The sequence below is a fragment of the Mauremys mutica genome, chromosome 13 (genome assembly GCF_020497125.1).
Source record: "Mauremys mutica isolate MM-2020 ecotype Southern chromosome 13, ASM2049712v1, whole genome shotgun sequence".
NCBI lineage: Eukaryota > Metazoa > Chordata > Testudines > Geoemydidae > Mauremys > Mauremys mutica.
The window spans coordinates 33,218,454-33,333,425 of NC_059084.1; the positions used below are offsets into that span (position 1 = coordinate 33,218,454).

The 114,972-nt window shown below is 61.4% G+C and overlaps 6 protein-coding genes across 20 annotated transcripts; 4 read left to right on the top strand and 2 right to left on the bottom strand.

Annotated features, from left to right (window-relative positions):
- The first annotated feature begins 5,127 nt into the window (after window positions 1–5,127).
- Window positions 5,128–42,604, top strand: ARHGEF40 (Rho guanine nucleotide exchange factor 40). Of its 7 annotated transcripts, none has more exons than XM_044985551.1 (23): window positions 5,128–5,281; window positions 8,248–8,445; window positions 9,828–12,405; window positions 13,528–13,645; window positions 14,033–14,138; window positions 14,594–14,668; window positions 15,693–15,809; window positions 16,031–16,129; window positions 19,735–19,862; window positions 20,746–20,872; window positions 21,255–21,383; window positions 28,378–28,545; window positions 28,959–29,722; window positions 30,120–30,360; window positions 30,648–30,734; window positions 33,959–34,192; window positions 35,001–35,171; window positions 35,569–35,746; window positions 38,216–38,320; window positions 38,616–38,852; window positions 39,214–39,317; window positions 40,189–40,243; window positions 40,502–42,603. In XM_044985551.1, exons 1-22 carry the CDS (start codon window positions 5,279–5,281, stop codon window positions 40,228–40,230), a joined length of 6,009 nt encoding a protein of 2,002 aa, XP_044841486.1. In that variant the 5' UTR covers window positions 5,128–5,278; the 3' UTR covers window positions 40,231–40,243; window positions 40,502–42,603. The 7 variants fall into 7 exon arrangements, with proteins under 7 accessions (XP_044841486.1, XP_044841487.1, XP_044841488.1 ...); XM_044985552.1 differs by lacking the exon at window positions 40,189–40,243 and having other exon boundaries at window positions 9,828–11,252; window positions 11,340–12,405; XM_044985553.1 differs by lacking the exon at window positions 40,189–40,243 and having other exon boundaries at window positions 9,828–11,165; window positions 11,340–12,405; window positions 40,502–42,602.
- A 1,600-nt stretch (window positions 42,605–44,204) lies between these two features.
- Window positions 44,205–90,154, top strand: LOC123348304. Its single transcript, XM_044985821.1, has 15 exons — window positions 44,205–44,465; window positions 54,083–54,183; window positions 55,429–56,923; window positions 57,381–57,512; window positions 58,715–59,397; window positions 63,741–63,837; window positions 71,998–72,090; window positions 72,706–74,105; window positions 75,555–76,609; window positions 77,869–77,887; window positions 78,805–79,704; window positions 80,901–80,968; window positions 85,239–85,490; window positions 86,405–86,514; window positions 87,869–90,154. The coding sequence occupies exons 2-15, from the start codon at window positions 54,178–54,180 to the stop codon at window positions 90,016–90,018; spliced, it is 8,460 nt and encodes a 2,819-aa protein (XP_044841756.1). The 5' UTR covers window positions 44,205–44,465; window positions 54,083–54,177; the 3' UTR covers window positions 90,019–90,154.
- LOC123347907 (hornerin-like) lies at window positions 63,427–76,904 on the top strand. Of its 5 annotated transcripts, XM_044985096.1 has the most exons (7): window positions 63,428–64,740; window positions 66,144–66,343; window positions 67,207–67,448; window positions 71,614–71,687; window positions 71,998–72,090; window positions 72,703–72,773; window positions 72,855–76,904. In XM_044985096.1, exons 2-7 carry the CDS (start codon window positions 66,329–66,331, stop codon window positions 76,647–76,649), a joined length of 4,290 nt encoding a protein of 1,429 aa, XP_044841031.1. In that variant the 5' UTR covers window positions 63,428–64,740; window positions 66,144–66,328; the 3' UTR covers window positions 76,650–76,904. The 5 variants fall into 5 exon arrangements, with proteins under 5 accessions (XP_044841028.1, XP_044841030.1, XP_044841031.1 ...); XM_044985093.1 differs by having other exon boundaries at window positions 63,427–64,740; window positions 72,703–76,904; XM_044985095.1 differs by having other exon boundaries at window positions 63,427–64,740; window positions 72,706–76,904.
- LOC123347909 (zinc finger protein 239-like) lies at window positions 78,562–81,420 on the bottom strand. 3 transcript variants are annotated; one of them, XM_044985099.1, is made up of 4 exons: window positions 81,141–81,420; window positions 80,568–80,625; window positions 80,209–80,305; window positions 78,562–79,892 (listed from the first exon to the last, which is right to left on the bottom strand). In XM_044985099.1, the coding sequence occupies exons 1-4, from the start codon at window positions 81,248–81,250 to the stop codon at window positions 78,877–78,879; spliced, it is 1,281 nt and encodes a 426-aa protein (XP_044841034.1). In that variant the 5' UTR covers window positions 81,251–81,420; the 3' UTR covers window positions 78,562–78,876. The 3 variants fall into 3 exon arrangements, with proteins under 3 accessions (XP_044841034.1, XP_044841035.1, XP_044841033.1); XM_044985100.1 differs by having other exon boundaries at window positions 80,568–80,624; window positions 80,984–81,416; XM_044985098.1 differs by lacking the exon at window positions 81,141–81,420 and having other exon boundaries at window positions 80,568–80,966.
- On the top strand, window positions 84,740–87,134 carry LOC123347910. Of its 2 annotated transcripts, none has more exons than XM_044985102.1 (4): window positions 84,740–85,490; window positions 86,076–86,177; window positions 86,405–86,514; window positions 86,990–87,134. In XM_044985102.1, the coding sequence occupies exons 1-4, from the start codon at window positions 84,859–84,861 to the stop codon at window positions 87,019–87,021; spliced, it is 876 nt and encodes a 291-aa protein (XP_044841037.1). In that variant the 5' UTR covers window positions 84,740–84,858; the 3' UTR covers window positions 87,022–87,134. The 2 variants fall into 2 exon arrangements, with proteins under 2 accessions (XP_044841037.1, XP_044841038.1); XM_044985103.1 differs by having other exon boundaries at window positions 86,079–86,177.
- Window positions 90,155–94,652: 4,498 nt separating the features above from the next.
- On the bottom strand, window positions 94,653–112,028 carry NDRG2 (NDRG family member 2). 2 transcript variants are annotated; one of them, XM_044985468.1, is made up of 16 exons: window positions 111,906–112,028; window positions 106,165–106,250; window positions 105,524–105,629; window positions 104,980–105,100; window positions 104,527–104,589; window positions 102,349–102,409; window positions 101,867–101,953; window positions 101,543–101,599; window positions 101,028–101,131; window positions 100,627–100,671; window positions 100,223–100,274; window positions 98,226–98,273; window positions 97,806–97,841; window positions 97,405–97,456; window positions 96,994–97,027; window positions 94,653–96,588 (listed from the first exon to the last, which is right to left on the bottom strand). In XM_044985468.1, exons 2-16 carry the CDS (start codon window positions 106,240–106,242, stop codon window positions 96,363–96,365), a joined length of 1,170 nt encoding a protein of 389 aa, XP_044841403.1. In that variant the 5' UTR covers window positions 106,243–106,250; window positions 111,906–112,028; the 3' UTR covers window positions 94,653–96,362. The 2 variants fall into 2 exon arrangements, with proteins under 2 accessions (XP_044841403.1, XP_044841404.1); XM_044985469.1 differs by lacking the exon at window positions 96,994–97,027.
- Window positions 112,029–114,972: the final 2,944 nt, after the last annotated feature.

A 114,972-nucleotide genomic window follows, 5' to 3' on the forward strand; every position in this document is an offset into this window, starting at 1 on the left:
TTTGCCATCTACGGTATCTTCAAAGAAGTCTAAGGGTATGTCTACAGTACGAAATTAATTTGAACTTATTCTATTCGAATTTTCGGAAGCGATTTTATGCATTCGGTGTTGTGTCCCCACTAAAGCGCGTGATTTCGGCGGAGTGCATCCACAGTACCGAGGCTAGCATCGAATGTCGGAGTGGTGCACTGTGGGAAGCTATCCCACAGTTCCTTCAGTCCCCGCCACCCATTGGAATTCTGGGTTAAGCCCCAGTGCATGATGGGGCAAAAACATTCTAGCGTGTGTTTCTGGATGTGTGCCATCACTCACTCCTCCCTCCGTGAAAGCTACGGCAGACGCCATACTGCCAGCAGACGGTGCAGTACAGTGCACCGCCTGTCTCCTGGTACTATGAATCCACCTTGCATGTCCTCTCGTCTTTCTATCTACTCTTTTATCTAACCATTTCTCGCCTTTTTTTGGCTACTGTGAACCAAGCAGCACAGCTTCCGCCGCAAACTCTGCTCTCCCGCTCTTGCAACACTAGCTAATTTCTCCATGTTGTCTGTCCTGGGCTCCCATGGAAGCTACAAAAGGCAACAGTTCCCCACCGTTTTTTGGCCATCGTGAACTGAGCTGCACAGCTTCCGCCACAAACTCTGCTCTCCCGCTCTTGCAGCTCTAGCAAGTTTCCCAACTCCGTGAATGCTACAGAAGACAACCATTTACCGCCTTTTATCGGCCATCTTGAACTGAACAGCTCTCCTACGTTTCACGCCCTTTTTCCAGGATTACCCGTGCAGGCACCATAGCGCAGCAAGCGTGGAGCCCGCTCAGATCTCCGCTGCAGTTTTGACCATTGTAAATACCTCGCGCATTATCCAGCAGTATGTTCAGTACCTGCAAAACTGGGCAAGGAAGCGGTAACAGTGCGATTACTATACTGATGAGGACATGGACACAGACGTTCCTAGAAGCACGGCATGTGGAATTGGGAGATCATGGTGGCATTGGGCCAGGTTCATGCCGTGGAATGCCAATTCTGCGCCCGGGAAACAAGCACAGGCTGGTGGGACCGCATAGTGTTGCAGGTCTGGGATGATTCCCAGTGGCTGCGAAACTTTCATATGCGTAGGGCCACTTTCATGGAACTTCGTGACTTGCTGTGCACTGCCCTGAAGCGCAAAGACACCAAAATGAGAGCAGCCCTCACAGTTGAGAAGCAAGTGGCCATAGCCCTGTGGAAGCTTGCAACATCCGACAGCTACCGGTCAGTCGGGAATCAGTTTGGAGTGGGCAAATCTACTGTGGGGGCTGCTGTGCTGCAAGTAGCCAACACAATCATTGACCAGCTGCTATCAAGAGTAGTGACTCTGGGAAATGTGCAGACCATTGTGGATGGCTTTAATGCACTAGCATTCCATAACTGTGGCGGGGTGATAGACGGAACGCATATCCCTATCTTGGCCCCAGCACGCTTGGGCGGCCAGGACATAAACCACAAGGGGTACTTTTCCATGGTGCTGCAAGGACTGGTGGATCACAAGGGACGTTTCACCGACATCAACGAGGGATGGCTGGGAAAGGTTCATGATGCTCACATCTTCAGGAACTCTGGTCTGTTTGCAGGAAGGGACTTACTTCCCAAACCAGAAAATTACTGTTGGGGATGTTGAAATAGTTATCCTTGGGGACCCAGCCTACCCCTTAATGCCATGGCTTATGAAGCCGTACACAGGCACCCTGGACAGTAGTAAGGAGCAGTTCAACTATAGGCTGAGCAAGTGCAGAATGGTGGTAGAATGTGCTTTTGGACGTTTACTAACTCGGTTAGATCTCAGCACAAGCAATATTCCAATTGTAATTGCTGCTTGCTGTGTGCTCCACAATCTCTGCAAGAGTAAGGGGGAGACGTTTATGGTGGGGTGGGAGGTTGAGGCAACTCACCTGGCGGCCAATTTCGCACAGCCAGACAACAGGGCGATTAGAAGAGCGCAGCAGGGCGTGCTGCGCATCAGAGAAGCTTTGAAAGCCAGTTTCATGACTGGTCAGGGTATGGTGTGACAGTTGTGTTTGTTTCTCTTGAAGTTACCTGCCCCCTATATATATGAAAGGAAATAAAGTCTAAATTGTTTAAAAACTGTTCTTTATTATTTGTTGCACAACACAGTGAGAGAAATCAGAAGGTAGACCGGGGGAGGGGAGGGGAGGGGTATTGGGTTAAGGGGGAGGAGGAGGAGGGAAGGACACATCTAGAAACCAAATCAGAAGTTTGCATATGCCAGCTTTCTGCTGCTTGGGCGATCCTCTGGGGTTGAGTGTGAGGGTCCCCGTAGCCTCCCCGCTCGTGTTCTTGGGCATCTGGGTGAGGAGGTGTGGAACTTGGGGAGGAGGAAGGGAGGTTATACAGGGGCTGCAGTGGCAGTCTGTGATCCTGCTGCCTTTCCCGCATTAGATCCACAATACAGCGGAGCATGTCAGTTTGCTTCCCCGTGAGCTTGACCATAGCGTCCTGCCGGTTCTCATCACGCGCGTCCCTCCTCTCTTTGTGTTCCCGTAATGCTTTACGGGACTCCGCAATTGTTTGCCTCCACGCGTTCAGCTGGGCCCTATCAGTGCGGGAGGACTGCATGAGCTTGGCGAACATGTCGTCCCAACTTCGTTTTTTTCCAACCTTCTAATCTGGACCAGCCTCTGGGACGGAGTAGATAGGGGCTGCGTTGAAACATTTGTACCTGCAGGAGGAGAAAAAGGGAGGGTAGTATTTTAAGATACATTTCAGAGAACAAAGGGGACACTCCTTCTCAGTGAAACAGGCAATTCATAGTACACCGCACATGTTCTTTCTGTACAAGTTAGTATTTTGCCTCTTATACAGAAGTGCCTGCCACTTTGGTGTGAGTAAGCCATCACGCACAGCCGGGCAACAGAATTCAGCTTGCAGGCAGCCTAGGGGCACACGGGGTTCTGCTTCAATGCTTTCAAACTGCTGGGCCCCCTTTCCCATAGCAAAACATGCCTGGTGGGTTTGCCATATAAAAGAAGGGCCTGCGGGCTCTCTGGGATGATTCTTGACACAAGACGCCCACCCCCCCCCACCACCGTGTGGCTCCAATCAGGCTCTGAGCAGGGATGAGCCCTTTAAACTAAACGCAAACAGCCCAGCATGGCTGGGTTTCCCCTCCGCCCCCCACCGCGTGGTTCTAATCAGTCTCTCACTCACCGGAAGTACCTTTTAACCAGTTACCAATCCATGAGAGAACCTTCCCTCTTATCCCATGACTGCTTATTTTGCTTAAGAGCCTTTGGTGAGGGACCCTGTCAAAGGCTTTCTGAAAAATCTAAATACACTATAACCACTGGATCTCCTTTGTCTGCATGCTTGTTGACCCCCTCAGAGAATTCTAGTAGATTGGTGAAGCATGATTTCCCTTTACAAAAAACACGTTGACTATTTCCCAACAAATTATGTTCATCTATGTGTCTGACAATTTTTTTCTTTACGATAGTTTCAACCAGTTTGCCTGGTATTGAAGTGAGGCTTACCAGCCTGTAACTGCCGGGCTCACCTCTGGAGCCCTTTTTAAAAATTGGTGTCACATTAGCTATCCTCCAATCATTTGGTACAGAAGCTGATTTAAAAGATAGGTAGATGACAGTAGTCCTGCAATTTCACATTGGAGTTCCTTCAGAACTCTTGGGAGAATACCATCAGGTCCTGGAGGTTTTATTACTGTTTAGTTTATCAATTTGTTCCAAAACCTCTCCTAAGGACACCTCAATTTGGGACAGTTCCTCAGATCTGTCACCCCAAAAGAATGGCTCAGGTTTGGGAATCTCCCTCACATCCTCAACAGTGAAGGCCCAGACAGCTATGTGATCCCCACACCGGTATCTCTGCCTGCTTGGAGAGCAAACAGTCCCCTTCCGCTCACTGGGTAACAATGCACAACGAAGGCAGAAACAGGACTCAGAAAAAATTTACAGAATATTCCCACGTTGTCACATTTCCGTAACAGTTACGTCTCCATTGTCAACAGGCCTGCTTGGGCTCAGGCTTTCTCTGGGTTGTCCCTGGACAGGGCTGCTCTAAAGGGACTCACCACTGCCACACAGACACCATAAGCTGTTTCCTGATTCAAGTCACAAACCGGGCCAAACTCAGAGGCGAAGCACAAACAGCTTCAGTTGGACCCTGTCCCTCAGTGGGGTGCCTCTGCCTTTCTCCCCCAGCGTGCCTGGGGTGGGAGCAAGTCCCAGGTGATGTATTTCGCACCAGCAAGAAGCTGGAACGCGGTGTCAGACAGCACTGAACAGGAAACGACTTTATCTGACACTTCCTTACACCTGCCACTTCAAACAAAACTCCTGCTGCTCTCCTCTCTTGCAGTTTATTCCAGATTATTTCCCCTCTGAGATCTGAGCTATGTTGTCTCCTGGGGTCCCTGAGGGAAGACAGGCCCCAGCTGTGGGGCAGCACCCTGGGCAAACATTCCCTGGCAACATTTTCAGAGAATAGATCATGGTTTTTTTACAGATGCATGAAACTGGGGATGGGGGGTCAGGGTGAGATAGAGAAGTGGGGGTGGGGGCTGAGAATTCCTAGTCTGGGGTGGGGGGAGACCCCTAGGCTGGGTGTAGTGTGTGTGGGAATCCCTGGTCAGGGCAGGGTGAGTGTGTGTGCGGGGGGAATGTCCCTGGATAGGACAGGGTGTGTGTGTATGGGGGAGGGGGTGTCCCTGGATCGGGCAGGGTGTGTGTGGTGACAGGGAGGATGAGGGACCACCCACAGGTAGGGGATCCTCTTGTGGGGCTGATGTTGAGGGTTTCCCCAGGGTGGTGGGATGGGGCTCCCATGCAGGGCTGTAGGGGGGAAGGGTTGGGGGCTCCCCAAGTGGAGTTAGGGCTGGAGGTTCCTTGCTGGGGGTGCATTGGGGGTGCGAGGCGGAATCAGGGTTATTCCCGTGGCAGGGGTGCCTGGAGGCGCCGATCGGGGGCCGGAGGGCCCCAGGCCAGGTTAGGGGTGTCCCGGGCAGATTGGGGCTCTGCGGAGGTCCCGGTCCGGACATGCCTCGGTCGCGCGGGGCTCGGCTCCGCTGCCCGGCACCGCCCGGCGCCGCCTGCGTCTCAGCGTCCCCCTTGGCGGGGCCCCGTCCTGCGTGAGCGGCTCCAGTCCAGCCCGGTGGCCGGAGGCGTCTAGCGGGACCGAGTCGCTGCGGCCCATGGGGGGCCGAGCCCCAGCGCCCGGCACGGGGAGCAGCCTGAGCCCGAGCGCGGGGAGCGCACGGGCCGCGCCATGGTCAGTATCGCCGCCCGGCCAGGGCCCCCCGGGTACTCCCCCATCCAGCCCCCGCCCGGCCAGGCCCCCCAGATACCCCCCATCCAACTTAACCTGGTCAGGGCCCCCTGGGTACCCCCCCATCCGGCCCCCGCCTGGCCAGGGCCCCCAGATACCCCCCATCCAACTTAACCTGGTCAGGGCCCCCTGGGTACCCCCCCACCCAGCCCCCGCCTGGCCAGAGCACCCAGATACCCCCCATCCAACTTAACCTGGTCAGGGCCCCCTGGGTACCCCCCCACCCAGCCCCCACCCGGCCAGGGCCCCCTGGGTACCCCCCCACCCAGCCCCCACCCGGCCAGGGCCCCCTGGGTACCCCCCCATCCGGCCCCCGCCCGGCCAGGGCCCCCAGATACCCCCCATCCAACTTAACCTGGTCAGGGCCCCCTGGGTACCCCCCCACCCAGCCCCCGCCTGGCCAGAGCCCCCAGATACTCCCCATCCAACTTAACCTGGTCAGGGCCCCCTGGGTACCCCCCCATCCGGCCCCCGCCCGGCCAGGCCCCCCAGATACCCCCCATCCAACTTAACCTGGTCAGGGCCCCCCGGGTACTCCCCCATCCAGCCCCCGCCCGGCCAGGCCCCCCAGATACCCCCCATCCAACTTAACCTGGTCAGGGCCCCCTGGGTACCCCCCCATCCGGCCCCCGCCTGGCCAGGGCCCCCGGGTACCCCCCATCCAACTTAACCTGGTCAGGGCCCCCTGGGTACCCCCCCATCCGGCCCCCGCCTGGCCAGGGCCCCTGGGTACCCCCCATCCAACTTAACCTGTCAGGGCCCCCTGGGTACCCCCCCATCCGGCCCCCGCCTGGCCAGGGCCCCCAGGTACCCCCCATCCAACTTAACCTGGTCAGGGCCCCCTGGGTACCCCCCACCCAGCCCCCACCCGGCCAGGGCCCCCAGATACCCCCCATCCAACTTAACCTGGTCAGGGCCCCCTGGGTACCCCCCCACCCAGCCCCCGCCTGGCCAGGGCCCCCAGATACCCCCCATCCAACTTAACCTGTCAGGGCCCCCTGGGTACCCCCTCATCCAGCCCCCACCCAGCCAGGGCACCCGGGTACCCCCCATCCAACTTAACCTGGTCAGGGCCCCCACCCAGCCCCTGCCCAGCCAGTGCCCCCGGGTAACCCCCACCCATCGTCCTTCCCCGATGAGGTCCCCCGGAGTACCCCCATCCTCCCCCCAGCCAGGTCCCCCTGGGTACTCCCCACCCAGCCCCTACCCAGCCAGGGCCCCCGGATACCCCTCATCCAACTTAACCTGGTCAGGGCCCCTTGGATATCCTCCACCCAGCCCCCATACCTAGCCATGGGCCCCCAGGTATCCCCCATCCAGTCCCCTCCCGGCCAAGGCTCACTGGGTGCCCACCCCTCCATCCCTTCGGCCTGGCCAGGGTTTCCCGGGAGCCTCCCTCCATAGGTGCTGGAACTAGGGGTTCTGTGGGTGCTGCCACACCTTCTGGCTTGAAGAGGTTTCCATTATATACTGGGTTTACAGTTTGGTTAAATGGCTCTCAGCACCTCCACTATAAAAATTGTTCCAGCACCCCTGCCCCCTCCACTCCTTCCGCCTGGCCAGGGCTCTGTAGGTACCCCACATCCACCCCTCTTCTGGCCAGGGCTCTCCAGCTATCAAGGGTCCACCTGCCTCCCCCAGCCTCCCCCCGCCCCATCTATCCCAGTATTTCACTGGATTCTCTGGTTGTCCTTGCTCCGGTCCCACACACAGGGAATGTCAAGTGCTGGGAGGAGACACTCCTGTGAGCTGTGTTTGTATAGGAGATGGATGCGGGGCGCTGGAAGGGGTGCATCTGTCTGTCTGATAGAGAGTCACTCTGGTGGGGGCTGGGTGGTGGGGTTCGCTCTGGGGCTCCCTGGCTGGTCCCTGTCACGGGGAAGCTTGCAGTACAGGGGTCCCCATTTGGGCACTGTGTGGGGAAGCCCGCATCACCTGGAGTTCCCAGCTGAGCACTGTCACAAGGAAGCTCGCAGCACTGGGAAGTTGTGTGTCTCCATCTACAGTAGAGATTTCCTTCTCCAATTCCCCCACTCATGGCCAGCGCTGTGGGAAGCAGGGGGCTGGGGCATTGTGGAGCTGTCCTGAGTGGGGTATGGCGATGGGGCTAGATGGCCAGGGGCCAGCTCCCCAACTCTAACCAGTGCCTGCCCTGTGGGGGGCAGAGGACTGAGGTGATGTCTGGGCAGGGCAGGCCCCCTCTGAGTTGGATATGGACTTGGGGATAGATGCCGAGGGCTGGTCCCTGCCCTCACGGGGCACTGGTGCCAGCTAGTGGGGTGTGAGGAGCAGAGTCTAGACAGCTCTCCCCTCCCCGTGGCAGTTTCCTGGCCCTGTGCGCTGCGGAAGGAATGAGCTCAGTGCTGTTAATGGCTTGCAGCTGGTGCAGGGGCCTGTGCTCGGCTCCCAGCCCCCTGGCCCAGCCCAGCTGCGCTCATGCGGTCGCTAGCTCGGACTGGGCTTGGCACCCCTGCGTGGGCAGGGCCCTGGCCCGTAACAGGAGCTGTGCTGCTTAGTACGGGCTGCACAATGCTGTCCCACGCCCCAGGGCCTCAGCTGGGCCAGGTCTGGGAGGGGAGCTGTGCACCAGGACTCCTGGGTTCTCTCTCTGAGCTGAGAGGCGGTGGGGGCTAGTGGGTTAGAGCTGGGGGTCTGGGAGCTGTGCACCAGGACTCCTGGGTTCTCTCTCTGAGCTGAGAGGCGGTGGGGGCTAGTGGGTTAGAGCTGGGGGTCTGGGAGCTGTGCACCAGGACTCCTGGGTTCTCTCTCTGAGCTGAGAGGTGGTGGGGGCTAGTGGGTTAGAGCTGGGGATCTGGGAGCTGTGCACCAGGACTCCTGGGTTCTCTCTCTGAGCTGGTTGGGGAGTGTGGCTAGTCTTTAGGGCAGTGTCGTGTCGCCCTTCCCCCCAGGAGCCCGAGCCAGTGGAGGACTGTGTGCAGAACACGCTCTCAGCCCTGTACCCGCCCTTTGTGGCCACAGCACCCACACTGCTGGGGCAGGTGTTCGAGGTAGTGGAGCGGACGTACCGGGAGGATGCCCTGCGCTACACCATTGAGTTCCTCATACCTGCCAAGCACATCCTGGCACGCATTCAACAGGAGGCCTGTGTGAGTCTGTCTGTGCCTCCATCTGTCCATCCATACGTATGTGTGTGCAAGGATGTGTGTCTGGCATGGTACACAAAGGCGGGGGTGTCTGTGGGCCCGGCGTGTTGAGGGGCATGTGTCTGTGGGTTGGGCCCGGTGCATGGAGGGATGTGTGTCTGTCTGCAGGCCTGATGCGTGGGGGTGTCTGTCCGTGGGCCCGGCGGGTGGAGGGGACGTGCGTCTGTCCGCGGGCCCGGCGGGTGGAGGGGACGTGCGTCTGTCCACGGGCCCGGTGGGTGGAGGGGACGTGTGTCTGTCTGTGGGCCCGGCGGGTGGAGGGGGCGTGCGTCTGTCCGCGGGGCCGGCGGGTGGAGGGGGCGTGCGTCTGTCCGCGGGCCCGGCGGGTGGAGGGGACGTGCGTCTGTCCGCGGGGCCGGCGGGTGGAGGGGACGTGCGTCTGTCCGCGGGCCCGGCGGGTGGAGGGGACGTGCGTCTGTCCGCGGGCCCGGCGGGTGGAGGGGGCGTGCGTCTGTCCGCGGGCCCGGCGGGTGGAGGGGGCGTGCGTCTGTCCGCGGGCCCGGCGGGTGGAGGGGGCGTGCGTCTGTCCGCGGGCCCGGCGGGTGGAGGGGGCGTGCGTCTGTCCGTGGGCCCGGCGGGTGGAGGGGGCGTGCGTCTGTCCGCGGGCCCGGCGGGTGGAGGGGGCGTGCGTCTGTCCAAGGGCCCGGCGGGTGGAGGGCCCGTGAGTCTGTCCGCGGGCCCGGCGGGTGGAGGGGGCGTGCGTCTGTCCGCGGCCCGGCGGGTGGAGGGGGCGTGCGTCTGTCCGTGGGCCGGCGGGGGGAGGGGGCGGGCGTCTGTCCGTGGGCCCGGCGGGTGGAGGGGGCGTGCGTCTGTCCGCGGGCCCGGCGGGTGGAGGGGACGTGCGTCTGTCCGCGGGCCCGGCGGGTGGAGGGAACGTGCGTCTGTCCGTGGGCCCGGCGGGTGGAGGGGGCGTGCGTCTGTCCGTGGGCCTGGCGCGTGGAGGGGACGTGCGTCTGTCCGCGGGCCCGGCGGGTGGAGGGGGCGTGCGTCTGTCCGCGGGCCCTGCGGGTGGAGGGAACGTGCGTCTGTCCGCGGGCCCGGCGCGTGGAGGGGGCGTGCGTCTGTCCGCGGGCCCGGCGGGTGGAGGGGGCGTGCGTCTGTCCGTGGGCCTGGCGCGTGGAGGGGGCGTGCGTCTGTCCGCGGGCCCGGCGGGTGGAGGGGACGTGCGTCTGTCCGCGGGCCCTGCGGGTGGAGGGAACGTGCGTCTGTCCGCGGGCCTGGCGGCTGGAGGACCAGTGCATGAAGAGGCGCATCTGGCCTCGCAGGCACAGAACCGGGTGCCCCAGGTTGTGCTCCCCCATGACTCTGTCTCTCTCTCCTGTCAGGCCCAGTACAGCGGGTTTGTGTTCTGTCATGAGGGCTGGCCGCTCTGTCTGCACGAGAAGGTGGTGGTGCAGTTCAGCTCCCTGCCCTGGCAGCAGCTGTGTCCTGGTGACTTCTACCTGCAGGTGGCCCCCTACCTGTGCCGTGCCCCCCGCCTGGTGCTCAAGTGCCTGTCGCCGGACGGGCGCAGCGTTCAGGAGCTGCCGGTGCTGCCTGACGCCTACCCCTTCCTCTTCACTGCTGAGTGGCTGAACGGCATCAACAAAGACCGGCGGGCCGGGCGGCTGGAGCGTTGCCTGCTGGCAGCTGAAGAGCGGATTCTGCGCCTGCCCTGGACCGAACTCATCTGCCCGCAGTTTGTGCACCAGGGCAGCTTCATGGTGGGGCGGCGTTGCCTGCCGGGCCCCAGCCCTGAGGTGCTGGGGGCTCGCAGCCCTGGGGACGGGCGCCACTCAGGCGGGGAGAGCCAGGAGGCAGAGGGCGGGGGCCTGGAGGGGGAGTACGTGCAGCTCCTGGAAATCAGCCCGCCCCGGCACAACGCCCCCCCAACCCCAGTGTCCCCCAGTTCCCAGAGCCGTACCCTGCCTGCCCGCAAGGGCCAGGGCAAGGGCCGCAACCGGCGCCACCGTGCCTGGCTGCACCACAAGCCCAGCCGGGAGGAGACTCTACCCAGGAACCGGCCCCGCAGAACCTGGGAAGGGGGGCGGCCAGGGGCGGATCCCGGCCAAGCAGGGCTCCTCCGGGGCTGGGACCTACAGAGGCCATACGGGGAGACTGGAGGGCCAAGGGCCAGCCAGGGGGATGGGCAGGATCGGGGGGGCCCTGCACACAAAGTGGCAGCACAGAGTCGGGGCAAAGAGGGGCATCTGCCTGGGGAGAGATGGGGGGGAGGAGACACCGGGGAGAGGGTAGGGGATCCCACCCTGGGGGATGAGCAGCAGGGTGGGGACCCTCCGGAGGGACGGCGGGGAGGGGATCCCAGCCTCAAGAAGGAGCAGCGGGGCGGGGACTCTGAGGTGAAGAAGCGAGATGGGGTCCCTGGGGAGAGGCAGCAAGGAGGGGATTGCAGCCTCGGGGAGGTGCAGCGGAGCAGGGACCCTGAGGAGAAGCAGCGAGATGAAGTCCCTGGGGAGAGGCAGCAAGGAGGGGATTGCAGCCTCGGGGAAGTACAGCGAAGCGGGGACCCTGAGGAGAAGCAGCGGGATGGGGTCCCTGGGGAGAGGCAGCAAGGAGGGGATTGCAGCCTCGGGGAGGTGCAGCGGAGCAGGGACCCTGAGGAGAAGCAGCGGGATGGGGTCCCTGGGGAGAGGCAGCAAGGAGGGGATTGCAGCCTCGGGGAAGTACAGCGAAGCGGGGACCCTGAGGAGAAGCAGCGGGATGGGGTCCCTGGGGAGAGGCAGCAAGGAGGGGATTGCAGCCTCGGGGAGGTACAGCGAAGCGGGGACCCTGAGGAGAAGCAGCGGGATGGGGTCCCTGGGGAGAGGCAGCAAGGAGGGGCTTGCAGCCTCGGGGAGGTACAGCGGAGCGGGGACCCTGGCCCCCCAGCCATCTCTCCCCAGCCCAGCACTGTGGCTGAGGTGCAGGGGCTCAGTGAGGGAGCGGGGCAGGCAGCAGGGACAGCTGCATGGCCTAGCTCCAGGCAACGGGAACAGAGCCAAGGCCTTCCAAGGCTGAGCAGCTCCCAGCACAAGGCTCCCAGCCCGGACCTGAGGCCAGCCAGAGCAGAGCCACCAGGAGCCAGGACTAGCCCCCAGCAAGGAGCCGTTAAGGACTCTGCTCCAGGGCTGCCACACCGGGCTGCCAAGGGCAACCGCAGGAGGAGAAAGTGGGGGGGGAGAGGCTGCCCCACCAGTGTGGAATGGAAGGAGCCTGGGTCTCCTGGGGCAGGGGTGGGGGATGCCCCGGCTGGCACCAAAGAGGGGGGTATCCCTGCTGGCACTGGACTCCCTGTTGTCCCCATCCCAGGAGAGGGGGACATCCCCTCAAGCACCAAAAAGGAGGGCAGCCCTTCTGGCACCAGACTGCCCATTACCTCCACCCCAGGAGAGGGGGGTGTCCCCCCCAGCACTAAAGAAGGCAGCCCCTCTGGCACCAAACAGCCTGTTGCCACCACCCCAGGAGAAGGGGGTGTTCTCCCCAACAGCATAGAGGGGGGCAATGCCTCTGGCACCGGACTCTCCGTTGCCCCCACCCCAGGAGAGGGGGCCATCCCCCCCAGCAGCACGGAGCCGGACAGCCCCTCTGGCACCAGACTCCCCATTGCCCCCACCCCAGGAGAGGGGGCCATCCCCCCCAGCCCAGAGGAAGAGACTTGTGCTGACTGCCCCGGGCAGGGGGCCCTCCCAGCCGCCCTGGCAGAGGCTGCAGTCCCCACCGGCGCAGAGGAACAGGCTGCCCCCGAATCCCTGGAGAGGACGGAGGCTGTTGGTGCTGGTGCAGCCCCATTTGTGGAGAGTGCTTTGCCCCTCACGGGGGGTGCAAGAACCAGCTGCCCCGTGGAATCCCTGCCCCCCACCTCGGCCCCTGTGGGGCAAGATGTAGATTGGGAGCTTTTGCGCTCAGGCATCTTCCAGCTGACAGGTGAGTGCCTGGGCCTAGGCTGGTTAGCGGCTAGGCAGGTGGACGGGGAGGTGGGGGGGGCTGGCACCCCGGAGCCTGGTGTAGCAGCACCGCCACCCTCATGTCCCTCCTGTCGCCTTGAAGCGGGCCACTCCCCTCCTCCGCTTGGGCCTGGTGCCCTGTCAGCCTAAGTGCACTGAGCGAGCTGCCTGGGCCCTGGACAAACCCGGCGTCCTGGAGCCGGCCAGGCCAGGAAAGCCCAGCGCCGGTGCGGTGCTGATGGCCTGGGGCCCAGCAGAGAGGGCGCTGGCTGGCAGCTAGGAGGTCCTGGGGTCTGGAGCTGCTTTGGTCTTGGGCAAAATGTGCCCAAGGGGCCTGGAGCCCCTTGGCTGGGGCGCCTGAGTTGCACCCTCGTGCTTGTTCATTCTTTCCATTCCCTTCCCAGGCAGCCTGGCTTCAGGCCCTCCGTTACAGGCAGGTACGGTAATGTGGGTGCAGCCCATGGAGCAGGGGTCAGAGCCAGAGCTCGGCCCTCAGCTACTGGGGCAATTGAACAGAGCATGCGAGCCCTGTGTGCCACGCTGTGCTGGCCATGCCCCTCTGCCCAGTGCCCCACGTGGCATGGGGCTGGCGGCCTCGTGGAGAGCTGTGGCGCGGGAAGGAGGCCGTGGCTGCCTGAGGGAAAGGCTGCTCCTGGGTTCAGTGCAGTGGCATGGCTGTCTGGGGCAGGGGTTTTCTACAGCTGGGGGCAGAGCTAGAGTGCCTGGCACCGCAGGGGAACAGAGCAAGGGCCGTGGGGGGGGGGGAGAATGGGGGCTCCTGCTGGGGGGGGGAGAGTCCAGTACAGCGGGGAGGGGTCCTGTAGGGATCATGGAGGAGCATTTTCCTCTGGGATCCTCTGTTCTCGTTTGTGGGGAGGGGGGGAGAGAGACTCCCCTTCTGCCACCTGCTAGCTCTCACCAAGCGCAGGGAAGACCCCAAGCAGCCGCTCCCCTTGCTTGGCCCAGCTTCTGGGAGCACAGAAGAGAACTGCTCACTCCCACTGCCCTAGGGCTGCCCCACAGCTGTCTTCCCTCTGCCTGCTCCTGGGGTGGGGAGGCTGCCCAGGCTCACAGCCTCCTGCACGATGCCTTGCCCCCGCAGGCGGAGTAGACCGGATGGGAAGGGCCTTGCTGACTGTCACCCCCCAGCCCCCAGGGGAGCCGGCCCCAGCCCAGGGGGAGCTGAGCCAGGCCCTGCGGTACCTGCATTCGCTGCTCAGGTAATGCCAGCACCAGGGAGACCCCAGTCCTCCCACATCCATCCCCCCCACATCCCTACACCACCTCCCCCACGTATCCCTGCCAACCCCTCCCGGTGCAGGGGAGCTGAGCCAGGCCCTGCAGTACCTGCATTCGCTGCTCAGGTAACACCAATGGGGAGACCCCAGTCCTCCCACATACGTCCCCGCCACTTTTAATGTCTTCCCCCACACTAGCTCCTTCCTCACAGCCCGCACTCCTCCTTCCCCCACAGCCTCATCCCCACTTCTCACACCGTCTTCCCTTCACCAACCCCACAACTGCCCCATGCTGCACCTCTCGCCCCATCCCCTACTGGGGGTGAGAGCTGTCACCCCATTAACCCCTCACTGTCCTCTCCCCTGTAGGAAGGAGCAGCAGGAGCTGGGGCTGACGGGGCTGCTGGATCTGCGGCAAGGAGGGGCTCTGCCCCTCCACCCCCCTGCACTGCTGCCAGCCCTGCAGGAGCTGCAGGTACCGCCCCAGACAGACCCCCCAGCATTGCCACCCCCACCTGCACAGTCCCCTTCCTACGGTTCTCTGGTTCTCCCCCCCCACCGACCCCCAGTCCCCCGCGGAGCCCAGCCCTGCCTCCACCTCCTGCACGGCTGCCAATCCTGCAAGCACCCAACACAGCCACCCAGCTTCCCCTGCTTGCCTCCCACATGGTACCATGCTGCTCCTGCCCTGCCCCACGGCGCATGGCTCCCTGCCTACAGCCTGCACTGCCCCCCCATGGCCCCATGTTGCTCCTTGCCCCACAGTAACCCCCCCCCGCCATGGTGCAAAGCTCCCCCCACTGCCTGCACTTTCTATGCATGGCCCCCTCCCCACCCTGCTGCCAGTCCTGCAAGGACTCCAAGGAACACCTCTGCCCCCTGCCCGCCCTGGACACTGGGGTGGCAGCCTGATTTCTTCTTGCCTTGCAGGAGGCTTCACCAGCTCCTGTGAGCCGCCTGCTGGTGCTGGCCCCGGAGGGCCGCGAGGAGCTGCCCCTCATTCAGGTAGAGGCGTCAGGGGTGGGGTAGGAAGGACTGACAGCACCTGAACTAGAGTGAGAGTGCTGGGAGGGGGTGTGGGGGGATTCCCTGCCTGGAGGGGGGAAGATGATGGGAGGGGTTTCCTGCCTGGCAGGAGCAGCTGGGAGGGGGTGTGGGGGGGATTCCCTGCCTGGAGGGGGGAAGATGATGGGAGGGGTTTCCTGCCTGGCAGGAGCAGCTGGGAGAGGGTGTGGGGGGGATTCCCTGCCTGGCGGGGGGACGATGATGGGAGGGGTTTCCTGCCTGGAAGGAGCAGCTGGGAGAGGGTGTGGGGGGGATTCCCTGCCTGGAGGGGGGAAGATGATGGGAGGGGTTTCCTGCCTGGAAGGAGCAGCTGGGAGAGGGTGTGGGGGGGATTCCCTGCCTGGAGGGGGGAAGATGATGGGAGGGGTTTCCTGCCTGGAAGGAGCAGCTGGGAGGGTGTGTGGGGGGGATTCCCTGCCTGGAGGGGGGGAAGATAATGGGAGGGGTATCCTGCCTGGAAGGAGCAGCTGGGAGGGTGTGTGTGGAGGGGATTCCCTGCCTAGAGGGGGGGAAGATAATGGGAGGGGTTTCCTGCCTGGCAGGAGCAGCTGGGAGGGGGTGTGGGGGGGATTCCCTGCCTGGAGGGGGGAAGATAATGGGAGGGGTTTCCTGCCTGGAAGGAGCAGCTGGGAGAGGGTGTGGGGGGGATTCCCTGCCTGGAGGGGGGAAGATGATGGGAGGGGTTTCCTGCCTGGAAGGAGCAGCTGGGAGGGGGTGTGGGGGGGATTCCCTGCCTGGAGGGGGGGAAGATAATGGGAGGGGTTTCCTGCCTGGCAGGAGCAGCTGGGAGGGTGTGTGGGGGATTCCCTATGGGGGGGATAATGGGAGGGGAATCCCTGTCAGGGAGAGGAGGGGATAATGGGAGTGGGTTCCCTGGCCAGTAGCAGAGGGGTGGCAGGTTTTCCCCTAGCTGGGAGAGGCAGTGGGGGTTCCCTGCTTGGTGACGCCCTGCTCCTTTCCCCAGGAGGCACTCGTGCTCTCCCCAGACGACCTGCCCCAGTTCGTGGACCCAGAGCAGCTGCAGACGACTCTGGGCGGGACCCTGCAGCACTCGCAGACCCAGTGGGTGGAGATGTGCCAGGTGAGAGCTAGGAGTGACCCCCATAGCCCTCCAGCACCCCTGCAGCACCCCAACACCTCCACAACCCCCACCCTCTGCAGCAAACTGTGTCACACAGCCTCCCATGTAACCAGGGGTGGCACATCCCCCCCACAGTACCCCTGGCTGAACCCCAGTCCCCCTTCCTGCCATCTCCTCCAGGGGTCTGTGTCCCCCGCACTGCCCACTGTCTCTCCCTGCAGGCGCTGGAGCGGCTCTGCGGGCTCTGCCAGGGCGTGATCCAGTCAGTGCAAGTGGCCAGTGCTGAGTTGGAGGCATCGGAATTGGCCGAGAGTGACGAGGTACGTGACACCCCCATGCAGCTCACCTCCCTCACACTCTGGGTCCCCTTGCAGCTCGGTGCCCCTTGGCCCTCATAGAATATCAGGGTTGGAAGGGACCTCAGGAGGTCATCTAGTCCAACCCTCTGCTCAAAGCAGGACCAATTCCCAACTAAATCATCCCAGCCAGGGCTTTGTCAAGCCTGACCTTTAAAACCTCTAAAGATGGAGATTCCACCACCTCCCTTGTTACCCATTCCAGTGCTTCACCATCCTCCTAGTGAAAAAGTTTTCCTAATATCCAACCTAAACCTCCCCCACTGCAACTTGAGACCATTACTCCTTGTTCTGTCATCTGGTACCAGTGAGAAGAGCCGAGCTCCATCCTCTCCATCCTTTCAGGTAGTTGAAAGCAGCTATCAAATCCCTCCTCATTCTTCTCTTCTGCAGACTAAACAATCCCAGTTCCCTCAGCCTCTCCTCATAAGTCATGTGCTCCAGCCCCTTAATCATTTTTGTTGTCCTCAGCTGGACTCTTTCCAATTTGTCCACATCCTTCTTGTAGTGTGGGGCCCAAAACTGGACACAGTACTCCAGATGAGGCCTCACCAATGTCAAATAGAGTTGAATGATCACATCCCTCGATCTGCTGGCAGTGCCCCTACTTAAACAGCCCAAAATGCCATTAGCCTTCTTGGCAACAAGGGCACACTGTTGACTCATATCCAGCTTCTCGTCCATTGTAACCCCTAGGTCCTTTTCTGCAAAACTGCTGCCTATAGCCATTTGGTCCCTAGTCTGTAGCAGTGCATGGGATTCTTCTGTCCTAAGTGCAGGACTCTGCACTTGTCCTTGTTGAACCTCATCAGATTTCTTTTGGCCCAATCCTCTAATTTGTCTAGGTCCCTCTGTATCCTGTTCCTACCCTCCAGCGTATCAACCACTCCTCCCAGTTTAGTGTCATCTGCAAACTTGCTGAGGATGCAGTCCACGCTATCCTCCAGATCATTAATGAAGATATTGAACAAAACTGGCCCCAGGACCAACACTTGGGGCACTCCGCTTGATACTGGCTGCCAACTAGACATGGAGCCGTTGATCACTACCCGTTGAGCCCAATGATCTAGCCAGCTTTCTATCCACCTTATAGTCCATTCATCTAGCCCATACTTCTTTAACTTGCTGGCAAGAATACTGTGGGAGACTGTATCAAAAGTTTTGCTAAAGTCCAGAAATAGCACATCCACTGCTTTCCCCTCATCCACAGAGCCAGTTATCTCCTTATAGAATGCAATTAGGTTAGTCAGGCATGACTTACCCTTGGTGAATCCATGCTGACTGTTCCTGATCACTTTCCTCTCCTCTAAGTGCTTCAGAATTGATTCCTTGAGGTCCTGCTCCATGATTTTTCCAAGGACTGAGGTGAGGCTGACTGGCCTGTAGTTCCCTGGATCCTCCTCCTTCCTTTTTTTAAAGATGGGCACTACATTAGCCTTTTTCCAGTCATCTGGGACCTCCCCCGATCGCTATGAGTTTTCAAAGATAATGGCCAATGGCTCTGCAATCACATCTGCCAACTCCTTTAGCACCTTTGGATGCAGTGCATCCGGCCCCATGGACTTGTGCTCATCCAGCTTTTCTAAATAGTCCTGAAGCACTTCTTGCTCCATAGAGGGCTGGTCACCTCCTCCCCATGCTGTGCTGTCCAGTGCAGCTGTCTGGGAGCTGACCTTGTTCGTGAAGACAGAAGCAAAAAAAGCATTGAGTACATTAGCTTTTTGCACATCCTCTGTCACTAGGTTGCCTCCCTCATTCAGTAAGAGTCCCACACTTTCCTTGACTTTCTTCTTGTTGCTAACATACCTGAAGAAACCCTTCTCGTTACTCTTAACATCTCTTGCTAGCTGCAACTCCAAGTGTGATTTGGCCTTTCTGATTTCACTCCTGCATGCCTGAGCAATATTTTTATACTCCTCCCTGGTCATTTGTCCAATCTTCCACTACTTGTAAGCTTCTTTTTTTGTGTTTAAGATCAGCAAGGGTTTCACTGTTAAGCCAAGCTGGTCACCTGCCATATTTACTATTCTTGCTACACGTCGGATGGTTTGTGCCTGCAACCTCAATAAGGTTTCTTTAAAATACAGCCAGCTTTCCTCGACTCCTTTTCCCGTCATGTTATTCTACCAGGGGATTCTGCCCATCAGTTCCCCGAGGGAGTCAGTCTGCTTTTCTGAAGCCCAGGGTCCGTATTCTGCTGCTCTCCTTTCTTCCTTTTGTCAGGATCCTGAACTCAACCATCTCATGGTCACTGCTGCCCAGGTTGCCCTCTTCTACCTCCCCTACCAATTCTTCCCTGTTTGTGCGCAGCAGGTCAAGAGGAACACAGCCCCTTGTTGGTTCCTCCAGCACTTGCACCAGGAAATTGTCCCCTACACTTTCCAAAAACTTTCTGGATTGTCTGTGCACTGCTGTATTGCTCTCCCAGCAGATATCAGGGTGATTAAGTCTCCCATGAGAACCAAGGCCTTCAATCTAGTAACTTCTGCTAGTTGCTGGAAGAAAGCCTCGTCCACCTCATCCCCCTGGTCCGGTGGTCTGTAGCAGACTTCCCCCATTACATAACCCTTGTTGCTCACAGTTCTAAACTTAATCCAGAGACTCTCAGGTTTTTCTGCAGTTTCATACTGGAGCTCTGAGCAGTCATACTGCTCTCTTACATACAACACAACTCCCCCACCTTTTCTGCCCTGCCTGTCCTTCCTGAACAGTTTATATCCATCCATGACAGTACTCCAGTCATGTGAGTTATCCCACCAAGTCTCTGTTATTCCAGTCACATCATAATTCCTTGACTGTGTCAGGACTTCCAGTTCTCCCTGCTTGTTTCCCAGGCTTCTTGCATTTGTGTGTAGGCACTTAAGATAACTCGCTGATCATCCTGCGTTCTCAGCATGAGGCAGGAGTCCTCCCCTCTTGCAGTCTCCTGCTCACGCTTCCTCCCAGGATCCCACTTCCCCACTTACCTCGGGGCTTTGGTCTCCTTCCCCCGGTGAACCTAGTTTAAAGCCTCCTCACTAGGCCAGCCAGCCTGCTTGCGAAGATGCTCTTCCCTCTCTTCGTGAGGTGGAGCCCGTCTCTGCCTAGCACTTCCCGTGACTCCCTTGCTCCCCAGCCTGGCTACAACTGTCCTCCCATCCCCGTACAGGTCTCCTGCCACCTTGTATTCCCACGCAGCCCTCCAGACCTCCCGGGCTCTCCCCTGTGACTCTCCTGCCCCTGCAGGGCCCTCTGGAGCTTCCTGGGTAGGCTCTGGGCTGGGCCAGCTGGGTGGGGGGCTCTAGGCTTAGTCAGCAAAGCAGGGGCCTCTGGGCCAGGCTGGCTGTTCGGGGGGCTCTGGCCTGAGTGGGGCTGGCTGGGCGGGGGGCTCTGGCCTTGGCTGGGCGGGGGGCTCTGGGCTGGCAGTTTGGGGGGGCTCTGGACCAGGCCATGATGGCTGGGCAGGGGCTCTGGACCGGACCGGCTGTTCGAGTGGCTCTGGGCCAGGCCAGGCTGGCCTGGAGGCTCTGGGCCGGGCCGGGCTGGCTGTGCGGGGGTGTGTTGTATTGCTCACTGTTATGTGCCCGCAGGCGCTCTCTGTGCGGATCTCCGGGCACAAGGATGCCATGCAGAAGCTGCTGTCAGATCCACGGCTGCTGGAGTTGCAGAGCAGCGGGGGGTCCCTGCTGGCTCGACTGCCCCCACCAGGAACCTGCAGGTGATCCTTGTCCCACATTCCACACGGGAGGTGAGGGACACCAGGCCTAACAGTGGGAGGGGATTGGGCCCGACACGTGAGGTGTCCCCACAGCCTATGCTGGGGGATGGCCCTGTGCTGGAGTTCACCTGTTGTAGTTGGGAGAGGTGGTCTCTGCCCCCTTTATGCACACACTGGCCTGGGAAGCTTCCCCATACCCTGTGGCCTGGCGGAGCGGGTGGGGGGGGGTGACAAGGTTGGCGGCATGGTGATGTGAGAGGCAGGGAGTGACATGCTATTTGCTGTCCCCAGGCCACGGTGTGGGGGGCTGGCGGGGCGGGGCGGTGGCTAGATGGAGTTGGCAGCATGGGGGTGGCTGGGCAAGTGTGGGGTTGGCAGTGGGGGGGATGCATGGGGTTGGGGGGGCGGCGCATGGGACAGCGGTATGGCACAAGGGGCGGCGTGTGCGGCGGCGCATGGGGAAGCGGTATGGCATGAGGGGCGGCGTGTGGGGCGGCGCATGGGACAGCAGTATGGCATGAGGGGCGGCGCGTGGGGCAGCGGGAGGTGCATAGGGCAGTAGTACAGCATGAGGGGCGGCACGTGGGGCTGGGGGAACGGCACATGTGGCAGTGGTGTGGCACGAGGGGCGGTGTGTTGGGTGGCGCATGGGGCAGCGGTATGGCACGTGGAGCGGCACGTGGGGCAGCGATACGGTGCGAGGGGCGGCACGTGCTACTGGGGGCGGCGCGTAGGGCAGCAGTACGGCATGAGGGGCGGCATGTGGGGCTGGGGGAATGGCGCATGGGGGCAGCGGTGTGGCACGAGGGGCGGCGCAGGGGACAGCGATATGACACGAGGGGCGGCACGTGGGGCAGGGGCTGATGTCCTTTCACGTCCCCAGTGCCCAGGCCGCGAGGGCTGCCAGCTTGTATCAGGAGGTGGACGATGCCATTCATAGGCTGGTGCAGCTCAGCAATCGGCGCCTGGGACAGCTGGAGCAGGAGAGGGGCTGCCGGCAGCTGACACAGGTAATACTCCTCTCTTACCTCCCCTGGTGACCTTCCCCCCCCCCACACTGTCCCCCCACTGTGCTGCTGTGTGTTTCACCTTCCTCCCCACCCCACGCCCAGAGCGCTGACATCCCCTCCCACCTGACAGTCTCCGTACCTGCTGCATGCTGCCCCCACATGCCTCATCTACCCCGTGCCTGGCACTTTGACACCTCCCCCATGTGCCCCTCCCTATCTGGCACCGAAACCTTCCCTGTCCTGTCCCCCCTCCCCCAGATCCCCTCCCCAACTCCCGCGCCCAGCAGTCTGGCAGCCCCCATGTCCTCTGCCCCGCCATGCCTGGGGTGCTGACCCCCACATGCCTGCCCATTCTTGTTGCTCTCACCCTCTGTCCTGGCAGGCTGTGGGCTGGCTGGCTGACCGTGGGGAGCAGGCGCTGGCAGGTTTCACCCCCATGGAGGTGGGGGATTCAGTAGTGGCCGTGGAGGAGACGCTGGCGAAGTTTGAGGCTTTTCACACCCTCGCCAAGGTGAGACACACATCCCTCACCCACTTGAGGGCTGCAGGGAGGGATCCTGAGGAGAAGAGTGTGGGTGGGGCGCTGCATACTGGGAGGGCACTGCCTTGTTCTCTGGGGCACTACATATTGGGGGGTGCCAGCTCTGCGGGGCGCTCTGTACCGGGGGGCTGGCATAGGCTCTGCGGGGTGCTCTGTACCAGGGGGCTGGCGTAGGCTCTGTGGGGCGCTCTGTACCGGGGGGCTGGCATAGGCTCTGTGGGGTGCTCTGTACCAGGGGGCTGGCGTAGACTCTGCGGGGCGCTCTGTACCGGGGGGCTGGCGTAGGCTCTGCGGGGCGCTCTGTACCGGGAGCCTGGCGAAGGCTATGCGGGGCGCTCTGTACCGGGGGGCTGACGTAGGCTCTGTGGGGTGCTCTGTACCGGGGGGGCTGTCATAGGCTCTGTGGGGCGCTCTGTACCGGGGGGCTGGCATAGGCTCTGCGGGGCGCTCTGTACCGGGAGCCTGGCGAAGGCTCTGCGGGGCGCTCTGTACCAGGGGGCTGGCGTAGGCTCTGCGGGGCGCTCTGTACCGGGGGGCTGGCGTAGACTCTGTGGGGAGCTCTGTACCGGGGGGCTGTCATAGGCTCTGTGGGGCGCTCTGTACCGGGGGGCTGTCATAGGCTCTGCGGGGCGCTCTGTACCGGGGGGCTGGCGTTGGCTCTGCGGGGCGCTCTGTACCGGGGGGCTGGCGTAGGCTCTGTGGGGCGCTCTGTACCGGGGGGCTGGCGTAGGCTCTGCGGGGCGCTCTGTACCGGGGAGCGGCATTGGCTCTGTGGGGTCCTCTGTACCGGGGGGCTGCCGTAGGCTCTGCGGGGCGCTCTGTACCGGGGGGCTGGCGAAGGCTCTGCGGGGCGCTCTGTACTGGGGAGCGGCATTGGCTCTGTGGGGTGCTCTGTACCGGGGGGCTGGCGTAGGCTCTGCGGGGCGCTCTGTACCGGGGGCCTGGCGTAGGCTCTGCGGGGCGCTCTGTACCAGGGGGTTGGCATTGGCTCTGCGGGGCGCTCTGTACCGGGGGGCTGGCGTAGGCTCTGCGGGGCGCTCTGTACCGGGGGGCTGGCGAAGGCTCTGTGGGGCGCTCTGTACTGGGGAGCGGCATTGGCTCTGTGGGGTGCTCTGTACCGGGGGGCTGGCGTAGGCTCTGTGGGGTGCTCTGTACCGGGGAGCAGCATTGGCTCTGTGGGGTGCTCTGTACCGGGGGGCTGGCTAAGGCTCTGAGGGGCGCTCTGTACCTTGGGCCTGGCGTAGGCTCTGAGGGGCGCTCTGTACCAGGGGGTTGGCATTGGCTCTGCGGGGCGCTCTGTACCGGGGGCCTGGCGTAGGCTCTGTGGGGCGCTCTGTACCAGGGGGTTGGCATTGGCTCTGCGGGGCGCTCTGTACCGGGGGGCTGGCATAGGCTCTGCGGGGCGCTCTGTACCGGGGGGCTGGCGAAGGCTCTGCGGGGCGCTCTGTACCGGGGGCCTGGCGAAGGCTCTGGGGGGCGCTCTGTACCGGGGGAGCTGACAAACCGTCTGCGGGGCGCGCTGTACCGGTGGGCTGGGATACGCTCTGGGGGGCGCACTGTACCGGGGGAGCTGGCATAGGCTCTGCGGGGCGCTCTGTACCGGGGGGCTGGCGAAGGCTCTGCGGGGCGCTCTGTACCGGGGGGCTGGCATAGGCTCTGTGGGGTGCTCTGTACCAGGGGGCTGGCGTAGACTCTGCGGGGCGCTCTGTACCGGGGGGCTGGCGTAGACTCTGCGGGGCGCTCTGTACCCGGGGGCTGGCGTAGGCTCTGCGGGGCGCTCTGTACCGGGAGCCTGGCGAAGGCTATGCGGGGCGCTCTGTACCGGGGGGCTGACGTAGGCTCTGAGGGGAGCTCTGTACCTGGGGGCTGTCATAGGCTCTGTGGGGCGCTCTGTACCGGGGGGCTGGCATAGGCTCTGCGGGGCGCTCTGTACCGGGAGCCTGGCGAAGGCTCTGCGGGGCGCTCTGTACCAGGGGGCTGGCGTAGGCTCTGCGGGGCGCTCTGTACCGGGGGGCTGGCGTAGACTCTGTGGGGTGCTCTGTACCGGGGGGCTGTCATAGGCTCTGTGGGGCGCTCTGTACCGGGGGGCTGGCGTAGGCTCTGCGGGGCGCTCTGTACCGGGGGGCTGGCGTAGACTCTGTGGGGTGCTCTGTACCGGGGGGCTGTCATAGGCTCTGAGGGGTGCTCTGTACCGGGGGGCTGTCATAGGCTCTGCGGGGCGCTCTGTACCGGGGAGCGGCATTGGCTCTGTGGGGTGCTCTGTACCGGGGGGCTGGCATAGGCTCTGCGGGGCGCTCTGTACCGGGGGGCTGGCGAAGGCTCTGCGGGGCGCTCTGTACTGGGGAGCGGCATTGGCTCTGTGGGGTGCTCTGTACCGGGGGGCTGGCGTAGGCTCTGCGGGGCGCTCTGTACCGGGGGCCTGGCGTAGGCTCTGCGGGGCGCTCTGTACCAGGGGGTTGGCATTGGCTCTGCGGGGCGCTCTGTACCGGGGGGCTGGCGTAGGCTCTGCGGGGCGCTCTGTACCGGGGGGCTGGCGAAGGCTCTGCGGGGCGCTCTGTACTGGGGAGCGGCATTGGCTCTGTGGGGTGCTCTGTACCGGGGGGCTGGCGTAGGCTCTGCGGGGCGCTCTGTACCGGGGGCCTGGCGTAGGCTCTGCGGGGCGCTCTGTACCAGGGGGCTGGCATAGGCTCTGTGGGGTGCTCTGTACCAGGGGGTTGGCATTGGCTCTGCGGGGCGCTCTGTACCGGGGGGCTGGCGTAGGCTCTGCGGGGCGCTCTGTACCGGGGGGCTGGCGAAGGCTCTGCGGGGCGCTCTGTACTGGGGAGCGGCATTGGCTCTGTGGGGCGCTCTGTACCGGGGGGCTGGCATAGGCTCTGCGGGGCGCTCTGTACCAGGGGGCTGACGAAGGCTCTGCGGGGCGCTCTGTACCGGGGGCCTGGCGAAGGCTCTGTGGGGCGCTCTGTACCGGGGGGCTGGCGTAGACTCTGTGGGGTGCTCTGTACCGGGGGGGCTGTCATAGGCTCTGTGGGGCGCTCTGTACCGGGGGGCTGGCATAGGCTCTGCGGGGCGCTCTGTACCGGGGGGCTGTCAAAGGCTCTGGGGGGCGCTCTGTACCGGGGGGCTGGCCTCGGCTCTGCGGGGCGCTCTGTACCGGGGGGCTGGCATAGGCTCTGCGGGGCGCTCTGTACCGGGGGGCTGGCGTAGGCTCTGTGGGGCGCTCTGTACCGGGGGGGCTGTCATAGGCTCTGCGGGGCGCTCTGTACCGGGGGGCTGTCATGGGCTCTGCAGGGCGCTCTGTACCGGGGGGCTGGCGTAGGCTCTGCGGGGCGCTCTGTACCGGGGGGCTGGCGTAGGCTCTGTGGGGCGCTCTGTACCGGGAGCCTGGCAAAGGCTCTGCGGGGCGCTCTGTACCGGGAGCCTGGCGAAGGCTATGCGGGGCGCTCTGTACCGGGGGGTTGGCATTGGCTCTGTGGGGTGCTCTGTACCGGGGAGCGGCATAGGCTCTGCGGGGCGCTCTGTACCGGGGGCCTGGCGAAGGCTGTGCGGGGTGCTCTGTACCGGGGAGCGGCATTGGCTCTGCGGGGCGCTCTGTACCGGGGGGCTGGCGTAGGCTCTGCGGGGCGCTCTGTACCGGGGGCCTGGCGTAGGCTCTGTGGGGCGCTCTGTACCAGGGGGTTGGCATTGGCTCTGTGGGGCGCTCTGTACCGGGGGGCTGGCGTAGGCTCTGCGGGGCGCTCTGTACCAAGGGGCTGACGAAGGCTCTGCGGGGCGCTCTGTACCGGGGGGGCTGTCATAGGCTCTGCGGGGCGCTCTGTACCGGGGGGGCTGTCATAGGCTCTGCGGGGCGCTCTGTACCGGGGGGGCTGTCATAGGCTCTGCGGGGCGCTCTGTACCGGGGGGCTGGCGAAGGCTCTGCGGGGTGCTCTGTACCGGGGGGGCTGTCATAGGCTCTGCGGGGCGCTCTGTACCGGGGGGCTGGCGTAGGCTCTGTGGGGCGCTCTGTACCGGGGGGCTGGCGTAGGCTCTGCGGGGCGCTCTGTACCGGGGGGCTGGCGAAGGCTCTGCGGGGCGCTCTGTACCGGGGGCCTGGCGAAGGCTCTGAGGGGCGCTCTGTACCGGGGGGCTGTCATAGGCTCTGCGGGGCGCTCTGTACCGGGGGGCTGGCGTAGGCTCTGCGGGGCGCTCTGTACCGGGGGGCTGGCGTAGGCTCTGCGGGGCGCTCTGTACCAGGGGGCTGACGAAGGCTCTGCGGGGTGCTCTGTACCAGGGGGCTGGCGTAGGCTCTGCGGGGCGCTCTGTACCGGGGGGGCTGTCATAGGCTCTGTGGGGCGCTCTGTACCGGGGGGCTGGCATAGACTCTGTGGGGTGCTCTGTACCGGGGGGCTGGCATAGGCTCTGCGGGGCGCTCTGTACCGGGGGGCTGGCGTAGGCTCTGCGGGGCGCTCTGTACTAGGGGGCTGACGAAGGCTCTGCGGGGTGCTCTGTACCGGGGGGCTGTCGTAGGCTCTGTGGGGTGCTCTGTACCGGGGAGCGGCATTGGCTCTGTGGGGTGCTCTGTACCGGGGGGCTGGCATAGGCTCTGTGGGGCGCTCTGTACCGGGGGGCTGGCATAGGCTCTGTGGGGCGCTCTGTACCGGGGGGCTGGCGAAGGCTCTGCGGGGCGCTCTGTACCAGGGGGCTGTCGTAGGCTCTGCGGGGTGCTCTGTACCGGGGGGGCTGTCATGGGCTCTCGGGGGCGCTCTGTACCGGGGGGCTGTCCTAGGCTCTGCGGGGCGCTCTGTACCGGGGGGCTGGCGTAGGCTCTGCGGGGCGCTCTGTACCGGGGAGCGGCGTAGGCTCTGCGGGGTGCTCTGTACCAGGGGGCTGGCGTAGGCTCTGCGGGGCGCTCTGTACCGGGGGGCTGGCGTAGGCTCTGTGGGTCGCTCTGTACCGGGGGGCTGGCGTAGGCTCTGCGGGGCGCTCTGTACCGGGGAGCGGCATTGGCTCTGTGGGGTGCTCTGTACCGGGGGACTGGCATTGGCTCTGCGGGGCGCTCTGTACCGGGGAGCGGCATTGGCTCTGCGGGGTGCTCTGTACCGGGGGGCTGGCATAGGCTCTGTGGGGCGCTCTGTACCAGGGGGTTGGCATTGGCTCTGTGGGGTGCTGTGTACCAGGGGGCAGCATTGGCTCTGCGGGGCGCTCTGTACCAGGGAGCGGCATTGGCTCTGTGGGGTGCTCTGTACCGGGGGACTGGCATTGGCTCTGCGGGGCGCTCTGTACCGGGGAGCGGCATTGGCTCTGTGGGGCGCTCTGTACCGGGGGGCTGGCATAGGCTCTGCGGGGCGCTCTGTACCGGGGGGCTGGCATAGGCTCTGCGGGGTGCTCTGTACCGGGGGGCTGGCGTAGGCTCTGCGGGGCGCTCTGTACCGGGGAGCAGCATTGGCTCTGTGGGGCGCTCTGTACCGGGGGGCTGGCGTAGGCTCTGCGGGGCGCTCTGTACCGGGGGGCTGGCGTAGGCTCTGCGGGGCGCTCTGTACCGGGGGGCTGGCGTAGGCTCTGCGGGGCGCTCTGTACCGGGGGGCTGGCGTAGGCTCTGTGGGGCGCTCTGTACTGGGGAGCGGCATTGGCTCTGTGGGGTGCTGTGTACCAGGGGGCAGCATTGGCTTTGTGGGGTGCTCTGTACTAGGGGTCTGCCATAGGCACATTGGCTCTGAGAGACGCGCCATAGTGAGGGTGGGGGGATTGCGTGGGTCTGCAGGGTGAGCTATACTGAGGTGGGAGGGTGGGGGGCACGTTGGCTCTGAGGGACACGCCATACTGAGAGTGGGGGGATTGCATGGCTCTGCGGGGTGAGCTATACTGGGGGGGGCACGTTGGCTCTGAGGGGCACGCCATACTGAGAGTGGGGGGATTGCATGGCTCTGCGGGGTGAGCTATACTGGGGGGGCACGTTGGCTCTGAGGGGCACGCCATACTGAGGGTGGGGGAATGCGTTGGCTTTGAGGGGCGCACTATACTAAGTGTGTGGGGGGTGTTGGCTCTGTGGGGCGTGCCATAGTGAGGGTGGGGGGTTGCGTTGGCTCTGAAGGGCGCACCATACTGTGGGGGGGGCGCGTTGGTTCTGTGAGGTACACCGTACTGAGGGTGGGGGGTTCATTGGCTCTGCGGGACGTGCTATACTGAGGATGGGGGGTGCATTGGCTCTACAGGGTGCACCATACTGAGGGGGGGCGCATTGGCTCTGCGGGGCACGCCGTACTGATGGGGGGTGCGTTGGCTCTGCGGGGCGTGCCGTACTGATGGTGGGGGGGTGCATCAGCTCTGCGGGGTGCACCATACTGAGGGTGGGGGGGCGCATTGGCTCTGCGGGGCCTGCCGTACTGATGGGGGGGGTTGCGTCGGCTATGCGGGGCACATTGTTTTTGGGGGACATCAGCTCTGCAGGGTGTGACATACTGAGGGTGAGCAGGCATTGGGTCTCCTGTTGCTCTTTGCTGTGGGGTGTGTATTTGGGTCTGTGGGCTCCCTGTATTGGGGTGGGTAATGGGTCTCTGCCGGGCGCTCTGTACTGAGGGGATATCTGCTCTGCAGGCAATGTCTTACTGAGGGTGGCTGGGCGTTGGCTCTATGCTGTGAGGTGTGCATTGGGTCTGTAGGGGGCTCTATAGTGGGGGAGACATGGGCTCTGCAGGGTGCTCCATATGGGGTTGAGGGGGTGCATTGACTCCATATGGGGGTGAAGTGGTGCACTGACTCTGCAGGATGCACCATACTGAGAGTGGGAGAGCATTGGCTCCATGCTGTGGGGTGTGCATTGGGTCTGCGGGTCACTCTATACTAGGGGGACATGTGCTCTATGGGGTGTTCCATATGGTAGTGGGCGGGGGTTGCGTCTGTGGTGCGTCAGCTCCGTGGGGCACTCTGTGCTGGTGGGTGTCGAGTGTAGGAGGGACAGCACTGCCCCGTCTCCTTCTCTCTCTCCCAGGAATGGCTGGCCCGGGGGCACGAGGCTCTGCATCTGGCTGGTGACAGGGACCTGGCAGCTGAGGGGCAGCAGCTGGAGAGCTTCGAGCGCCGGCTGGAGAGCTGTGCACACACCATGCACAGTGCCCTGCGGCTGCACCGCTTCCTGCAGCAGGTGCCAGCCGCTCAGGCATGCCCCCTCTGTCTGTCTGTGCCGGCCCCATCCCTCCTTTCCACTTTAGCATCCAGCTTAGTTCAGCCCAGGGGGTGTTCCTGGCAGGGGGAGCAGACCCCACATCAGAGGCAGCCCAGCCCCACTATCCATGCCAGAGGCGGGTGTGGATGCCCCCAGGGCAGCATCACACATTGGAGTGGGGGTGATTTCCTGGGTCCGTTTGTTGTTCCTGCCCATTTCCATTGCAGGGCTGTCCCCAGCTCCCCGTTGCCCCCCGTCCCCGGCTCCCCATCCCCCCATGGCCTGCATCACTCTGACCCTGGCGCCCTGTCCCCCTTGGCGCCCGCTCCCTGTCCCCCTTGGCACCCGCTCCCTGTCCCCCATGGCCTATGTCACTCTGACCCCATCTCTCCCGCTGTCTCTCGTAGGCTCAGGACTGGGCCCTGGAGGGCGTCCGGCGCCTGTCGGCCATTGAGGACAGCGCAGGGCCAGAGGTGGTGCTGGGGACGCTGGGCCAGTACTGCCAGCAGCATGGCGAGATCTCGGACAGCGCCTTCCAGGAGATGCGTGGGCTGGCAGTGCAGAGTCCCTGGGCGCTGCGGGAGTTGGGGCGCTGCCGGGCTCGCTGCCAGGAGCTGGGGCGCCTCCTGCAGCGGCGGCTGGAGATGGCATTGCAGGCTGGACCCCAGCCCCGGCGCCGGGCTGACAGCACCAGCGCCTCCTGCTCACCGCAGCATCCAACGAGGGGCCTGGGCACCGGCCTGGGCTCCTCCCGCAACATGAGCTGCCTGCTGCCTCCACCCGGCAGCCTCTCCCCTGGCCTGTGTGAGGTGCCCTCTTGCCACTCACTAGCGTCCCCCAGGGGCCCCATGGAGAACAGCGACGAAGAACGGAGCCCCCCTCCCACCAGCTCCTCCACCGCTGCCTTCTTCCAGGCACCCACGCTGCCTCTGGGCACACTGCCCCCCTGCCAGCATCCTGCAAAGGGTCCCCCCAGCACGCAGAGGGCACTGAGCGAGCCCGGCCCTCCCCGCCCCAGCGTCCTCATTCGCGGCCTGGAAGTGAGCAGCCAGGAGGTAGTGGACCGGACCTGCTCGCCCCGGGAGCACGTGATGCTGGTTCGCAGCAGCGCCCAGAGAGCCGAGGCGCCGTGGGGGGGCACACCCAGCACTGAGCGGAAACGCCGCCTGGGGTGAGTTGCTCTGGAGCAGGGGTATTTGCACCAGACCAGGACCCTGGGGTTCTGGGCACTGCCCCCTCCCACGACTGCCACCCCACATATGCACTGGGACCCGAATACCCCACACATTGGGACCCATTGCCCCATCTGAGAGCAGTGCGCCCTGGCACTACCTGTTGATGCCCATGGGGTGGAGGGCCCATTGGCACCTGTGAGGGTGTGGGGGCACTGGAGCGCAGGGCCCATCAGTACCCATGGGAGGGCTATCGATGCCCATGGGATTGAGGGGATCACCGGGCTGGGTGACCCATGGGCAGCACATAGGGGAGCCCCAGGGTGGGAGGCTCGTCAGCACCCACAGGGTAGGGCACCGGGCCCCTCGCTGATGCCCATCTCCTCTCCTGCCCAGCGCCCAGCAGCGGCTGGTGGCAGAGCTGATTGCCTTGGAGCAGGAGTATCTAGGCTGCCTGGCTGAATTGCTGCCCCTGGAGTTGGGGTGCCAGGAGCTACCCCCCGAGCTGAAACGCGAGTGCGGTGCCTTGGAGGGCACCCGTGACCGGCTGCTGGGCTTCCACCGCACCTACTTCCTGAAGGAGCTGCAGGGCTGCGCCAGCCACCCTCTCCGTGCAGGGGGCTGCTTCCTGCGATATGTGAGTGTCCAGCCCCGTGACCCATCTGGGGACCCACACTCTCCCCCCGGAACTCCCCTCTCCCAGGCACCTCCCTGCACCAAGGCATGAGTGCTGCTCACTGGCACCCCCGCCGTCTCCACAGGAGATGCCAGCAGACCCTTGCAGGAGCCCATAGCCCATCTGCCCTGGGATGCTGCTCTAATTGCATTGGCCCTGCCCTTCTGCGTCTCCCCCGTGTGCCCTGTGCTGTGGGGAGGTGGTGACGCTGAAGTTGGCTCTAATTCCCCTGTCACTCTCTGCGCCAGGCGGACCAGTTCAGTCTCTATGCCCTCTACGTGAAGAACCGGCAGAAGCTCGATGCAGCACTGGCCTCTCAGCAAGCTGCCCACAAGGTACTGTCTGCCTGCTTGCGTGTACCCATGGAGAAGCTCAGAGCTCTGGGAGGGGAGTGGGGTTTAGTGGTTAGGCAAGGCAGGGCTGGGAGTTCAGGACACTTGGGTTCTATCCTGTCAAATGTAAAAGTGTAATTGGACAGGCCAAAAAGGAATTTGAAGAGCAACTAGCAAAAGACACACAAACGAACAGCAAATCTTTTTTTACGTCCATCAGATGCAGGAAGCCTGCCAAACAATCCATGGACGATTGAGGTGCTAGCAGAGCACTCAAGGCAGATGAGGTTTCAGAAAAGCTAAACAAATCCTTTGCATTGGTCTTCACTGCAGAGCATGTGAGGAAGATTCCCACACCTGAGCCATTCTTTGTAGGTGACCAATCTGAGGAACTGTCCCAGGTTGAGGTGTGAGTAAAGGAGGTTTTCATAGAATCATAGAAGACTAGAGTTGGAAGAGACCTCACGAGGTCATCTAGTCCAATCGCCTGCCCAAATAAATCATCCCAGCCAGGGCTTTGTCAAGCCGGGCCTTTAAAACCTCTAAGCATGGAGATTCCACCACCTCCCTAGGTAACCCATTCCAGTGCTTCACCACCCTCCGAGTGAAATAGTTTTTCCTAATATCCAACCTAAACCTCCCCCACTGCAACTTGAGACCATTGCTCCTTGTTCTGTCATCTGCCATCAATGAGAACAGCCGAGCTCCATCCTCTTTGGAACCCCCCCTTCAGGTAGTTGAAGGCTGCTATCAAATCCTCCCTCACTCTTCTCTTCTGCAGACTAAATAAGCCCAGTTCCCTCAGCCTCTCCTCATAAGTCATGTGCCCCAACCCCCTAATCATTTTCGTTGCCCTCTACTGGACTCTCTCCAATTTGTCCACATCTTTTCTGTAGTGGGGGGCCCCAAACTGGACGCAGTGCTCCAGATGTAGCTTCACCAGTGCCGAATACAGGGGAATAATCACTTCCCTCGATCTGCTGGCAATGCTCCTACTAATGCAGCCCAATATGCCGTTAGCCTTCTTGGCAACAAGGGCACACTGCTGACTCATATCTAGCTTTTTGTCCACTGTAATTCCCAGGTCACTTTCTGTGGAACTGCTGCTTAGCCAATCGGTCTCCAGCCTGTAGCAGTGCAGTTTTGGAACAAATTGATAAATTAAACAGCAATAAGTCACCAAGACCAGCTGGTATTCACCCAAGAGTTCTGAAGGAACTCAAATGTGAAACTGGAGAACTACTAACTGTGGTTTGTAACCTATCGTTTCAATCAGCTTCCATACCAGATGGCTGCAGAGTAGCTAATGTATCACCAATTTTTAAAAGAGGCTGCAGAGGCAATCCTGGCAATTACAGGCCGGTAAGCCTGACTTCAGTACCGGGCAAACTGGTTGAAACTGTAGTAAAGGACAGAATTATCAGACACATGGATGGACATGATTTGTTGGGGAAGAGTCAGCATGTTTTTGTAAAGAGAAATCATGCCTCACCAATCTACTAGAATTCTCTGAGAGGGGGCAGAACCATGTGGAAAAAGGGTGATCCAGTGGATATATTGTACTTGGCCTTTCAGAAAGCCTTTGACAAGGTCCTTCACCAAAGGCAGTTATGCAAAGTAAACTGTCATGGGATAAGAGGGGAGGTCCTGTTATGGATCAATAACTGGTTAAAAGACAGGGAACAAAGGATAGGAATAAATGTTCAGTTTTCACTGTGGAGAGAGGTAAATAGCGGGGTTCCCCGAGGATCTATACTGGGATCAGGGCTGTTTAACATATTCATAGATGATCTGGAAAAAAGGATAAACAGTGAGGTGCCAAAATTTGCAGATGATACAGAACTACTCAAGATAGCTAAGTCTAACACTGACTGTGAAGAGTTACAAAGGGATCTCACAAAACTGGGTGACAGGGCAACAAAATGGCAGATGAAATTCAGTGTTGATAAATGCAAAGTAATGCACATTGGAAAACATAATCCTAACTATACATACAAAATGATGGGGTCTAAATTAGCTGTTACCACTCAAGAAAGAGATCTTGGAGTCATTGTGGATAGTTCTCTGAAATCATCCACTCAATGTGCAGCGGCAGTCAAAAAAGCAAACAGAATGTTAGGAACTATTAAGAAAGGGATAGAAAACATGATGATATAATGCTACTATATAAATCCATGGTACGCCCACATCTTGAATACTGCGTGCAGTTCTGGTTGCCCCATGTCAAAAAAAGATATATTGGAACTGGAAAAAGTACAGAGAAGGGCAACAAAAATGACTAGAGGTAATGAACAACTTCCATATGGGGAGAGATTAGAAAGACTGGTACTGTTCAGTTTAGAAGAGAGATGACTAAGAGGGGATATGATTGAGGTCTATAAAGTCACGAATGGTGTGGAGAAAGTGAATAGGGAAGTGTTATTTACTCCTTCACATAACACAAGAACTAGGGGTCACCTGATGAAATTAATAGGCAGCAGTTTTCATACAAACAAACCAGAGTAATTATTCCCACTGCGCATAGTCAACCTGTGGAACTCGTTGCCAGGGGATGTTGTGAAGGCCTAAATATATCTGGGTTAAAAAAAGAATAGGACTTATCCTCCGTGAACTTATCTGTCAAGGACGATTAGCCACGGTGGTCAGGGATGCAACCCCATTCTCTCAGTGTCCCTAAACCTCTGACTGCCAGTAGCTGGGACTGGGTGACAGGCGATGGATCACTCAGTAACATTCCTTCTGAACCACTGGCACTAGTGCCTTTCAGAAGACAGGATACTGGGCTAGAGGGACCATTGGTTTGACCCATTGTGACCCTTCTTATGTCCTTATCCTCAGCTCTGGGAAAGGAGTGGGGTCTAGTGGTTAGAGCGAGGGGGGTCTGTGAGCCAGCACTCCTGGGTTCTAGCCCTGGTGCTAGGAGGGGAGTGGGTCTAGTGGTTAGAGCGAGGGGGTCTGTGAGCCAGCACTCCTGGGTTCTAGCCATGGTGCTAGGAGGGGAGTGGGTCTAGTGGTTAGAGCTGGGGTCTGGGAGCCAGCACTCCTGGGTTCTAGCCCTGGTGGTAGGAAGGGAGTGGGTCTAGTGGTTAGAGCTGGGGTCTGGGAGCTAGGATTTGTGGGTTCTGTTCCTTGGTCTGGGCAGCTGTTGGGATCTGGAAGCCCCAGTGATGGTGCAGTAGCCTGGCTTGTGGGCTCCATGCTCAGCTCCTCTCCTCTCCTCCCCCCAGACAGTACACAGCAGCCTAGAAGGTCCCTGGGAGGACACAGCACTGGCAAGTGCCCTGCAGAGGCCCCTGGAGCAGCTGGAGCGCTATGGGCGCTTTCTGGAGGAGCTGCTGCAGGAGACGGACCTGGAGCAGGCGCCGGAGCGCGAGGCCTTGCGGGCAGCGCAGCAGCTGCTGGAGTCCCAGGTGCAGCATGGCAGGAACCTGCTGGCCATGGAGCAGATCCGGGGCTGTGAGGTGAGTGTAGGCAAGGGCCATCCCAGCATGCGCTGCTGTGTCTTGGGGGGGATGGGACCCCAGGGGCTCTCTCAGCATGTACTACTCCATCCCTAACTGAGCAGGTGGCTGGGGGCTCTCCCAGCATGCACTGCTCTGTCCCTTCCCCAAGGGAGGGCCAGGAGCTCTCCTAGCATCAGGGCCGGCTCCAGAGCCCAGCGGGGCAAGCACCCACCTGGGGCGGCCCTTTCCCGGGGGGGCGGCAGGCTGGGCCAGCGGACCTGCCTCAGTCATGCCTGCAGGAGGTCCATCGGAGCCCCGGGAGCAGCGGACCTGCCGCAGGCATGACTGTGGAGGGGACGCTCGGCCGGCGGCTCCAGTGGACCTCCCGCAGGCATGACTGCGGACGGTTCGCTGGTCCCGCGGCTCGGCTGGACCTCCCGCAGGCATGCCTGCGGCAGCTCCTCAACCGGAGCCGCCGGACCAGCGGACCCTCCGCAGTCGCGGGAGGTCCAGCCGAGCCGCGCGACCAGCGGACCCTCCGCAGTCATGCCCGCGGGAGGTCCGCTGCTCCCGCGGCTCGGGGGCGCCTCCTGGGCATGACTGCTTGGGGCGGCCAAATTTGTAGAGCCGCCCCTGCCTAGCATGCACTGCTCCATCCCTAACTGGGGAAAGGGGCGGCCGGGGGCTCTCCCAGCATGCACTGCTCCATCCGTACCCAAGGGGGCGGCCAGGAGCTCTCCCAGCATGCACTGCTCTGTCCCTGGGGGGTGGCGAGCCTGGCCCAGGGGAGGTTGCCCATTGCCCGCGGTGTCTCCTTTCCCTGCAGCTGGAGTTGAAGGCGCAGGGGCAGCTGCTGCACCGGGACGAGTTCACCGTGCTGCGTGGGCGCCGCAAGTGCCATCGGCATGTCTTCCTCTTCGAGCAGCTGCTGCTCTTCAGCAAGCGCAAGGGCACCGAGGGTGGCTTGGACGTCTATGTCTACAAGCAGGCCTACAAGGTGCGCTGCCTTCCCCTGTGGGATCTCCTGCCTCTGCCTTGCCCTGCCCCGTGGGATCTCCTGCCCCTGCCTTGTTCCCCCACCCCACCCCATGGAATCCCCTCCCCCTGCCATGTTCTCTGCCCCATAGGATCCCCTCCCCCTGCCTTGTTTCCCCCATTCTGCCCTGCCCCATGGGATCCCTGCCCTATCCCACCCTGCTCCACTGCAGGGGATCCGCCCCCGCTGCAAAAGGCCTTCAAGGTGTGCTGGCTCATCCCACCCTGCCCCGGGGGACTACCTCCCCTGCCCCATAGGATTCCTCCCCTAGCACTACCTCCCCCATAGATCCCCCTCTGTACTGCAAACAGGCCTTCAAGGTGTGTCTCACCTCATGGCCATACTGTCCACCCCGCAGACAGCAGATATGGGGCTGACGGAGAACATCGGGGAGAGCGGGCTGCGATTTGAGCTCTGGTTCCGGCGTCGCAAGCTCCGTGAGGCCTACACGCTGCAGGCCTCCTCACCCGAGGTGAAGCACAAGTGGACCAGTGCCGTGGCCCAGCTGCTGTGGAGGCAGGCCACGCTCAGCAAGGGTAGGTGGGGGTGGAATGGGGGGATATATAGGATGAGATCCAGGGCTGCAGTGAGATGGGGCATGAGGGATGAGGTTGTTGGGTTAGTACATGGGCCCTGGCATGTCAGGATGGGGGGAAGGGGTAATTTCATTGTGATGGGTTGTGGGAAGCAAGAGGATACGGACACCAGCATGGCAAGATGAGGGGATGGGATCGGTGGGGGGACATGGCTGTTGGTGTAACGCATGAGGACACCTGTGGGCCTTGTGACAAGGTAGGGGAGAGGATGCGAGGCATGGGCCCTGCTGAGATGACCCCTTTGGGACTGGCACCTGATGTGCCTAGACTACCTCTCAGCCCATTTTCCCTGCCAGCTTGGGACTTCACTACCTTGCCTTGTTTGAGCCAGACACGCTTGCCTGCTGCAAACACAGATCCAAGTCTGAACCACGTCCCTCACAAGCTGCAGGCTTAACTGAAAACAGCTTAAGAAGTGTTCCTGTCTCCAGCACTCAGAAGCCCAGCTCCCAGTGGGATCCCAACCCCAAATAAATCCCTTTTACCCTGTATAAAGCTTATACAGGGTAAAAGGGATTTATTTGGGGTTGGGATCCCATTGGGAGCTGGGTAAACTTAAATTGTTCACCCTCTATAACACTGATAGAGAGAGATGCACAGCTGACCTCCCCCCCCCAGGTATTAACACATACTCTGGGTTAATTAATAAGTAAAAAGTGATTTTATTAAATACTGAGAGTAGGATTTAAGTGGTTCCAAGTAATAACAGACAGAACAAAGTGAATTACCAAACAAAATAAAATAAAACACGCACGACTAAGCCTAACATAATAGGAAACTGAATGCAGGTAAATCTCACCCTCAGAGATGTTCCAATAAGCTTCTTTGACAGATTAACCTCCTTCTAGTCTGGGTCCAGAAATCACTCACACCCCTGAAGTTACTGGCCTTTGTTCCAGTTTCTTTCAGGCATCCTTTGGGGTGGAGAGGCCATCTCTTGAGCCGGCTGAAGACAAAATGGAGGGGTTTCCCAGGGGCTTATATAGCCTCCCTCTTGTGGGTGGAAACCCCTCTCTCCCCCTGTGTAGAATTACAGCTCCAAGATGGAGTTTTGGAGTCACATGGGCAAGTCACATGTCCATGCATGACTTCGTTCTTTATAGGCCGACGCCATGTTAGCCCAAACGTTCCCAGGAAAGTTCAGATGTGGATTGGCGTCTACCAAAGTCCATTGTTGGCCAAGTACTCCCAATTACTTGAATAAACCCTTCATGCTATGTTGACCAAATCTGCCTTAGGTGCTTTCTACAGCAAACACTTTAAACACAAGCATAGAGCCAACGCTCATAACTTCAAATATAAAAATGATACATGCATACAAATAGGATGAATGCATTCAGTAGAACATAACCTTTGCAAAAATATGTTACATGGCATATGTAGCATAAAACATATTCCAGTTATGTCAGATTTACATTCATAAGCATATTTCTATAAAGCATTATAGGGTGCAACGTCACAGGGTGGGGAGGAAGGAGGAGGACGGGACGGAGGAAGTGGCCCTGGCAGGATGGGATTTGGGGGGGTGGGCCCCATTGAGATGGGGTGGGGAAGGAGGAAGGGGATGGGATGGAGGGTGTGGCTACTGGTGGGATGGGAGGAGGGGGATGGGATGATGGAGTGGCCTAGATGGGATGGGATGGGATGGGGGGTGGGCCCCATTGTGATGGGGTGGGGAAGGAGGAGGGGGATGGAATGAGGGAGTGGCTGCTGGTGGGATGGGATTCGAAGGGTGGGCCCTGTTGTGATGGGGTGGAGAAGGAGGAGGGGGATGGGACAGAGGGAGTGGCCCTGGCAGGATGGGAATGGGGGTTGGGCCCTGTTGTGATGGGGTGGGGAAGGAGGGGGATGGGACGAGGAGTGGCCCCGGCGGGATGGGATTCGAAGGGTGGGCTCTGTTGTGATGGGGTGGAGGAGGAGGAGGGGGATGGGACAGAGGGAGTGGCCCCGGTGGGATGGGATTGAGGGTGGGCCCTGTTGTGATGGGGTGGGGAAGGAGGGGGATGGGACGGGGAGTGGCCCCGGCGGGATGGGATTGGGGGGTGGGCCCTGTTGTGATGGGGTGGAGAAGGAGGAGGGGGATGGGACAGAGGGAGTGGCCCCGGTGGGATGGGATTGAGGGTGGGCCCTGTTGTGATGGGGTGGGGAAGGAGGGGGATGGGATGGGGAGTGGCCCCGGTGGGATGGGATTGGTGGGTGGGCCCTGTTGTGATGGGGTGGGGAAGGAGGGGGATGGGATGGGGAGTGGCCCCGGCGGGATGGGATTGGGGGTGGGCCCTGTTGTGATGGGGTGGAGAAGGAGGGGGATGGGACGGCGAGTGGCCCCAGCAGGGTGAGATTGGGGGATTTGACCCGTTGTGATGGGGGCACGTGGCCGTGTTGTGACATCTCTCTCTGTGTCCTGCCCAGAACTGCGCACGCAGGAGATGGTCTCCATGGGCATCGGGGACAAGCCCTTTGTCAGCGTCCAGGGCCCCGGCCAGGCTCTGCTGAGCAGCCTGCTCACAGGCAGAGGTGAGGGGGCTGGGTCACGGGGGTGCCGTGGGCTGTGGGGCTCTCATCATGGCAGGGTCACTCGGGGGAGTCTTGGGGGCATGGCAGGGAGTCTCTCGGGGGGGGGTGTCTCTGGGAGCAGCAGGGGCGATGGGGGTCTCCTGGGTAGGGGAGGGGTTCTTAGGCTGTCTCTCTGGGGGCAGGGTTGGGAGTGGTCTCTCCCTGGGGAGCAGTCTGTCTCTGGCGGTAGAGAGGTGTCTCCTTTGTGGGCCCGGGGGTCTCTCCCCTGGTGCTCTCTCATCCCCTCTCTCTGCAGCCGCCCGCACCCGTGCCTCGGTGGCTCTCTCTTCCTTCAGCCCCTGGGCCGGGGCCCCATGCTCCCCGCCAGCTGCCACGTCGTCTCCCCGCCCTGGCCCTGCCCCTGCCCCCCTGGGCCTGTTCTGCGATGCCAGCCCTGTGCCCCCTGCGGCAGGGCGCTCCCCTGGGGCCTGCTCGTTGCCAGGGCACCTGGAGGAGGAGGAGTGGGAGCTGGACGTCAAGCACATCCCCCGCGGTGAGCCCGCAAGACGAGGGGGTTGCAGGGGTGGTGTCTCTGGGGAGCTCTGTGGAACCGTGGGGGGACAGCTGGCTCCATGGGGAGGGTACACGTTGCTGGCACCTGGCATTCAGGGAGGCGTGGCTGCTTCAAAGGGGCAGCTGGGCTTGGGGCTCTGTGGGGCCAGTGCATGGTGGGCTGGCTTTGTGGGAGACACATGGGGGGTCTCTGCCTCTCCCCCGCACTGAGGCTGCTGGAGCAGCGCTGGTCCCTGTTGTTGACACATGGCTCCGTGGTCTGTAGCCCAGTCACTGTGGTGATGCCCTGCAATGCGTGTGGGTGGGCACAGGCCTCACCCCCCACCCTGGTTCTCTTGCAGCGTCCGAGACAGCCGCTGGCTCAGGAGCTGCCCTGGCTCTGGGGGAGCCGTCCCCCAGGGGGGCAGAGTCGCCGGGGGGCTCTGCCCCAGTGCAGCGCCGGCCGGTGAGTACAGAGGGGAAGAGCAGGGGCTGTGGGGCAGGCGTATGTCTTTGTCTCTATCCCCATCTCAGCTCTCGGGGCTCCAGAGGGCCCAGCTGTCACCTCACTTTGCCCACTCAGAGCTGCCTGGGGTGGGGGCTGTCCTACAGAGCGGGGTCCGGCCGGCCATCTGTCCATCCATCCGTCTGTCTGTCTGTCTGTCTGTGCGTAGCTGGCTGTCTCTGGCTCTCTGTGTGTCTGTCTGTGCAGGGGTGGCTGGTGGGCGGGTGTCTGTCTGTCTGTCTGTCTGTGTATCTGGCTGTGCGTCTGCCTTGTGGGCTGTCTCTCTCGGTGTCTGTCTGGCTGTCTGTGCTGTCTGGGAGGGGCTGGCATCTTTCCTGGGAGCACTGGGAGCATTTGAATTCACAGGAGTGCGGGGGGAACGGACGACATAAGGTGTGTTGTGGGGGGGGCATGGACCGCACTGTAGGCAGGGCACTGCGGGGCCCCAGGCTGGTTACCGTTTCCCCCCTCCCCTCCTCGGCCCTGCCTCGCCCCAAGCCTGGGCACTGCAGGGCCCCAGGCCTGCTGGCTCCTAGGAGGGGCTGCCCTGGGGCTTTCTGCCACCATCTGTGTCCCCCACATGGGACCAGGGCACCCCCAGCCTTCCCACCCCCGCCCTGCCACCCATGCCCTTGCCCCTAGCTCCACCGCCCACAGATACCCCCTCTCCTCCCCAGCTCCCTCTCCCAGCTCCACTCCGAGGTCTCCTCCCCCTGAGATCCCGCAGCTCCAACCCTGCCCCCCACTTCACGTTCCCAGTCCCATGCCCTCCCCTCCCCCTCCCCGCAGTGACCCTGGCACCCTCACAAATGGTGTTTTATTTGTTTGCCAGAGAGACGGCCACGCCCCCCCCGACCTGGCGACCCCGCTCTGACCCTGGCACCGAGGTACAGCGGCTGGGACACCCCCCAGGCGCCCGTCAGTCTGTGTGTCCGTCTGCCCTGCTTCAGCACACGGGCAGGGCGCCCACCCCTCCCACACTGCCTCTGTCCGTCTGTCTAGTCCCCCTCCCCCAGTCTGTGTCCGTCTGCCCCCCCCACACCCCCTCGTGTCCGTCTGCCCCCCACTGTCGCTGTCCATCCACCCCTCCCTGTGTGTCTGTCTGCCCCTCCCCCAGCACTCACCCCACTCTCTCTCTCCCCCAGAGCTGGGTCTGGAGCCTGCACAGGAAGCTGTTTGCCTCGCGTGGCCGCGTGGGGCAGGATCGGAGCCCTGGGGCCGCCAGGAATAGGACAGTCTGAGCCCCTGGCAGACCCCTGGCACCGCACCCCACAGACTTATCCCCACGGATCCTCCCCTCCCCACCCACTGCATGGAGCCACCAGATGACCCCCAGCCACTGCCCCACGGGTCCTCCCCTCACCCTTCATGGGACTACTAGGGCCCTGTAGCTACCATGCGAGCTGGGGAATGGGTATCAGTGGAGGGCTCAGTGCCCCATGGCCTGGGAGGGGAAGGACAGTGATGGTGTGGGCAGGAAACCCATCTGGCCTGGGCGTCAGAGCAGTGGGGCTGGCATGCACCCTGGGTCTGGCCTGGGACTGCCCCAGCACCTGAATAGCATGAGGACCCCGAGTGTGCCCTGCACACTCACCAAGCCCTACGCGCACGTGCAGAGCAGAGCCCCCATGAGGATTGGCACATACATGCATACTGATCCTTGTCTCACCCAGCTGTGCCTCCACGTGCAACGACCCCTTCACGTGCACACGCCCACTCACACACTGATCCCTGTCTCACCCAGCCGTGCCTCCACGTGCAACGACCCCTTCACGTGCACACGCAAACACACACACACAGATCCCTGTCTCACCCAGCTGTGCCTCCACGTGCAATGACCCCTTCATGTGCACATGCCCACTCACACACTGATCCCTGTCTCACCTACACTTGACTCCATGTGCAATGGTCCCTTCATGTGCCCACGCCCACACTGATCCCTGTCTCACCCAGCCGTGCCTCCATGTGCAACAACCCCTTCACATGCCCATGCACACACTGATTCCTGTCACCCAGCCATGCCTGCCTATGTAATGACCTCTCCATACAACCACACTGATCCCTGTCTCCACACTGGCCCACGGATACCCCCTCTCCTCGTCCAACGACCCCATCACGTGCACATGCCCATGCACACACTGATCCGTGTCTCACCCAACCATGCCTGCCCATGTAATGACCTCTCCATACAACCACACTGATCCCTGTCTCACCCAGCTGTACCTGTACATGTAATGACTCATCCACACGCACATGCGCATCCACTGCATGGAGCAGTGTGCTGAGATCCCTGTGTCACTCAGACATGTCTGCCCATGGAATGATTCTGGCACATGTGCACATGCACACACATGGGCCCCTTTTGCACCCACAGGCCAGCCTGCACATGTCCATTTGTGCTTCTGGGTCAACCCACACCCGTGCACACCCCTGTGTGTGTGCCTGTTCCACTCCCCTCCCGGAGTAGCTGCAGCCACCAGGGTTACTGCAAGGCAGCCACAAAGGCACTGGGTGGCCCAGCCCCATCAGCCGGGGGCAGGAACATCATGGGAAGTCTTTGTGTGGCAGACTGGAGCATCATAGGACATTCCCTCCTGGGGAGATTGGAGAACTGTGGGAAATTCAGTGGCTGGTGGACTGGAGCATTGTGAGACACTGTGCTGGGAACGACTGGAGGATCATGGGAATTTCTGTGCTTGGTGGACTGGAGCATCCTAGGACATTCCCTCCTGGGGATACTGGAGCATCATTGGACATTCTGTGCTGGGAGACTAGAGCATTGTGGGAAATTCTCTGCCTGACAGACTGGAGCATCATGAAGATTCAGCGCTTTGGGCTGGAGCTTTATACAAGTACTAAGGAGTGTATAATATACAATATATTTACTGAGGGAGCTGGGCCGGCAGGAGTGGGGGTGCAGCTGCCAGGGAAGCAGGAGCCTGTGGGGCCTGGCCTAGGAGTGAGTGGTGGACTGGAAGGCTGTTGCCTCATGCCCTCAGGACCTGGCACTGACTGTGGGGAGTAGGGGCTGGGGTGGCTGCATTTGGAGCCAGGAAGCCGGTCACTGTACAGACTCCTGGCCATTTATATTCTGCATATTAATAAAGCTGTGCCGGCAGCTGTCTCTGTCTCTGTTCCCGTGCTGTGGCCAGTCCCACTGCAGGACCCAGCTGTGTGCCAGCATCTCCCACGCTTGGTTTGTCCAAGCGCCCAGCCTCCACTGAGAACGGGGCCTGGAGAAATCCCAGCACTGGGCCGCTACCTGTCAGGATGGAGCAGTGCAGGGCCCGTGACACCCCAGGAACGCCAGAGCCGCCCCATCCTCCATAAAAGACTGGAAGGGACCGTGAGAGGTTGTCTAGTCCAGTCCCCTGTGCTCCTGGCAGAACTAAGTATTATCTAGACCATCCCTGACAGGCGTTTGTCTAACCTGCTCTTAAACATCCCCAATGATGGAGATTCCACAACCTCCCCAGGCAATTTATTCCAGTGTTTAACCACCCTGACAGGGTTTCCTAATGTCCAACCTAAACCACCCTTGCTGCAATTTAAGCCCATTGCTTCTTGTCCTGTCCTCAGAGGTTAATTTTTCTCCCTGTAACAACCATTTATGTATTTGAAAACTGTTATGTCCCCTCAGTCTTCTCTTCTCTAGACTACACAAACCCAGTGTTTTCAATCTTCCCTCACAGCTCATGTTTTCTAAACCTTTTATCATTTTTGTTGCTTTTCTCTGGACTTCCTCCAATTTGTCCACATCTTTCCTGAAATGTGGCGCCCAGAAAAGGACTCAATACTCCAGGTAAGGCCTAATCAGTGTGAAGTAGAGCGGAATTACTTCTTGTGTCTTGCTTACAACACTCCTGCTAAAACATCCCAGAATGAGGTTTGCTTTTTTTGTCTCAGTGTTACACTGTTGACTCATATTTAGCTTGGTCCTGCTAGCGAAGGCAGGGGCTGGACTCGATGACCTTTCAGGGTCCCTTCCAGCTCTATGAGATAGGTATATCTCAAATTATTAATTATTATTAGCTTGGGATCCACTATGACCCCCAGATCCCTTTCCGCAGTACTCCTTCCTAGGCAGTCACTTCCCATTTTGTATGCGTGCAACTGATTGTTCCTTCCCTGGGGCTGGGGCTGGGGCTGGGGCTGTGACCCCCACAGGAGAGACAGGCCCAGAGACCCCCAGCCCTGGGGCTGTGACCCCCCCCACACACACACACAGGAGAGACAGGCCCAGAGACCCCCAGCCTCCACAGGAGAGACAGGCCCATAGACCCTAGGCCCCATGGGAGAGACCAGCTCAGAGCAGCCCCCCCCCCGCCCTGGGGCGGTGACCCCCACGGGAAGAGAGACCTAGAGACCCCCATCCTCCATGCTGGGGTTGTGCTCCCCATAAGCAAAACAGACCCTGAGCCCCTTCAAACCCACTTGCATTGGGGCCATAACCCCACAGGAGAGAGAGGCCTAGAGTCCCCTCTGACCACCTGTGCTGTGCTGTGATCCCACAGGACAGATGGGTCCTACCCCTGCCCCACAACCCTTCACTGAGTTCTTCACCCACCCGGATCCCCGTCCCTGGGCTAATAGCCCCACCACATGCCCCATCTGGGCTCCTGCCCCATCCCTGAGCTCCTACCCCCCACCCCTGTGCCCCATCCCTGAGCTCCTACCCCCTGCCCTGCAGCCTGGCTCCTACCCCCACCTGCGCCCTGTCTCTCGGCTGCTCTGTCTCTCTCCCAGTCGCTGTCTCTTTAATGTTGTGATCAATAACCAGGACTCTACCAAATGTCACCGTCTAAACAAAGAAAAGAGGGGGGACTGGGAAAGGCCCTTGTCTCCCCCCATGCCTGGCAGCCCGGCCTGTGTGGGACACCCCCCCCCCCCCCCGGCCCTGCCACCATTTTGAGCTGGGCGGCGAGAGGGGGAGAAAACTCCCGGCGCTGCCTGTGCAGTGATGAAAAGCTTAAAAAATGCAAATTGCTGCATGCATGCCTGCTCCATACAATGAGGGGGGAGGCCGGCCGCTTGCCGCTCTGCTCTGCTCAGTCAGCCCCAGCCCAGCGCTGGCGCGGGGGGCTCCCCAGCTGTCGCCTCGCCCGGCCCGTGAGTAGCTGTGCCGCGCGGCCCACGCCAGCGCCCCCGCCGCCCCATGGCTGGGCGCCGGCCCTGGCTCCAACTTGGGAGCAGGTGCCGTGCAGATGGGGGAGGGGGTGCCCGGTCAGGGGAAACTAAGTCAACTTTTGCTGTGGCTCTCCCGCTGGCCGGGGAGGTGGCGGGGAAGAGGGGGTGCTGCTGGCCTGCGTGGCACAGTGGGCCTGCTCCCCAGGGCAGCCCTTTGTACTGCAGGCGCGAGCCGGGGCCTAGGGGGGAGGGGTCAGTTTCTTGGGGGCCGGGGGATAAAAGATGCTTGGAGGCAGGGGGGGCTGGGGCGCTCCCGGCCAGGGTGGGGGCGCAGGGGCCAGGCGAGCTGGAATGTGCTGTTTTGCATGAGCACAAGTGGCACAAAGGAGTCAGGCGGGCGCTGCTGCTGCTCCGGCTCCGGCTCCTTTTGTTCTCCCCGGCTGGGGGAAGGGGCCAGCGGGGACAATCCCGTACTTGTCTGGGCTCCCCGGCTTGGGCAGGGGGGGCACTTGCCCAACTTTGGGAGCTGCTGGCTGCAGGGCAAGGCAGGAAAGCGGTCCCCGGTGCGGCCTGGGGGAGCTGGGGGGCAGGGCGGCCGCTCTCCCAGCGGCAGGGGGGAGACGGACCTTAATCCTTTTTCTTTGGGCTCCTTTCATGGAGGCCCCAGAAGTTTGTGCAGACGGATGGGCGGGCAGGCGGGGGAGGGGATGCCTTGGGATAAAGCCCTTTCGCAGGGCCGGCTCCCTCCCCCGCCCCTCGCCGGGACAGGTGCACACTGGCGAGCAGACCGAGCTGGGAGCTGCTCCCCTCCTCTGCCCACACTGGGCTGGCTGGCTGGGACCCGGGGCTTCCCTGAGGCCTGGCGCTCCCCTCTTCCCTGGGCCTCGCTCTGGGGAGCTCCCCCTCCCCCAGCTGGGCCGGCCCCATCACAGGCGGCAGGGCCCCCAGAGCGAAGGGGGAAAGGCGCTGGCGCAGGGGAAAGGAGGAGGCAGGGGGTCACTGAGGGCAAGGGCAAACACCCAGGCGGTCAGGGTTAGGGTTAACCCAGCTGCCTCCCAGGGGCTGCCATGCACCATGGACATGAGTCAGTCCAGGGGCCAAGAACTCGGCCGTCTCCATGCAGGGCTCAGGATGCGGTGACGGGATAGTGACCTAAGCCTGGGGCCTACACCCTGCACCTTCCCTGGGGCAGGGCCCTGTGGGGAAGAGCATGGGTGTGAGGGTAGCCCCAGGCCAGGCACAGAGAGCAGGGTGTGCGGAGCCTCCATTCGCCGTGGCTTTGCCCCTTGACTAACTTCCTTCTGGCAGGGCTCTGTGCAGGGAATCACAGCACAGTTAATATCTGGGGTGGGGAATCACAGCAAATGTCACAAAGCTGATTTATAAATCCATGGGGTGGCCCCCTCTGGACACTGTGCCGTGCTGGGCACCCCGTCCCAGAGACTAGTGCATATTAGCGGTACAGTGAGAATTATGAGGGGCTGGAAACAAGGTGGATTGCTAAGAGGTGGCAGGACCCGGGTCTATATAATACCGACCGGTCTGGAGAAGGGGGGGCCTCCCTTCTGACAGCATAAGGACAAGGGCTGGTCAATGAGATTAAAAGGGGGAATTGAAAACGGATCAAAAGAAATGCTTTTTCACACACAAGGAGTGACGAGCCGGTGGAACTCTCTGCCACAGGGTGTTGCTGAGGCCGAGAGCTGCACCCGCTTATAAAGATGCACAGGCAGTTTCTCTGGAGTACAGGCATGTCCAGGGTTATAACAGTTCATGCCAACAAGGAGATTATTCCTGCTTTGGGGCTTAAGGCATTAGCGAGCAGGATGAGATCTCCTGGGGCTGGGGGGGCAGGTTACCGCACACTGCTACCACACGGGTCCTACCCCTGCCTCTGCAGCATCTGGTGCTGGTCACTGTTGGAGAGAACATCTGGGTTAGAGGGGCTGCAGCGCGGCCCCAGCTGGCAATGCCTGTGTTCCCGGGGGCTCCCAGCCAAGGTCAATAGGTCACTGGGATCCCAGTGGGGTCTGGGCATGTAAGGGCTAGCAGGGACCAGAGCACTAGCTGGGGCATTCTCCATGCAAAGTGGGGTTTGCCCTCCAGGCTGTGTGCATGGGAGCCCCTGGCCGGGCAGAGGCATGAGGGAGAGCACTGAGTACAGACAGTCACTAAATCGCTGCCCATCTCCACTGGGAATTCCCCCCCCCACACACACACACACAGGCTGGGGGGCTTCGTACCACTGCCCATCTCCGGTGGGAGTCCCTCCCCCCTGCCTGAGTGGGTGGAAAGAGCTACGGGCCGCTCCTCTTCACTAGGACACCCTTCACCCCCACAGAAAACTGATTTTTTTTTTCTTTTTAGTGGCAAAATACGTTTGTATTTTTTCAACAGAGTCAGAATTTTCTGGGAAAACGTCTCCCCGTTTTCTGACCAGCTTGAAGTGAAACGTGTGGGTGCTGTTTGCTCAGTGCCTTACTGTTGCATTCAGTGGGAATCCCCACCAGCCTTTCAGGCCATCTTTTCGATCCCCTCCTCCTCCTTTCCTTGTGTCCTGGCTGTGCCTTCCCACTGCCTGCCCACCATTGTCCCCAGTCCAGACCAGCACTGAAATTATTAATGTGGACAATGCAGCCACCACTGGGCATGGCACTGAGTCTGCAATGAGCCCATGGGGGTCAGAGGAGTTGTCTCCTGGGAACTGGGGCTTCAGGCTCTCTGCAAAAACAGGCAGCCACCACAGCATCTGAGGGCACACTTCATGTCTGAGAGCTCTGTTTGCTTTGTGGGCGACCAATGGCTGTAAATTCCAACTGGGAACAACATGCAAATGCTTAATAAGGAGGGGAATTGATGTTAGAGCAACTCACAGGGTGGATTCTCCATCACTAATCAAAGATTGGGCATCTCCTTCTAGCAACTCCACTCTCAGTCAGCCAGACATAATGCAGGACTCACTCAATTACCTGACTTAGGCCAAAGCATGTCAGTCCTTAGAGACTAAATGGTTATGTGCCAGAGGCAGAGAACGGGAGACTGCGGCACACCAATGCCCATGCTGCAGAGGAAGGCGAGATACACCCCGCCCCCCCGGGTCCCTGCCAATCTGAGGGGGAAATTCCTCCCCAATCCCAAATCTGACAATTGGTTTGACCCTGAGCAAGACCCACCAGCCGAGTATCTAAGGCAGAATTCTCTGGATCAGCTCACAGCAGCCACATCCAGTATTTCCTTCCAGCTGTGGATGATCCCTGATGCTTCAGAGGAAGGTGACCCCACCTTCACCGCCTCAATCCATCTGGCAGCTGTGCATGGGGAGGAAACATTCTTCCTGACCCTGCAGGAGCTGCAGCCCTGAAGCATGACATTGGGTGATAGTCATTATCATTATAGTCATAGTCCCAGTTCAGAGCTGCAAGTGCTCTGAGCAATGTGGCACTGACTCCCTGTCCCCTGGTCTGTGGCCCTTTTCAGCCAAGGTCCCAGCAGGCCCAAGGAATCAGAGACAAGGCTGAGAAACATCCTCTCAGGTTCGATCCCTTCAGGATGCGCTCATACCCCCCGCCTGCTCCCCACGTGAGGCCGAGCTATGCTGGGCAAGGCCCAGTGGCCATCTGGCATCGTCCCTAGTGACAATGGATAGTCACTGGGCCAGGGAGAGCATGAGACTGAGTCGATCGCCTGGGGCTTGGAGCAGGCACTGTACACAGTGGAACAGCTCCAACAGCTGCCAGGGCCCCCTCCTGCAAAGGGGGAGACCCAGGTCAAGTCCCTCCTTCCTATCAGCACGGGGGAACTGAACCAGGGGCTGCCCCCTCCCAGGGAAGTGCTGTGACTGCTGGGCTAAAGGTGAGACTGGAGGGCTCTGCTAGGCCTGGACAAAGGCCTGAACCAGTCCAGTCTCGGTAACGTGTTTGGCTCAACCAGAAATGGATTGTTTTGTGTTGCAGAAAATTTTCAAAATGTTGGGATTTGGTTCAGCCCAAACCTGTCAGCGACCCGAACACGCAGCTGTTCACCCAGCCCATGACTGCACCAGCCCCTGGTACCACATGGAGGCTGGGCAGGGGACTCTGGCTTTGGGTCTGGGCTGGCTGGGCAGAGGGCCCTGGGCTGGGCCAGGCCAGGCTAGCTGTGCAGGGAGCTCTGGGCTGGGTTGCGCCAGGCTGGCCATGCAAGGGATCTGGGCCAGGCCGGCTGGGCAGAGGGCTGTGCCCTGAGCGGGGGTGGCTGGGCAGAGGGCTGTGCCCTGGGCGGGGGTGGCTGGGCAGAGGGCTGTGCCCTGGGCGGGGGTGGCTGGGCAGAGGGCTGTGCCCTGGGCGGGGGTGGCTGGGCAGAGGGCTGTGCCCTGGGCGGGGGTGGCTGGGCAGAGCACTCTGGGCCAGGCCAGGCTGGCTGTGGAGGTGAGCATGGATTTAGAGGTAGGGTTGCCAGGTGTCTGTTTTTTGACTGGAACGCCCAGTCGAAAAGGGAACCTGGCAGTTCCGGTTGGCACTGCTGACCGGGCCGTTAAAAGTCCAGGTGGCAGCACAGCAGGGGCCTGGGGCTAAGGTGGGCTCTCTGCCTGCCCTGGCTCTGTGCAGCTCCTGGAAGCGGCCGCTAGACCCCTAGGTGCATGGGTGGCCAGGGAGGCTCCGCGCACTGCCCCGCCCCGAGTGCCAGCTCCGCAGCTCCCATTGGCTGGAAACCGATGGGAGCTGCGGGGGTGTTGCCTGCAAGCACGAGGGCAGCGCACGGAGCCTCTCTAGCCATCTAGGGGCTGCAGGGACATGGGAGCCGAGGTGAGCACTGCCGGGACCCTGAACCACCTCCCACCCCCGCCTCCCTGCCCCAGCCCAGTGAAAGTGAGTGAGGGTGGGGGAGAGTGAGTGATGGAGGGAGAGGGGGGATGGCGCAAGCAGGGGCGGGACCTCAGAGAAGGGGTAGGGCAGGGGTGGATCCTTGGGGAAGGGGCGAGGAAGGGGTGTTTGGGTTTGTGCGATTAGAAAGTTGGCAACCCTTGTGATGCTGGTTTTGGGAGGTGTGTGAATTCCAGTCTGATGCTGGTGTGTGTGAAACTGACGTCTCATAGACTCTAAGGGCTGAATGAACCATCATGTTCATCTAGTTCTGACCCCCTACACATCACCGGCCACAGAACCTCACCCACCCCACTCCAGTAACAGACTCCGACCTCTGGCTGAGTTACTGACATCCTCAAATGTTGGTTTAAAGACTTCAAGTTACAGAGAACCCACCCTTTGCTCTAGTTCATAACAAGAAGTGACCCGTGCCCCATGCTGCAGAGGAAGGGAAAATGCCCCAGGGTCTCTGCCAATCTGACCCAGGGGAAAATTCCTTCCCGGTATCAGATATGGCAATCGCTTAGACCCTGAGCATGTGGGTGAGACCCACCAGCCAGACCCCTGGGAAAGAATTCTCTGTCGTAACTCAGAGCCCTCCCCACCTAGTGCCCAGTCACCGGCCTCTTGGAGTATTGGGCCATATGCCAGGCAGGCAGTCCCATCATAACATCCCCTCCAGACACTTACCAAGCTCAGACACTGCTCCCTTTGGGAGGCTGTTCCAGAACTTCACTCCTCTGATGCTTAGAAACCTTTGCCTAATTTCAAGGCTAACCTTGTTGATGGTCAAGAGAGCTGGGGGTGCTAGTGCACCCCCTGGCTTGAAGTAGTAATAACAAAACAACTGAAATACATGGTTTCTGCCTTCAGCACCCCACTGAAAACGTTTTTCCAGCACCCCTGCAAAGAGGTGGCTTTCTTTGCTGATCCATCCCTTGTAGGCTTTCAGCTTTCTCTCACTAGCCTGTTTGAGATGCTTGTTCATCCAGCTTGGCCTGCAACCCTCCCTACAAATTTTTCCCTTGCTTGGGATGCCGACTTCACATAGCTTTGACTGAAATTAATTCCAAGCCTCCTCCACATTCAGATCCTTGAGTTCCTCAGGCCAGTCCACTTCCATAATAAGTCCCTTAATTTTGTAAAGTTTGCCCTTTGGAAATCAAGGACCCCAGTGCAGACCTATTTTTGCTTGTCCTTCAGTTTAGTTTAAACTGAATTAACTCATGAGCACTCAAACAAAAGTTGTCCTCTACAACCAGTTCTTTCATGCGGTCCTTGCTTCTTACCAGCACTAGATCTAAAATGGCATCACTTCTTGTTGGTTCAGCAACTATTTGGTGAAGAAATCTGTCAGCTATCACATCCAGGGACATCTGGGCCCTACTATTATTAGTAGCACTTGTCCTCCCTCCTATATCTGGGAAGTTAAAGTCTCCCATAATCACATAATTCCCAGTAGTATTTCTTTCATTAAAAACCTTAAAGAGGTCTCTATCCCTATCCAGACCAGATCCTGGGGGGTCTGTAGCACACCCCGAGCACTGCCCCAGGGGAGTCTCTGTTACCTTTCTTCCCCAAAGTGATTTTGACCCAGATTCCCTTTTATCCATTCCATCACCTCTAATTTCTTTACAATCTACCTCATCGTAAACATACAATGCTGCTCCACCACCTTTACCTTTATTTCTGTCTTTGAGGAGCACAGAGCCTTCAATACCCGTGCTCCTGCCATAACTGCTCTACCACCATGTTTCTGTTATCCCTGTAATAGCTGGTTTCACTTCCTGCACCAGCCATTCTAGCTCCTCCGTTTTGTTACCCAGGCTCCTTGCATTGGTGTACAGACATCTTAGCTGTTTCTGCTTGGCTTGGCACAGATTTCTCGCCCATTAGGTACAGTCATTATACTACCAGCATCACCTAAGACTATTAGTGTCATTGGTTCTGGCTCTGTCTTTCCTCTTGTTGTCCATTCTCCTACCCTCTGCTGTTCCTGTCTCCATTGCTCTATCCTCTTGTACTTGATTTTCCACCCGCTCAGTGTTAGAATCAGGCATGGAGATTACATGAGCATCACCCAACCGTCTTCCCCGAGTTCCTAGTTTAAAGCTCTTTTAATGAGTTGTGCCAACCTCCAGGCCAAAAGTCTATTTCCCTCCCTACTCAGGTGGAGTCTATCCCATGAGAACAGGCCTCCCTCCGTGAATTGCCTCCCAGTGGTCAACATCCCAAAGCCCCCCCCTTATAGCACCACAGCCTGAGCCATCTGCTGATGATCATAATCTTGTCTCGCCTTTGCTCTACTCCTCTAGGGACAGGCAGAATCCCATGGAAGATCCCCTGAGCCTCCATTGCTTTAAGTGTCTTCCCCAGCTTGGTATACTCTCCCTTGAATCTAGCTGTATCATTTGTTCCCACGTGAAGGACAGTCAGTAGGTTCTTGCCTGCTCCCATCAGTATCCTCTTCAGCCTCAGGTCCCCATCCTGTATCTTAGCTCCCGGCAGACAGCACCCCCGGCTGTTCTCCGGATCAGCTCTGGTGACAGGCCTGTCTGTTCTTCTTAGCCCTGGTCTATACTACGACTTTAGGTCGAATTTAGCAGCATTAGATCGATTTAACCCTGCACCCGTCCACACGACGAAGCCATTTTTGTCAACTTAAAGGGTTCTTAAAATCAATTTCTGTACTCCTCCCCGAGGAGGGGATTAGTGCTGAAATCAACCCTGCTGGGTCGAATTTGGGGTAGTGTGGATGCAATTTGACAGTATTGGCCTCCGGGAGCTATCCCAGAGTGCCCCATTGTGACCTCTCTGGACAGCACTCTCAACTCAGATGCACTGGCCAGGTAGACAGGAAAAGCCCTGCGAACTTTTGAATTTCATTTCCTGTTTGGCCACCATGGCGAGCTGATCAGCAGAAGTGACCACGCAGAGCTCATCAGCGGAGGTGACCATGGAGGAGGAGGGATGCACAGGGGTGGGGTAGTTGCAGGGGCACCCCCTAGAATGGCCTGCAGCTCATCATAGAAGCGGGATGTTTGGGGCTCTGACCCAGAGCAGCCGTTTGCCTCTCTGGTTCATTGATAGGCTTTCCTGATATTCCAGGCAGGACTGAATCTCCATTAGATGAAACTTAAAGAAGGGAATGACCTGGAGTCACTCCCATTTATGTCCAGGCGCCCCCGACTGACCTCACCGAGGCCAGCCAGGAGCACCCATGTCTGCCCAGGCGCCCCTGACCGACCTCACCGAGGCCGGCCAGGAGCACCCATGTCTGCCCAGGCGCCCTCGACCGACCTCACCGAGGCCAGCCAGGAGCACCCATGTCTGGCCAGGCGCCCCCGACCGACCTCACTGAGGCTGGCCAGGAGGAACCAGGAGACAGCAGCAGATGGTACAATACGGCTCCTAATCGTCTTTGCTAACTTGCAAAGGCAAGGAGCTGCTGCTGTGTAGCAATGCAGTACTGTGTCTGCCAGCAGCACCCAGGAGACGTACAGTGACAGTGAGCTGAGCGGGCTCCATGCTTGCCATGGTATGTCGTCTGCATGGGTAACCCAGGAAAAAAGGCGAGAAACTATTTTTTGCCGTTGCTTTCACGGGGGCCGGTGGTGGGGGGGAGGTTGACAACATGTACCCAGAACCACCCGTGACAATGTTTTTGCCCCATCAGGCATTGGGAGCTCAACCCAGAATTCCAATGGGCAGTGGAGACTGTGGGAACTATGGGATAGCTACCCACAGTGCAACACTCTGAAAGTCGACGCTAGCCTCGGTACTGTTAATGGTCTTAAATGAGAACACACACAATCAACTGTATCAAATCAATTTCTAAAAAAATTGACATATTAAATCGACCTAATTTCATAGTGTAGACATACCCGTAGTAGGGAATCCCCCGTCATGGAGACCTGCCTTTTCCGAGGGATGGTGCAATTCTCCACCCTCTCGCCCTCCGTTTTTTCTGGCTGTGTCTTCTTGTCTTCTACTCTCACTTGCGGTCCTCAGCATGTCATCCTCTCCGGTCCTCCTGGGGCTCCGAACTCTGGATCTCCATTGCCTCTTCCCCTCTTCTTGTAGAACTAGCCGCTCTTCTCTTCTTCCTCACCCTCCCAACTTCTGTCACTGCCTGCTGCGCCCCTTCCTTTTCCAGCTCAGCAAACCTCTTCCTCAGCTCTACTCTTCACTAGCCGGGTCTTTTCTTCTGCTTGGATCTCAAGCTTCCACTGTGCACTTACCCAACCTGGCAGGCTAACCTCGCAGCTCTCCGGTCTAGCCTGCATCTGCAAGTCTGGAGGTTTCCCTTCAGCTGCTTCCCTTCATCAGCCGCTCAAATCCCCTTTGAAACACAACCAGACTTTCTAGCTGCATCTCCAGACCTTGGGTCGTCTCCTCCATCAGCTGTATCAGGCAGCACTTAAGGGTCCCTCTCCAGAATAGCGTACATCCTGCAGCTTCCACATCCAGTCACCTTCATTGTCTCTGTCGTTCCTTGGGTCACTTGCACTGCTGCCTCTGGAGGAGTCAGAGCCTTCCCACCTAAGCTCCTGTCTCTGCCCCGAAGGAACAGGGTCTTGCCTCCCTTCTCCCACACACCTCCATTCAAACTCCCCTGTTTTCAGCTCTGGCTGCTGTGCCGCTGCTCCGGAGTCCCTGTGCAATGCTGGCATTGGGGGTGAATCCTACATTGTGGGTGTCCGGAGTGAATCCCTGGGTTACAAATTCTGAGCTCTTCTGATTTTTCTCTCGCAGCCCATGCCACTGTCTGTTGGGTTTGAAGATGCACCCGGCCCCATCCCCTCGGCTGCCCTGAAAGAGCAGGCCTGAAGCATGTGATCGCTGACACCATGGAGGTGAGTGCTCTTCCATCCCGCTGGGATCCCATTTCCTAGCCTTGGGCCTGGAGGCCCCCTGGAAAGGAGAACTGATGAGGGTGTAAACACAGACAGTGGGATTCCCTCACCCCGGCCCGGCAGGGGATTGGAGTTGCTGAGTTTCATGGAGCCACAGAGTCTGTGCTAGGCCCCAGCTTTTAACACTGTCCATTCTGGAGGAACCCATCAGTGGGCCAGAGCCCTAAGGGGTCCAATGCTTCCTTCAGGGGAGGCCACGCGGCCTCAGTGCCTGAGCCTCGGGGCTCCAGCCGTTTTGAGTCACTCCCTGAGCTGTGCTCAATGAGTCCAGCTGAGGGACTCCAGCTCAGAGGCATCCTCCAGGTCAAACGTGCTCAGCAAATATTTACAGTGGCACCAGGCAGCATTTTCAAACCAGGCAGTGGTTTATTGTCGCCTGGCACACAGCATTGGAGGGCTCGGGTTAGCACAGAGACAGAGGTTAAGACGCAGTCCATAAGGTGAGAGCAGAGGCCCACACTTCGTCCCCTGCTGGTCACCTCTCATCCTTTGTCTCCAGGCAGGGCCCTGCTGAGTTCACAGCCCCACCTGCCTGCGCTGTTGAGTGCCGATTGTTCAGTGCTTGGGGCTTCCTTTGTTTCTTTGGACCCTCTGTTGGGCTGGGTTGGTTTCAACCAGTTCCTTAATGACCCTATTCACTGCAGACAGCAGTCCAGACAGCAAGGTGTCACCCACACCATGTGCCCTGCACTGCCCCCTTTTCCCTCCACTGAATAGCAATGCAAACTACAGAGGGAAACTGAGGCATGTGTAGGCTTCATGAAAATATTACAGACAATTCCCACTTTGTCATATTGGACCCTTGGGTTAAAGGACCCATTCAGGGAAATTAGGGAATTGCTTTGCATCAGTTGTCACTGTGTGGAGCTGCTACCAGGGTGGCACTGGAGAGGCCGCCAGAGCAGTGTCGTTCTGGGGGCCCCTCCAGACAGTGTAGCTGTGACGGTCTCACTTGGGGCAGCTTCCCCCTCTCACAGCGATGGGCTCAGGCTCTCTGCAGACTCAGGCACTGGTTATTTTAGGTCCAAAATCACAACTTTTTTCCTGACCTGGGAAATCCATTTCCAGCCCATCTCTCACCCAATCTCCAACTATTGGGAGTTAGGAGAGGGCCTTTCCTGGGTGCCCTTTATTCCTCACTTGTCTTCCAGCTCCAGTGCTCCCCTTCCCTCTTGTCCCCTGCAGGAGGTGGACTCCCGGTCGCCATCCCCACACAAGGCGGTGGACTCCAGCCCTGCCAGCTGTGCAGCCCTGCCGTCTCCCCCACTCCAGCAGGAGCCTCTGCCGTCCCCCCTGCCCGAGGAGCTGTCCCCTGGCGAGGGCGAAAACCCGGCCTTCAACGGAGAGCTGGACCTGCAGCGCTACTTCAATGGGCCAGGGCCTGCACTGGGGGCAGGCGGGGGGCGCAAAGCCCGGCCCTACTCCTGCGCCGTCTGCGGCAAGCGCTTCCGCTTCAACAGCATCCTAGCGCTGCACACGCGGATCCACGCCAGCGAGACCCCCTTCACCTGCCCCTACTGTGGGCACCGCGCTGCCCAGCGCGGCCTCCTGCGACTCCACCTCCGCTCCCACCGCCCTGAGGCCTGCGCCCGCCTCAGCCACCAGAGCCGCCTGCTGCTGGAGCTGGAGGAGCGGGCACTGCTGCGGCGCGGCCCGCCAGCCGCCAGCGAGGGGGAGGAAGAAGAGGAGGAAGAGGAGGAGGAGGAGCCCCCCCCGCTGCCTATCCCCCCGCCAGCCCCGCCCCCTGCCCCCCCGTCACCCCCACCGCCGCTGCCTCCCCCCAGCTTTCGCTGCCCCTTCTGCAAAGGCAAGTTCCGGACGGTGGGGGAGCAGGAGCGACACCTGCGGATCCTGCACCAGCCCTACAAGTGTGGGCAGTGCCCCTTTGCTGCCGCCCAGGAGGGGGAGCTGCAGCGGCACAGCCGGGAAGCCCACCCCCCCCCAGCGCCCCCAGCCCCCGCCGCGCCGCCCCCCGCCGAGTTCCGCTGCCAGGTGTGCGGCCAGGCCTTCACCCAGTCCTGGTTCCTCAAGGGGCATATGCGCAAACACAAGGACTCCTTCGACCACAAGTGCCAGGTCTGCGGGCGCTGCTTCAAGGAGCCCTGGTTCCTCAAGAACCACATGAAGGTGCATCTCAGCAAGCTGGGGCTGAAGGGCGAGCGGGGTGCGGCCGTGCCGGCGGCCGGCGGGAAGCCCAAGGCGCCTCGGGGGCTGCTGCTGGGCTATGAGGCCCTGTACCCTGCCTTCCTGCCGCCCCCGGACAAGGCCGAGCAGGGCTCCTTCCTGGGCTACCTGGAGCTGCGCCCACCAGGAGACGCCAGCTGCGCCGAGCGGCTCCAGGCCACGGCCCGAGCAGTGGAGAGTGGGCAGGAGGCGGCTTCCCAGCTGTGGGGCGAGCGCCGGCGGCACAACAGGGGTGAGGCGGCCAGGGAGGAGGGTGGCGCCAGCGTGGGGCAGCACCGCTGCCCCGACTGCGCCCGGGCCTTCGCTACCTACCAGCAGATGGCCCTGCACACCCGCAGCCACCGGCCCCAGGATAGTGATTGGGCCAGGGGCCGGGCCCTGGGGGCGCTGGCTTCGCTCCACGCAGCAGCGGGACACGGGCTGCCCACGGATGGCGGGGGCGGCTCCAACGCAGGCACCGGCTGGGGCACGGCCCTACCCAGCCCGGGGACACAGGGTGAGTATGGCCCCTCCACCCCCACCACCCTCCTTACCCCACTTACATACCCCCAGCACCACGGCCCTGCCCAGCCCAGGGTGAATACGGCCCCCACAGCGCCCCCCACCTTATCCCACCTACATACCCCCAGCACCACGGCCCTGCCCAGCCCAGGGTGAATACGGCCCCCACAGCGCCCCCCCTTATCCCACCTACATACCCCCAGCACCACGGCCCTGCCCAGCCCAGGGTGAATACGGCCCCCACAGCGCCCCCCCTTATCCCACCTACATACCCCCAGCACCACGGCCCTGCCCAGCCCAGGCATAGAGGGTGAATACGGCCCCCACAGCTCCCACCCATCTTCTGCGTTCCCCCCCAGCCACATGTCCCCCCAGCCCCAGAGGCCTGCACTCCCTGCCCCTCCCCTGAACCCCCATCTCCTGGGCTCACGCTGTCCCTCCTGTCTGTGCAGAGGAGAAGGGGCTGCGCAGCGGGGCCCTGCGTCCGGATGGGGGCCGCAGCATGTCAGGCAAAGACTGTCCGTACTGCGGGAAAACCTTTCGCTCCTCCCACCATCTCAAGGTGCATCTGCGTGTCCACACAGGTGAGCTGGGTGCTGGGGATCCTGCAGGACAGAGCCCTCCCCAGGCTCTCTATGGCCCCTCTGGCTGGCGGGGAGAGGCAGAGGGGAGCCCATGCAATGCAGGGCACCTCAGGAGCTGCACTCGGACTGGCAGCCCCACAGCACCAGCATCCACCAGCCGTGCTGCCGGTGGGACTGCCTGTGCTGGCAGCAGCAGTAGGCTATTACCTTCCCTGTGCCAAAGGGTTTCCTGATACTCCCTAGGAGTGGGTTCCACCTTAGAGGTGGTTGCATCTGAGCAGGTCTCCAGATCACAAAGCCGGTGTCACATGGAGTGGACTTATGGTGGGGCAGTGGGCTGGCTAGGGCAGGCGGTGCCCAGAGCAGAAGGGGTATCCCTGGGTGGGTGTCTGCGTCCTGGCCCACACAGCGGGCTGCTCTGGATGGTCCTGATGGGCTCGCCTGGCCAGAGTGCCTGGCATGAGCTGGCTGCGAGGTCTTGACTGCATCAAAGAAAGTGGTTTTTGTGTGAAAACAAACATTTCACCCTAACATGGACTTTTTTTAGAATTTTCCAGGTGTGTTTAAAACCAAAAAATTGTGGGTTTCCAGTGTTCCTCACTTACTCCCCAAATTATTAGGGGCAAAACTGGAAAAAGGGGAGATGGGGGATGGAAGCTGTTTGGTAAAAAGTGCCGTGCAGGAGTCCGAAATGGGTTCTGCTTGAAATGCCCCAAGGGAGCTAGACTGACGTGCCTGGGTGTGTCTGTCTGTCTGCATCTGTGTCCGTACATCAGTGTCTGTGGCTGAGTCTCTGCATCTGTCTGTCCTGCTGGCACAGGGGAGTGAAGTGGTGTGATCTCTGCCGCATGAGCACAAAGCTATCATCTTACCAGTAATGCTTGGTTTGTGTGTAAGTGTGCGCGCATGTGTGTGTTGTGTGTAGTGTGCATGTATGTGTAGTGTGTCTGTGTGCTGTGTGTAGTGTGTCTGTGTGTGTAGTATGCCTGTGTGTAAGTGTGCATGTGGGTGGGTGTAGTGTGTGTGTGTAGTGTCCGTGCATGTGCGTATGGGTGTTAAGTGTGTGTGGAATAAACTAGCCCAGTACTTGGTCTGTCTTTGTGTCCGTCTGTGTCTCCATGTTTGCCTGTGTCCCTTTCACCGCGTCTGTCTCTGCCTGGGCTCCCCATCGTGGGTCTGACGTCTCCCTTCTCCTCCGGCAGGCGAGCGCCCGTACAAGTGCCCACACTGCGACTACGCTGGCACCCAGTCTGGCTCTCTCAAGTACCACCTGCAGCGCCACCACCGCGAGCAGAAGAACAGTGCTGGTACAGGCGCAGCCGGGGCCTTGGAGCCACGGGGCCGCACCACCCCCAGTGCCCCCGCCAAGCCACCCGCCTTCCCGCCGGAGCTGCTGCTGCAGGCAGCTGAGAAGTACCGCGGGGCCTTCCTGCCGCAGGCCTGGGGCACGGCTAGCCATGAGCCCCCGGCCCGGCCATCCCGCCGCAAGCCGGCCTGCACTGGCCGAGCCCTACGCAATGGCCGGGCCGACTTCGAGCCGCTGGACCTGTCGCTGCGGCCGGCGCTAGAGGGGGTGCCGCCTGGTGAGCTCACCCTGCACCGATGCCTCTTCTGCCCCTTTGCCACCTCCGCGCCTGAGCTCATGGCCCTGCACCTGCAGGTCCACCACAGCCGCAAGGCCCGGGGGCGCCGCTCTGTCATGGCCCCCCCCGTACGGCCCCACGCCTGCCTGGGGCAGGACGGGGAGCAGCCCCCACTGCACCCCCAGGATGAGGGGCCTGGAGTTGGGGAGGAGCCCCCCACCGCTGTGGCCCACATGTCCCAACGGCCCCCTGGAGCCCCCATGGACACGGAGCCGAGTGAGAGGCAAGGGGAGCTGGAGCTGGTGCTGGCTTGAGGCAGCAGAGCAGCCAGCCAGGGGACCTGCTCTCCCCACAGGGCCTGGAGACCCCAGTGTCCAGGAGGGGCAGGGACATGATCCCCCAGTCCTCCCACTAGTGGGGCAAGGCGGACGCAGGGGCCTGTAGTGTAGACATGAAACACTAACACTGGGCGGGAGAACTCGCTAGAAAGTAGACTCATAGGGACAGTGAGCCAGCAGGGGAGGGAAGCCACGAGGGGACAGAGAGCCACTGATGGGGGATATGCCTGGTAAGTGCAGAGAGCCATGGGGAGTGGACAGCCCCTGCTGCTCTGCACCCGCTCCAGCTCCACTGGCTGGCAGAGGGCTGTGGCTAGCAGGGCACTCTGGCTGAGTCGGGGTGCCCTGGCTGGCAGGGGGCTGTGGTGGGGCACTCAGGGTGTAGTGGGGTGCTCTGGCTGGCCGGGGGCTGAGTCAGGGTGCCCTGGCTGGCAGGAGCCGGTGGCTGGCAGGGGGCTGTGGTGGGGTGCTCTGGCTAGTGGGGCTCTCTCCCCTGGGGTTGTGGTGGTAGTTTCCTAGTGTCTGTAGACGTCTCCGTTGTCGGTTCCAGTGTTGTCGTGCTAACAGAGGCCCCGGCAGAGGCTGTGGGTCTATGCAGCTCTGGGACACGGAGTGCTGCTCACGAAGCGGGCCAAACAGAGACAGCCGTGTCCTGGGGAGGGCCATGTCCATGGAAGGGTCCCTGGGTGGGTGAGTGTCCACACCTTGGCCTTGTCTCCATGGGGACTCAAGCTGTAGTGTGGTCTCCATGGTGATCATTGTGTGGCCTCCCTCCTGTGGCCACCGGTGCTCGGTGCTGTGGCCTCGTCTCCGTGGTGATTGGTGCCATGCCCTTGGCCCCGTGGCGATGGTTGCCGTGGCAGCTGGACGATCCGTAGAGTTCTCTATTTTTTTTATTCTTTTCTTGTAGAAAATTCGAAACTGGAAATAAAAAGAAAAATGAACAAATAGACGTGCTCTCTGCCCTCGCCCCGGGAGGCTGGTGTGTGTATTTGATGGGAAATTCCCTCACAGGCCCCAGCCTGGTGCAGAACAGCCCCCCAACCTGGGACCAGTCCCCCCTCAAGCTCCCTGGAGTCAGCTTCTCCCACGGGCTCTCCCGACCCCAGGGACGTAGGACAGTCAGCTGACCCCCTGGCAGCCAGGCTGGAGGGCTGGCTCCCTTCTCAGCCCATCAGCTCTAAGCTGCACCCAACCCACCCATCCTGAGACTGTCCCCACCTCCCAGGGGTGTCCCCCTCCACACATCCCCATCTACATCACCCACACTCGCCCCCAGCCACATCAGCTCCCAGCCACGTCACCTCCCAACCAAGTCAGTCATCCACACACACCTATCCATGTTACCCCGCAGCCATGTCAGTCATCCACACACACACAGCCATGTCACCTCCCAGCCACGTCAGTCATCCACACACACATCCAGCCATGTCAGTCATCCACAACCCCAACCACATCACTTCCCTCTCTACTCCCAGCCCCCAGCCACATCACCCCCCAACACACCGCCAGCCACATCACACCCATAGCCACATCACTCCCCAGCCCCGTCAATCATCCACACACACCCAGCCACATCATCCTCCCAGCCACGTGAGTCATCCACACAACCCAGCCACATCACCCTCCCAGCCACATCACTCCCCTCCCCATTCCCAGCCCCCAGCCATGTCACCCCCCCAACACACCGCCAGCCACATCACACCCACACCTGCCCCCAGCTACGTCACCTCCCAGCCATGTCAGTCATCCACAGACACCCCAGCCATATCACCGTCCCAGACACATCAGTCGTCCACCACCCCAGCCACATCACTCCACTCCCAGCCCTGTCACTTGCCAACCACGTCACACTCCTAGCCACATCACTCCATTCCCAGCCCCCAACCACGTCATCTCCCAACCATGTCACCCTCCCATTCATGTCAGTCCACACACTCCCAGCCACATCAGCCCCCTCCCCACTCCCAGGGGTGTCACCCCCCCACACTCCCAGCCATGTCACCCAGCCACATCACCCCCCCCAACACACCGCCAGCCACATCACTCCCAAGATCCCCTAGCCACGTTACACCCCCCAGCCACATTACCCCCACCAAAACTCCCGAGCTGCATCAGCCTTTCTCAGCCCCCAGCAGCTGCTGATTCTGCCTGCGAGCCTGGCCCCAGCCACCTGGGCAGCTCCCCAACCCCCACCAGTCGACCTCGCCTCAGAGACCCCAGCTAGGGTGACCAGATGTCCCGATTTTATAGAGACAGTCCCGATATTCATGGCTTTGTCTTATACAGGCACCTATTACCCGCCACCCCTTGTCCTGATTTTTCACGCTTGCTATCTAGTCACCCTAACCCCAGCTCTTCCCTGCCCCACTGCATTCTGGGAATAAGCCCAGCTGGGCCATGGCAGAGCATGGGGTAGAATGGAGAGGGTGCATTGGGCAAATCTCCCTGGGGCTGGAGAGAGGATGGGTAAGTCTCCTCCAGTCCCCAGCCAGGGGCGGCTCCAGGCACCAGCATGCCAAGCGCACGCCTGGGGCGGCAAGCCACGGGAGGTGCTCTGCCAGTCGCCGCGAGGGCGGCAGGCAGGTTGCCTTTGGCGGCATGGTACAGCACTGCTTCTGATCTGTGGGGCAGGAGCGGGGACCTGGACTGGATGGGCCTGTGGATTTGATCGGTGGGGGTGGTGGAGGGGGAGGCAAGAGAGGGATACTGTGCTGGACGGGCCTTGAGGGGGGCAGCTCTGCTCTGGTAGGACCCACCCTCCTGCTATGGATTCACAGACAGTGCTGCAGCCATGCAGCCGCTACACTGGATTCCTGCCCCAGCACCTCTGGGCAAGAGCAGTCGCCCCCTTGCTGCCTCCAGCCCCAACTCCTCAGAGCTGAAGCAGGAGTTGATGCTTCCCAGACGTCGCTTGGGAAATCGAGCCCATCCCATGAGCACCCAGCCTGCCCCTGGCCTACACCCCCAGCACCCAGCCTGCCCCACTGCCCCTGTGATGCTCCAGGTGCATCATGGGCTGTCCCATCCTACCCCACACTGTGGCTCTGCAGCCCCTGCCCCAGCTGCTCGCTGGCTGCACAGCTGCTACCTGAGGCTGGGGGGAGCCCCCTGCCTCCAGGCATGGCCCCACACATGTGTGGCTCCTGGGATGGGGCAAGCTCCCCAGCACCCTGTGGCAGGCTGCAGGGAAGTGACACAGCCCTGAGCTGAGATGCTGCAAAGGGGCCATTCCTGGTTGCTTTGGAGGGTGTGGGGAGAGCCCGGTCCAGCCCAGCCAGGGGCTCATGGGATTTGCTGGGCTGGAACTTGGCCACCCATCAGGACTCCTGGCTTCTGTCCCTGGCTCTGGAGGGGAGTGAGGGCTAGTGGCTAGAGCAGGAGCTGGCTTGCTGCTCGTCAGAGCTCAGATGGACGGGAGACAATCTGGACTTGGGGGTATAGCAGCCTGTCCTTGCTACAGACATCCTTAGGCGATTCACTTCAGGTTGCCCTGTGCCTCAGTTTCCTCACGTGTGACATGGCTGTAATAACCTGTTCTCCCAGCCAGCAGAGCGATTCACAGCTCTGTCACGGCAGAGGGGAGCCAACAGGGTTACGCCGGATTGACACCAGTGTCACAGACCCATAGAAGATCAGGGGTGGAAGGGACCTCAGGAGGTCTCTAGTCCAGCCCCCTGCTCAAAGCAGGACCAACCCCAACAGGTGTCGCCAGGTCTTTGGGACAGGGGGCAGCCGGCCGGGCGGGGTCAGTACCAGCCCCCAGCAGCCGCCCGGCCAGGAGCAGGCGCCGCTAGAGGGGGCTGGCTCCGGAGCGCAGCTGCGGCGCTCGCTGCCCCACGTCCCGCCCCGCCCAGCGCGCACCGAGCCGGCTGCGCCCGGGGCCCCGGTAACTGGGGGAGCTGCGGGGGGCGGGGCTGGAGATCGGGGCCGGGCCGGGGCGGGGCCCGGGCGCTGCACAGACACTCACAGCCCAAGCGGTGGGAGGCTGCCCGGGCCGGACCCCTCTGGTAGGGCGTGTCTGGTAACAGCGCCCCCCATGGGCCCCCCCTGCCAGAACGCTCCTGTCCCCTGCACTCCGAGCTGTCCCCGCCCCCGTGGGGCTGTTCTCCTGGCTGGCATAGTGAGCTGGCACTGCCCTCTGCCCTGGCACCATGTGCCCCCCCCAAGCACTGGGATGCCCCAAACCCCAGACCTGGCACACAGCCCCCCACCCCACCCCCGCAAGGTCTGGCTTTCCCCGAGGCCCTGGCACAGGCATGGGAAGGTCTCAGGGGTGACCTGGCCTGTCTCCTTCCCCCAAGCAGGATTCTCCGTCCCAGGCTTTCTGGAGGGAGCGCAGGGAGGAGGTCACAGAGCCCCAGGGCTGTGAGGAAGGGAAGGTTTCATGTGGCGACTGTCCAGGTGAGGAAGGGGTTAACCTGCCCTGGTGCAGTTGGTTGGTGCAGGAGTGCCACTATGTGGAATGGCCCAGGTGCTGCCATGAGTGGTACATGGCCTGTGGTGTGGCACCCTGTGGAGCCCCCCATGCCCTGCCCTCTCTGGGACCAGGTGGGAGGTGGTCACAGCTGCTTCCCCCTTGAGGAGAGTTTGTGGGGATCAAGCCCTGGTTCCCAGCCCCATAAACAGTGATTGGTTAATGACCCCCACACAACATCCCGGAGCGTCCCTTTGCCCCAGTGCTGGGGTGGCTCTGGGGGCTGTCTACTGGGCGGCAGTGACAGGAAAGGATCTAGGAGGCACAGCGGACAAGCAGCTGGACACAAGCTACCAGTGCAGTGCCATGGCACGAGGGGTCGTGTAATCCCTGGATGTGGAACATACACGGGTGTAGTGAGCTAGGTGGCACTGGGAGGCTGACACTGGAAACCTGTGCCTAGTTCTGGTGTCCATATTCTAACAGGTGGGTGGTACATTGGAGAGGATGCAGGGAAGAGACACACACACAGTTTGAGGGCTGGAGAAAATGCCCTCGAGTGACCAACATAAAGAGCTAGATCTGTCTGGTTTACTAAAAAGCAGACTCAGTGTCTCAGCCAATAATCACATGACTCCAGGGGCTGGGACTTCGAGGAAAACACCATATAGAGGCTGAAAACATGAGAGCCTCATCTCTTTCGTTTGTCTGCGAGAAAGTGAAGAAGTGAAGTGAGCATGTGATCGTGATCTCTAAGTACCTACCTGGGGTAGAAAGCCTGAGTAGAGGGCTTTTCAACCCAGCAGGGGAAGTCAGAGCAGGATCCAGTGGCCGGATGCTGAAGCTGGAAAAATTCAGATGAGAGAGAAGGTAGAAATTTTTCACTGAGGGTGAGTAACCATTGCAACAATTTACCAAGGGCTGCGGTGCATTCTCCAGCACTTGAAGCATTTGCATCAAGATGGCTGCCTTTCTAAGGGATGTGCTCTAAGTCTGGACGTGGTGAAGGAATCAGTGGATGAAATTCTCTGGCCTGTGCTGTGCAGGGTCAGAATGGCCCTTTGGGCTTAATATTTGTTGGGCTAAGACAACATGGGAAATGGGGTGTTTGATGGAAAATACCTTGTTTTTAAAGAGCTTAGACATTTTAAAATGGAGGGTTAGACTATTGTGGAAAATCGAGTGTCATTCTCTTTTGGGAGTAAGAAATGGGAGGTTGAAGATGTCCTTCACTTACTTTGTAGTTTTCCAGTTTCTTAGTGATTGTATACAATGGGGACAGAGACCTTCAGCTGACATTAAATGACGTTTTGTTCTGTGTGAATTCGTCTTAGAATGGGCTAGGTATCATCTCTGGGTTAATAAAGTACTTTATAAAAATGTATAGCGCAGGCCAGAGAATTATTATGTTATAATGGTTCAAAAAAGAAACTATTACAAAGGTGACAAAATAAACCACTTACACACCTTATATGTTTTTTTGCTGTGTGCTGAATCTACGGAGAACAATTCTATTCATGCCAGTGTACTGAAATGCCATCACAGAGCAGTAGGTCAAGGCCCAAGTTTTTTATGAGGATTTGTATATATAGAATATCAGGGTTGGAAGGGACCTCAGGAGGTATCTAGTCCAATCCCCTGCTCAAAGCAGGACCAATCCCCAACTAAATCATCCCAGCCAGCGCTTTGTCAAGCCTGACCTTAAAAACCTCTAAGGAAGGAGATTCCACCACCTCCCTAGGTAACCCATTCCAGTGCTTCACCACCCTCCTAGTGAAATAGTTTGTCCTAATATCCAACCTAAACCTCCCCCACTGCAACTTGAGACCATTGCTCCTTGTTCTGTCATCTGCTACCACTGAGAACAGTCTAGATCCATCTCAAGAACCCTCTTTCAGGTAGTTGGAGGCTGCTATCAAATCCCTTCTCACTCTTCTCTTCTGCAGAGTAAACAATCCCAGTTCCCTCAGCCTTTCCTCGTAAGTCACGTGCTCCAGCCCCCTAATCATTTTTATTGCCCTCCGCTGGACTCTTTCCAATTTTTTCCACATCATTCTTGTAGTGTGGGGCCCAAAACTGGACACACTGCTCCAGATGAAGGGAATGTCGAAGAGAGGGGAATGATCACATCCCTCCATCTGCTGATGGTTTTAGCTGTTTAGTTATGACACCCTTTTGTAAATGTTTCAAGGAATAAAAAGCTTTGGAAACACCCCCTTGCTTTTCTTACCTAGTGTTTATTTCTGCTACTAAACAAAAATATCGTTTCTTTCCTTTTTCACACTTTCGTTAGAACATCGTAATGATGGCTGCATTGGAATGGGTGCAGAGAACTCTCTTACGCTGGTCTCTATCTTCTGTAACTTACTAGCTGGTCAAGACTGTAGACTTTAAAGAATCTTTGGCCAATCTGCTGTCAAGCACATCCTCACAGCCACTGAGGTTCAGATTGCTGCAGCTGGAGGAGGAGTTCCGTGGATGGGTGAACTCCAGGTGTGCAATTATCTCGGGCGGGGGTTCTCTTCAGAGCAGTGTGTCCTAGTGGATAGAGCAATGGACTGGGACTGTTGAGACCTGGCTTGTCTTCCTGCCTCTGCCTCTCCTGCTTGGGTTCGCTTGGGCAAATAATTTCCCCCTTTTTGTGCCTCAGTTTCCCCATCCATTAAATGAGAATCATGCTCTGAAGTGCTTTGAGATCTACTGATGAATAGTACCAGGGATTAAAGTGCAGGACTCCCTTCAGCTCCCAGTGGCCCAGAATATTCAAAGCCCTCCTCCTCCGTTATGGATGATTCCGTTTTTCTCTAAGGTCAGACATTCAGCAGCTGGTCTCCTTTTCCTCTGCTGACACCATTTGCTGGCACAACTTGCTGCTGCCCTACCATGACCCATGCCAGTCCTGGGAAGGGCAGAAGTTGGGGTTTGTGTCTCAGTGCAAAATGCAGCAACATCTGCCTTTCTGGGTCCCTTCGCTAGGCTGTGTGCAGGGGGCGGGATGTCATGTAAGCTACTCACACAATTTAACTGTGGCAATACATCATGCTAATGGGATGACTCTTCTCCTTAGTGTACCCAGGACAGGGGCAATATGTACTGGTGGTCGGGGAGCCACACGACAGCCAGTTCCCAGTAGCTCAGCCACTTCTGTGTATTACCGTAGCGTGGAAGGAGCCCAGTCTTGGTGGGTGCTGCACAGAGAACAACAGCACCGTCCCTGCCCCCAGAAGCTCCCAGCCCAAGTCCAAGGCAGAGGCCAAGAGATGGATACCAAGTGAGGGGGGAGCACAAGGAGACAGTGCTTGTCAGCACGATGGGCACTGGGCTCCGCTCTCCAGGGACCTGCTGGTTTTTTGTAGGTGAGGAGAGTTCTGCGGAGGGATGTGAAGGTAGCCAAGGAGGCTGCTGAAGGCTCCAGTTCCTGCAGGACTTGTGGCTGCACCCCTGCTGCTCTTCTGACACCCCGCGAATCTGACAGCTCCTCAGCTTTGGTCGAGAGTATCTTCCCGACACCCTCCGGGGCGCAGGGTGACGCAGAGAAATTGGTGTGGCCTGGTGGCCAGCGCACAGGCTGGCCCTTAAGCTCTATTCCCAGCTCTGGGTAAGTCCCGTCACAGTCTGGTCTGAGCCTCAGTTTCCCCATCTGTAAAATGGGGATAATGCTTCAACGCTCTTTGGGACTGATGGATGGTAAGGGCTGGGTCTTGTAAGTCAGGTCTGCTCTAACTGAAATGGTACGTTGGTATAGCTTGGTCGGTCAAGGGTGTGAAAAAACACCCCAACTTCCTTTTGCTGACAGCCTCCCCAGTGCAGACACAGCTATGCCAGTGGAAGGCGGCCAGTAGTGTTCCGGGAGGGGATGTTCCTACACTGCAGAAAAACCAGTGGGTGAAAGCTGCGTCTACCCTGCGGGGCTGCGCTGTTTAGTCTCCATAGTGTAGACATGTCCTTACCTTCTCAGCCACGTCTTTATCTTCCTGTAATTCCAAGTCACTGTTCAGGCCCTGCCAAGTTCCTTGCAGGCTTCCTGCTCCTGAGATAATCTCGTTTGGTTTGCTAGCCTTGCCTATTTGCTCTTCAAATTCCCTCCAGCCCTCTTGATTTCCATGTCACCTGTGGGAGTGGCAGACGCTCTTTTCCTGGGTTTCCATTCCTGAAGGCTCTTGTCTGGCTTGCATCACATCCGGCCATGCAACCCTCACAAACTGTCCTGCCAGCATCACTACTGCTGGGGTTTCAAGGTGCAAAGGGCTGTGTGGATGCTCTGACTTGAGTTCAAATCTGCCTCATTTTGGTTTAGCTTAAAGCCAGGTCTACACTTGGGAATGTTAATTCATTCGTAGGTTTTAAGGCTCTGTGATCATCTTGTCCGACCTCCTGTATAACCCAGGCCAGAGAACGTCCCTGAATCAATTCCTATTTGAACTCAAGCAGCTCTTTTAGAAAAACATCCTATCTTGATTTTAAAATTGCCAGGGATGGAGAATCCACCACAAGCCCTGGAAGTTGTCCCAGTGGTTAATTACCCGCACTATTAAAAATGTGCACCACTCTGAGTTTGTCTGGCCTCAACTTCCAGCCACTGGATCTTGTGTGATGTTTGTCTGCTAGACTGAAGAGCCATCTGCTGTCACATTCCTGGTTCCTCTGTAGGTATTTATAGACCGGGATCAAGTCACCCCTTAACTATGGCTATACCAGCAAAAACCCCAGCTATACCAGTGTGAAAATGCTTTTGCTGGTATAACTTATATTGGCTCAGGGTGTGAAATGCGCAATACCAGCGGAGTGCTTTTGCCACTTTAGCTGCTTTGCTTTCACCCCCAAACAGCAGTTGCTGGTGGGGTAGCTGTGAAGCGTAGCCCTGGCTTACCTCAAGAAGGAACAGATTTAACCTGCACTTTCATCGCGTGAAATTGGATCATCCACACCGTGGCTTCTGAAGGGGAGTAGGGGATGTGGTTCCCGCAATAACAGGGCCTGGATTCCATGCCCCAGAGGTCCCTGCCAGTCTCATGTCCTGAGGATTTGCCGTCAAACACCTCCTTCAAGCTCTTCTTTGCTGGGAGGCCTTCAATAAACATTTTTATTATCCTCTGTTAAACTTTTCCCATCTTTTTCTTGTACCAAACCAAATCTATTCCAGGTGCCAACGCACAGAACAAGTCAAGGGAAAAAAACTTCTATGCCAGAAAAAAGGAGACCACAGACCAGATCTGTAAAGGGATTTAAAAATCCCCAGGGGCCTTCGGTGCCTAAATACTTCTATGAATCTGGCCTCTAGCAATTGACACGGTGCTTGGATTCCCGTGACAATATTCCCAGCCCTGTATCCAAACAAACATATATAGAAAAAAGAGGAACTCCAAGTCAAGTGGGAAAAGGAAGAGACAGGGAAGGGTGTGGATTGATCACCTGCCTTTCATACATGCAGCCTGCCGGGACCTTTAGTCCACTAGTTCTAGGAAACTGGCCAAAATAGCCTACAATAAACTTGACGAGGGTTTGGCAGCTGGTGCATTGAGGTGGCTGCCCATCGTCACATCATCTTGTACTCCCCCATCAGCCTGGCTGGACCCACCAGGAATGGGTGTTTTGTCCTGTGTATGTACAGTGCCTAGCACAGGGGGAGGGGGCCCTTAGTCTCCTACATGGGCTGCAGCGTTCCCAGACGGGCAAGGCCGGGGTCTGGATTCTGTTCCCAACGGGGCAGGGGGGCCTGTGAGCTCCACCCCCAGCATGTCCAGCTCTCTGCTCCAGTTTCACTCCGGGGCATGCATGCCTCACCTAGCGGCTTGTTTAAGTGCCTTCCATTCTGTGTCCAAGGCGTGTGATTTCCTTCCTTTTCAGCGCAGGGCTCTGCGAATCCCCGGGGGGATCTGAGTAACAATAGGCTATTGGGGGAGACTCTAGAGCTTTAGGAGTGAATCCAGACTGACTCCTGGGGCAGCAGGGACCATCTGTCTGCTCTGTGTCTGTGCAGCGCCTGGCATGGGCAGCAGCTGGTCTGCCAGGGTGAGTGTTGGACAGGTCACGGCTGCTCCTTGGCGCTGGGCCCTGGGCCACAGCGGTGTGAGCTTGGGTTGGGTGTGTGACCCCCCACCCGGACAGACCCAACCCCAGCCCAGTGGGACTCCCAGGTGGGGGTGTGGGCAGCTAGGGCTGCACCTCCCCCTGCTGTCCCTGTCTGAGGAGGGCCAGGGGACACTGGAGACAGGTGGGGAGGGCAAGAAGTTGGATTCGGGGGGCAGTGGGGCACAATGGGAATAGGGGAGAATGACAGGAGGTGAAGTGTGCAGGGGAATGGGAGGAGATGGGGGGCTGAGGGTGTGAGGGGTGCAAGGGGGTGCAGAAGGGCCAAGGGCGAATGGGGGGCCAGTGGAGGGGTGCAGGGGGTGGGGAGCTGTAGGGAAGTGGGGTGCAGGAGGGCCGGGGCAAATGGGGGCAGTTGAGGGGTGCAGAGAGTGGGGAGCTGTGGGGAAGTGGGGTGCAGGAGGGCCGGGGCGAATGGGGGCAGGTGGAAGGGGGGTGGGGGTGCAGGAGGGCCGGGGCGAATGGGGGCAGGTGGAAGGGGGGTGGGGGTGCAGGAGGGCCGGGGCGAATGGGAGGCGGGGGGAGGGCTTGGGGGAAATGGGCTTTGCCGGGGGGGCGCTCAGGGCCAGGCGCAGCCGGGAGGGGCAGCGGGGCCCCAGCAGAGGGGCGGGGGCTCATTTACAGGCAGGGGCCGGGCTCCCCTGGAGGCCCCGGGGCCGGGCCAGCTGTGGGCCCGCCCCGGGGGAGGGTCCCGTGGGGCCGGCTATGGGGCAGAGGGCGGAGTCCCCGGGGCTGGCGGCGGGAGGGTCCCGTGGGGCCGGGGGTGAAGCTCCAGGTGGACCCCGCCCCGGACGGCGCTGGGGCTGCCCGGGGGTCGCCGAGCCCGGGCCCGCCGCGGAGCCTCCTGCTCACCCGGTAATTGCACCCGGCGGCGGAGCAGCTGGGCTGGGCGCAGCGTGGGGGGCTGGGCCCGGGACCTGGGAGCCATTCGGGGGCTGGGCAGGCTGGGTAAAGCGTGTGGGGGGGGGGACCTGGGTGCAGTGGGGGGGCTGAGCAGGGGAGACTGGGTGCAGTTGGGGGGAGGCTGGGTGCAGAATGGGGGGATGGGCAGGCTGGGTGCAGCGGGGGGGTCTCGGTGTCTATGGGCTAGGTATAGTGGGGGGGCTGGTGCAGCATGGGGGTTGGGCAGGGGCCCTGGGTGCAGTGGGGGGGGGGGCTGGGGGCTTGGTGTAGTGGGGGGGGTCGGCAGGCTGGGTGCAGCATGGGGGGGCTGGGGACGGGTGTAGGGTGTGGAGAGCTGGATATTTGGGGCAGGTGTGGGGCTGGCACAGCGTGGGAGGGGGCTGGGTGTCTGGGGCAGAGGGGCTGGGCAGTCGGGGGCATTGCTGAGTGTCTGGGGTGGCGATAGGGTCGGGTGGGTGTTGGAATATCAGAATGTTGGGGGGGGGCTGGGTGGGTGGGAGTGTCTCTCTGGGACTGGCTGGAGGTGGGGGGCTGTGTTTTGGGGGATGGGGCCTGGCAAATGGATTTCTCGGGGCCCGGTTGGGGGGCACCTCGGGCTCTGTCGCTGGGGGCGCTGGCCACTCCAGTTCTTTTTGCTGCCAGGGCTGTTGGCTAGAGAGTGGCCGAATGTTTCCCCAGCGACACAGACACCAGATCCAGGGGCAGCAAATGGGCAGGAGCACCCCGCCCCCCCAGCACTCCCCCACTGACTGCCCTTCTCACCCTGGCAGGCTGCAGAGCCCACCCGGCTCATTCATGGCTGCAGCAGAGCCCGCTCGGGGAAGGGACTATCAGCGAGCTGCGGGTGAGTCTGCCCCGGGGAGGGGGTGATGTGCGGGAGCCCTGCCCACTGGGCTGTGAGCCGCATGGGATGAATCAGGGGAGGGGGAATCCCTTGGGATGCTCAGAAGGGGACACCCAGTGCAGCCCCCTCGGTGAGGGGCTGTTGGAATTGGTCTCCTGAGGACTTCCCCTGGTGCAGCGGGAGCCTCCAGGCAATGACAGTCACCCTGGGGTTGTAGCTCCTAGCAAATGTGACCTCCCCCAGGCACAGGGTGGTGCCACCTTCCCATCCCCAGGAGGTCTCCCTGACCTCACCTCTTTGCTTCCTCCAGAAGGATGCTCTGTCCCCCTGCCGGACCCGGCGTCCTGGGTGGAAGGGGAGAACGTGTGGGTGCTGGAGCTGCAGCCCTACGGCGATCCCAGTGGTGAGTGAGCAGCGAGGTTCTTTGCCCTCGGTACTTGGCACTGGGGCGACCGCTGCTGGGTCCAGTTCTGGGGCCCACAGTTGAGGAAGGAGGTTGATGAAGTGGAGAAGGGTCGGAGAAGAGCCACCAGACTGAGGAAAGGGTAGAAAACCTGCCTTACGGCGATAGATCCCTGGAGCTCGATCTCTGTGGCTTAACAAAGACAAGGTTCAGGGGTGACTTGACCACAGTCTATACACAGCTACGCAGGGGGAACAAATATTTGATAATGGGCTCTGTGGTCTAGCAGTTGAAGGTCTAACGCAAGCCACTGGCTGGACGCTGAAGCCAGCCACGTTCAGACTGGAAAGAAGGTGCCTCTTGACAGGGAGAGAAATTAACCATTGAAAGCATTTACCAGGAGTGGTGGTGGATTCTCCATCACTGACAATTTTTCAGGCCAGATGGGATGGTTCTCTTAAAGGGCTGCTCTGGTAGAAACTGGGATGGATTCTGGGCAGGTCTCGGGCCTGGACTACGCAGGAGGTCAGATTGCATGGGCCCTCCTGGCTGCACCCAGGTGGTCCCCCGGCTGAGGCTGGGACTCACCTCTGGTTGCACTCTGTGTCCCAGCAGGTGACGAAGCGGTAAAGCTGGAGCCGCAGGGGCCGTTCCTGAGAAGCTCTGTGAAGGCTGTAAAGCAGGAGACGCTGAAGCCAGGCATAGCAGGGATGCCGGAGCCGGAGGGGCCGTTCCTGAGAAGCTCTGTGAAGGCTGTAAAGCAGGAGACGCTGAAGCCAGGCATAGCAGGGATGCCGGAGCCGGAGGGACCGTTCCTGAGAAGCTCTGTGAGGGCTTTAAAGAAGGAGATGCCCGAGCCAGGCATAGCAGGGATGCTGGAGCTGGAGGGACCATTCCTGAGAAGCTCTGTGAGGGCTTTAAAGCAGGAGATGCCTGAGCCAGGCATAGCAGGGATGCTGGAGCCGGAGGGACCATTCCTGAGAAGTGCTGTGAGGGCTTTAAAGCAGGAGAGGCCCGAGCCAGGCATAGCAGGGATGCTGGAGCCGGAGGGGCCGTTCCTGAGAAGCTCTGTGAGGGCTTTAAAGCAGGAGAGGCCCGAGCCAGGCATAGCAGGGATGCTGGAGCCGGAGGGGCCATTCCTGAGAAGCACTGGAGAGAACATTCCCTGGATCCCGGAGCAGGGCAGAGCTGGTGGGAACCAGCACCGGGCAGAGAGGAGGAACCCTCCACGGAGGAGGCAGGGTAAGAACAGCCGCTATGACCCCCTGCCGGGGAGGCAAGGGGGCAGCCCCCTGCGGGACATCACTGTGCCCCAGAGCGCAGCTGCAGGGGGGCCACCCCACACGTGTGCCACCTGTGGAAAGAGTTTCAGCCGCCGCTCCAAGCTGAGCTCCCACCAGAGGAACCACACTGGAGACAAACCCCACAGCTGTGGGGACTGTGGGAAGGGCTTCCTGTGGCGCTCGGACCTGCTCCGGCACCAGCTCATGCACACGGGGGAGCGTCCCCACCACTGCTCCCAGTGTGGCCGTGGCTTCAGCCGGGCCTCGCGGCTTCTGCAGCATCAGAGAGTCCACATGGAAGCCAGCCACGGAACGGAGGGCAGCCCGGTGCCGAATGTGTTGCAGGGAGTACACGGGGAGCCTGGCAATGGAGTGGGGCAGAGCCCGGGGCTGAGCGAGGGCCAGAGAGTCCATGCGGAGCCTGGCCACGGAGTGGGACGGAGCCCAGGACTGAATGTGGGGCTGGGAGTCCACTTGGATCCCCGCCATGAGGTGGGGCAGAGCCCGGGGCTGAGTGAGGGCCAGGGAGTCCACGTGGAGCCTGGCCACGGGGTGGGGCAGAGCCTGGGGCTGAATGAGGGGCTGGGAGTCCACACAGAGCCGGACCACAGAGTGGGGCAGAGCCTGGTGCTGAATGAGGGCCAGGGAGTCCACGCAGAGCCTGGCCACGGAGTGGGGCGGAACCTGGGGCTCAGTGAGGGCCAGGGAGTCCATGCGGAGCCTGGCCATGGAGTGGGGCGGAGCCTGGGGCTCAGTGAGGGGCAGGGAGTCCATGCGGAGCCTGGCCATGGAGTGGGGCGGAGCCTGGGGCTCAGTGAGGGGCAGGGAGTCCATGCGGAGCCTGGCCATGGAGTGGGGCGGAGCCTGGGGCTCAGTGAGGGGCAGGGAGTCCACGTGGAGCCTGGCCACGGAGTGGGGCACAGCCCGAGGCTGAGTGAGGGGCTGGGAGTCCACGTGGAGCCCGGCAATGGAGCAGAGAGGACCTGGGCTCTGAGTACGCTGCAGAGAAGCCACGTGGAGCCTGCCCATAGAGGGGAGGGCAATGTGGCACAGAGCCCAACCTTGTTCGCACTGCAAGGAGTCCATGGAGAGCCCTGTCATGGAGCGGGGTGGAGCCCAGTGCTCACTACACTGCAGGGCATCCATGCAGAGCCTGGCCATGGAGTGGGGCGGAGCCTGGGGCTGCATGAGGGGCTGGGAGTCCATGCGGAGCCTGGCCACGGAGTGGGGCGGAGCCCGGGGCTGAGTCAGGGGCTGGGAGTCCATGCAGACCCTGCCCATGGAGTGGGGCGGAGCCTGGGGCGGAGTGAGGGGCAGGGAGTCCATGCGGAGCCTGGCCACGGAGTGGGGCGGAGCCTGGGGCGGAGTGAGGGGCAGGGAGTCCACGTGGAGCCTGGCCATGGAGTGGGGCACAGCCTGGGGCTCAGTGAGGGGCAGGGAGTCCATGCGGAGCCCGGCAATGGAGCAGAGAGGACCTGGGCTCTGACTATGCTGCAGGGAGTCCATGCAGAGCCCTGCCCCGGGGCAGGGTGGAGCCCAGTGCTGACTACGCTGCAGAGAAGCCACGTGGAGCCTGCCCATGGAGGGGAGGGCAACGTGGCACAGAGCCCAACCTTGTTTGCACTTCAGGGAGTCCACGGAGAGCCCTGCCATGGAACGGGGTGGAGCCCAGTGCTCACTACACTGCAGGGCATCCACGCAGAGCCAGGCCACGGAGTGGGGTGGAGCCCAGTACTCACTACACTGCAGGGTGTCCACGCAGAGCCAGGCCATGGAGCAAGCTGGAGCCCTGTGCTAACTACACTGCAGGGCGTCCATGTGGAGCCCTGCCACGGAGCAGGGTGGAGCCCAGTGCTCACTACACTGCAGGGTGTTCACACAGAGCCAGGCCACGGACCGGGGTGGACCCCAATGCTCACTACACTGCAGGGCGTCCATGCAGAGCCAGGCCACAGAGCAGGGTGGAGCCCCGTGCTCACTACGCTGCAAGGAGTCCACGGGGAGCCCTGTCATGGACAAGAATGGAGCCCAGCCCTGAGTGCATTGCAGGGCATCCATGGGGAGCCCAGCCACAGCCCAGAAGGGAACCCGGCGCTGATTGCCTTGCAGAGGGTCCACGCGGAGTCCTGGCATGGCGCAGAGGGTAATGTGGCACAATGCCCAACCGTGTTTGCACTGCAGAGAATTCATGCAGAACCCTGCTATGGCACTGAGGGACCCGCGGCCCAGAGCCTGGAGCTGATTGTGGTGCAGAGAGTCCATGGGGAGCCCTGCCATGGAGCAGAGGGGAGCTCAGCCCTGATTACCCTGCAGGGAGTCCACGGGGAGCCCTGCCACGGCACCGAGCAGAACCCGGCACTGCATGCAGTGCAGACAGTCCACGGGGAGCCCTGCCACGGCACCGAGCAGAACCCGGCACTGCATGCAGTGCAGACAGTCCACGGGGAGCCCTGCCACAGCACCGAGCAGAGCCTGGCACTGAGTGCAGTGCGGACAGTCCATGGGGAGCCCTGCCACGGCACCGAGCAGAGCCCGGCACTGTGTGCAGTGCAGACAGTCCACGGGGAGCCCTGCCAAGGCACTGCGCAGAGCCAGGCACTGCATGCAGTGCAGACAGTCCACGGGGAGCTCTGCCACGGCACCGAGCAGAGCCCAGCACTGAATGCAGTGCAGACAGTCCATGGGGAGCCCTGCCAAGGCACTGAGCAGAGCCAGGCACTGCATGCAGTTCAGACAGTCCACGGGGAGCTCTGCCACAGCACCGAGCAGAGCCCGGATCTGCATGCAGTGCAGACAGTCCACGGGGAGCCCTGCCAAGGCACCGAGCAGAGCCCAGCACTGCGTGCAGTGCAGACCGTCCACGGGGAGCCCTGCCATGGAGTAGAGAGTCCCATAGCCCAGAGCCTGGCGCTGGCTGCGCTGCAGAGTCTCCAGGCTGGAGAGGCTCAATGTGTCATTGCTGAGCGAGGGGGAGGCCTGGCCGAGACCCCACCATCCTCCGTGGCCTTGGTGCAGGAGAATCCCTTCCAATGTCCCGAGTGCCGAAAGTGCTTCAGCCGCAGCTCGTACCTGGTGAAGCACCGCCGGATCCACGGGGCGGGGAAGCCCCACCAGTGCCCCCAGTGTGGCAAGTGCTTCAGCCAGCGCTCATACCTCTGCAAGCACCGCCGGATCCATGCCGCAGCAGCCGGCAAACCCCACGAGTGCGCGCTGTGCGGCAAGCGCTTCAGCCTTCGGTCCTACCTCTGCAAACACCGCCGCATCCACACGAGATAGAGCCGGTCCCCAGGCCTGGGAGCCACAGCAGCCCTGGAACCAAGGGGACACCGCCCTGTAGCCACAGAGCCATGGTACAAGCAGCACACAGAGTGTGCCAGCAGAACCCACGGCACAGAAGCGCTACCGGCGGAGCTGGCAGGCTCCTCTCTCTGGCACGCGGTGGGAGAGGGAGCGCTGGGTGAGGCTGGGGGGAAGAGGGGGGAGAACTTTCTGTGCCATGTTCTATAGTGTTTTCTGTCAATAAACGGTTTCGAAGAGGGGGAAATGCTCCCTTCTAAACGCGCATCGTCTCTCTGCAGCCGTTTGGGGGTAAGGCAAGGGCCGTGGCCCTGGTATGAGAGCAAAACAGCCTGAGCTGCGTGTCCTGTGTGAGCCTCTCCACTGGGGGGGGAGGCCGGCGTGCCCACGCAGCCATTCCTGCAGGGGGGAACGATTCTGTCACGGTGCAGCCCATAACCCCTGCTGGAATGCAGCCGCTCACCCAGGGCTGGGATACCCGTGGGGCATCAGGCGCCCAGCACCTGCTGCGATGGGGTCCAGTCCCCCTTTGGGAACCCCAGCTTCCAGCAGGCCCTGCCACTCTGGTCTTGGGGCTATACCCGGGCTGGGGCAGTGCGTGAAGTGGTGAGTGACTCTGCTCCTGCGGGAGGCCAAGGGGCCAGAACCAGGGTTGGGTTCCCCCCCAGCCACAGGAATGGCATGGTGCTGCTGCTGCTGCCCCAGCCCTGGGACTGCCGGGGTCCTGGGGCTGCGCAGCTGTAGGGTGGAATTTGGGAGCTAAGGTGGTGGGGTGTTACTGGTTAAAACTTACCCAGAGCAGTGGTGGCCTGGAACCCATCAGCAGGGTGGGCCCGTCTGGGAAAGGGCCATTTCCCTGGGATCTCTTTGGGGGCTCTGGAGCTGGGAGCATGGAGCCAGTGGGGAAATAGCCCCAAGGGTTAGGATGAGGGGGAGCGACTGCCACCTGCGGGACTGGGTAGGCGGGAGAGGCTCCCTGTGGGAGGCAGGGAGGGGACCCCCCCAAGCAGAGAGGAAGTGGGGGCGGGGCGATGGCCATGCATGTACAACCTCCCCCCACCGAGGTCTGTGTGGGAGCCTGGGGCACCCTTAGCTGAGTATTGATGAAGATACTAAATAGCATCGAGCCTAGAGACCCCCTGGACCTGACCGCGACTCCATGACAATTCGATTCCTTTTTGCTTTCTGTTGGTTCTAGTCCCTTTAACGAGGGCGAGGTAGGTTTGAGACAAATTGAATCATTCAACTGCGCTTCAACAACCCAACAGCGGCTCGCTCAGCCCGTTCCCTCAGGCACCTGCTGTCACCCCAGTCCCCTGGGCACCTGCTGTCACCTCTTTCCCTTGGGCTCCCGCTGTCACCTCTTTCCCCGGGCATCTCCTGTCACCCCAGGCACCCACTGTCACCTCATTCCCTCGGGCACTCGCTGTCACCTTCCCTTGGGCACCTGCTGTCACCCCAGGCACCCACTATCACCCCATTCCCTCGGGCACCCACTGTCCCCCCTTCCCTTGGGCATCTCCTGTCACCCCATTCTCATGAGCACCTGCTGTCACCCCATTTCCTTTGGCTCCTGCTGTCACCCCATTCTCGTGAGCACCCCGTCACACAATTCCCTCCGGCTCCTCCTGTCACCCCATTCCTGTGAGCACCCACTGTGACCCCATTTCCTTGGGAACCTATCACCCCATTCCTCCAGGCACCCGCTGTCACCCCATTCCCTTTGGTTTCCACTGTCACCCCATTCTCGTGAGCACTCCCTGTCATCCAATTCCCTCAGGCACCCGCTGTCACCCCATTCTCGTGAGCACCCGCTGTCACCCCATTTCCTTTTGCTTTCAGTTCACAGCGGATGCCAGACTGAATACTTTGTTTCAAAGGCTACAACTAGTTAGCGCTCTTCGGTAGCTTTAATCGAAGACTAAGGAGATGTTCGCTGGGACATCAGCCATGAGCTCAGCAAGCCAGGGTCTCCCCGAACTGAGTGCAACTGCTTAGCACTGGGCAGCGACGGGGTCCCATTAACACCGCAGACCCTGTGGGCTCGTTTATTCCAGCTGAATTAACTCACATCCGCAGAGTTACCCACCCACCCACTCGCATGGGGCCCCCTGTGGCACCCTTCTTCCACCAGGGCCTGGAGCCTCCCCCTCCCGCCAGAGGTCACGCCCTGGCTTGCTGCTGCCGGGCCCGGGAGCACCAGGCACTAGTCATGGAGTCTCTGGTGGCGGACGAGCGCCGAGCTCTGGCTGAAGCCGGCACCACACTCATGGCAGGTGAAGGGCCGTTCCCCAGTGTGGACGTGCTGGTGCCGGAGCAGCGCGGAGCTGACGGCGAAGCAGCGTCCGCACTCAGCGCAGCGGAAGGGAGCCTCCCCGGAGTGCCTGCGGCGGTGCTGGCGGAGGGTGGCGTGGGCGGCGAAGGTGGCCCCGCAGTCCCGGCAGGGGAAGGGGCGCTGGCCGGCGTGCAGGCGCTGGTGATGCTGCAGGGTGGCGGCCCGAGTGAAGCCCTTGCCGCAGTCGGAGCACTCGAAGGGGCGCTCGCCTGTGTGCAGCCGGCGGTGCTGGATCAGTGCGGTGGCCTGGGCGAAGCGCTCCCGGCACTGCCCACAGCGGAAGGGGCGCTCGCCAGTATGGGTGCGGCAGTGGGCCGCCAGGTGGGCGTTGCGGGCGAAGGCGGCCCCACAGTCCTGGCAGGCGAAGGGGCGCTCGCCGGTGTGGGAACGCTGGTGGCGCAGCAGGTTGGAGCTCTGGCTGAAGCCCCGGCCGCACTCGGCACAGCGGAAGGGGCGCTCCCCGGTGTGGGACTGGCGGTGCCGGGCCAGGTCGGCTTTGGTGCCGAAGCGCCGGTCACAGTCGCTGCAGCGGAAGGGGCGCTCACCGGTGTGGGTGCGGCGGTGCTGCACCAGGTTGGCGTTCTGGGTGAAGCGCTTGCCGCACTCGGCGCAGGCAAAGGGGCGCTCACCGGTGTGGGTCCGCTCATGCTTCACCAGGCGGGCGCTCACGGTGAAGCCGCGGCCGCATTCGGCACACACGTAGCGCTGCTGAGCTCCTCGGGGCTGGGGGACGGGCTTGGTGGGGGTCTCTGGCTGCTGCCCAGCACCACTTCTCCTTTCCGACCGGCGCAGGCTCCCGACCCGCTCCGAGCGCCGGCAAATGTCCAGCTGGGCTCCTTTGGGTGCCCCGTCCACCTGGGTAGCCCCCTCCTTTCTCACCTGGTCATCTGCTGAGACACAGATGTGAATAGCTCCCTGCACCGGGGCAAAGGGACCCTGCGGGTGGGGGTGCATGTCACTAATAAACCTCTGTTTGTAGAGCTGGGAACCAGGGTCTCACCCCAAACCCGCCCCAGGGGAGGACAGAGGAGCCAGTTCTGCCCCATATCCTGGCTGAGCCCCAGAGACAACACAGGGAGGTGGGGTTCCCCCAGGCTAGTGGGGCTGTATATCAGGCCAGGTGAATACAGATGGGTCATGCTGGGAGCTTTGCAGCAGCTTTGGGGCCATTCTGTGCCAGAGCTGGGTTAACCCCTTCCTCACCTGGGCTCGTACCAAGTGGCATCTCCTCTTCCTCATGGCCCTGGGAATCTGCAACCCGCAGCTCCTCCCCACGCTCCATCTGGGAGTTGAGGGCAGCCTGGGACAGGGGAAGGAGATGGGAGAAGTCAGGTCTAAACTGGATCCTCACGGCCCCGGCCCCATTTCCAAGCCCCAATGTCTCTGGACACAACAGTTCTAGATTCTGCGTCTGTGGCAAAAGGCTGCCACCGTATTGCTCCGCAGCCCCCAGCTCCCCCCGGTGAGGGAGCCCCTCGGGTCGCCCTTGGCCGCCTGAGACAGGGCCCCTCTCCCCAGCTAGCAGCCTCTGTGCTGCACATTCACGAAGAGAAGGGACTCACCGTGCTGCTCCCCGATGCGCCACGAAGGCAGGCCACGCTACAGAGGCTGGGAGACGCCTGTCGAGAAATAAGTGTCAGATCCTGGGGAATCTCCAGGGGAGCAGCACCCAGGGCTGCAGGGACACTGGCAGCTGAGCCCCCGGGGACTGTCCCAGGCTGGGAAATGAAGCTGCCCAGCCCCAGGGAGTTAAGACCAGCCCAAACCTCCCCTTTCTGCTCCACGTGCCAGGCCGGATGAGCTGCTCCCATGGCCCTGTCCAGCCTCACACTTGACCAGAGGTTGCTTTGGTTTTACCCGAGGGTATTTCATAACAATGTTACTTTTTCCTTCAGCTTTTGGACTGGGGCCGGGGGGACCAAGGGGACCTGGCCCGCGGGAGCCCCCGGATGGTGCATGAGGGGTATGTCCCACACACCTGAACGGGGCCTCCAGGAAGGCAGCCAGGCTGCACTGGGGGACTCCAAGCCCACTGCTCCCCGGGGCCGTCAGTTCTGGGGTTATCATCTCATGGCACTTGGGCACCAGCCTGGAGCCAGTTAACCCAGGGGCATCTGCCCATCCTCTCTCTCAGCCCGGGGGGCCGCGACCCGGGGCTCTTCCATCCAGGAAGCCGGGCAGCCTGGGCGGGTGGGGTCCTGCTGGGGGGCAGGGGCAAGGAGACAGGCGCCTCCCTTGGCACCATCCCTGGCCCTGGGGAGAGCCAGGCCCTGGCGGGCAGGGAGGCAGTGCCCGGGCAGGATCCGGGGACGCCCCACTGCTGGGGGGGGAGGGGAGACAGAGGGCAGTGCCCAGCCCCCAGCCCCTCTCCGCCAGCAGAGGCTACAGCCGCCCCCCAGCCTGGTGCAGGGAGCCCGGCCCCGATCCCGGGCCCCGCCCCCCGCAGCTCCCCCAGTTACCGGGGCCCCCGGGCTGGGGCCGCGTCCCCGGCGCTCGCCCCGCGGGGCCCCGGGCGCAGCCGGCTCGGTGCGCGCTGGGCGGGGCGGGACGTGGGGCAGCGAGCGCCGCAGCTGCGCTCCGGAGCCAGCCCCCTCTGGCGGCGCCTGCTCCTGGCCGGGTCCGCCCGCGGGGCTCGGCTCTGCCGCCGGCCAGGCCCTGCCCATGGCAGCCCCGAAGAGTGAGGGGGCCTGGGCTGCCCCCTGTGCAGCCCCCCGAGGGGGTCTGGCTCGGCTGTGTCGCAATCTGGCTCTATTCGGGGCCCTATCCATGGGGGGCTGCGGCGTGTGGGGGGGCTGCTGCCTGAACCCCGAGACTGAGATCTCGCCCCTATTGTGCTAGTTGCTGCAGACGCTGACCAAAATCTGGGGCCCCCATGACACCAGGTGCTGCACAGCCCCTCCCCAGATCCTGGTGGGGGAGATGATCCAGCTCAATAATTGCTGGTGCTGAATGAAAACAGGAGTTTTGTCAGGCTTTGCAGCGCCCTCCCTGCCCCCATCCCGCCATGATCAGATGCCCCAGCTGGTTATGAGCAGGGTTTGGTGCCAGGTTTCCAAGCACGGGGTGCTGCATGTCCAGGGCCGGCTCCAGGCACCAGCATAGCAAGCAGGTGCTTGGGGCGGCCAACAGCAAGGGGCGGCAATTCGGCAGCGTGTCCCTCAGTCCCTCTTGGAGCGAAGGACTTGCTGCCGAAGAATGAAGTGGCAGCGGTAGAGCTGCCACCAATTGCCGCTTTTTTTTTTTTTTGCCGTTTGGGGCTGCAAAAATGCTGGAGCGGGCCCTGTGTGTCTGAGTTAATGCTGACTCCCACTTGTTGAATGACAGTGAGGAGTTGGAATTATTTACTCACAGGTTCCATCAGAGATTAGTACTGTACAGCACTGCACAGCTTACCACCCTGTGACGGCAGATCCAGAGCTGCTAGAGCTCCTTCACTGCATCTGTGATGTCATAGCGATACACGCTTATCTTACCTGGTTTATGGGTAAAGGCAGGATTATTTACAGCCGAAAGGACTAATAATTCTTCAAGATAATAATGTTCACTGGCTCTTTCTTCCCCCATAATCAGTCTTCCCTGTTGATTCCCTAATAGAAAACATCTGCTGGAACAATCCTCCCTTATCAGTTTCCCAGGTTTATATATGCTTATGTAAGCAGTATCGATATCTATGTGAAGGGGATAGTTCCTCGGACTAGCTGGAGTTTTATAGACACAGGGAAGCCACAGATGGTTAGCTATGGCATAACACACAGAATTCCTGAATAGGAATCCACTCAATGTGCAGTGGCAGGCAAAAACGTGAACAGAGTGTTGGGAAGCATTAGGAAAGGGATCGATAACAAGACAGAAAATATCATATTGCCTCTGTATAAATCCATGGTACACCCACATCTTGAATACTGCAAGCAGATGTTGACGCCATATCTCAAAAAAGATATATTGGAATTGGAAAAGGTTCAGAAAAGGACAACAAAAATGATTAGGGGTATGGAACGGCTTCTGTATGAGGAGAGATTAATAAGACTGGGACTTTTCAGCTTGGAAAAGAGACGACTAAGGGGGGATATGATAGAGGTCTATAAAATCATGACTGGTGTGGAGAAAGGAAATAAGGACGTGTTATTTACTCCTTCTCATAACAGACAAACTAGGGGTCATCCAATTAAATTAATAGGCAGCAGGTTTAAAACAAATCAAAGGAAGTATTTCTTCACACAACGCACAGTCAGTCTGTGGAACTCTTTGTCAGAGGATGTTGTGAAGGCCAAGACTATAACAGGGTTCAAAAAAGAACTAGATACATTCATAGAGGATAGGTCCATCAATGACTATTAGCCAGGATAGGCAGGGATGGTTCACATTTTGGACCAGATCTTGTGCTCCACTTTCCGTATGAAGCACCTGGCATTGGCCACTGTTGGAAGACAGGATACTGGGTTAGATGGACCTTCAGTCTGACCGAGGATGGCCATTCATATTGATTAAGGTTACTTATTGGTCAAGGACCAGTGTTCTGGGCCCTAGAATTCACACATACTCTTTGTTAATATCCTAGAGATTCTAAATAATAATTAATATATAAATGAATCAAATATACAGAACAAAAAGGACTAAAAGAGTGAATATTTACTAACAGGTAACAGGTATTAACAATATATAGCTAGAGGGGTGTACGGGGTTAGATAGAACAAAGGGTGTAGGGGGGTGGATTTATAGATAGAGGGAGGATGTATGGGTATAGGGTCAAAGAGGTTTGCTGTGGCAGCTGGTCTCAGTGTGATGTCAGCCCTGAGGCTCTCACGGGGTTCTGGGGCAGTCAGAGGCCTGGTCTCCAGTGAAATCCAGTGGGGCTGGAGCCCCTCCCTCTGCACTGCTCACTCTGGTGGAGTTTCACAGCCAGCCCCAGCTCCCAGAGTCCTGGGATTGTGTCTCTCGTCACAAGCACAGATCAGGGCTGTAGGGGGAAGCCTGACAATGCGCCACAGACAGGCACAGGCTTCCAGCTCAGACCCCTGACAGCAAACCTCCCCACATGTGACCTTACAATGAGCTGGTGTTTGGGGGCTGGGGCTTGGCCAGGTTGCCTTTCCAGCTCCCTGTGCTCTGCCTCGCTGCAAGAGGGCCATCTGCCCTCTCCCCCTGCCAGGGGCTGCAGCCCCGTACAGGGAGCAGGTCATGCTGGGAGAGGTAGTTCTGAGCAGCATGGCCAGGACAGCAGCCAAGCGGCATGCTGGGACATGCATCCCGGACTTGTCGCAGGGCATGGTGGGAGATTCCCTTGGATGCAGGGCATGCTGGGAAATGCATCTCTTACTGAGCATGATGCATGCTGGGAGATTCCGCTGGAACACGGGGCGTGCCCGAAGATGCACCGCCCACTTGGGCCAGGGCATGCCGGGAGATGCGTCTCTACCGGAAGTGATGCACCTGGGAGAGGCCTCTTGGGCATGGTGCATGCTGGGAGATGTAGTCCTGAGATGCTCAGCGCTAACACAGGCAGAGTTTCTCAGGTGCAGAAGCAGTATCTGTTCAGGTGCCCCTGTTGTGGGATCCCCATGCAGCAGCCCCCCCACCTCTGCTCAGGGCAGCGAGGTGCCCAGCATGGCTTCTGCCTTCCCTGCCCCCTCCTGGGGCTGGGCATGTCTGTGATACCCTGACCTGGGGTGCTGGGAAACTGAAACACACTAGCAATAATGCACACCTGTACACTAGCAATAATGCACACCCCACAGCTGGGCTCTTTCTGAGCGGTTCGGCATGGAAAGCTAGCATTGCAGGGTATTAGCTGAGCACACATGCAGGATGGGCTCACAGACCAAACTCTGAGCATCGGTGGACAAGCTCCGTAAAATGTGGTGGTCTCTAGTGAGGTTCTGCGGGGATCGTGCCAGTCCTGGTGCAATTCACCATGATCTCCAGTGGCGGGGAAATCAGTGTAAACTCACCACTGAGAAAATGAGCGGAGAACCCAAATATCGGCCCGGAGAGGATACAGAGACATCTGGGGGCCTGAGTCCTGGACAGCAGCCGCCCTGGAAAGGTCTGAGGGGGCACAAACCCAAGAAACTCGCCGTGAGCTCCCAGAGTCATGCTGTGCACAGTGGCACAAAGGCTAAGGGGAGGCGCGGATGTCTACACGGGGCAGTGAGGAGGGAGCTCTGTATAGCTCATTGGGTTGAGATGGATACTGGAGCATGGGGCCGCCCCGCTCTGGTGGCCACATTGTGCAGGGATGTGGAGGGCGCAGAGCAGAGCCACATCAATAACTGGAGCGGCCTGGAGACCAGCCTGTCGGGAGAGGCGGGCACAGCTCACTCTGCTCAGCCCATCCCCAAGCAGCCAGAGCGGAGACTCGCTCGCACTGTCCAAGGCCCAGCCCAGGGCAGAATCCCCCGGAGCGGAGAACGCCAGAGGAGCCGGGGCCTGGCTCGGAAGCCAGACCGAGCCAAAGCAGAACTAAGGCACCGGGTCCCCCAGTGCCGGTGAGGAGCCCCCAAGGGCAGGGCGGGGGAGGATCCGCCGCTGCCCGGCTCCAGGGGCCTGGCTCCAGACGCTGCCTGCGCTCGCAGCCCGGCCAGGAGCAGGCGCCGCCAGAGGGGGCTGGCTCCGGAGCGCAGCTGCGGCGCTCGCTGCCCCACGTCCCGCCCCGCCCAGCGCGCACCGAGCCGGCTGCGCCCGGGGCCCCGCGGGGCGAGCGCCGGGGACGCGGCCCCAGCCCGGGGGCCCCGGTAACTGGGGGAGCTGCGGGGGGCGGGGCCCTGTGCCCGGGGAGCCGTGGGGGCCCATCTGCCCGCGGGGTGGCCGGCGGCTCGGGGCAGCCTAGGGAGCGATGGTGCGTGTGTGCGCGTGGGGTGAGGGGTGTGGGCGTGAGAAATCCCGGCCCAGCCACAGAGGAAGTGCGTGTGCCCGACGGTGCAATGATGTGTCTTGCTTTCCCCGGCGTGAGGGGTGGGGGTGGGTCTCCCCTGCACAGGCCTGGGGTGGGGATGCTGCGGAGAGTGGTGGCCCAGGCCGGGCCCCGTTTTCCCCTCCTTCACTGGCCTCTGCTCTTGTTCTTTCCTTTGAAGCAGCAGGCGGTGTCCAGCGTCGCAGCCCCGATACCAGGCTAGATGGGCCCCTGCTCTCACTGGGCCTGGCAGGTCCCGAGCAGCAGCTTGTGCATCCCCCAGGTGAAGCCATGTGTGTAGCTGGCTTGGGGGTGGGCTTTCCAGGGTTGTGGGGGTCTGTCCCCAGGGGCGGGGCAGTGAATGTGCTGTGTGTGGGGAACCTGCAGACGTGCCCGTCTCTCTGGGGGGGAGCAGGGACGGAGGAGATGTGGGGGGCTGGAGGGAGTGGTTACCAAACCAGAGCAGACTGGGGAGAGCAGCCAGGACTGAGTGTGGGAATCTTGTTTCAGAGCCTGGATGTGCAGGGAGGTGGCCAGGGGCATCTGCCAGGCAGAGCGGACCCCGTACGGAGACCCAGTGCGGGAAGACATGCAGGAGCCCAAGTTCACAGCTGCTGTGGGTGAGAAGCCCATTTCTCTCCTTTAGCAGGAGCTTTGCGGGCTCTGGAGGGCAGGGGGCAGTGTCAGAGCCAGAGGAGGCTGGAGACCGGCCCCGCTGGGCACCCGGATGCTCGAGAGAGATTGTCCTGTTGCCCCTCGTTCCCGGTGGAAGGAGATTCTGAGACAGTGACGTGGTAAAAACGTGCATCTAGGGCTTGTGTTCACCTGGAGCTGGGCTGGAGCAGAACTGCGCCTCACTCTGAATGTACAGGCCCTGGCACTGCTGCATGTTGCAGTTCTGGGTGGATCACCCCAGCGGAGCTTTCTGTCACCTCCAGAGAGGGACGGGACTGGCTCTTGGGGGAGCCATTCAGGTGTATGGCAGATACTCAGCTGCTGTGGTGCTGGCAGTGGTGTAAAACTCTAAGCCAGCCAGACTGCTTTGTGGGGTAGCTATCCTTGTTCCCACCCTGAATTCATCTATCCGCCTTCCAGCCTTGGCACCTCCTTCAGCCCTTTCCTGCTAGAGCAAAGAGCTGCCAGAAATCTCCTCCCCGTGGCTGTGCTCGGCTACCCAGCGCAGTGCTCTGTAGCCCCAGCGAACCATCCTGGTCAGACAGTTCTCAAGCTGTATCGGGAAACTAGGTAAGATGTTTGTCCCGCTGCTCCAGCCCCCCCTTACCCTCCTCTGGTGGTTAGAAACCTCTCCTTCCAGCCTGCATTTACTCCTGGCTGTTTATCCCCGTTTGTTTTTGTGCCAATGCTATCTCTTAGTATCAGGACCCCTTCTTCCTCCCTGGTGGTTTGGGTGCCAGCCACTTGCTTTACCAGCTGGCAGTTGAGATTTCCTTCCAGAATCCCTGGTAAAGGTCCTCAGCACCATTGTGCCAGGAGAGATCCCTCCTTGCATGAGGGTTCCCCCATTGGCTGCTGTTCTCTGAGATCTGCTCGGCTGTGTTCAAGGTGTTGGTATTGCAGACATGAGGAGGATTTGCAGAGCGGCCGAAGGGGCTGGGATGTGCCCGTCTCCCGGTTGGTATAATAACAAGAACTGAGGGCCAGATTTCAAAAAGATCTGGGCACCTGAGAAGCAGATAGCAGCATCCCCTAGGCCCCTGTTGGCTTTTTAGGTGTCCAAACAGCTGTCAGTCTGGACCTGGGTGTCTAAATCCCATGAGCTGCAGTGAATCAGGACCTGCAGCCCTTTGCATCTCTCTCAGTGCCGGCATTCCGAGAGTTACTGGTGACTGCGACTCCCAGAGCAAGTGTCCCTATCCCTTAGGCTGCTCTGACGCTGCCCCTTTCCACTCCCTGAGGTTCCCGTTCTATCTGGCACAGGGACGGATTAATCTCTGGATTTACTCTGTGTCCCAGCAGGCGACGGAGCCATGAGTGAGAGCGAGGAGGGGGCTCCCTGCCTGGACAGGATCAGGCCAGAGAGCGAGGAGGGGGTTCCCCGCCTGGATGGGATCGGGACGGAGAGCCAGGAGGGGGCTGGGACAGTGGAGCCACAGGGGAACGCTTGCTGGAGCCAGCAGCAGACTGAGGGGCAGCAGGGCATCGGCCGTTTCGAGGTGGGACCAACAATCTGTGCCGAGTGCGGGGAGAGCTTTGGGGATGATGTGGCTCTGCTGGCCCACCGGGGGACGCCCTGCAGAGGTGCGGTAGCGAAGCCGTTTGGCTGTTCCGGCTGTGGGCGGCGGTTCAGCCGCAGCTCCAACCTGCTGCGCCACCAGCGGGTACACACAGGCGAGCGCCCCTTCACCTGTGCTGACTGCGGCCGGTGCTTCAGCCAGAGTGCTCACCTGGCCAAGCATCGGCGCCTCCATGGCACCGCGGGGCTCCCCACCCCGCCAGCGGAGCGCAGCTACAGCCGCAGCCCCGAATTCCTGCGGTTCCAGCGGGCCCACGCCGGGCAGCGCCCCTTTGCCTGTCCTGACTGCGGCAAGCGCTTCAGCGCTGGCTCCTCCCTGGTGCAGCACCAGCGCATCCACACGGACGAGCGCCCTTTTCCCTGCCCCGACTGTGGCAAGCGCTTCCTGCGGGCCCCGGACCTGGCGCTGCACCAACGCATCCACACGGGCGAGCGCCCCTTCCCCTGCCCTGACTGCGGCCGGCGCTTCATCCGTGGCCCCGACCTGGCGCTTCACCGGCGCACCCACACCGGGGAGCGCCCCTACCAGTGCAGCCAGTGTGGGCGCCGGTTCAGCCGCGGGCCCGGCCTCCTGCTCCACCAGCGCACGCACACCGGGGAGCGCCCCTACCAGTGCACCCAGTGCGGCCGCCACTTTAGCCGCAGGTCCAACCTGGGCCGCCACCTGGCCACCCATAGCATGCTGCGGGGGGACCCCACCCCAGGGGGAGAGCCCAGTGCAGAGACCCTCAGGCAGCAGGGAATCGCTGCAGAGGGGGGGGAGTCCCAAGGGGTAAAGGGGCGGAGCTCAGAGGCTGTGACTCAGCAGGGAATCCCTGTGGAGGGGGAGGAGTCCCAAGGGCTAAAGGGGCGGAGCTCAGAGGCTGTGACTCAGCAGGGAATCGCTGCAGAGGGGGGGGAGTCCCAAGGGCTAAAGGGGCGGAGCTCAGAGGCTGTGACCCAGCAGGGAATCCCTGCAGAGGGGGAGGAGTCCCAAGGGTTGAAGGGGCGGAGCTCAGAGGCTGTGACCCAGCAGGGAATCCCTGCAGAGGGGGAGGAGTCCCAAGGGCTGAAGGGGTGGAGCCCAGGCTCCCTGGTGGCTCCCCTGGCGAAGCGCCACGGCTGCCCGGACTGTGGGAAGGGCTTTGCCCAGCGCTCACACCTGCTGGTTCACCGGCGGGTGCACACCGGGGAGCGCCCCTTTCCCTGCCCAGAGTGCGGCAAGCGCTTCAGGCAGAGCTCGGTGTTGGCCCGGCACCGGCGCACCCACACGGGCGAGCGCCCCTTCGCCTGTGGGGACTGTGGCCGGCGCTTTGCGGAGAGCGCGGTGCTGCTCCGGCACAGGGCTGTGCACTCCGGCGAGCGCCCCTACTCCTGCATGGACTGCGGCCGGGGCTTCAGCCTCCGTGCTAACCTCCTCCAGCACCGGCGGCTCCATGCCCGGCGCCCCCATGTCTGCACTGACTGCGGCAAGGCCTTCAGCGAGGCTGCAGCTCTGGCTGCCCACCAGGGCACCCGGCATGGGGCCGGCAAACCCTTCGCCTGCACCGGCTGCGGCAAGCACTTTGGTCGCAGCTCCACGCTGGCTCGGCACCAGCGCATCCACGCTGAGCGGCCCCACGAATGTGCCCGCTGTGGCCGCAGATTTGGGGAGAGTGCCGAGCTGGCGCAGCACCTGCGGGTGCACAGCGAGACCCCCTACGAGTGCGCCCGATGCGGGGAGCGCTTTGCCCAGAGCCACGCGCTGATCACACACCAGGCCTTCCACGCCGAGCCAAGCCACGGACAGCGCCACACTGCCCATGCCCACCAGTCCCCGCTCGCCAAGCATGAGGACAGTATCCTGCCCAAGTCCCCAGCTGTGTCCCACCAGAGACTCCACACGGGATAGGAGCCAGGACAGAGCCCCGGACTCCTGGCTCCCAGTGCCCCCCCAACCCATTAGATCTCATGCCCCTCCTAGAGCCAGGGATAGAACCTAGGAGTCCTGGCTCCCAGCACCCCCTGCTCTGACCACTAGACCAGGGGTGGGCAAACTGCAGCCTGGGGGCTGCATCCGGCCCTTCGGGTGTTTTAATCCAGCCCTTGAACTCCAGCCAGGGAGTGGGGTCAGGGGTTTGCCCTGCTCTGTGTGTGCTGTGGCTCCACACAGCTCCCTGAAGCAGCCGGTGTCTCCCCTCCGGCTCCTACACGTAGGGGCAGCCAGGGGCTCTGCTCGCTGCCCCTGCCCCAAGTGCCGCCCCTGCAGCTCCCATTGGCTGGGAGCCGTAGGGGGGACTTGCCGCTGCTTTCAGGAGCTGCTTGGGGTAAGCGCTACCCGGAGCCTGCACCCTGACCCTCTCCCATGCCCCTCATGCCCCAACCCCTCGGTCCCAGCAGCCTCCCGCACCCCCAACCCCTCATACCCAGCCCCACCCCAGAGCCTGCACCCCCTCCTGCACCCCAACCCCCTGCCCCAGCCTGGAGCTCCCTCCCACACCCTGAACTCCACATTGCCGGCCCCTCCCCAGAGCCTGCACCCCCTCCTGCACCCCAACCCCCAATTTCGTCAGCATTCATGGCCTGCCATACAATTTCCATACCCAGAGGTGGCCACTGGGCCAAAAAGTTTGCCCACCCCTGCACTAGACCCCACTCCCTTCCCAGGAGTCCTGGCTCCCAATCCCCCCCCTCTAACCCACTAGACCCCACATCGCTCCCAGAGCTGGGAATAGAACCCAGGCATCCTGGCTCCCAGTCGCCCCTGCTCTAACCCGCTAGACCCCACACCCCTCCCAGAGCCTGGGATAGAACCCAGGGGTCCTGGCTCCCAGCCCCCGTGCTTGACCCCAAACCCCTCCCCAAGCCTGGGATAGAGCCCAGGGGTCCTGGCTGCCAGCCCCCCCCTGCTCTAACCCGCTAGACCCCACACTCCTCCCAGAGCCTGGGATAGAACCCAGGCGTCCTGGCTCCCAGCCCCCCCTGCTCTAACCCGCTAGACCCCACACCCCTCCCAGAGTCTGGGATAGAACCCAGGCATCCTAGCTCCCAATCCCCCCTGCTATAACCACCTTGGAGCCAGGTTGAGGGGGCATCTCTCTCCCTGCAGGTGCTGTGGAGCTCCAGCCTTTTTGGCGCTAAGGGGGGTGGGCAGCCAGCTCCATCTGAGTGGGGTCCGTGGGGAACGGTACCTTCCAGAGGCGCATGTCACATGATACAGAGGCTGTTGGAGACACTGAATGAAGCAGGTCTATGTCATGAACCTTGTCTCTGAGTGATCGTTGGGCATCAGGATTCCTGGGTTCTCTCCCTGGCTTGGGGAGGGGGCTGGGGGCTAGTGGGTTAGAGCAGGGGCAGTTTGGGAGCCAGGACTCCTGGGTTCTGCTCTCGGAGGGAGTAGGGCTGGTGATGGGGCTGGGGGGCTGGGAGTCAGGCCTCCTGGTTGCCGTGTGTCTAGACTGTGTGGGAGGCACATGAGCTAAGCTACGTGGATATAGAACTAAACAGCGCTCTACTAGACTGAACGCACTGTGAGTGGCACTGGGTGAGGTGCTGCTATATCCCTGGGACACCCTCCCCCGCCCTCACTTTGGGCAAATCGCTGCGCTGCTTCCTACCTCAGTTTCCCAACCTGTAGCAGGGGGATAATGCTCTTGCCCCTGCTTGGTAAAGGCACGTGAGCATTAGGGCATGTACCCACCGGGATAGTGTAACTCTCTTGCCACTTGCTTTCACCGCTCTCCCCCAAAGGGGCAGCGGGTGCCATGTCCAGCAATGGAGACCCCTGGGCCAGGCTCGGTGCTGTGGTTTGCTCCCCAGGTCTGGGCAAAAACCCCTGGTAAAATCCCTCAACTTGGAGAAAAGCCGGGGCCTTTATAGCTTGGGGATCCCTTGGTCAAAAGACCCTAAACTGGGGTCCCCAGCCCCACCCCCCCATGAGGCATCCCAAATCTGAGTAACGGTGCAGAGTTTAGGGCACTGGGAAGAGTCAAGCTGGGGGAAGCTGCTGTACACGATACAGGACACCACCAGCTATTAGTGGAGCCTGCACCCCCCCTCCCCCGCCCCGAGTCGTGTGTCTGCACTCAGGGGGAGGGGCTCTCAAGCTTAGCCTATGACTGCCTGGGTGCCAGCGCCCCCCCCCCCCTGCCTAGCAGGTGCCCATTGCCAGCTGGGTGCTAACTAGCCAGGAGCCCAGGGCAGAGTTGCTTGCAGAGCCGGGACCTCCCCGGCGTCGCCCCGTCCGGCTCTCTGCCCAGTGGAACTGAGGCGGCGTTGCTCGTGCCAGCGTGGCAGCTTCACGCTGCGTACTTGGGAGCACAAACCGGCCCAGTGTCGTCGTGCCAGCCAAGCAATACTGACCCGGACGCCAGCTCAGCTATAGAAAGCCTCTGAGATAAGAGCCCACCGATAACATGCTCACCCTTCCTGGAATACGCCAGCTGGGAGTTCTCTCCATGCACTGGGCCTTTGGCACGTTGCAGCCAGCCAAGGCCGTAGCAGCAGCGAAATCTGCGTGGCACTAATACCTCCCCATTCAGTGCCCAGTCCCCGGCCAGTGAGAGCCTGGCTGGCAGCGGCAAGCTCCGGACTTCTGCTATGCTGAGAGGTGCACAGATTGTAGGCTGGACTTTGTGGGGGGGGGACAGACCTCTCAGAGTGATAGCGGCCTGGCCCCAGCAGAGACCTGGCCGCTGCATGGCATGGGGAGGGTATGTGGAGCAGCCAGCTCTCCCGTTAGCGTGTGCTGGGGTTTGTTACTGATTTACCATGTGGCTGCTGGATACCCCCAGCAATCTGAGCCAGGGACCAGTCAGTCATTTCACTAATTGCAGGGTGATGCATTACCTGTCCACAGGTCTGTATCTGCTCCAGTCCCCGGTGGAGCAAACGTACTGCTGAGCTCTCGGCCCAGACCTGGCCTTTGTCATGCCTCTGTGACCAGCATCTCCCCCATGCCCAGTGGGCCACTGGCTTTCAATGGAGCTCTCCCATGACACTTGTTAAGAACATAACCCAGGAGTGCTGGCTCACAGACCCCACCCCCCCGCTCTTACCACTAGACCCCCACTTCCTTCCCAGAGCTGGGGATAAGGACATAAGAAGGGTCACACTGGGTCAAACCAATGGGCCCTCTAGCCCAGTATCCTGTCTTCTGAGAGGCGCCAGTGCCAGGTGCTTCAGGAAGCGTGACCAGAACAGGGCAGTTATTGAGTGATCCATTGCCTGTCACCCAGTCCCAGCTACTGGCAGTCAGCGGTTTAGGGACACACAGAGAATGGGGTTGCATCCCTGACCACCGTGGCTAATCGTCATTGATAAGTTCATGGAGGATAGGTCCTATTCTTTTTTTAACCCAGATATATTTAGGCCTTCACAACATCCCCTGGCAATGACTTCCACAGGCTGCATATGAGACGTGTGAATAATTCTCTATTTGTTTGTTTGAAACTTGCTGCCTATTAATGTCAGTGGGTGACTCCTAGTTGTGTATGCCGGTGGTTTAGAATGGAAGCTCTTTAATGGGCTGCCAGAGCTGTAATTCCCCTTCCACCCACGTGGGGGTGACACTGAGCACAAAGTACTCCAATCCACGGAGGGAAAAAGTCTGGACAAGCCGAGAGGACACCGAGCTTTAGCACGGTGCGTCCCAAGGCCAGCAGCAGCCACGCACCAAGGAGCTGACGGCGTCACTCACCTAAAGCCCAATGGCCTCTGAAAATCCCAGCCTCCGCGGCTGCTGTTCCTGGTCAGGCCATGTGCGGAAACTGAGGCATAGTACACTAAAATGAATCTCCGCTTTAGGGCACCTGGGAAGAGCAGTATGGGGCCCTGGGAATAATCCAGCAAGGTTGGTGCCACTTGGCATCCCATCTTGAATAGTGGGAGGAGCCTGTAACTCAAAGCATGGTGGCCTGACCCCAGCTGCCTCAGGTTTCACGTGCTGCCGGGCACCTCGCACCAGGTTCAGCGATGCTTGGAGGGGAGAATGGGCGAGCCAGGCATGTGTAGCACCATGACACTGTCCTCGCCTGCCTTCTAGGGCTCCAGCTACATGGGGGCAGGGGCTCTTTCCCTGGCACTCGGTGCTGGCACCAGTACCCCTCTGCGGTGCTAGGGAGTAGGGCAGGGGAAAATCAGCAGGGGGCGCTCTCCCCTGCCTGCCAGTGCTGCCCCAATGCCCCAGTATGGGGCTAGGTGGCGCTGTGCTGCAGGACACAGACTGAGTGGCTCACTGTGGAGGGGGTCATGCTGTGAGGGAAAGCGAGAGGCTCAGTAGGGGGCAGTGTGCTGTTGGGGACAGAGTGAGGGGCTCAGCGAGGGGGGGCTGCGCTGTGGGGGCACATGATGGGACTTTCCCCACCTGCAATGTCTACGATCAGCCCCCTATGGGTTTCTGGGCCCCTACTGGGTTTTTTTCCCCCTTATTCTCACCTGAGCCTGCTCTGGGCAACACCAATCCTGGCCCGCTCCTTCATCCGGCTGTGCCCCATGGAGCCCCACCTCCCCGTCCCCTTATGTCACACACGGCCAGTCACAGACGGGTGCAGGGCAGATTCCTCTACAGATTTTATTGTTAAGGCTGGGATGGGCTGTCAGTTGCTCTGGTACAGCCCCAGCCCCATGGATATACAGCTATTACAGCCAGACAGAGCCCAATACATCAGCAGTACAGTCGGACATAAGAGCCTGGTACATTAGCAGTACAGCTGGAGCCTGGCGGAGCCAGAGCGCAGCACACAGTGTTGTTTCAGTTGGAGCCTGGTACATCACCGGTACAGTCAGAGCCAGAGACCGGTACATGGGTAGCACAGTTGGAGCTTGGTACGCACAGAGCTGTTACAGTCACAGCTTGTTACCGTTGGAACCCAGTTCAAACAGGACCTGTTACAGTCAGCACAGGTGGCGGTCGCTACATGCAGGCTGTCACAGTCAGAGCCTAGCCTTATAGTGCCCAATACAGGCAGAGCTTTACAGCAGTAACTCTACACCATCATGAGTCTATTACACCTGGAGCCCTCTACTTACAGTGCCCATTACAAACCCAGTACAACCAGAGCTGGTTACATACACAGCTGCTACAGTCAGAGTCCATACAGAGTCCATTACTAGGCCCAACAGTCAGAGCCTGGTGCAATTGTTGGAACCTACCCCAGGCTAAATCTGTTACAGCCAGAGGCTGGTACAACCAGGCCCTTTTACAGCCGGAACCCAACAGTCAGAACCTGCTACAGTTGTGGCCTGCAGTATGGGGCCCTGGGAATAATCCAGCAAGGTTGGTGCCACAGTTGGAAGCCAGTTGAGTATCACATTCCTGCAGGCCCCCTTCTCATACCACCACCCCCGCCGAGCAATTCTCTGCCTCAGCCACGCTCCAGCCAGCACGGCTCCTGCACACACGCCACACGCCGCTAAATATCTACGCAGGTTAGTGCACAGTGCCCCGCCCCCTTGCACCTGCGCCCCCTGGGAGAGACACCCTGAACACCCAACTTCTGTGGGGAATAACCATGAAGGGAGCCAAACACAGACACAGGGGCCTCCCAACCTCTCAATGAGAACCCAGGCTGGGGGATGGCGAATGGCTTTGCAATGCATCCTGGGAAAGGATGGAGACGTGTGTGTGTGACCCCCAACTCCCCACACACATCAGGACAGATGTGGGCAGGGGGCACTCGGGACAGACAGAGACATGGTGTGTGTGTGGGGGGAGAGAGACTCCCAGAAGAGGGGCGCCCAGGACAGATATGTATATGGGGGGGGGTGACTCTTGGGATGGTGGATAGCACGGCTGTCTCTGGACAGACAGATGGACAGAGGGGGAAGGGCTCACAGGAGGGGGATGTTCATGACAGACAGATAGACACCAACGGGGCAGGACCAGGACTGCCCTGGGACAGACGGACAGAAGTCAGGGCTATGACAGGCAAAGGGGGTATGGGGAACACACAGGGCCCCTCCTAGAACCTCTTCCCCTCCACTTGCAAAACACCCCCCCCACAAAGATTCAGACAGGCTGAGGAGGGGGGAGGAGCCAAGGCGATAGGGGAGGGAAGGCGTGGGGCTAAGGAGGGGGAGGAGCCAAAGGGAAAGGGGCGGGGCCCAGGAGGCGTTGATTATTTTGTTTTTAAAGGGTTAACGCTGCTTGTGCTGTTGTTTCTGAGATCGGGGCCTCCCCGGTTTAGTACCGTTAGGGGGTGAGCGTCGCGTGGCCCCTGGGGCCGGAGTGCATTGTGGGATAGCAGGAAGTCCCGGTCAGAGGCGGGAGGCATCTCCATCCCCTCCCCCTCCTCTGCTCAGCAGGAGACCTCCATGGTTTGGGCTCCGCTCCCCGGGGCCGGCCGTGGCGGCTGCTGGGGGCTCCCCGACTCGCTGTTCTGGGATAGGGTGCGGGAGCGGGACTGGCTCCCGTCCCCTGAGGCTGCGCTGGACAGCGAGGCGGTGCGGGAGCGCGACAGGCGCGTCATGCAGGAGGAGGCCACTGCAGGGAGACAGAGAGGGGAGGAGTCAGACTGGCTATGCCCCTGTTATGCCCCACCCACCAGCAACAGACCCCACCCACCCCTACACCCCATCCCAGCAATAGGCCCCCATTTGTACTGGTGTGCCCCACAACAGGCTGTGGAGTGCGGGGGGAGGCACAGCCAGGCCATGCAGAGGGGCAGGGAGCTCCCCACCCCAACTGCACAATGCCCCTTACACCTGTACAGGGAGTGGATGGAGGGGACGAAGGGGAGGAGCCAATGTGGGGCACGTGGGGTGCATGGGAGGCAGTGCAGGACACTGGGGTGTGGGGGGCAGGGAGCCAGTGCAGGGTGTGGGGTAGGGCAGCCATGTGTGGGGGTCTGGGGGTGCATGGGGGGGAACAGCAGAGAAGGTACCTGACCTCATACTCAGTTTCCTGTCCAGGACGTAGGGGACTGAGAAAGAGAGACAGATGCTTCAGGGGCTGGCCTGGCTGTGGGGCAGAGGCTCAGGGCTGGGGAAGGGCCAAGGACCCAATGCATGGGGGAGGGGGCAGCTCAGGGCCGGCTCCAGGGTTTTTGCTGCCCCAAGCAGCAAAAAGAAAAAAAACAACAAAAAACCCAAACGCGATTGCGATCTGCGGCACTACCGCTGCCGCTTCAGTCTCCGGCGGCTGGTCCTTCGCTCCGAGAGGGAGTGAGGGACCCGCTGCCGAAGAGCCGGACGTGCTGCCCCTCTCCGTTGGCTGCCCCAAGCACCTGCTTGCTGGGCTGGTGCCTGGAGCAGGGCTGGGAGATTGGGACCCCCGCCTCGCCCCACGGCGGCTACTCACTGTATCCCATGCCCTGGACGAAGTACTTGAATGCCTCGGTCAGCTTCCCAGGCTGAGAGATAGGGACAAGATGGAGATTAGAACCCGTGCCCCACAGCTGGACCCTCCCCTATTGCCTCCTGCCCCCTACAGACCCTGGCTGTGCACCCCACCTCACAACCCTCCCTCCCGGCTACCCCCAACCCTCGCTCCATCCCTTACATAGCCAGACTGTGCCCCACAACTGGCCCCCTAGAGATCCTGCCTGTACCCCCCAGAGCACCCCCCCATTATGTCCTTCCAGTGCCTCCCCCCAAGCCCCTGCCCCCATGTGCCCTGCACCCCCCAACTACCGCCCCAGAGACACCCTCCCCCTCACGTTGCCCTGCACCCTCCATCCCCATTGGGAAGGCAGCTCTCACCTGTGTCAGCTGGGGCTGCCCCCCGGAATCTGCCATCTGGAAAACAAACCCAACACTCAACGGCTGGGGGGCCCAGGGTTGGGCTAGCAGGGGGTTGTGGGTCGGGAGTGAGGGGCACAGTCAGAGCTGGGGCAGTGGGGGAGCCCAGGGTTGGGCTAGCAGGGGGCTGTGGGTCGGGACTGAGGGGCACAGTCAGAGCTGGGGCAGGGGGGGAGCCCAGGGCTGGGCTAGCAGGGGGCTGTGGGTCGGGACTGAGGGGCACAGTCAGAGCTGGGGCAGTGGGGGAGCCCAGGGCTGGGCTAGCAGGGGGCTGTGGGTCGGGAGCCAGGGGTACTGGCAGAGCTGGGCAGAGGTGCGCCCAATTCTGGGCTAGCAGGGGCTGCGAGTCGGGATGGGGTGGGGGCAGGGGACGTCACTCACCTTGAGGAAGGAGGTCTGGGTGGGATCCAGTTTGGAATTACACTCCACCTGGTTTGGGAGGGGGCAGGGACAGAGAACAGTGTGAGGGGGAGCAGAGCACAGAGACACCTGGACCCTGAAACACCCCCCTAGCCCGACGACAGCCCAAGGCCCAGAGCTCGCTGTGCCCCCAGAGGACTGGCCAGGCAGTCCGACGTCACCCATGCGTTGCCTGGTATGTGTGGTGTGTAAGGCCTGGAGCCCCCGGCCTGGCCAGTGACACTTTGTATGACAGCTGTGTGGGCCTCAGTTTCCCCTGTGTGCCGCATGTCTAAGCAGAGGGTGGGAGAGGGTGTTTACTCTTGCAGAGGCCCAGGTATGACCCTGCCTAGCAGCCTGGATTCCAGCCCAGGGCCGGGACCCTTCGTAATCTATTAACAGCTGCCCCACGGGCCCAGCCGAACCTGGAGCCATCCGGTTTTGTGAGCTGTTTGCCTGGGACCCACGACAAAGGGCGGAGGAGGGGCTGTTGGGGGAGGGGATATAGGGGCCCGCTGGACTGGGGACAAGGAGCCCATGGGGACGGGGACAGACCCAGCTGGCCTGAGGGCGCTGAGAACATCCTGGGCTGGGTTCAGATGTTCACACTGGCTGAGCGTCACAGCAGGCCAGGGACCGGGGTGGACTCCCCGAGGGGGTTGTGTAGTTGTAGGGCTGTGATCCCCAGCAGGTCCTGAGGGAAACCGACACAATCCTGGTCAGTTTCACGCTGCTGGTCAGTGCCCAGAGCAGGAAATCGGCCGGTTTCCGCCAGGGCAGCCCAGGGGGCAGGTGACCCCCCTGCCTTTAGCAGGGATCAGACCCAAATCAGCCGGGGCGCAGAACCACAGAGTGTCTGCCTGTTCTAAACAGAGGACAGGCAGGGAGAGAAAGTGTGTGCGTCCGTCTGTCTGGCCATCCATCCCTGCCGGAGGGAATGAACGTCCATGTCCCTGCTGCCCCCAGCTCAGAAAGAGAGAGAGAGAGAGAGAGAGAGTGTGTGTGTGTGTGTGTCCGTCCAGCAGGAGGGACTCAATCCTGCACTGTCTGTCTGGCCCTATCCCCGCCACCCCCTGCTGGCGGGAATGAGCCTGGCTCTGGGTGCGTGTCCCATTCTGTGGTATGCTGGGGTTGTGTAGCAGGGTGCACTGTGGGGCTGCGCGCTATGTTGTGTAGCTGCGGGGGGGCTGTGTAGCTGCGGGGCTGCGCGCTATGTTGTGTAGCTGCGGGGGGGCTGTGTAGCTGCGGGGCTGCGCGCTATGTTGTGTAGCTGCGGGGGGGGGTTGTGTAGCTGCGGGGCTGCGCGCTATGTTGTGTAGCTGCGGGGGGTTGTGCAGCTGCGGGGGGCTGTGTAGCTGCGGGGGGCTGCGCGCTATGTTGTGTAGCTGCGGGGGGGTTGTGTAGCTGCGGGGGGGTGCTCTATGTTGTGTAGCTGCGGGGGGGGGTTGTGTAGCTGCAGGGCTGCGCGCTATGTTGTGTAGCTGCGGGGGGTTGTGTAGCTGCGGGGCTGCGTGCTATGTTGTGTAGCTGCGGGGGGTTGTGTAGCTGCGGGGCTGCGCGCTATGTTGTGTAGCTGCAGGGGGTTGTGTAGCTGCGGGGCTGCGCGCTATGTTGTGTAGCTGCGGGGGGGTTGTGTAGCTGCAGAGCTGTGTGCTATGTTGTGTAGCTGCGGGGGGTTGTGTAGCTGCGGGGGGCTGTGTAGCTGCGGGGCTGCGCGCTATGTTGTGTAGCTGCGGGGGGCTGTGTAGCTGCGGGGCTGCGCGCTATGTTGTGTAGCTGCGGGGGGGTGCTCTATGTTGTGTAGCTGTGTGGGGGGGTTGTGTAGCTGCAGGGCTGCGCGCTATGTTGTGTAGCTGCGGGGGGGTTGTATAGCTGCATGGCTGTGCGCTATGTTGTGTAGCTGCGGGGGGGCTGTGTAGCTGCGGGGCTGCGCGCTATGTTGTGTAGTTGTGCATTGTGTGGTTTGTTCTGTTACTCACCACGGCATCTTCGTGGGGGGCCTGGTCTCCCACCACCAGCATCACGGGGCACCTGTGGGGACAGACAGATGGAAAGGGCTGGTCAAAGCGCCCCTCCCCCTGCAGCTGCTCCAGTGGTCCGGGTGGGGGAGCTGGGCAGAGCAGAGCACAGGGGTCTGCTGGGTGTCCCCCCTCCATTCCTGGGGGGTTCTGGGGACAGGCCCCACCCCTAACCGGGGGGCTGAGGGTTACTTGGGTGGGCAGCGGTATGGGGTTGCTGTGAGGTGTTTGTGGGGTACCCGGGGGGGAGGGGGTCCCTGTGGGGGGCTGAGAGGTGTTAGGGCCTTTATGGGAGGCCATGAGCAGGGGTGTCCTAGGGGGGCTGTGGGGTGTTTGGGGGATACCCGGGGGGGAGGCTCACTTACTTCAGGGTGACGTCTCCTCCGCGTTCGAAGTTCAGGTCCCGGCGGCTGATGGGGAGGGAAGAAATGGGGAGCTGAGAACTGCCCAGCACCCCCCCCCCCCCCGTCTCCCAACATAGCCCTGAACCCCCCCCAACCCCCCCTGGTCTCAGCACAGGGGGGGCGGAATCGGCAGCAAACTTCCCTGCCTGGGGCCCCCAGGTCACCTCTGTCCCATGAGCCTTTACGGTAACTCCAGCCTCAGTCATGGCAGCCATGATAGAGCCCTCCTGCCCCCACCCAGCACCCTCCAGCCCCAAAGCTGAGCCCTCCAAACTCCAGCTACCTCCAGCCCCACCCCATGGCCAAGCCCCCCATACCCACCCTGCCTCCAGCCCAGCCCCACAGATGAGCCCCCCACACACGTGTTATAGCTGCTCCAGTAGAGCTGAATGTTGCTGAGGTTCGGGGCGCTGACCAGTGCCTCCCTGTACTGCTGGACCAGCTCCGTGCAGCCGGACAGCTCCTCCTGGGGGGGGGGGGGAAGAGGGCATTACTCTCCAGTTACAGCCCCCTGCCGGTCCTGTTCTCCCCGCCCTCCCCCCACCCCAGCTCCTCCTGGGCGGGCAGGGTGTTACTCTCCAGTTACAGCCCCCTGCCGGTCCTGCCCCCCCCCGCCCTGCCCCCCAGAGCCCTGCCCCCACAGCTTCATGCAGCTGGACAGCTCCTCCTGCGGGGGAGGTGTGTGTGTGCAGGATATTACTGACCAGATACGCCCCCCCCCGCCAGTCCTGCTGACCTCCCTTCCCCCCCATGTCCTGCTCCCCCCTCCTTCTCCCCAGAGCCCCGCCCCCCTCCCCAGGCTACCTCCCTCTGCCCCGCTGGGTCTAGCCCTTGGGAGCGCCAGGAGTGGGGCCCACACGCAGATTCCCCCCCTCACCTGGCTGAAGAGATGGGCCAGGATCATCTCGGGGATGGACGAGGTCAGGCCGCTCAGCTGGGGGAGGAAAGCAGAAGGTGGGAGGGGGCACTGGGGATGGGGGGAGGGGATGTGGGGGCAGCACCGAGTGGGGTGAGAAAGATGTGACCAGGGTCGGGGCAGGGGGGATGCCAAGAGCTGACCTTAGGCCAGAAGAAAGTTCCCTCTGATCTCTCCAGCTGTCCAGGGTCTCTGTGTGGTCCCCCAGGCCTGTACGCGCCCCCCCCCCCGGCACAACCACCCCCATACAGGAGAGCCAAGGGAAGGGACCCCCAAACTCCCTACCTTGTGAGCCGCCCAGTCCATCCAGCCCTTGGCATTGGGGTCAATGTTGATCAGAACCAAGCCCTCCACGGTGTCAGGGTGAGAGAGCTGGGAGAGGGGGGAGAAGAGAAATAAGGGTGAAACCAGCCCCCACTACCCCCTGGTAGCCCAGCCCTTGCCAGCCCTGTGTTCCCGCCAGCCCTCCCGGTGCCCCTCACTCCTGACCTGCAGCCCCTGATAGCCCAGCCCTTCCCCCACAGCTCTGCTGGTGCCCCTCACTCCCAGACCACAGCCCCCTGCTATCCCAGCCCTGCGCTCCCCCCAGTCCTGACGGCCCAGCCCTTCCCCCCCCCAGTTCTGCTGGTGCCCCTCACTCCCAGACCGCAGCCCCCTGCTATCCCAGCCCTGTGCTCCCCCCAGTCCTGACGGCCCAGCCCTTCCCCCCAGCTCTGCTGGTGCCCCTCACTCTTGACCCACAGCTCCCCTGGGCCTGCGTCACTCACACTGTAGCGGGCGAGGATGTAGGCACCGGCTCCCACCCCGATGCCAATGATGCTGGTGAAGCTGTGGGAGGAGGAGGGGGGGTTAATAAACTATGTGTTTGGGGGGTGAGGGAGACGCATTGTTCCTAGCTCCCATGGACCATGAAATCCAGGACTTATCTGGTCACCGGCCCTACAAATTCACCCTCCCCCCCCCGCGTGGTAACAGGGAGCATGTCATGGTGACCTGGAACAGGCGACAGATGGACACAGGCCTTGGCTGTGTGATTTCACCCAGGGACAGTGTTTAGATCAGGCCTGGTGCACGAGGCCAGTGCGGGGCCGGAAACCAATGCCCCAAAGCCGGGAGGTCGGATGCGGCTGAACTGGGGAACATGGGGCCAGATTCCGTCTCTTTCCTCTCGCTCTGTCTCCTGTGGGTCTAAGGAGCGTCTGGTTCAGCTGCCCCAGGCTGGCTTTCTTGCAGCACGGCTGAGAGTCTGGGACCAGACAGGCCGCTGAACGCGATGCCCTGATGCTGCTCTATGAGTTTGCCAGGTCTCGGCACGGCTGATCAGGCTGTGGGCTGGGCCTGGGTTTTGCCAGCAGTGAGGCTGCAAATGAGTCTGTGACAAAGGGAATTTTCTGTTGTATTTTTGAGGCCTGTGTGTGCCTCAGTTTCCCCAAGACATTGCATGGGGTGACGAAGCAGGGGATTTTCTTGGTGTTTTTCAGGAGTGGTGTGTGTGCCTCAGATTCCCTGTGTGCTGCGTGTGTAACAAGGTAGGGGGAGGGGGTTTGTTGTTACAGAGGACCAGGTGTGACCTTGCCTAGCAGCCAGGACACTGACATAGGGAGATGGGGGACCCTAGCGACCAAAAGGCCCAGCCCAGCTTGGAAGGCAGCCGGTTCTGGCCAGTGGGAGGACAAAGAGCTGAGGAGAGAAGGGCCCGGTGACCTGAACAGCCAGTTCCAAGCAGGGGGAACAAAGGCCGGAAGAGAGAGGGCCCCAGTGACCTGTTTACCTGGGACCGAAGACAAAGGACAGGGGAGGGGCCGTGCGGGAGGGGCTGTTGGGTGATGGGCTGGAAGGAGGGGGCGGCCAGAGCCCACCTGGATGTGGAAGAGACCTAGATGTGGTGTGCTGTGCTGAGGGTTGCTAGGCCCGAGGGCCGGAGAACCTCCTATGCTGGGTTCAGATGCTCAGTACGCTGGCTGAGTCACTGCAGACTAGAGATGGGGGGGGCTTTGCTCCCCGGGGGGCCAGAGCGAGGGGACTCCCTGAGGGGCCCATGGCAGAGCCAGGTGTGCTGGAGGCACAGAGGTGCAGTCTCGGGAGGCAGCGGGGCCAGAACGCCTATCCCCAGTGAGAGCGAGTGATCTTCCCGCCGATGGGGGTTTCTCCCAGGGGCCGTACAGAGCCCGGAGCACCAGGCCTGTGAGTCCCTGACACCTGGCTACCCAGCGTTTGCTCTCTGGGCAGGCGAAGGCCACGTCTAGCCGTGAGGACGCTCTCTCCCCTCGGTGTGAATACCCAGCCCCGTGGGCGGCAGAAGCTGTGCGGGTGGGAGAAGCGCTGCGCGCATGGACGTGCACGCTGAAATAGTCACGCCCCGGAGCGACACACGCTTTGCCGACACTGGCTGTAGTGTAGATGTGGCCTCAGAGACACAGGTGGGGGCGTTGCCTGCTGTCTGAGCATCCTGAACGGGACAGGCTGACCCCGTATCAACGGAAATATCGCAAAGACAGCGGCGAACCCAGTCCCCAGGACATGGCCACCCTGGAGGAGATGGGTCCCCTGCCTCTCAGCAAAGATGCTGGCTGGAGAAGGAAGGACTGGGGAGGTGGGAGCTGGGAACGGGCAGACACCCAGATGCAGCCGGAACGCAGGGTACCTCCGGCTGGGCCCTGGCCGACCCGAACCGACGGAGCCTGGTTCACACGGTGCAAGGCCGGGCAGTCCCGGGGGCTGTTCACACCTTTGGCTCTTTGTTCCATCTCGATTAACTGAACAGACCAGAGATCGGGGTCCGGCCAGGCACCGCACAGACCCCCCCACCCCGAGACAGGGTCGTCGTCCCCCCCCCACACCTAAGCTCTGGGAGCCAATTCCCCCCCAGCCAGCCCCACAGTGGCAGGACGGGGAGGCGGGGGAGGGGTGCATGCTGTGTTTGTCTGTTCCTGCCCCCCACTCACTTCAGGTACTGCAAGATGCAGGGGATCATGTCGGCCAGCTGGTCCAGCGACGGGTACTGGTACCTGCGGGAAGAGGGCACATCAGCCGGGTGGGGGGTGGGGAGACAGACTGCACTGGGGAGGGATGGGGGGCTCACCCCATGGGGAACAGCAGGGGGGGGAGGGGAGCAGAGAGGGGTAGGGTGGTGGTGGGGTGTCTCTTTCCAAAGGGAAAACTGGGAGTGGGGAGAGCAGGGTGGGGAGCAGGGGGTCTCACCCCAAGGAGAACAGCGGGAGTGGGGAGAGGAAGGGATGGGGAGCAGGGGCTCTCACCCCAAGGGGAACAGCGGGGATGGGGGGCAGGGGGAGGAGATGGGAGCAGGGGGTCTCACCCCAAGGGGGACAGCGGGGATGGGGGACAGGGGGAGGAAAGGGTGGGGGACAGGGGGAGGGGATGGGGGCAGGGGGTCTCACCCCAAGGGGAACAGTGGGGCGCCTTCCTCCATGCCAGGGGCATCCACGTGAACCACCACGAAGTTCTTGACAATCTCCTGCATGTCCTCGAAATGGAAGAGCGTCTCGAAGCAGGACTGGTCTGGGGAGGGGGGAATAGTGTCAGAGCAGCTGGGGGCAGGATAGGGGTGCTGTCTGTGGGGGGAGCTCCCAGCAGGGGGCAGGAGTGGGATGGGAGCTCCCAGCAGGGAGTGCTGGGGGGTCAGGGCGGAGGGGAGCTCCCAGCAGGGGGCACTGTGGGGAGTGGGATGGGAGCTCCCAGCAGGGGGCAGGAGTGGGATGGGAGCTCCCAGCAGGGGGCACTGTGGGGAGTGGGATGGGAGCTCCCAGCAGGGGGCACTGTGGGGGGTAGAGCAGGGGGGGAGCTCCCAACAGGAGGCACTGGGGGGAGTGGGATGGGAGCTCCCAGCAGGGGGCACTGGCTGTTGGGGCAGCAGGGTCACGGCGCTGGCTGTGGGGGGAGCTCCCTGCAGGGGTCATGTCCCCCACTCCCAGCCCCACTTACGGTTGAGCCCCACATCGTGGTAGGTCAGGATGGCCGGGCGCTTGGGCTTCGGGGTGCCATGGACAGTGAAGGCCACGAGTCCATAGGGCGTCTCCACTGAGTGCTTCTGCCAAAGAGAGAGAGATGGGGGCTGTGAGGCGTGTGGGGGGCTGCCCCACGGCTGGTACACGTCCCAGGTGGAAACAGCCGATGCCGTTGCGGAGAGGGGGCTCCCCACTTTCCAACAACGCAGGCTGGGCAGCCATCGCCCAGGGGACGCCTGAGATATCGGTCCCCAAAAAGCCCCTGCCCCCGATCCATGGCCCATACCCTGCCGTGGGCTCCCCACAGAGCTGGGCACCCCCGGCTTCAAATCCTGACTCCCCAGCGGAGGCTGGGGGAAGCAAGGCCAGAGTACCTGGGGGTCCACTGCTAATGTCCTGCTCCCCCACGCCCAGGACACTGCGAGCGGGGTTCAAGCCAGGCAGGGGTCAGTGCAGCTCAGACAACAGGAGCCAGGACTCCTGGGTTCTCTCCCCAGCTCTGGGAGGGGAGTGGGTTCTAGTGGTCAGACGGCAGGGGGCTGGGGACTAGATGGGGTGTTGGGGGGGCAATACAGCAGTGAGCACCCCTTCCCCCCAGCGTGCCCTTTGCCCTCTGACCTTGCCCGGGACGGGCTGCGAGGGGGGAAGCAGCAGGGGCTTCTCCTCAGTGATCTGCACCTCGTGGAGCTCAGTCATGGCTGCGCCTGGGGGAGAGGGAAGAGCAGGGGGGTCAGAGCAGGACACAGAGACACCTGCCGGTGCTGCCCCTTCCCCATCCCGACACACAGACCCCCCCAGAGCCACCCCCCGACACACAGACCCCCCCGAGCCATCCCCCCGAGCCACCCCCCCGACACACAGACCCCCCCAGAGCCACCCCTGACACACAGACCCCCCCGAGTCACTCCCCCGACACACAGACCCCCCCGAGTCACTCCCCCGACACACAGACCCCCTAGAGCCACCCCCCCGACACACAGACCCCCCCAGAGCCACGCCCCAACACACAGACCTCCCCAGAGTCACTCCCCTGACACACAGACCCCCCAGAGCCACCCCCCCGACACACAGACCCTCCGAGTCACGCCCCAACACACAGACCCCCCCAGAGCCACCCCGACACACAGACCCCCCCGAGTCACTCCCCCAACACAGACCCGAGCCACCGCCTGAGACACAGACCCCCCTAGAGCCACCCCTGACACACAGACCCCCCACGTCACTCCCCCAACACCCAGACCCCCCCAGAGCCACGCCTTGACACACAGACCCCCCGAGAGCCACCCCTGACACACAGACCCCCCCAGAGCCACCCCGACACACAGACCCCCCCGAGTCACTCCCCCAACACACAGACCCCCCCCGCGCCACGCCTTGACACACAGACCCCCCAGAGTCACTCCCCCAACACACCGACCCCCCCAGAGCCACCCCGACACACAGACCCCCCCGAGTCACTCCCCCAACACAGCCCCCCCCGAGCCACCGCCTGAGACACAGACCCCCCTAGAGCCACCCCTGACACACAGACCCCCCAAGTCACTCCCCCAACACACAGACCCCCCAGAGCCACGCCTTGACACACAGACCCCCCTAGAGCCACCCCTGACACACAGACCCCCCCAGAGCCACCCCGACACACAGACCCCCCCGTCACTCCCCCAACACACAGACCCCCCCAGAGCCACGCCTTGACACACAGACCCCCCAGAGTCACTCCCCAACACACAGACCCCCCCAGAGCCACGCCCCAACACACAGACCCCCCCGAGTCACTCCCCCAACACACAGACCCCCCAGAGCCATGCCTTGACACACAGACCCCCCCAGAGTCACTCCCCCAACACACAGACCCCCCCAGAGCCACGCCTTGACACACAGACCCCCCCCTAGAGCCACCCCTGACACACAGACCCCCCCAGAGCCACCCCCTGACACACAGACCCCCCGAGTCACTCCCCCAACACACAGACCCCCCCAGAGCCACCCCCTGACACACAGACCCCCCGAGTCACTCCCCCAACACACAGACCCCCCCCAGAGCTATGCCTTGACACACAGACCCCCCCCCAGAGTCACTCCCCCAACACACAGACCCCCCCGAGCCACGCCTTGACACACAGACCCCCCCCTAGAGCCACCCCTGACACACAGACCCCCCAGAGCCACCCCCTGACACACAGACCCCCCGAGTCACTCCCCCAACACACAGACCCCCCCAGAGCCACCCCCTGACACACAGACCCCCCCAGAGTCACTCCCCCAACACACAGACCCCCCAGAGCCACCCCCTGACACACAGACCCCCCCGAGTCACTCCCCCGACACACAGACCCCCCCAGAGCCACCCCCTGACACACAGACCCCCCCCAGAGCCACCCCCTGACACACAGACCCCCCGAGTCATTCCCCTGACACACAGACCCCCCCTAGAGCTGCCCCCCCGACACACAGACCCTCCCCCCAAATACCCAGGAGATCCCTGTGGCCTGAGGTGCTCAGAGACCTCCCCTGCACATCCCAGGAGCCCCCTGCCTAGCCCAGCCCCCTACCCTGCTCTGGGCAGGGCCTCAGGGAGGAGGGGGCTTTTCCCAGGATTGGGGCTGGGAATCAGGCTCAGGAAGAGCCTCCCCCCCATTGGTGTCCCAGGAAGTTTGGGCATCAGGGTCCATTGGGGGGGGCAAATTCTGCCCCCCCAATCAGGAGGTGCTGGCTGAATGAGCAATGTGGGACCTGACTGTCTCCCACCCATCTGCCCCATGTCCCACAGCGCCTCTTGCTGGGAAAGTAGCCCTGCCTCTGTCGCCGCCCCTCACAGCGCCTGTGGGAGCGGGGATCCAGCCCCCAGCGCCCCAGGCGGGAAGGGGTTAGTCCCTGCAGCCCAGTGAGGGGAGAGAGGTGGGGTGCTCTGGCCAGGGGATGGGGGGAGGTCAGGGGGAAGCAAGGTACGATCCGCCGGACCCGACCTAAGGGAGGACGTGAAGGGGCACTGAGCCGGGCGCCGCGTGGGCAAGGGATTTGAACCTGTCCCGAGAAGGCGCCCAGCGGGATGGCGTGGGCAGAGCTGGGGCCCAGGCTGCAGCCTCTCTAGATGGCACGTGTGGGTGTGAATGCCCCCCCCCCCCGGCTGCTGGTTCCCGCGAGCGCCGTTCGCTCTCCAAGGGGGAAGAGCTGCAATGAAGGGGGGATTTTTGCTGGTATTTTGATGACCTCCAGTGCGTGCCTGATTTTCCCCATATGCAGTGTGGTTGCCCAGTAGGGTGACTAGAACGCAAGAGTAAAATATTGGGACACATGGGCGAGGGGGGGAGCCACAGGCTCACAGCGCCCACTGGAGCAATAGGGGAGGAGGGTGCACAGCCCTAGGGAGCTGCAAGGGTGGCGCATGGGCCCGGCTCCCGCTGCAAAAGGGGGAGTGGTCTCAGGGCTGGGGCAGGGTGTGGGAGGGGGTTTGGGGTGTTGACTCTGGGAGCCAGTTTGGGTGTGGGAGGGGGCTCAGGGCTGGGGCAGGGGCGCGGGAGGGGGTTTGGGGTGTTGACTCCGGGAGGCAGTTTGGGTGTGGGAGGGGGCTCAGGGCTGGGGCAGGGGCGCGGGAGGGGGTTTGGGGTGTTGACTCCGGGAGGCAGTTTGGGTGTGGGAGGGGGCTCAGGGCTGGGGCAGGGGTGCAGGAGGGGGTTCAGGTTGCGGGCTCTGGGCAGTGCTTACCTCAGGTGGCTCCCCAGAAGTAGCAACATCTGCGGTGAGGCAGCACTGCATGCTGCCTCGCCCCCAGGTGCCATCCCCGCAGCTCCCATTGGCCACAGATCCTGGCCAATGGGAGCTGTGGAGCCAGTGCTCGGTCGGGGCAGCGCACGGAAGGAGATGTCACCACTTCCGAGGAGCTGTGGTGGGGAGGTAGGGAGCCCTACAACATCAGGACAAATGGCATCCCTGATTGTACATCGGTCGGGACGCGGGACAGAAAGTTAAATATCGGGATAGTCCCGATTTTATCAGGAGTCTGGTCACCCTGTTGCCCAGGGTGGGGGAAGGGCTGTGTGCGCTTTCAGGAGAGGCTAAAAGACACCCGCATGGGTGACACCTCCCTGCCTCGGGGAATGAGGAGTCGTTAAGGAACCAGCTGGAACCGACCCAGGTGAACAAGGCACCCAGTGACCTGATGCCAGCTCCAGTGATGCCTAGATTCCCCCTCCCCCAGCTCAGCAGGGGAGCTGAGCAAAGACCCCCCCCAGCTGAAGCAGGTAGGGCTGGGAAGGTGAGAGCTGGGGGCGAGTGGGGGCTGCCCACCCGGGAAGGGACCAGGGGGTCAGACAGACACTCAGAAGCAGCCATAACACAGGGTGCCTGGGCCCTGGGCCGACCCACGCCTCCGCGTCTCCCTGCTGCCCTAAGGGCTTCCAGGGCCGCGTCCCGGTGACTAACCAAACTAATCCCGCATCGGTCACAGCTCTCCCAGGAGTCTGGCTCTGCTCATTGGGTGCGGCAGGAGGGTTGGAGCCCCAGCGGGTCGGGGAGCCCAGGTGGCCTCCCCTGAAGGGAGAATGGGACCCCCTGGGGGTGCTCTAAAGCTGGGGGCACAGCACTGATCCTAGGGATCTGCGACACAAGGTTGGGGGCAGGGGGAGGTTATGAGGGTCGGGGATGTTATGAGGGTGGTTGCCAGGTGTGGGGAGGGTTATGGGGGGCAGGCCTGGCAGCCAGGCAGGGTGTGGGGGAGTTGGGAGGGGAGTTATGGGGCAACAGGGACAGGTGGGGGGGGTCACAGGCGTGGGGGAGTTGGAAGAGTCATGAGGAGCCAGGGTGGGTGCCAGGCAGGATGTCACAGGGAGAAGGGTGGGGGGTTAGGCAGGAGGGCGAGGGGCCGGGTCAGTGACTGTCCAAGCTGGGTCTCTGCCCAGATGCCAGCAGCCAATGTCCCCTTAGCCCCTCAGTGCCTGGTCCATTCCCTGGACCCCTGCCCCTCAGTGCTGGTACCACAAGAGCTAATGCCCTCCCCCGGCCCCACAGGGTGTGGGATGTTTCCAGACCCAGGACATGTGGGGCCCTGGGAAACAGGCAGACCAGCAGTCTGTCTCTGCGCTGCCCCATGGGCTGGGAGGGCCCCCTCCCACAATCCCCTGAGCTTAGCTCTCCTGGCCCTGGGGCAGGTCTCCCTCCATGCTCCTGCGGAGCTTGGGCTGGCTTGGGGGTCAGCTTCAGGGGGAGGGGAGGAGACCAGCAGCTGGCTTGGGGGAGCCAGACCCAGCGCCCCTTGTGGACAGATCTCTGCAGGGGGCGGGACAGAGGTGGACAGACGGATGGACAGTTCAGGGGCAGGATGGCTGGGAGCTGGTTTGCTGGCTGGACAGACAGGTGGGTGGGGGTGGGGAGCTCTACCCCCTATACCCCACTCCCCTCCCGGAGCCAGGGATCGAACCCAGGAGTCCTGGCTCCCAGCCCCTGTTCTCAGAGGAGGCCAGGCGGCCCCACGGGGTGTGTGTGTCTGTCTGTCTGTCTGGCAGGCAGTGACCAACGAGTCTCTTCCCAGCCCCAGGGGAGAGGGGCACAGGGCTGGGCTCAAGAGGGGCCAGCCAGGGCCCGAGACTAGTGCCTCAGCCTCGTCAGGACCCCCCAGAAACAGCCCTGCCCTAGGGACGCCAGGATGGGCCCCCAGGAACCCACTCCCTCAGGACCCGCACAGAAACCTCGCCCGTCCTGCCCAGAGCTGGGGAGAGAACCCAGGAGTCCTGGCTCCACCCAGCCCCCACTGCTCTAACCCACCAGCCCCCCTCCCGGAGCTGGGGAGAGAACCCAGGAGTCCTGGCTCCACCCAGCCCCCACTGCTCTAACCCACCAGCCCCCCTCCCGGAGCTGGGGAGAGAACCCAGGAGTCCTGGCTCCACCCAGCCCCCACTGCTCTAACCCACCAGCCCCCCCTCCCGGAGCTGGGGAGAGAACCCAGGCGTCCGGTCCCCTTCGCCATGGTGGGTTTTTCCGCTTGACATTTCGCATGTCGCTGCTCGGAGGAAGCGACGGGAAGAGCCGGGAATCGAGCCGGGGAGACGGACACACGGAGCTGCGCCCCCGCCCCCTCCTTAGTGATCCCCCCTTCGCCCCCCCACATTCCCCCCTCGCCCACCCCCCCGCCAAGTCCTACCAACCCCCGCCCCCATTCTCAGCCCCTCCCATCGTCCCGATCCCCCCCATCTCAGCCGTGGCCCCACATCACCCCACTGTTCCCCCGGGACCCCTGCCTGAGACCCCGCCCCACCCAGACTGGCCCCCGCCCGAACACCAGCCCCTCCAGCCCTATCTGACCCCCCGATGCCCCACTCCAGAACCCCCCATCAGACCCTTTCCAGCCCTTCACCCCCCTGTACCTGCTCGGTCCGTGTGTCCGGCTCTGCCTGCGCCTCCCTCCGTCCGCCCCTCCACCTTCACTTGCCTTTGACTGACTCTGGATACAAACAACCCCCCCCACCCGCCACAGGCCCCTCCCCCTCCTACACCCCTCCCCCCAGCTCCGGGCTGCCAATCCCAGGGCCGGGGCGGGGGCGCAGGGGACTTCCCTGCTACAGCGCTGGCATGGGGGAGGGGACGAGGAGGGGGAGTGGGGAGGGGTCAGAGTGGGGGGAGGAGACAGGGAGAGGGCAGAGAGTGGGGGAGGGGCAGAAGGGGGAGGGGGCAGTATGGGTGGAGGGGGAGAGTGGGGGGACAGGATGGAGTATGGGGAGGGGGCAGTATGGGGGAGGGCATGGGCGGGGCAGAGTGAGGAGAGGGGGAGGGGGCAGAGTGAGGGGAGGGGACCCATCCTAGGGAGTCCCACCCCACGCTGGCTGGATTGGGGCTGGGCCCCATGCTGGGGAAGGACCCCATGGCAGGTGCTGTCCCGTCCCCCCCCATGGCTTATTCCTGGGCCCCGTCCACCCGGTCGGACCGGTCTGGGTCTAGCCCCGCCCTGCCCTGCACCAGCCAGCACAGCCGGCTCCTCCCGGATCCTCAGCCACGGGCCAGGGCACAGGCCCCCTCACCAGCTCTGTGTGACCCCAACCATCACAAAACAGGCTGTAGCTCCCAGCCCCACCCCCTGCAAAAAACCCCAGTGTATAGAACCCAGGCGTCCTGGCTTCCTGCCCCCCCCCCCAACCCAGGGATAGAATCCAGGCTTCCTGCACTAGCTGCTCTGCTGGAGTGGATGGGCCCATGGGTCAGATCAGGGGGAAGGGAAACCACGCTGGGGGGCATGTGAGGGGAGGGGACTGGCCCCTGGGGTGTGCAGCGGGGCTGCCATGGGTGCAGCTGGCTCCCATCACCCACTCAGTCCTGGACCAGGGTCCCTGCGGGACTGGTGTGTGGGGCACTGCCTGAGGGACCCACCATGGGCAGCCCCTCCTGGCAGCCAACCAGATGTGTCCTTCGCCCCCCACCCATCTGTCCGTCCATCCCCTCCCCCGTCCACCCCCGTCTGTCTGTCCATCCCATCCATCCATCTCCCCCATCCATCTATCCACCCTTCCCCTCCCTCCCTCCATCTGTCCACCCTTCCCCCGCATCATCCATCCATCCATCTCCCCCACCCATCCATTTGTCCATCCGTCTGTCCACCTCCACTCATCTGTTCGTCCATCTCCTCCTCCATCCACCCCATCCATCCATCCACCCTTCCCCCACATCCATCCATCCGTCCGTCTACCCCACCACCCATCTCTCTGTCCATCCCCTCCCCCCATTCATTCATCTCCCCCATCCATCCATTCTTCTTCTCCATCCATTAGTCCACCCTTCCCTGGTATCCATCCATCCACCCTTCTCCCACATCCATTCATCCATCCATCCACTCTTCCCCCGCATCATCCATCCATCCATCCATCCATCCATCCATCCATCCTTCCCCTGTATCATCCATCCATCTGTCCATCTCCCCCATCCATCCATCCATCCATCCATCCATATCTCTGTCTGTCCACCCCTTCACTCCCAAACATTCATCCTTCTTCAGTCATCCACCCCATCTCCCCCATCCCACGTCTCACTCCCCCCAGTGGGGCTTTTCCTGGCTGCGCCACCCCTCCCGGCGAGCCAGGCGGGCTGAGCAGGCCATGGCCGCCCAAGGGTTTTGCTCGATGCTGGGGCCCAGCGCCACCCATGGGCCAGCGTCTGTCATCACAGGGCGGTTTTTGAGCCGGCGCCAGGCGCAGTTATTTTGACGGGGCCACAGGACATCCCAGTTCCTACACGTGAAACACTCCCCAGTGGGCGTCTGGGGCCTCTGGAGGCCCCGAGCTGTTTGGCTGCTCGGCTCAGGCCAGCCCAGTATCTGAGAACCCCTTGGGGCACCCAAACCTAGCGAGGGGAATTGCTGGATCTTTCACCCCAACCGGCCACCGGAACCTCCCCCGCACCGGCCCGCACGCAGGGCTGCCCAGAGGGGGGGCAAGTGGGGCAATTTGCACCGGGCCCTGCAGGAGCCAAGACATGGAGCGACTGAAGGGCCCCCCACTGCCAAAATGCCGCCGAAGACCCGGCCCACCGCCCGGTGAGTACAAACGCCACAGCTCCCCCGCTTTGCCCCAGGCCCCCTGAATCCTCTGGGCAGCCCTGCCCGCACGGCTCAGGGTCCTGGGCCCCGCACTGCTGAGGGCGAGTCCCCGGCCACCTCCAGGCTCGTTGCCGGGGGCAGGGGGAGAGGGTTTCCTGGCTGAATCGCAGCTGGATTGGGCTGCAGGGGTCCCAGGGTGTGTGTGTGGGAAGGGGGGGGGGGAAAGTGGGAGTTGTTGTGGGGTGGGAAGGGAAACTGCACTGCGGGGGATTGAACTGGGGGGGTCCAGCCCTGGTCACATCCTAGCCCCCCAAGTGCCTGGGTGGCAAGGCCAGAGGCCAATGCGGGGACAGTGGGGAGGGATGGGGCAGCTGCCCCCCCAGGAGAGAAAAGTGTCACCCCCCATCCCAGCACTGAGAGCCTCTTTCTGAGCCAGCCCCTCAGCGCCAGCCCCCCGCAACCTCCCTCTGACACCCTCAACCCCCTCCTGTCCCTTCCCCTCCCCCCTTCCGCTTAGCTCCATCCCTCTGTGCTCCCTTCCCCCGCCCCAGACTCTCCGCCTGAACATCGTGTTCCCTTTGTGAATACAGTCATGGGCCCAGAGCCACTTTAAAAACACCAGCCCCCCCCGCACCCCCCCATCCCGAATCGCTGCTCAGCCTGGGTGGGGCACCTGGATTATTAACCCCTTGCCCTGTGGAGAGAGACACTGCAGCCACACTTTGAGTAGGACCTACAAAAATACAAACTCTGTCCTAGTGGCCACTGTGCAGTCTAAGCCATTGCTTTTGTGGTGGGTGTGGGTGTGGGTGTGGGTGTGTGAGAGAGAGAGAGAGAGAGAAGCCAGGGCTAGCAGGGTCTGAGGGGCAGGAGTGAGGGTACAAGTGTGAGAGGGCTGCGAGTCGGGA

What these genes read in the sequence shown, in the direction of transcription:
- NDRG2 (XM_044985468.1), bottom strand. Translation starts at nt 106,242, where the DNA reads ATGACTGAGCTCCACGAGGTGCAGATCACTGAGGAGAAGCCCCTGCTG. An exon ending in CCCAGACCTCCTTCCTCAAG is followed by an intron (nt 97,842 to 98,225) that starts GTGAGTGACGTC and finishes TTTGTTTTCCAG; the next exon opens with ATGGCAGATTCCGGGGGGCA. An exon ending in CGTCCAGGGCATGGGATACA is followed by an intron (nt 97,028 to 97,404) that starts GTGAGTAGCCGC and finishes TCTCTTTCTCAG; the next exon opens with TCCCCTACGTCCTGGACAGG.
- ARHGEF40 (XM_044985549.1), top strand. An exon ending in CTCAGCAAGCTGCCCACAAG is followed by an intron (nt 30,735 to 33,958) that starts GTACTGTCTGCC and finishes TCCTCCCCCCAG; the next exon opens with ACAGTACACAGCAGCCTAGA. An exon ending in CGTCAAGCACATCCCCCGCG is followed by an intron (nt 38,853 to 39,213) that starts GTGAGCCCGCAA and finishes GTTCTCTTGCAG; the next exon opens with CGTCCGAGACAGCCGCTGGC.
- LOC123347910 (XM_044985102.1), top strand. Translation starts at nt 84,859, where the DNA reads ATGTGGTGGTCTCTAGTGAGGTTCTGCGGGGATCGTGCCAGTCCTGGT. An exon ending in CACCGGGTCCCCCAGTGCCG is followed by an intron (nt 85,491 to 86,075) that starts GTGAGGAGCCCC and finishes TTTCCTTTGAAG; the next exon opens with CAGCAGGCGGTGTCCAGCGT. An exon ending in GCAGCTTGTGCATCCCCCAG is followed by an intron (nt 86,178 to 86,404) that starts GTGAAGCCATGT and finishes ATCTTGTTTCAG; the next exon opens with AGCCTGGATGTGCAGGGAGG.
- LOC123347909 (XM_044985098.1), bottom strand. Translation starts at nt 80,816, where the DNA reads ATGGGAGCAGCTCATCCGGCCTGGCACGTGGAGCAGAAAGGGGAGGTT. An exon ending in GCGCATCGGGGAGCAGCACG is followed by an intron (nt 80,306 to 80,567) that starts GTGAGTCCCTTC and finishes CCCCTGTCCCAG; the next exon opens with GCTGCCCTCAACTCCCAGAT. An exon ending in GCCACTTGGTACGAGCCCAG is followed by an intron (nt 79,893 to 80,208) that starts GTGAGGAAGGGG and finishes GTGTCTCAGCAG; the next exon opens with ATGACCAGGTGAGAAAGGAG.
- LOC123348304 (XM_044985821.1), top strand. An exon ending in ACCCAGCCCGGGGACACAGG is followed by an intron (nt 56,924 to 57,380) that starts GTGAGTATGGCC and finishes CTGTCTGTGCAG; the next exon opens with AGGAGAAGGGGCTGCGCAGC. An exon ending in CAAGTTCACAGCTGCTGTGG is followed by an intron (nt 86,515 to 87,868) that starts GTGAGAAGCCCA and finishes TCTGTGTCCCAG; the next exon opens with CAGGCGACGGAGCCATGAGT.
- LOC123347907 (XM_044985093.1), top strand. An exon ending in AGCTCTATTCCCAGCTCTGG is followed by an intron (nt 67,449 to 71,613) that starts GTAAGTCCCGTC and finishes TCACCCTGGCAG; the next exon opens with GCTGCAGAGCCCACCCGGCT. An exon ending in GCCCTACGGCGATCCCAGTG is followed by an intron (nt 72,091 to 72,702) that starts GTGAGTGAGCAG and finishes TCTGTGTCCCAG; the next exon opens with CAGGTGACGAAGCGGTAAAG.